Source organism: Arachis hypogaea, chromosome 1, assembly GCF_003086295.3.
Source record: "Arachis hypogaea cultivar Tifrunner chromosome 1, arahy.Tifrunner.gnm2.J5K5, whole genome shotgun sequence".
In the NCBI taxonomy this organism is placed as follows: Eukaryota; Viridiplantae; Streptophyta; class Magnoliopsida; order Fabales; family Fabaceae; genus Arachis; species Arachis hypogaea.
In genome coordinates this window covers 98,640,266-98,767,998 of record NC_092036.1, presented here as the reverse complement: position 1 = coordinate 98,767,998, position 127,733 = coordinate 98,640,266, and the positions used below count along the sequence as shown (strand labels likewise).

Genomic DNA, 127,733 nt, shown 5'->3' with positions numbered 1-127,733 from the left:
ATAAAGATATTTTCTAAAATAAATTTAAAAGAGAGAATAGTACTTTCATTTTGGAGGGAAAATGAATTCATAAGGAATTGTTACCTCACTTTTATTAGTTGATAATGTATTAAATATTGATTTTATATAATTATAATAAAAATATTTCTCTAAATTAGTATAATTATGTATTATTCGTTAAATGTTAATTGTAATATAATTATAATAAATATATTTTTCTAAAATAAATTTAGAGAAGAAAATAGTGATTTCATTTTGGAAAAAAATGAACTCATGAGAAATTAACACCTCACTTTTATTAGTCGGAGAAAAAAATTCAGTTTTAGTATATTTTGTTATTATTATACTTTTTTCTCTAATCATATATCCACTGTTTTCTTTTCTTTGTTTCAGCATTTTGAACATGGGTTAACTTTTCGTAGTTCTCACTTCTCATTCATTTTATTAGATGTAGTTAATAACTATTAATTCTTTGGTTAATATTGGAAAAAATATATTATTATATGATAGAATTAATATGAGTATATTTTATTATTAAATAAACAAAGTTAATATAAAATAAAATTATACATAAAAAAAGCAAAGAAAATCAAATTAAAATAGCAAAAGTGATAAAAAGATTATTTTTATAATTTTGTTTTGTCATTTTTACGTATAGAAGATTAGAAAATTGTAAATTTTTAACTAAATTAATTTATATTTGTTGTATTCAATTTAAATAAGTAATAAATTATCTTATTTTAATTTATTACTTAAATTTATATATCATAAAAATTAAATCAAATAATTAATATACATAATTTTAAATTATGTGATACTTAAATATCTATTCAAATAAATTAGTTGATATAATTAATTCATCATAATGAATTGACTTTAATGAGTTAAACAAAATAAAGCAGAAGTATACTACGTTGATTCTATTATTAAAGGTGAAAATTCAATGTTTATATAATAGAATAGATAGAATAGATAATATAATAGACGGCGAGAAAGAGAAAGATAAACATTTTAGATCCTAAGTTGTTTCATTTGGATGTTGCAATGTGAGTATCACATTATTTTACTTATTCTACTCTATGGACCTTTCTGTAACTTTATTTCAGTATCAACGGAATTTCACTACCTTTGAGTACTAAATTAAAATTCATAATAAAACTGGAAAAAAAATAAAGAGTATAAAATTATTGATTGAAAAACACTTTAAATAATAAAAAGCCAAATTAACTTTAATATTAAATTTATTAATACGATTTTAATTTTATATAATAGTTAAAAAATAGATTAGTAAAAGAAAATGGAAGAATGACTTTAATTAGTATTTGATAAAATATTCATTTAGAATAATTAAAAAATATAAAATTATGATATTATTAAAAATAATACATTTTTTATGTTAAAAAAATTATATTTAAATAAAATATTTATAAAATAAAAAATTTAGAGTAACATAGCTTCATGAACATTAATCATTAATCAATTATGAATTAACATAAAATTATAATATAATTTATTTATGAAAAAATAATCAATAATTAATATTAATAAATATAAAAATCATCCAAACACTTTAATTAAAAGTATGAGTGGTTAATTATTATTCATTATTAATAATATTTTGTTCATAATAAAAATCGAAAATATAATTATTCAGATTTAGATTTTAGAAAAATAAACGTATAAGTAACAAATAATCTATTTTATCATGTATATTATAAATTAATGAATTAAACTAATTGATATAATGAATTATAATTAATTAATTGATATAAATTATAATAAATTATATGATATTTAAAAAGAAAATAAAATGAATAAAAAAATAAAAAAATAGAAGAATAGAAGAATACAATAAAATAAATTGAATGTAAGTTTTTTTTCTTTTTACAAATTTTATATCACATCTGCTTCAATAATAATAAATAAAAATACATCAACTTATTATCTAAGAGAAAATGATGAGATAAAATCATAACACAATTCTAAAATAAAAGCTTAAATTAAACCATAATATCATTGTACAACACAAATTAAAAGTAATTTCACACTACAATATACCACACAAATAGGTAAATGACTTAAGTTTAATTACGATTTTTATTTATTTATGCAAACATGATAACACCATGGTCTATAAATGCTTAATGGATATCATATATTGCTCTGAATGATGAGCACGGGAGTTGAAGAGTATGTGCTAATTTGTGACCATGATAGTTGCCTTCTTGTGACGATGACTCATAGAAAGAAAAAGAATTGTTGTAAAAGTTACCCAATGAAAAAGTAATTGGTAAATGAATGATATTTTCTTCTAGCATATATGGTAAAATAAAAATGGAATCAATAAAATTTTGTATTTTTATATTAGAAATAGAATTTGATATTTATCCTAATAAAATTAAATAACTAATTAGTTATATTTAAATAAATAAAATAAATCAAATAAAAATATTTAAGAATTAATCAAATCAATTAGTCAATACAAATAATTAGTATAATTAATTTTATTTGATTTATTGAATTCAAAAAATAAATTAGAAAATAATTGATTGAATCAATTAGTTGATATAATTAATTTATTATAATTGATTGGATTTAATGAATTAAAAAAATAAATAGGAAAACATAGGAGATAATAATTTTTTTAACTAAATTAATATGTATTTATTGTATTTAATCAGTATAAGTAACAAATCATCTATGTTATTATGTAACTTATAAATTAATGAATTAAAATAATTGATATAATAAATTATAATTATTTGATTGATATAAATTATAATAAATATACCTAATCAAATCAATTAGTTGATATAATTAATTTACTGTAATAAATTGTATTCAATGAGTTATAAAAAATAAATTAAGAAACACGCTAAAAAGTATGTCACGCCCATCATAAAGTGCAAAAATTTAATTTTTATATAATAAAATATATATTCTTATATATGTTATAGAAATATAATTTGATTCCATGAACTTGCTTATTTTTTTTTAACTTGCCACCTATATTCAGCATGAAATCTTAATTTTTCTAAAATAAATTTAAAAGAGAGAATAGTACTTTCATTTTGAAAAAAAAATAAATTCATGAAAAATTGACACATCGCTTTCATTAGTTGATAATGCATTAAATATTAATTTTATATAATTATAATAAATATATTTTCTTAAATTACTATAATCATACATTATTCATTAAATGTTAATTGTAATATAAATATAATAAAGATATTTTTCTAAAATAAATTTAGAATAGATAATAGTGCTTTCATTTTAGAAGAAAAATGAATTTATGAAAAATTGACATCTCACTTCAATTAGTTAGGGAAAATACAATTTTAGTATATTATTATTATTATTATTATTATTATTATTATATTTTTGATTGATAATTGATAAGTAGTTTAATAATATATTAAATATAAATTTTATATAATTATAATAAAGATATTTTTCTAAATTAGTATAATTATGCATTATTCATTAAATGCATTTATTTTGGAGGGAAAATGAATTCATAAGGAATTCACACCTCACTCTCATTAGTTGAGAAAAAAAATCCAATTTTAATATATTAAGTAGATTATATAAATATAAATACTTGCTAAGTATATATAAAAGAGGAGATATATAATTATATATAATATAATTGCTATATATATAATAGATATAAATTATTATAATTATAGAGACTTACTATAATTATATTAAATTTAATTATGAATGTAAATAAATAAAAGTGATAATAATTAATATTATTTTTTCTTTTTTACATTTAATATTTACCGTAAATATAAAAAATATTGAGAAAAAAGTAGATACTGACTTTATTTCATTTTATTTTACGTCATGGATTTTTTTACTAAAATTAATGGAGGAAAAAAATCTTTATAATTATATATCAATCTCAATCACAATAAATAAGATGAATCGGTTGAGCAACTAACAAATTGAACGGGTAAATGTTATTTTTCATTTATAAAAAAAATGAGGTAACATGCATGCGTATATTTATACAGAAAGAATATATATTTACAACTCTAAAATCTTCAAGAATATTCGATTGTATTATCTTTCAAGTCAAAAAATCCATCCTTTATTTTCATTATATATTTATATTAATTCAATTAGATGAGTGTTTTAATAAAAAGAAAGATTATAATTATTATTATTATTGAATAATAACGATAATTATTGTTATTATATTAAATTGGCTTCTACAATATATATTTTGTTGCTTCTACAATCGTGCAATAATATTTTCTTTCATTTGTTAACTAATTAAACTTGGTTATTTATATTAAATATATTTAATGATTACTAAAAATTAATCATAGAATTATCATTATTAATAAACAATTATTAATAATCAATTTATATTTCTCTAAAATATAATTTTTTATCTTTTTGTTATTATTATTATTATTATTATTATTATTATTATTATTATTATTATTATTATTATTATTATTATTATTATTATTATTATTATTATTATTATATTATAGCTCACCATTAAGATAATAATTTGTCACTAATAAAATTTTAGGATAATGAATAAAAAATAAAATTATATCAACATAATTAAAATAGTTAAAAATATTTTTGATTGATAATTAGATTAATAATGTATTAATTATTAATTTTATATAATTATAATAGAGATATTGTTCTAAATTAGTATAATTATGAATTATTCATTAAATGCTAAGTATAATATTGTTATATAATTATAATTAAGATAATTTTTTGAAATAAATTTAAAAGAGATTAGTATAATTATAATAAAGAGATTATCTTAAATGAATATAATTATGTATCATTCATTACATACTAATTATAATATAATAATATCAATTAAAGATAATTTTTAAAAATAAATTTAAAAGAGTGAAATAGTGCAATCATTTTGGAAGGAAAATAGGTTCACGAGAAAGTGACACCCCACTTTCATTAGTTGGGGAAAAACCTAATTTTAGTATATTAAAAAATAGAAATAGATTGATATATAAATTATAATAAATTATATAACATTTAAAAAGAAAATAAAATGAATAAGAAGAAAATAAAAATAAATAGAATAGATAGAAGACTACAATAAAATAAATTGAATGTAAGAGTTTTTTTTGGTACATTTCATATCAATCCGTTTCAATAATAATAATAATAAATAAAAATACGTCAACTTGACATCTAAGAAAAAAAGATGAGATAAAATCATAATACAGTTCTAAAGTAAAAGCTTAAATTAGAACATAATATCATTACACAATACATATTGAAAGTAATTTCACATTACAATATACCACAAACAGATAAATGACTTAAATTTAAATACGAAACATTTTTTATTTATGCATACATGATAAAACCATAGTCTATAAATACTTTATAGATAACATATCTTATATAGCTCCGAATGATGAGCACGAAAGTTGGAGTGTGGTAGTTTGTGTCCACGATAGTTGTCTTCTTGCAACGACGCCTCATAGGAAGAAAAAGAATTGTCGTAAAAGCTATCAAATGAAAGAGTAATTGGTAAACGAATGATCTTTTCTTCTAGCATACATGATCTTTTATAGTGGTAAAATAAAAATGGAAGGAATTAAATTTTATATTTTTATATTAGGAATAGAATTTGATATTTATCCTAATAAAATTATTATTATTGTCAATATAAATGGGTTAACAACTTGCCACTAATAAAATCATTGGATAATGAATAAGAATTAGAAGGATATGAATATAATTAAAATATTTAAAAATATTTTTGATTGATAATTAGTTTAATGATGCATTAAATATTGATTTTATATAATTATAATAAAGATATTTTTCTAAATTAGTATAATTATGCATTATTCATTAAAATAATTTAAAATATTTTTGATTAATAATTGATAAGTAGTTTAATGATACATTAAATATTGATTTTATATAATTAAAATAAAGATATTTTTCTAAATTAGTATAATTATGTATTATTCATTAAATGCATTCATTTTGGAGGGAAAATAGGTTCACGAGAAAGTGACACCTCACTTTCATTGATTAGGGAAAAATCCAGTTTTAGTATATTAAGTAGATTAAAAAAAATGAATGAATGATTGTCAAGTAATACTAGGGGGTAAAGAGGGTACAACTAATCTGATTAAATCCAACCAATGAAATTATATTGGATATTATACTCCATTGGGTCTAATTGAGTAAAATCTAATTATATCTGTTGTTAATTGTTCTTAATTAGTTCAGATATCGAATTTGACATTATTAAATTGATTTGATTATTTAATATATTATATTAAAAAATATAGAATAAAATCTCATTTCTGTTCTCAATATTTGGAGTAAGTCTTAAAGTTTAATATTTGGAGTAAGTCTTAAAGATATTTCTAACGTTTAAGTCGTCATATTTAAATCCATAATGTTTTAAAATCGTCTCAATGTTGTCATGTCTTTAGTGATCTGATAACATAATTAACGGTGAGATAAAATTGAGACGATTTTGAAACGTTAACGATTTAAATATGACGAAAATGTTGGAGACAAAATGATACATTACTCTTAGAAAAATTATCAAATCAAATAAAATGATCATGAATTTTAACGGAATGAATTGCATTACGAATTCAAGATTTTTACTTATATTTGTAAAATGACTAGTATATAAACTTTTGAGAAAGAAAAAAAAGAGCGTGTACTTATACAATAAAGTATAAATTATATCTTTTTGTCTCTAATATACCAAACTTCTTTAATGTTTAATTTAATTAATTTTTTTATTTTTTAATAAATTTTAACTTTTTTTTCAATAATTTCAATTTTTTAAAATCGTTTTAAAATTGTCTCAATTTTGTCCTGTCGTTAATTCTGTTAACAAATCCCTAATGCCAAGACAACATTGAAAATTTTTTAAAACGTTACGAACTTAAATAGGACGATTTAATCATTAAGGACAACTTTAAAACTTATCCTAAACCTTGAAAAAAAATGATACTTTACTCAAAAATATAATATTTATATAACTTATACTAATCCTAATCTCACCAAGTCATTATTTTCTTTTCCCTTCTTTAGTATTTATTTTTATGTTTAGGGTTACATAAGTTTTTTTTCTATTTTTCGCATTTTTTTTGTATTTTTTTATAAATTTAATTGTAATCGAATATCTATTTTTCCGTGCAAATCGGATCAATTTGGATCTAGCCATTAAAAAAATGCATTAATCCAAATTAATAATAAATAATCAATTTAATTCTAATTCATATAAGTATATAAAAAATGATACTTGTACAATAAAATTCAGTCTTTATTCAATCTTTAATTTAATATTTTATTATTTTAATTTTTTAATTAATCATATTTCCTATTTTTAAGGAACCACTTTTACTTTTAATATTTATCATCGTAAAATTTGTAATCACTTGCAATACATTGTTTTTTACAAACCAAACCATAAAATTTATAACAACTTTTCGTATACTAATTTTTAAAAAATCAGTGAAGTTTTTAAAATCAATTAAATTCACTTCAATTATTTTTTTATTCAAAATATTCAAAATTCATGTCAAAAACACATCTAAAATTAAATAAACATCATAAACACATTTAAAATTATATATTAACACATCTAAATTATTGACATTGTAGTTCATATTAAGACGGCAATGACAATGAACGTTGAGAAAGAGGAAGGCGGCGTTGTAGATGAGCTCCGAGGAGGATGGTGGCGCAGATGAATGGTGGCTGAGAATGAAGATGACAAACTACGGACTAGATTTATGATATATGGTGAATGTGACTGTTTAAAATTTTGTATAGTAGTAGTTTAATAATTAGATGGTTTAAGATTTATTTTAGAATTTTATAAGCGAAAATTTGAATTTTAACTAATTTGATTTTTGAATGTGTATTTAAATTATAATATATTAATAATTAAATATATTAAATTTAAAACAAAAATTTAAAATTAAAATTAAAAATTTAAATTTTAGTTTTATTTAGTTTGTATTTTAAATGTGTATTAAATTTTTAAAAAATATTAAATTTATTTATAATTTTTAAATACGTTTATTTTTTTAAATTATTATAATAAAATATTAAATATTATATAACTTTTAAAGAATGTTTATTTTTTTTAAATTATTATAATAAAATATTAAATATTATATAACTTTTAAAAGATATCTAATTAAATTGTAAATATATATCGATCTAACAATCTGATTACCCCTTGGATAATACAGAATAAAAGTTTTGTGGTACATGGAGAATGATAGAATTTTATACTCAAGAACTTAATTAACAGCACTAATCTTAAAACCGTTTTTGAAAAAGTACCATATAAAAGAACAAATGACTGCCTTAGATTTTTTCAGTAATAAGTGATAATAAATACATAAAAAAGAAAAGCGCACGAATTACATTAATACTGAAAATAATAATTACATAAAAAAAAGAAAGTAGCATGTGGGAGTGCGGGTCAGTATTAGGAATAAATAGTAGTAATGGAGACGAATGTTAGTTGTGTTGTGGTGGGTTACAATGGGTTGTCACCGCCGCTATAATTTGAAGCCATGTGATTAGAGACTTCATGCAAGCCTTCCTCCATCTTGAGGCATCACTTTCATCATCAATGTGGTGTAGCAACTGGAGTACTCTATCTATAGCTTCAATCACAATTACATGCATGGAGTACTATTATGAATTTCATTATAAGACATTTATTGGTCTGTATAAAATATTTTATATAATTATCTAAATACATTAATTTTTTAAGACAATTATATATGTTCATTATTATAGAAAAGACAATTATTTTTTTGATACAATAAATATTTAATTGGATACCTGTGTAAAAACTATATTATTATAATTATTTTGAAATAAATTACAAGTTGATTAATTAATTAGCATTTATATATTTAACTATTAGCTAGCAATATAAAAAAATCCCAAAAATACTTGTTACTAAAGAAAAGCACAATTCTCATTGGCATTTAGATGACCATAGTCATCATCTCATCCTGGTTGTGAGTCTCCAAGAAAACACACAACTCAAAAAGAAAAACATGCATAAATATCCATAATTTTTCATGCATGATATTGTTTAAACACAATCTAAATTAACAAATAAATGAAATTAATATATATGTTCCACAAAACCTAAAATATACTTAATTAAAATATAATTAAAAAGGTAAATCTCATGTACTACATTTAATTAAACTGTAGTATATGGTTATAAAGACAAAAGAATGAATAATGTTGACGTATGATAATAGGTTTGTTTCAATTGTTTTTTTTTTACTCAAATAAGTTAAATAAAAAAAATTAAAGAAACCGTTTAAATAGAAAGACATTTCTGTTTAAAATTATTCTTAAATTTTTTTTAAGTAGAAAAAAGTTTCACTTGATGAAATTATAATTTTATCGTAATTTTACCACGGTGTCTACTACTGTGTTTGCATCCAGACGGATTTAGAAAATTTTAACCGTGGAAGTAAATATATACAGTATGATAATAATTTTTACAATTGTATTATAATATTGTAATTTGTAAAATGTAATTATTTTTAAATTATCTAACTAACAAATTATTAAAGATAATTTTATGTTTAAGATTTTAAAATTTTAGAAGATTTTAATAAATCGAATATTACAGCACCTAATGTATGATTTTAGAGTTATAGATTTTTTATTTTTTTCAACCAATCAAAAGGCTAAAATTACTATTCAATCTTATTTCAAATATGAAAATGCCTACAAAAGTTGCCAGTAACCTATATTAGTTTGTTGTGGGAGCAAAATTAGTTTTGTGCTGGGCAACTAACTTATATTATCAATAACTATTAAAAATTTTTCAAATTTTCACTAGGGGCACTTGCCCCCACTACTTCAAGAGTAGATCCGTCCTTATTTGCATCTTTGATAATCAAATGAAAGTCAACACGCCAATTTCAATGCATGATATTCCTTATTTGAGCACCAACAGATCAATAAACCCAAAACTATCTTGGTGATTAGTAACAAGATTACACGCTTTCACACAATCTGTCTCACAAATAACATCTCATTAACTCACATTCCAAGCTAAGAGATATCCTCTTCAAACAGCAAACAATTCCCCTTGAAAAATATTATTACTCTCAATCAATTATTTCCAAACACCCCTTACCAACTCCTATTACAATTTCTAATAACGTAAGCAAAACCAACATCTACCACCAAAACCAGGATAACTAGCATCACAATTAATCTTAAAAGTACCAATAGATGGGAGATTCCAAGAACCACTTAGAATAGAGGGGAGGGACATATATTGTAATTCAAAAATACTCATAAACTCTTTTTCTAAAGCTAAAACGAGACAAATCACTTTTTCCAGAGGTCAAGTCTCATAAGGATTAAAGATGTCATTATTTTTTACTCGCCACATTCACCAAAATCTCGAAAAGAACCTGAAGGAATGCTCTCTGCTATGTTACAAGAATCAGCTCTTCAAATTCAGAGGATGACAAGAAATATCTAACATATGTCATACAAGCTGAGCTTTTAGACAATCCCGAATACAATGTAAAACCGATTCCTAACTAGAAAGGCATCTTGGGGACCTATCTGATGACGACATCCCTCTTCCGAAGAGATAACTTGTAGTAGGAAGAGCCTCCTTAAGACACAGCCAAGTCAAACACTTGTGCTTTTCTAGAACAAGTTGACATCAAATGCAAAGCCAATTTTTCCGCTCATTCTAACCAAACAGTTGCTTATACAACCACAAGTAACCGTTGCGTGAGTCGTAGACTTTGGCAGCAGACCCAGACCAATACCAACCCACTTCCGTACCTGCTTGTACATTTGGATTGTAAGAAAGAATATTACCTTTCAGATTTTGAGATAAAAGGGGAATAAAAGAGTATCCAAATGCCACCTACCATACTGACCAGATATCCTGTATCCGGAGGTTCGAATTAGAAATGTGAATATAAGTCATTTTATTAGATAACTGCTCTTCTCTCCTCCAGCTAGAAAACCAAACATTCTGATTCAAATTCCCAATACACCAAACAAACCAATCCTTCAATACTTTTCAAGCCTTGCAAAGATTCTTCTAAATGAGAGAGCCCATGTTCTTAGGACAACTAAAATAATCATATAAAGATGATCGGTATTTGGTATCCAACAGTTGGACCCATAACTTATTTGGATGATGGAAAAAAGTTCAAACTAGCTTCCCGAGAAGAACAATAATATTCACACAATAAGGATATCTAATCTCCAAACCTCTATATTTTTTTGGAGTAATCAATACCTTTTAACTAACAAGATTCAATCCTCTTCCATCAACTTGTCCTTTTCACAAAAAATTCCTCATCATAGACTCCAGTTTACTAATGATCCCTTTGAAAAAAATAGAGACCTGCATTTAATACGTGGGAATAGTGGCTACAATGGAATTAACCAAGCAGAGTCTACCTGCTCGATTGAGTAGACTCCTTTTTCAGCTTGCTAGTCTACCCCAAATCTTATCCAGGATACCATTGAAAGATGAACGGGTCACCCTAGAATGACTAAGGGTAACCCCAAGATACTTGCACATGTCATGGACAAATCTGATAGAAGGGACCTCAATGAAAAGCTCTTTCCTTATTGTAGAGACATTCTTAGAGTAAAGCGCTTTAGACTTCTCCACATTAATCTTCATCCCAGATGCTTTACAAAAAGTCTCTAAAACCAACATCACATTTTGTACTTGTCTCTTTGTAGATTTATAGAATAAAAGTAAGTCATTCGCAAATATTAAGTGGGATATTTTTGCTCCTCCTCTAAGAACAGCAGTCGGCTCCCACAAGCCCAAATCAACCTGATGACTAATAAAGCTTGCCAATCTCTCCATACATAACACAAAAAAGATAGGGTAATATAGGGTCTCCTTGTCTAAGACCCCGGTTAGGAGTAAAGTCATTCATATGATTTCCGTTCCAACGAATAGATAAGGAGAAGGTAGTGACACAATTCATAATAAAATTAATTGTAGGACTAGGAAAATCAAAGCTCTTAAGGGTATGGGTTAAAAACCTCCAATCAACTATGTCATAAGCTTTCTCTAGATCAATCTTAAAGGCCAGTATGCCTTTCTTTGATTTAGTCTTCTTCATAAATTATAGGACCTCTTGAGCAATAATGATGTTATCAGGAGTTCATTGTCCCAGAATAAATCTTCTTTGAAGCAAGCCAACAATCTCTGCAAGACGAGGACGGAGCCTATTAACAAGGACTTTCGTGATGATCTTGTAAACTACGTTACAGAAACTAATCGACCTGAAATCTTTCATAGATACCGGCGATTCAATGTTTGGAATAAGAACCAGTGAAGTCTCCATCATTCTCGGATCAAGAGCAACACCAGAGAATGATTGCTTAACCATCTTCCAAACATTAAAACCAATGATCTCCCAATATTCCTTGAAGAAGAAAGCTTAACGTCCATCAGGATCCAGAGCTTTAAAAGAGTTCATGTGAATAAATAGCTGTTCTAACTTCCTCCATAGTAACTGGTGCCGTAAGATCATTGCAAGCTTTCTCATTCAGAGAAGGAAGAGGCACATCCCCAAGGCAACCCAAATCAACATCATCCAAATGACAGAATATGCTTTTACAAAAAGACTCTGCTTCTCGACTCAGAACCTTCGGATCAGTTTTCCACACTCCATCCTTGAGAAAAAGGTCATGAATCTTATTATACTTTCTTCGCACAAGAGTTTGAATATGAAAGAATCTTATATTCATATCCCTAAATCTTATCCACTACTCTCTAAAATTTTGAAACAATAGGAGCTCTTCTTGTACTAGTGTATTATTATAATCATAAAGCAATTATTGCTCTTTCTGATGCAAATAAATGTTATCCACCACTTCCAAACGCTTCTGCAAATAATTAATCTACTACTCGAATTCACATTTCTTAATAAAAATGTTACCAAACATCTTTGAGTTAAACTCTAAAGAATTTTTCTACACTTCTGAAAGCTTGCCATGAATCCCTCTATTACTAGCCCACCATGACTAATTCACAATATTCTTATACCCAGGATGAGAAGTTCAAGCAACAACAAATCAAAAAGGTCGATTCATTTAGGCAAAAGTTTAAGGACGACCTTTACAACGCACCAGAATAGGGCAATGATCAAACTGAAGTCTATTTAAACTTCTGCATCAGCCTCTGAAAAGATAGATAACGAACCACTATTTATATAGACTCGATCAAGCTTTTTTGCTACGTCAACATAATTTTTCACTCTCCTGTACCAAGAAAATCGTCTCCTAATAGTCTTCAGATAAAAAAACTACTATTCCCTAATGAAGTAGCAAACTTATATGCTCTTTGATGAGAAAATTGATAGCCCTTAAATTTATGAAAAAATATGACTTCATTAAAATCATCAAGTATAATTCAAAGTCCTTGAAAAATCATAGATTGTGCAACAAGATAATCCCAAAAGAGAACTCTTTTATTAAATTGAGGACTATCATAAATACCACAACACTTCCAAATCAAATTATCACATTGAACCTCAACAGTAATATCTTGATCAAAAGTATCAATGAACTTACAACAAACACTCTACAAAGAGATAGAAACCAAATACCACCCTTATACCCTTTTGCTTCCACTATACCAATAGAGTGATACCCCAATCTTTTCCAAAACAATTTTAAATGCTGAAAAAGGAAAGTGAGTTTCAACCACAATAAAAATAGGTCTAAATTTCTTAATAAAGTCTTTACAATGCACTCGGACTAACTTATTAAAAGTTCCCTAATATTTCAAACAATCATATTTAAACTATCCATAAATAATAGGGACAGAATAAATAAGAACATAATACTCTAAATAGAATCACTAACCTCGATAAGTGGTTTATTCTGCGGTACTAGCACACTCTGATCCACAATAATTGCCACCTTCGAACCTCCCAATGCTGCACCCGCCATGCTTCCATCTACTAAGATTTTCTCCGTTGCACTACCATTTTTATCAACTGGTGAGTTTTATAGGGAGGAAGGCCGCGAACGCTTCCGAAGAAAAATTCCATGACGTGCAGGACTTCTGCGCGATGGAGATGGCACAATTTTCGAACCATGCAAATTAGGCCTGGGACCCTTTTCGAACCATACTTGTACTACTTTCCATCATGCATGTCTTGTTAATAAGCCACGGGAGGAACCGCTGATTCTGTAACTGCATCTTTTCCTTTAACAACTCCTAATTTTTCGCCCAAATTACGAAGATCCTCACCCAAATCACAAACTTCCGATTCAACTTCTTTTTTAATTTTATGATCGTTGTGTTACACTGGTGTCGGGACTTTATGATTCTTTCATCACTGAAAGAGTTATCCTTCCCTTTCGAGGACTCCTTCTCTATGCACGACAATTTATCATATTCATACTGTGTACATGTAGAACAAATTAACTATAAATTCTTGTACTTCACTTCATGAGTTATGCTCTCGATGATAATATTTCATATTTGATTATATTTATAAAAAAATTATTAAAATAAAAATCAGTTAAATTATTTGAATATGTTCATATGAAAAATAAATAAGTAATTTTTTAATAAAACTACAAAGATGATTATGAGAAAAAATTCTATTTTACAGCAGATGACATTTTAAAAAAATTAATATATTTTTTGGATAAAATAAATTAGTTACATAAATATTTAATAGAAATACTAACTATGCTATTTCTAATGATATTTTAATTAAAAACATTATTTCAACATACATAGATAAAGGATAGGATATGCTAAATCAACATTTTTAATGAAAATTTAATTATTTGATTAATGTTAGCTCGCATATAAAAAAAATATGAAGAAAAATATCAGTGGCATAATATTTTTCAATTTGATATATTTTCAAACAAAATTAGTATATGTGTATTAAAATTTAATTATTAAATTAGTTATTAACCTAAAAAAAACAAACCACTTATAATTTTCATTGAAGATTATCATTAGATGTTCAAGGTGATTATTTTTTCTATAAATATTCTAATATTTTAAATATCTCTTAACTCAGTTGTTATTAAAAATATGTTTAAATTTTTATTGATTTAGATACTGCAATCCCTTATAAATATTCTCAATTACCATTCTAGAACTGACATAAACAAACTTCACCATTATTATTTTCTAGCTCTTTCACCTAATACACTACCACCACCCAATAACTAGAATAATAAAATTTGTCACAACAAAATAATAAAATATATAATTGACAAATAATTAAATTTATTTAAAATAATATAATAAAAAATTTTATAAAATACTAAATATATATTTTAATATGTGTTGATTGGTTAATGACTAATTTTAATATAAATACAATACACATGATTTATTTTTAAAAAAATTATTTTATAATTTTTTTTAAATTTTGGTTCAAAAGTGACATTATATTTTCATCATAAAACTAGGTAGATAAGAAAATAAATAAACAATAACTCCCAGAACAGCACATGATTCAGGTGTTCATTCTTGGATAGCTGTTGGTAACATGGTGGTAGAAAAACAAATAAGAAGGGAGTGAACTAATTGAAAAAAAATGCATAATTATAAGGGAGCCGCGTGTGTAATGGAGGATCAGTGGGGGTGTAAAAGAAGGGAGGAATGAGAGGGTGAAATAAGCCCCAAAACTAGGAACAGAAATTTTTGGATCACATGGCGGCACGTGGGACAGTACCCCACCGCAACGCGCTACTGTGCGTGTGTTTCTCTGATTAATCCATAACCATGAGTGAAGCAATATATTGTATTTGGATTAAAATTTATAAACAAAATTTGTATAAAAGTAATTTTGTAATTTTAATTAGGAGTGAGTTGATATTAATATATTTTATATTTGATAATTTTTATATTAAAATAAATTATAATAAATTAAATATTATTTAAATTATATTATTTAAAATTATTTTTAAATAAAAAATTATTAAAAAGATATAAATTTAAATAATTATTTTATATTATTTTATTTTAAATATTTAAATAAATTTTGTATTTTTTAATATTTTCAGTACTCTTTAGTACTCTTTTAATTATAATTTTTATTATTCATAATTTTAATATTAGTTTTTTTATTTAATTTAGTACTTCTAATGAAATTAATAGAATTATAGTATATAAATAAAAAGTTCCATCCAACAGATAAATAATAAGAATAATAAAATAATTGTATAGAAACAAAAAATAGTAAAAATTCTATTAAAAACATAATAACATACATGAGAAAATGTTAAAAATATTATAAAAGATAATAAAATCCATTTGCTTAAATAGAGAAGTAGTTTTGACGCATCCAAATAAATTTAAATTAAACAAGGGGGCTAATGTGTTTGTTGGAACCAAATTCAGCGTTGCATTTCCATTTCATTTCATTATTATTATTTTGTAGTATTTTGTGCGCTTTTTCCGGGACCAAGGTCGCTTTGTCGGCCATCTCAATTCATTCCTACTCTCTACCATACACAACAACAAAAACCATTCTTTCCTTGATTGGATCAAAATATTACATACCTTGTCAACATTTTTTAAATAAATTAATAAATCATGCAACCACAACTTAGGTGAAAAACAATACAAAGGCTAATTTACCTTATTTTTTAATTTACTACTAAAACAATAGAACTAACTGAATTAACTTTTTAATTATTGAATTTTTTCATAAAAATAAAAAAAGTATATATAAACATATATAATATTTTAATATATATATTTTATACGAATAATTAATTTAGTGTGATATTTAATACATACATAACATGATTAAAAATATATATTTAAAAAAATCAATTAAAATTATAATTTAAACTATATATAACAATACTTCTATAAAATCATGGGCTTTTAGAATAGGAATTGTATTATACTAATTTTTTATTATGAAAAATATTTATACATAAATCATTACATTTTTTAATTGAAGGTCAAATTAAAGGCATCTTGATAGCCAAAAGGTGTATATATACCTGCTACAGTGATGGACGTATACATAAAATAGTGGAGAGCCACATGGCCTCTATGTTTTGATAATTTTTTATATTATGATTATGCTAATTTGTTATTTGTTTTTTTGGTTCATAGCGGGCTAATTTGCCATTTCACTTCCTTATTTAATTTATCTTTCAAATCGGGCCATGCATATATATATATATATATATATATATATATATATATATATATATATATATATATATATATATATATATGCATGAATAATTTCCTGACACACTTAGCTAGCTTGAAGCTTATTATTGTTGAATTTTATATAGATTCATAGAAAAAAATGTTAACCAAACATTAAGGTTTTTTTTATAAAAGAAAAGAAAAATCCAATTACATGTGTAAATATAATAACATTAGTCAGTGAGGTACAAATCAAAGCATTGAAAGTACATGCGAACAAAGTAGCACAACACAACATACCAAAACTGATACTAAGTAGAACATGTGCATGGTAGGGTTGTCCAATCTCATAGTTCCACGTTGCAACTTACAACTTTCAAGTTGGAGTTACAACCCATTGTGATTGGCAGTGACAGAGGGATGTTGTGAGATGTAAGAATTTCATATGATTGTTATTGTTAATTAGAAAAGTAAAACCAAACAGCTAGAAAATTCACTAAAAAAATCAATGCATATGTATTAAATTTTCTTATTATTTTGTCCATAGAAATTAAATTGTATAATAAATTTCAAAATGAGAGTAGTTAGTGTGTGGTGGGTTCCGCTTGTTTGCTTAAGCACACACTAATTAGCTGGCAATCACAAACTTTTCTTTTATGTTCATTTCATCACATTATATTTATTTTTGACAAGATTTGATTTGAAGCAGCACTAATAAAATATCATCATTATGCCATCTTTTTTATTTCTTAGATATTATTGCTAACAAACCATTATTTTCTAACATGCTAAATTGCTACCTCTCTTTGGACAATATAAACAAACTAATTAATATTCCACCAAAATTGGGTAATGGTGTCTATCTATCTCACTATACATGACTAATGCAATGGCACTATCTCAACCACTTGCTTCACATGTCGCTCAACTTTTTGTTTATGATATTTCATACCTTATCTTAAATGATAATGTTAGAGAGAAAAAAAATCTAAAATTATTTTATTTAATGTTTATTAATTTTAATAATAATTAATAAATATTAAAAAATGTATATTTTGATTGTTTTTTGTTGATTTTTTTGTTACTAAAAAATTGTTTTATTTAATATTAAAATTATTTTATTTAATATTTATTAATCTAAAAATTTGTTTTTTTTTTTTGACATTTTAGCTATTGAATTTTTATATCTTAATTAAGATGATTGATAACATAAGATGAGAAGACATCACATCCAACTTAAAATCTTAAGGTGCTAAGTTAATGGGTCTCTCATCTTATAAACTTCTTATTCTTTTTTGTTTTCTTTGATATGAAACTAACTTCTACACTCCTTACACTTGCAACACTAACAGTTCTTAACAAAAATTGGCAAATATTGGAAACTTGCTTAACAACTAAAACATAATCTCTAAGTCTGAGGAACCAAAATTTGATCTATATGCCGTTTCGGCCCACATCTTCAGGCCCATCAACCTAGTCCAATCCAATTTATATTTAGATTTTGTAATCAGTTAATTACTTGTGTAATTTTAAGTTGAAAGTAATGGTTAGATAGAAGAAGAATAGAATCCTTTCCAAAGTGAAGACTTTCTGAACTTTGATAATTCAAAATATATTTAGGAATATACAGTTATAGTAAAATTATATCTATTGTTTATATTTGATATGATGCTTGGCTCGCTTCAATGTTCAAAGAGTGGGTCATGAAAATTATATGTACAATTTCTTGGTTCCAAAGGTCCACCACTAACTATGCCAGTGTTCCATTAAAAAAAAAGTTTTAAAAGATATAGCCATTCCCTACAAGAAATGCATTGTTGGTTGTCGAATTTTAGCAAAAAAACGTTCGAAACAAAAATAATTTCATCATTAGATTTTTTCAATTTTTTTATGGAATTTTTTTATATCAAATTATTACAGTGGGATTTAGGGCTAATTTAGATAAATTTATAAGTGATTTTTTTTAATTTTTAACTTATAAAAAGTTATACCATTAATATTTGGTATAATTTTTAAAATAAATTTGTGACTTTTTAACAAGTTATTTTTAAAGTGCTTATAAAAAAGTAAAAAAAAAAAGTGAATTCTCCTCTAAAATTTTTTTTTATCATTCTCCTTTTAAAATAAACATTTTTGCAACTAAAAAAATCAAATACAAAATAACTTATTTATAAACTACTTTTAATATAAATTTTTATATTTTAAGTAATTTTTCCAAAAAATTTAATAAATTATTTATCCAATCTAACTCTTACTTATCTAATGAAAAATGAAATATATTTATGGTTGGATTTTTCGAAAAAATAAAAAAGTTGAAATCCGAGAAAAAGTTAAATAATGACCCATTAATCAAGAGGTAAGTCATTCCTAACATTAGAATTTTCGAATAGAATTCCAAATATCTATAAAAATTATGTGTTATTTGATTTTTTTTAATGTTATTTGTATGTTTTATCTTATTGTGTTGAGTTTTTACTCTTTCAAAAAACAAAAAATTTTAGCAGCTAACAATAAAATAACCAAAACACATTTTTGCTTTTATTGTTGAAAAAAATTCCGACCATAACTTTTTTAAAATTTTGAAATATGCAATAATATGGTTTTAAAAAATTACTACTCATTAATAAATTGAACAATTAATATATTAAAAATGATAATATAAATTGTACTAAATCAAGTCAAACAATAAAACTAACGGAGGTAAAATGTTTACAAAGTCATATGTTTATCATCATGCTCATTGTTCTCTTATTGTGTTCGCTCACCCCCACTTGTTATTGATGAAAGCCATGAAAGAGTTCCCTTTTTTTAATTTATTATAAAACTATTTTTTTTTTACGTTTTTTAATGTATAAAAATAATAAATAATATTAAAATATTTTGTATAATATATTTAACCTATATCTTTAGAATATAGAATAACAAAATCTTAATATAATTAGCAATTATTTAAGTACGACATTTAAGGATGTCCTTAAAATGTTGTACAGAAATTCAGAAATTATGATAGGTGTTGGTACTTAACTGGGTGAGATTAAACAAGTAGTGAAACTGCCGAGTTTGATTCTCGATTTAATTGCAAATGATGATGGGAAATTAGAAACATGAAATTGAGTTGGTTAAGGTGGGATTAAAGAGACAAAAGAGGATTAGTGGGAGAAGAGTGGTTTTCCCAAGCGCAGAAGGTGGGGCGTGCGATGCACGTGTACGAGTTTAGGGACAGATGCATGGAAATGCATGTACTCTTTTAATTTGTCAGTGTATCACTGACACCATCCACCAAACACACATGCCCGACATCATCAGAGGACCTTTGTCCGTTTGATTTAACCCACCACTTTGTCTTCCCCTCTCCCCCTCTTTCTTCTCATTACCCAATCAACTTTTCTTCTGGTTTTTATTGCAAATTCCGTTAATTTACCTCCCTGCGTTACAATTTCAAACTCAAAATTGAGTTTAGCTAATACGTGTCCTAAAAACATATGATAAATTTGATAAAAACTCAGAAGTAGTTGACTTTAATTGAGAGTCGTTAGATAAAAATTTAGTCAACTTAGTCAAATAATCTAATGGCCATCAACTATCAACTTCACCTGAAATTAACTACACCTAAATTTTTACCGATAAATTTATAATTAATAAAATTTTTTAATTTTTTATTTAATAAATACAAAATAAATATATTGAAAATTTAAATTTTTTATATTTTAATAAAAAAATTTTCAATTTGTAATTTTGACATGTACTTTAAAGCATAAGATAGATAAATCAGTAAAAATATTAGGCATCATGTCAAAAGTTTTTTTCTTTTTTCTCTAAAAAGATAATAATTAATTTTATCTATAACCAGTTAATACTTTTTTAAATTTATCCTTTTTTTTCCAATAACAACTCAAATTCTTAATTATTGTTTATTTTTTATGTGAGGATTAGTTAAATAAATTGTATTTTAAATCCTATAAAAGTAATAACTTTTAATTATGTTATATATACATAAAAAATTGTCTACTAAATTAGTTATTTGTATAAAATATAAAGTTAATTAATATATGTATTTTTATACAAATATAAATTAATTATTTTAGTGACTAAGTTTTGTAGGTAGATATTTTTTTTACCATTGGTTGCTCTATTCAAAATTCAGACTCAGTTTCATTGATTTGAGAAAAGTAGTTGAGCATTTGTCATGAAAAAGACGAAAAATGAAAGTTCTCTATTGCTATTGTACCATGTATAGTTTTTCATTGACCATTTTTGTATTTAAAAAGATAAGACAAAATAAGGAAAACAGAAAGAAAAATTTATTGACAGAGAGAGAGAGAAGAAGTGTTAAAAGGAAAAAAAATAGAAAGAAAAAGACTAATAAAAAGGATGAAGAGTAAAATATCTACAATGAGAAAAAAGAAGAATAACAATTGATGCGAACTGAGAGAGAGCACAAAATAAAATTAAAAGAACCAAATCAAGCCTAAAATGATTTATAAATAAAACTTTAAATTGAAAATCACAAATATTTCAGAAGAAGATTTGGTATGCATTTCATATTAAAAATAGAATGTTGATATCGAAAATCAAATATTGAAACAACTAGATAAATAATTACTTTTGTGAATAATGTGAATAATAGGGTCTAAAATTAGTTTAATAAAGTAAAAATATATTAAAATCTCAAATTATCCACCTAAATTTTAATATTAGGATAACTATATGCACACCTAGTAAATTAAACATCCGATATATCTATTATTTTTATTGTTTAGTATTTTTATTGTCTATAAAAATACAAAAATATAATATTAAAAATAAAGTTTATAATAACTAAGAGATTAGGAGACACAATAAAATGAAAACATATCACATGCATATATATTGACATTATTTTTTGAATTTATTGAGATGATTGTATGGATTGAGTGTGTTGAGAAAATAATTAATAAAATTATGAAAGAATAAGAAAAAAAAAGATGAAGAAATTTTATTGTTATGTTGTTGTTGTGTATGGGAGAACAATGCTATCTATTTATATTAATTATTAAATTTATTTTAAATTTTAAAATAAGATAAAATAACCAGAATCTCTAGTCTGTTAGAGAAAGATAATCATAACTAACTTAAAAAGATAAACATAAAGAAAAAGATAAGATAACAAATAAAAATAACACAAAAATTTAATATGCTCCACAAGCTGATGGATGCAAGATGTCAATAATCCACTTGAATAAGTTCCGATGAAATAGTTGAGAAAGACGCGTGTGGCGCCGTGATGCAGAAACATAGAAGGAGATGCCATGCTTGAGGGAGAAAAAGCGATTTTCTGAGAAAAAGATAAGCATAACTAACTTAGAAAAAGATAAGCAAAAGATAAGCGTAACAAATTTTATTTTTAGAAAAAAAATAAAAAAATAACACAAGAATTTAATAATAATAAGATTAGATGTAAATTATGATAAGAAACTATCAAATTAAAAATTATCCTTCGAACGAAAATATTCTTTTTCCTTCTCCCAAAATCAACCAAAATCAACTATCACCACCACCACCAGAACATAAGCCTACGCCCAAATAGAACCACCACCACCACCAGCAGTATCATCATGGTCATCATCATCTTCATTAGAACTTTTTCCAAAATCAACTAGAAGCTCAAGCTGAACAAGAACACACCACCACCATGATCATCATGGTCATCATCATCGTCATCATCATCAGAAAATTCAAACAACATGCACTTTGAACAATAATCAATAAATTCAGCAACAATAATATTCCAAATTTCAATTTCAGCAACAACAATATTCCACAACAAATTTCACAAAAAATTAAAAAAATTCACAAAAAATCCAATTCACAAAAGAAGAAGCTGGTGGTGGTGCGGTAGTGCGGTGCGGTGCGGCAGGACGGCAGGGCAGCGAAGAAGAAGCTGGTGGTGGTGCGATGATGCGGTGCGGTGCGGTAGGACGGCAGGGCGGCGGTGCGGTAGTGTGGCGATATGGCGGTCCCCCTTCTCTCCCCCCTCCTCCGATCTTCCCTTTTCTCGCGCCCCCTTTTTCTCTCTCCACCCCCTTATGTATTCTTTTCTTTTTTTCTTTTATTTATTTATTTTATTTTATATTTTTTTAGGAGGGATAATTTAGTAATAAAGAAATAAGATTGGTAAAAAAGACGATTTTAAAACAAACTAAAATTTTGGAAAATCATTTTGCAATAAGAAAAAAGTTGGGGACGAAATCGATTTTCGACCTTTATATTTGGGACCAAAATCATACTTAACTCTATTAAATATTTTGACTTCAATTTTGGAGGAAAAATAAAATGAATGTAAAAATGACACTCATTCTAATAATTTGGAGGCCAAATCCAATTTTAAATTATGAAGGACAGGAGATGTAACTTCATTGTTATTTAGTCTTCAAAAGAAGAGGGGGAACACTTAGTGAGTGTTTGTTTTAAGGAATTTCAATTTATTATTGTGAATTATCATGGAGATATATTATTCCCATCATCATTTTAAATTTTTAAAACTTAATTTATAGAAATGATTTATTGTATAAAAAATAAAATTTTATTCATCATATTCAGAAAGATTGGTATTTGATATTCACATGTTAAGAAATTTTTTTTTGTCAAATTACTAATATATATATATATATATATATATATATATATTTATTTATGATGTTTCGTTTCAAAGAGTTTCTCATTTTATTGATGTTCGAGTTATTTTGAAAATTAAAAATTTATTCCTACTAAAATAAACGTATCCTAATTTATTTTAAAAATATTAAAACTAATTTTTAACTATCTATAATACTAGATAAATAATTTTTTTTACAATACTCTCAAATATAATATTCCTAAAAATATAATTTGTTACCTTATTCATCCCTTTTTGAAAAGATTACGGATTGTTTTTGTCACGAGGATTGAGTATTTGAGTGGTGAGCCCATGAAAAGTAAAAAAATTAACCCACCATCAAAGGCTTCGGGCTCTGGGTAGCCACAGAATGAGGCCCATACAGTTTATAGTCATCCAAAATAGTGAGATAAAAATATAAAATATCAACCAATAGCACCGTAGTATTATTTCAGATTTCATTTGTTCTGCTAAGCTCAATGGACTTCTAAGTTCTAAATTTTCAATCCAAACAGCGTTTTATATTTTTTTATTCATTTGCATGCATAATTCCAATTTAATAAGAAAATATTAGAGTAAAATTTTCAAATGGTTCTTGATTTTATATTTCAAAAAAAATCAAAACCAACATTTTAAATTTTTTATTTTAGATTTTCAATTTTGATTTCAGTTTTCAAAATTGTTCTAATAAAAAAAATTCATACTGTTATATAGTTTTTCTATATTATTATTAAATGTGTACTTTAACTTATAGCATTAGATAACACAAATCACCATCATAAGTTTTGGTTTCTCACTAAACCTAAAAGCATTACGAAGAATGAAAGAAATGGACTCTGATTGGGCTAAAAGGTGGAGGGAGGAGGAGGGGCCCTCACTTGATTGGGTCTCCCACGCCCTACGCGACGGTCCCAGCAGCCTGATAGAGTCATTAGTTAAAAACGCAAAATGTCACGCATTTTCTCATATAACTCAAGGCCATGGGCTATAATAATAAAAGCTAGGGTAAGCTATTGTGGTCCGTTGTGATTTCTGAATGACCGCAATCTCACGGTATGAAGGAGAGAAAGAGAAAAATCATAGTATAAGGAATCTTCGAAATTTCAAACTTCAATTTCAAACCAAACAAACAGAGAACCAAAAACAAAAAAAATAAATAATAATAATGAGAATAATAATAATGGACCTAAGGAGTCCAAATTGGGAATCCAAAAGAATTGCCCTATTTTAAAAACCTTATCTGGTGAACAAGTACGCGAACCATAAGGCACAACACAACACAACAACATAACCCTAGAAAGAAAATTAGGAAAACTCCAAAGGTCCAATTAGCTTCTCGGGTTCGTTCCAACAAGCCCAATCTTCATCTCTCTCCGGTGAGCCCTCCCCCTCTCTCTCTCTCTCTCTCTCTGCAAAACCCTAGATCTCACTCCGACCGCCCTGAAGCTCGGATTCCGAGCTTCTTTTCGTTCCAGATCAGCGCTTTCTTTGTCAGATTCCCTTCGCGCAGCTGGTAGATCGCAAACCCTAACTTTTCGATTCGTTCGTATTTTGTGTTTTTCTCTAGCTGGCGCTTCCTTTGCTCGTTACTCTCCTCACGAATCGGTTGTTTCGTTTTCCTCGTTAATCAAATTTTCTCTATCTAGTATGGTTTCGGAAAATCGAAGCTTTTCGGTTTTATTGTCTCGTCTAGTTTCAGCGCGTAGCTGGATTTGTTTGTTTCTGTGATTAAATTCTTGGATCTGGGTTGCTCGAGACCGCGATTTCGTTTATTTGAAAATTTGTTTATACTAGTTTATATATGTATTATATATACTTTTTCTTCATTAGTACTTGGTAGCCCAGTGAAGATCTTGTGTTCCAGTTTTTAAGTTTGACTTTTTGGGCTGTGTGTGTTGTGTTTGATCGAGATTCTGCAATGGACCTCTTACAGTAAAGTTTGCTGGGGTTCTGTTCTGTTGTGTTCATATTATTCTTATTGTTATATTATTTAATGTTTATATGGGCCGACCCGACCCAACTATGGGCCCAAGTATACTTGGGTTCGTAGATAGTGGTCAAATTTCAGCGTATACCAGGCTTAATGTTATTCTCTTCTGATGTTTGAAGCTGGTATTCAGTTTGTGACCATATTTGACATACTTTAAGCTTTTATCAAACATGAAGATAAACTTGAATAGAGGAGGGGAACGGGTATTAGTTCGGTAATACCCGTTGGGCCTTCTTGGCAAAGTAAAGATGAAGTACATGTCATGAATAATACCAGGAAGTATCTATCCTTCCTCGTAGTTCATGATAGCAAAGTAATGATGCTCTAAATGCATTGCCAATAGGCCGTTTTGTCCATCTTGGTATTTCTGTTTTTTGTTTTTGCTTGTGCACACCTCATTTGGAATTGTCCATTTTCTGAAATAGACTTGCACGAGTACACCTGCACATGCCACCTAAATGGAAGTGAAGAGAGGAGAGCAAACTTCCAGTACTTGTTTGCAGTATGCAGGAATGGTTTTGTGAATCACTTCTAATATTGAGTTGTTTGTATTATGCCTTGTATTTTTAAGATATGGGTGAATACATAATTACTATTCATTTTTATTGTTAATTCAGTGGATAGGCTGTATGTAAAATTGGTCTTTCTTCCTTTTCCTCAACTTCATCTTTCTCCAATCTGCATCAGAGTTGTTTGCATCTTGCATAAATTGTGATGCATGGTTCTATGCTAAAGAGGCACATGTGGTGCTAATTACCTTTTGGGTTGATTTACACTTTCCTGAACCTTGCAGTGTAAACATGCGTGCTTTTATTTCATTACTCATATGCCGGACATTCATGTGGAAAGATGCAATTCATTCTTGTGTTTGTTTAAGACTGTATATGTTCAATGGGAATTTTGATCCCTGATGCCTTAGTGAAATAATGATAATGCATTCTTCATCTCTTCACTACCATAAAGTATTAACTATGCCCACCTTTAATTAGCAATCTTTTCTTATTGGTAATGCAGGGAGATACCTATCAAGACAAGATGACAACTCTTGAAAAAGACAAAGTGGCGGAGACCCCTGATGTGAAAAGTGAGTCCGTCAATGCTGATCCTCAACCTACCAATGATCTGGCTAAATCCAAAACTCAGCCTGAAAGCACTGTGGAAGATTCCGAGCCTCAGCCCAACAAGGATCTCTCGGATTCCAAAACAGAGCCGGAGAAAGTACTTCCTGCATCCGAAAGCCAGGTCACCAGTGATGATGCAAATACAGAAGTATTGCCTAACTCCGAATCGGACAACACCAAAGAACCTTTGAACAATGAGCCTGAGAAAACTGAAGCACTGCCCAACAATCAGTTAGGTGATACTGGGCCCCCGGACACTAATCAACCTGTAGACACCCAGATACCACTTAACAATACGTCAGTCAACTCTGAAGCTACTCCTGAGGCACCAACCACAAATGAGCAGGTTGATTCTGAGGCAATTGCAAGCAATGGCGTGGCTCATTCTGAAACACAGACCAGTAATGATGTCACTGAAACACAGCCCATTGATGAGGTGACACAGCGCATTGATGAGGTGACTTTCTCTGAAACACAGCGCATTGATGAGGTGACTTTCTCTGAAACACAGCACACGGAGGTTATTTTCTCTGAGACTCAGCAAAGCAATGAAGTTATGTCTGAAAAACAGCAAAGCAATGAAGTTGTCATTTCTGAAACTCAGCCCAGCAGTGAGGTTGTCATGTCTGACACGCAGCCTAGCAGTGACTTAGTAGCCCCTGAGACACAGCCCAGCAATGAGGCAGCCATTCACGAAGCACATGCTGGCCATGATGTGGTAATGTCAGAAGCTATACCTGAACATGAGTTGGCCAATTCCACAACTGATCCCAACAACCAGCTCTCCCTTCCAGAAAATCTTCCTGATCATCATCAATTCACTGATCTCCATATGATTCCAGAAGACCACTTGCCTCAACCTGAACCACTACCACATTCCGAACCTCTTCCTAGTAATGAACCACTATCTGACAGTCATCTTGCAGACATCAAACCAATACCTGAAGATCACCTGGCCCACTATGATACTCTGCCCAACAATCATCTGCACCATTCTGAGGAACTGTCCAACCACCAGCTAGCTAACTCTGAAGCACTGTCCCATGATCAGCTAGACAATTCCCAAATGATACCTCACTATGAGATGACAAATAACGAAACGCTGCATGACAATCGGGTAGTCGGTTCTCAAGCACACTATGAGATTGTTAATGCTAACATACCAAGCTATGAGATTGTAAATGCTGAAACTCCACTGAACCATGAGGAACATACACCAGAAACACAGCCAAGCAAGAGGAGAAAAAAGAAATCTATAGTCTGGGAACACTTCACCATAGAAAATGTCAGTGCTGGATGTAGAAGGGCATGCTGCAAGCAATGCAAACAAAGTTTTGCATACAGTACTGGTTCAAAAGTTGCTGGGACAAGCCACCTTAAACGCCATATTGCCAAGGGAACATGTCCAGGGCTTCTGCGTAACCAGGATCCAAACCAGGTGACTCCATATACTCCACGATCGAGGGGTGGTGGTTCTGGCAATACTACCAATACACCGAAGCGGCGTTATAGGTCGCCTAGCACTCCTTACATCCTTTTTGATCAGGATCGGTGCCGCCATGAGATTGCTAGAATGATCATTATGCATGATTACCCCCTTCACATGGTTGAACATCCGGGTTTTGTTGCATTTGTTCAAAATCTGCAACCCCAGTTCAACATGGTGACCTTCAACACTGTTCAAGGAGATTGTGTGGCAACATACTTGATGGAAAAGCAAAACCTTATGAAGTATTTTGAGGGATTACCTGGACGTGTATGTCTGACGCTGGATGTTTGGACTTCCTCCCAATCTGTGGGGTATGTGTTTATTACAGGACATTTTGTTGACAGTGATTGGAAGTTGCAGAGGAGAATTCTCAATGTTGTGATGGAACCATACCCTGATTCTGACACTGCCCTTAGCCATGCTGTAGCTGTATGCCTTTCTGATTGGAGTTTGGAGGGCAGGCTGTTTTCTATCACATGTAATAAGACTCTGAGTGAAGCTGCTCTTGAAAATCTCAGAACTTTACTTTCTGTGAAGAATCCACTTATCCTCAACGGTCAGTTGCTGGTTGGAAATTGCGTTGCTCGCACTTTAAGCAATGTTGCAGATGATTTGTTGAACTCTGCGCAAGGCATAGTCAATAAAATCCGGGACAGTGTAAAGTATGTGAAAACATCAGAATCTCATGAGGAGAAATTCCTGGAGCTTAAGCAGCAACTTCAGGTGCCTAGTGAAAGGAGCCTTTTTATTGATGATCGAACCCAATGGAACACAACTTATCAGATGCTGGTGGCGGCTTCGGAGCTAAAGGAAGTGTTTTCTTGTTTGGACACATCTGATCCTGATTACAAGGGGGCTCCATCGATGCAGGACTGGAAGCTGATTGAGACCCTTTGCACATACTTGAAGCCCCTTTTTGATGCAACAAACATTCTTACCACAACACCTCATCCCACTCCAATTACCTTCTTTCATGAGGTTTGGAAATTGCAGTTGGATCTATCTCGTGCTGTTATGAACGAGGATCCTTTCATTAGCAACCTTACTAAATCTATGCAAGAGAAGATTGATAAATACTGGAGAGATACTAGTCTGATTTTGGCACTTGCAGTAGTAATGGATCCTCGCTTCAAGATGAAGCTTGTTGAGTTCAGTTTCACAAAGATCTATGGTGATGATGCTCATGTGTATGTCAAGATCGTTGATGACGGCATACACGAGCTGTTTCATGAGTACGTGACCCTTCCCTTGCCTCTAACACCAGCATATGCAGAAGAAGGAAATGGTAATGCAAAGGCCGATGGATCCCCTGGAGGAACTCTGTTGTCTGATAATGGTCTTACAGATTTTGATGTCTATATCATGGAAACCACCAGCCATCAGATGAAGTCTGAATTGGACCAGTATCTGGAAGAATCACTGTTGCCGCGTGTTCCAGACTTTGATGTGTTGGGCTGGTGGAAGCTAAACAAGCTCAAGTACCCTACACTTTCCAAAATGGCCCGAGACATACTGTCAGTCCCAGTTTCTAGTGTTCCGGCCGAGTCCGTGTTTGACACAAAAGGCAAAGAGATGGATCAGTACCGGAGTTCGTTGCGACCAGAGACAGTGGAAGCCCTTGTTTGTGCTAAGGACTGGATGCAGTATGGCGCTGCCGAATCTTCCAATGCCCTTGTGAAAATGGAGTTCTAGATGTGTAGGTAGTTGTACTGTGTATGATGGTAGGTTCCGCTGTTTTCTCGTAGTACCTAGTTTATGGGTTAGGCGGTCGCTCTCGGTGTAACATTCTGAGTTGTGATTTGGATAACTGGACGTGAATATTTTTAAATTCTAGAGTATCTACGTTTCATGATGCTAGTATATTATTGAACCAGCCTTTTCGTAATGTATCAATGCTAGTTCCCAAACTGGCTCCCCCCCCCCCCCCTTTCTCTTCCGTTTCACTCGCAGGTGTATGTTATGTTGCATTTGCATAACAGTATTCCTACTACCACCTGTATTACTTGGTATTATTTAGTCGCCTCCCTGTGTCTTCTAATCTTTGGATCACTACTTAATATGACGATATACATTACAGTAGCATTAGAGAATGCCAGTCTAATGTACTTCTCTGGTCATCACGAGTCGTTACTAAAATTTTTACTTTTTTTGTCAAATATTTGGTAACTTAAATTAAAAATAATTTTTTTAGGTATTTTCTCTAATTTAAAAAAGTTGCAAATACAAGTGTGTGTTTTTTATGATTTATTAAACACAAAATAAGATGCTTGTTTGAAAAATACTAGTATCGTTTTCAAAAAAATTTATTAAACCAAGTAGTGACTATTATATTTTAGAGCAGAAGAATGAATAGTTGGGAGGAACATAAAAGTTTCAGTCGATGGGTTTGTTTGAAGGTTATTTTGGATGTTAATAGATGAAGCAAGATCCTTTAGCTTCAGCCCACGTAAAAAGATGAGTAAAGTATTTGGGAAATGATATTTTGGGCCAATCCAATCTTGTTATCTGATTGTTAGTGTCTGAATTAAAGCTGATTACCACAAAATAAGCAGAAAAGTAATGCGAAGAGGCCCTTTCCTTTCCAAAGAAATTTTGCAAACGACATGTCCTAAAACCTTAACATCATGGGACAGTACTGCAACACTGCATATAAGATCCCTCCATTGGGCTACCCACTTTGGCAGCTGCTATTGGCACACAAATCATAATTAATGCCCATGAGCTGTTTGGTTAAATGCTTCCATTTCCCAAATATGAGGCTATCTTGAAACTTGAATCTTGAATCGTCCCCAGCCTTTCCTTCCTTCCTTCTATACATCCATGTTGATGTTCTAGTTGCATTTTTACTTTCAACTCTTTTAAGGCCCAAATCAAGAATCGCCACTACGAATTCACTCAGCTATTGTAAAGATCTATGACTTCAAGCAGCTTGTTCCAATTACTTATTATTTATTAACAATCAAATCAATGCTTATTGTACAATGTTAGTTGCTGAGTCACGCGATGATTCAACAGCTTTAGGTGCTATGCGGATTGAGGAGAGTGTGGCTTTCAAACTAGTTCTCGCCTTCTTTAAGTTTAGAAAAGCAACTATGAATAAAATTCATAGTTTTTTTGCTGGAGTTTGAATTATACACACATCTCAACTTGCATATCAAAAGCAATCAACATTGATAACAGGTTTCCCGTAGCGCTTCTATTGAGAATTGATGTTCACATGGACCTCGTAAGTTCATTGGTTCTTTGCCACTCACAAAATGATTCTTTCTTTGTTATTCTTCTTCTTTTCTTTAATGTTTTCAATGCTAAACATCTAACAAGCATAATTCATAACAACATGAAATGCTGCTATGAAAATTGTGTTTGTACAGGTAATTTTTCATTATTATGCAGTTGAGATAATATTAGCATCATGAGAACATGTATCTAGCAAAGAGCTATGAAATCATGTATAGTTTTTAACACTAATGTAATTTTGTTCTGGTATTTTAGTTAAAATGACTATCAGTTTTACAGAAACCAGTTTCAATATTGATTTTGGACTAGTTCTCTAGTTTTGAATAAGCTCTAAATTGGTTCAGAACCAATCCATCTAATTTTTAACCATCTAAGTATTGGGAATTCATGATGTTAATGTTAGTTGTGCTTATTTGTGTGCAGAATAAAGCAATTCATGCTATCAGCCTATCAGTATCACGAAGTTAAAAATGGCACTGTATTATCGTTGATGAATTACTTAGTACAATAATTTTAAAAATTTGGCTTAATTAGTAGGCCGCTACTTCTTTTCTTTATTTGATTTACTTTGGCATCAGCACTCACATGAATATAGGATCAATCAGAATCAAAAAGAAGGAAGTAAGCATATAGAAAGATGTGTTTTTATTTCCATCCAAATGCCAACAGCTTCTAACTAACGATGAATGGGAAATGAGGGGGGAGTTCTTGTTACAATTACAACACTATCCTCTCTATATCTAGCAAAACAAATTCCTACACCCCCTCAGAATTCTCTTCAAATATTCCATATGTATGATATAACCTAGCTAAACTGCCAACAAAACAGAACAAGACTCATAGCTCCACCACAACATGGTGAGTGCTTTGTCCCTCCTTTGGCAAATGATCAATGTTGAAAGTCACCAACCCAGAATCACTGTCATACTCGAAATCCACAGCATTTGTTCCCAACACGCACCTCTTTGGTTTGGTCGACGAATAAGCCCCAAACTTGCCACACCCTTTAACCTCCATCCGAACCACCCCAACCAACCCACCGTCTCCGCCTTTCACCTCATAGGCCAGTTCCTCAATGGCCCCTCCCGCATTGAACATTTCAATGAGCCCAAGAGGAGCAAAACTGTACCCAGAAGCCAAAACCTTCACAGGCATTACAACAAACACGTCGTGTTCCAACACCTTCAGGGATACTGGCAGAGCCACATTGTAAGGAAGCACCACCAGCTGCTTGGAGCGGTGGCGATAGAGGGCGCAATCACCATTCCACTCGGCGTCACCAGCGGCGGCAGCAGCCTCCGAGATAAGGTGGACATCACGGCCTCTAACATATCCAGTGATGGCATCGGACGTTGTTTGGTGGAACGCGTTCTTCCTCTCTACGGTGCTCCATGCTGCTCCCTGGCAGTTATACACTCCAAGCACCCCACCGCACTTGTTCATGTTCCATATCTTCAGCAGGCTTACCCCATCACGGGCCGGGTCCGTGAACAAGCAGTCTTTGGTGGGCCTTCCAGGTAGACGGGCCCGCAACACAGATCCATCTGGCAACACCATCTTTCTCAAGAGGTCAAAGTTGTGCTTTCCAGGAGCGTCACTAACATAAATGGGCCCACCGCTTATGGCCCGGGCCGAGCCATGATACTCAGCTGCAGGATGTTGAGAGTGGAACATGTCCCAATCTGGCTGCATAATCTCTCCAAGGAAGATGCTATTGTACGCCACAGACGCAATGTGTATGGTATGCGAAATCGGATCCCGCGGGTAGAAATCATCCGAAGCCCTCACCACTGCCGTCTGTTTCGAGCTGCATTACCACCATAACAAAAACTCCATCAATCAATAAAAATAAAATAAAATAAAATTGAGTGTACGGAATAGTTAGTTACCAGTAGAGCGCATCAGTATTGTGGCTCATGCAGGCGATGCATCCATTGTCAGGGAAGTTTCTGGCGATTGAAGCGTCCAGGGCCTGATGGTATTGTCTAGTGAGCTCAACCCTTCCGCCCAGGCCCGCGCCAAGGGTTTCTAATATGCACTGCACGTCCACCTTAACGCCGTCAATACCCGCAGACGCCAGATAACTGTGCAACTGGTCATAGAAAGTAAAGACGTTCTTGGGGTTGACCAGGCCCAAGCCGTGTACGGCCATGGCATCAGTCTTCCACGTGGGCTCGTTCTCCACCACACCTTTGGACACCATCGGATACTTCATGACGGACCCGTACTCCTCCATCTCCTTCACACCGGGCCTGACTCCGCCCCAGTAACCAGTAATAGCGTGCCAAACGTAAACGTATTTGAGCCCGTGCTGCTTCTTGGCGATATCCACAATGCTCTTGATCCCTAATTTCGGATCTTCTTTGTTCTGAAACTTTTCGTTCTCTTTGATTCCTGTCAGCCTCTTCACCGATGAGTTTGCCGCCTCATGCGAGTCACCTCCCACGGACTGCCACCCGTCGTCGATGATAACGAACTTCGGCGGCGCACCTCCCGCCGCCAGGGACTGGATCCCGGCCTCCACGCCTTCCTGCGTCACCTCCTGGTAGAAAGCGTCCCACGTGCACCACCCGAAGAAATCCACGATTCCTGGAAGCTTCTTCTCGTGGCGCATGCGGAAAGTATTCAGGTGATTCTTCACGGCCTTGAATGCGTCGTGGACGATGGCGAAGGGGTCGGTGCCGGCACTGATGAAGAGCGCGTGGCTAAACGACGACGCCTTCGTGTCGGAATCGCCGCTCTCGATGCAAAGCTCGAGCTCGTCGCGGTCGTTGCCTTGAAGGCACGCTCTGAAGCTTCCTTCAATGAGAGGGAGGAAGACGGTGTAGACGATCTGGTTATTCTCGTCGCCGTCGTCGGATTCGAGGTGGGAACCGTCCTTGGTCTCAACGAGAAGGAACTGAGTTTCCAATGGAATGTCTCTTCCTTTGTCTCCCATCTTCTGAGCCATCCACCATAGCTTGAAGCGGAAGCACGCCATGAAACGAATGTCCCTAAAGGTGCCGATCGAAACGACATGGCTGCTGTCGTTTTGATCGAATTGCGCTCCAAGGAACACTCCATCCACGGGGCCGGACGACGACGCTGACGTCTCAATGACGTTTTCCGGTACCCCCGTGAGAATGGTCCGGTCCTTCACTATCAGGTTCCGGTCCGAAACCCGAACCGCCGGTTTGATCGTCATTTCCTCTACCTCTGCTTCCTGGTACCTTGTCTGTAATATTCAATCAATTAAACCAAGGTACGTAGATTGTAAAATACTGAAATTAGAGACTGGATTTTAGCTTTTACCTTAAAAGAAGAAGAATGTGTGTGTGTTCTAATTGGCGAAAAAGGATAAGATGATGATGCTGTTATTCTTGTTGGATGAAGGAGGAGAGTATTAGATTTGTGCCTGAAATAATGGTGACGATGAGAAGGAGTGCTTGTTGAGAAGAATGTGTGTGGATGTGGAGAAAGAGTTGGGGATTTGGCGTTATTTATAGTAAGGGAGGAAGAACTATAGAATGATGGATTGAACACCATTGTTAACATGCTTCTTCTGATTGGCTTTCTCGTCAGACAAACGCCAATCATAGTCTCTTTAACTCAGCGCTGTTAATTTAGTTTAAAAATACTATTAATTAATTATTGCTTCTGGGCCTATTGGGTTTGACGTTGAATCGGGTTGCTACGTAGGATCCACGCCGGAAAACCCACTTTCTTGTCGTTACTCGTTACCTACGTGTCAAAAAATATCTTGTAATTTCTCACGCGACGTTTCAAGGAGCTTCCATCAAATTCAGGTAACTCGATTACTTCGACACGTGTAATATCACCGTTGGGTTAATTTTATAAGTCACGTACTCACGTTTCTCTGCGCGAACCCGCCAAATGGGAAAGAAAATGTAGAACCGTATCCCGTATCCGTATGCGCATAGTGTTGGAATAGTATGGCTCAGCTTGAGAAGCTCAATTACACTTGCGCGTTACTTGGACGGGGATGTTAATTTGTGGGTTAAGCATTCCAATTTCCAATTAATTTAACAGGAGGATTAGCATTGAAATGTTATGACTAATCAGCATTCTTGTCGTGGTAGCCAACTCTATGAATTGGATGTTTTAGTTTATTTATTGATTTAAGTAATTATTAAGAGAACAGGGTCAGGGTTTTAATATTAATTTGCGTGGCATCTTAAAATTGTGAAACAACAACTAAGCAGGTAATTATTGGAGTCATGACCCGAGGCATTACGCCCATCTCCAATAATTAGGGGGATGCCACGAACTAGTTTGATTGTGATAGGCCATTGCATTGATGGATACGTATTTGGACTTTGGTTAATTAAAAAAATGGTTATTACGGTCTAGCGCATTGAGCTGGACCTAACATGATTTAGCAGAACGCAAGTAGCAAAAATGATGTTGGGAATGACTTAGAAGACCATCCACTTGGCCAATTGGTTAGTGGCCGGTTACTCGTTGCAAATATAGGGTCTGAGCGTTTTGGGGTGGTGTGGCACTGGCACTCCCTTTTGGATTATTTTTATGCTGATTTATTGATTGAGTTTGACGTGGGTATATATTTAACTCAATTATTGGATATGTATATGATTCACGCATGTCGGATCCTTCGTGTGATAGGATAAGGACCTTGGTGTTTGTTTATGAATAGGTTCAAGTAATCAGCAGATATCTCTGTTGGAAGATCCAATTGATGTCAGATGGTATATATAGTCCCTATAAAATTAGAATGTTCAACAAAAATTTTGTAGGATATACTAGTACGGAAAATATCGGAAGGTTAATATCCTGAGTAAAAAAAAAAAATAGTTAGCATAAATATAAGAGAAAATGTTAAATTTTTTGTATAGCGATTCACTCAAAAGAATTAAAATAAAAGCTAATAGCCTAAATCCTAACATAGATCGCGACAAGTGCGTCTACATTTTGGAGTTTTTGCTAATTAAAGAGAAAAACAAAGAAAAGAAGCTTATCAGGCGAGTCAGCAGACGTAATTTCAATCATTAAATAAACATTTTAATGAATCATGTGCTTGGTGCGATGCATTGTGGGTCCTTGCCTTGTGTAGTATTATACAAAATTATAAAAGTGAAGTATCCCATTAGCATTTTATACTCACTACGCATTGCCACTAATTAAGTGTATGTTTAGATTACAGTTTATAAATAAAAGTTTATATTAAAATAATTTATATTTAAAATAGATTATATTAAAATAAATATTATTTAGATTACACTATTTAAAATTATTTTTAGATAAAAAATTATTAAAATAAACATCAATTTAAATAATTTTTATATATTATTTATCATTTTAATTTAAATATTTGGATAGATCTTATCAATTAATTTTATAATAAAATTAATATTTATATACTAAAATAAAAATAACATATAAAAATTGGTAAAATATATTTTTAATTAAAACTAACAAAATATAAATTTTAGAGAGTACTAAGAATAATAAAAAAATTAAATATTTATCTTGATAATGATTGAAATAAATCAAAAAAATTTATGATATTTTTTATATTGTATATTTTTAGTACTCTTATTATTTTTTTAGGCTATAATTTTTACATTAATTTTTTTAATTTACTTTGCCTAATAAGATCAATAAATTATATTATAAAAAAATAATAAAAAATAATACAAAAATCACAATTATAAAAATGTATAATGTCAAATAAATAATTAATAAAGAATAAACATAATAAATAATAGAAAAAGAAAGTTATATAAATAGGAATAATAAATTTTTTTTAAATAATACAATAACATGCACAAAAGATAAAGTTGGTAAAAAATAAATAAAGATGAAATGTTAATGATTAAAAATTCGTTGGTGGAAATCCAAAAACTCAAAATTATTACTTCTTGTAAACGTGATTTATTTCTACGTTTGTGAATAAAAATTTTGCTAAACCAAAAATTAAAATTTTTAAGAAGTCTAAACGTACTTTTTTTCTTTTAATATGTTTACCAAACATATCCTAAGTGTAACACGCAACAAGTAACATAACTGAATATACTGTTGACTTGCTACTATTAAGGATTAACCATGACCATACGCGTGTAGAAAGTAGAATAGGATAGTAATCGGGATTCAATACTACCAGAAGAACAGGTACCATGTGTGTAATTATCAAAGGCACATTGTCATTGTGAAAATATCCGTTTGACTATGTAGCTACGAGATGAAATTTCAGACATGACTCATGACATATGAGATTCGTATCTTAAAAAAGTTAATACTAATAGAGTGAGAAGTGAAAAGTGAAAGGACGAAAATGGTGAAACGGAGAGCAGTGGATGCTTCGAGATGTTTAATAGAAGCGTGGCTAGAACGGAGAAGAATGGTGTAAAGTATGGATAAGTCTAGAGTCTCAGTCCAGACTCCCGGATTTGAATTTTACAAGAATTTATGGATGGGGCTTTGCAAAAAATTTTCAAATTTTAAATTCAATTCAAACTAAGGAAAATATAAGAAAACAATGAGATAACGTGAATAATAGAATAAAAAAAATTAAAATTAAAATCATAAATTATATTATTAATTAATTATTTTTTATTTCAAATTTTGAAATTTGTAAAATAAATAATTTTTCCGATTTTGGAATATTAAATTTTTTCATCTTCAAACGATAATCAGGCGAAAAAGGAACAAGATTCATGGATTGTTTCTTGAAGATGGCACTTGGTCTTCTGAGGCGACGGTTTTGGAATCGGAAACAAACTCTTTCTTTCAAAAACTTTTCTCTACAAGGGAGGCAGTTAATTTGGATGCCATGGGGGAATTCCCTTGTCCTTCTCTTAGTAGAGAGGCCTGCCAAAAGCTTGTTGAACCAGTAGCTCTCGAAGAAGTGAAAAGAGCTGTGTTCGGCATGAATTCTTTGAAGGCTCCGGGTCCAGATGGATTTCAAGCTCTCTTTTATAAAAAATTTTGGGAATCTCTTAGCAGTGATGTGTGGGGCTTAGTGAAGAAAACCTTTGCAGGTGAGAACATCAGTGCGGCTGTGTTTGACACATTCATTGTTCTGATCCCCAAAGTTGAAGCTCCGTCTTACCTGAAAGATTTTCGTCCTATTAGTTTATGTAATATGATTTACAAAATTATTACAAAAGTCTTTGTTAATAGGTTTCGTCCTTTCCTTTTTGAGATCATTGGACTGCTTCAGGGTGGTTTTATTCCAGGGAGAGGAACAACGGAGAATATAATAATTGTGCAAGAAATAATGCATTTCATGAGGAAAACCAAGTCAAAGAAGGGTTCTATGGCATTTAAGATTGATCTTGAAAAAGCCTATAACAGAGTAGACTGGAGATTTCTTGAAACTTCCTTGATCAAATTTGGTTTTCCTGTGGCTACAATCTTATCATGGCTTGTGTGACTTCGTCCTCTTTGTCTATTCTGTGGAATGGTAATAGGCTTCAAAGCTTTAAACCCATGAGGGGGCTGAGACAGGGGGATCCCATGTCCCCTTACCTTTTTGTGCTCTGTATGGAGAATCTTTCTTGTCTTATATCGCATAAAGTCTCTCAAGGATCCTGGATCCCCGTATCTGTTTCTAGACATGGCCCAAAAATCTCTCACTTGATGTTTGCTGATGATCTCTTACTATTCTGTACAGCAACAAAAACTCAGGTGACAGAGGTTATGAAGATACTGGATATGTTTACTCAAGCGTCGGGACTGAAAGTGAATATCCATAAATCTAAGGCTCAATGTTCTAAGAATGTTTCAGCGAGAAGAAAAGAGGTGCTTTCAGGGATCTCTAGTATCCGATTTTGTCAAGATCTGGGAAGATATTTGGTAGTTAATATTGGTCATGATAGGGTTTCTAGGAAGATGGCGCAGGAGGTCATTGACAAGATACAGAGAAAACTTGCTAGTTGGAAGGGGTGCTTGCTTAACAAGGCAGGCAGACTTTGTCTTGTGAATGCGGTGATGGCTTCTATTCCGGTTTACAATATGCAAGTTTCCCTTCTTCCGAAGTATGCGTGCAACAAGATTGATTCTTTGATGCATCAGTTCTTATGGAAAGGTCAATTCAGTTCTTATGGAAAGGTCAAGCGAATGGGAGAGGGTTGCCGTTGGTCAAGTGGGACATTGCTATAACTTCTAAGAAGGCAGGTGGCTTGGGTGTTAAAGATACTCTCTGTGCGAACATGGCTCTACTTGGCAAGTTGGTTTGGGATTGTCTGAATAATAAGAACAAGTTGTGGGTGCAGGTTCTAACTCACAAATACCTCCAGAACTCCAAGGACTTGGGCAGCAGTCATTGTCACAATGCCTCAACTACTTGGAGGAATATTCTAAAGGCTTATGATATCTTAAAAGAAGGATTTCGATGGAATGTGGAAAATATGCAACAATCGATTTGGTATGATGAGTGGAGTCCTCTTGGCAAACATTGTGAGCTTACATCTTATGTTCACATATCTGAAACAAATTTTTCTCTTGCTGATTTGTGGAGCAATGGTACTTGGGAGGGGGATAAGCTTGTAACGCCAATTTCTCATGAGGTCAAATAGTTTCTTCACAGTCTTGGGCCTCCTTTAATGTCAGAATCGGAGTCCGGATGGATTTGGTTGCCCACATCACTAAAAGCCTATAGCTCTCGAGAAGGTTATCGTTGGCTCCTGACAAAGAAAGTGAATTCGATCGAAAATAGCAACTGTGGGTGGATTTGGCACCTTAATTTGCCAGAGAAAATAAAGATGATGATGTGGTTGGGTCTACAAAATGCGCTTCCAACAAATGCCTTCCGGTTCAAGCGTCATTTAACTGATTCGGACAGATGTTTGAGATGCAATTCAGATCTGGAAACAATGGAGCATTGTCTTAGGGATTGTGAGAAATCAAGATGCATTTGGCAAATGTTGGATCCTTTGCTTATTGATTCATTTGAAGGTACTCCCTTGGAATTTTGGATTCGGAAGGTCATGCCGGGCAATGAGGCAATTGTAGGGGCGGGTCTTTGGTGGGTGTGGAGACATCGTTGCAATGATATTTTCAATAATGGAGATCAGTAGTCAAACTATAAGGTTGTTGCTATGGCTCGGATTACTGCTAATGATTTAAGAAAGTCTGCAAGTACCAAGTGTATAACTTTCAAGGATCGAAGAAGGTGGAAACCTCCAACAGGTGACACTTTTAAAGTTAATTGTGATGCGAGTCTGTTTTCTGATTGGAACCTAGCAGGAATTGGTTGTGTTATTAGAGATTCTAATGGGCGTTGAATTTCGGGTTGTTCTAGTAGCTATCCTCCAGGTCCTATCGTCAGATGTGAGCTTTTTGCTGTTTGGAGGGGTTTAATTTTAGCTTGGAATTATGGCTTGAGAGATATTGTGTACGAAACAGATTCTCTTGACATTTTGCACATTTTAAAAAATCCGGCAAATGGGCTAAATTGTGATGTGGTTGATATTCTTCAGAAGATACAAGAGCTTCTATCAAAACCTTGGGTTGTGGATTTTGAATGGATTACCCGTGATGCTAACGCTGTGGCAAATTAGCTGGCAAGATATGCGGTCAAGACCAATCCAACTCATGTTATTTGGTCGGAACCTTGTGATGAGCTTCAGCATCTTATGCTTGTTGATTTAGGATAATCTCTTTTTTTTCTTTGTTTCTTTTTGTTTAGTCACAAAAAAAAATAGTTATTCAGGTATTGTTGCACTTTTTCGCTATCCGATCTGACACCACCCAACCGACGCCGCCCATTGTTTTACTGATGCCGCCTAGCCTCTCCGCATTTCGCTTGCGCACCGTAGCAACGGGATGCATCCTCGTTATCGCTATTACCAGCCGCAGACCTGCAGGCCCCACCATAGACTGTCGTCTCTTGTTGCGCCGTTCGAGACGCACCTTCCTATCGTCTGTTCTCTCTGTTACGCCGTTGTTGCTATGCCGCACCTCAACAATGTCGCCTTTTCTCGCACCGATTCGACTCCTCCTCCTCTTTCATCTATGGTCGCTCCGTGTTCGGATTCGAAGCCCACGGGGCAGATTTGTATCCTCATCTAGCCGAAGTTGCGTGGCTATTCCATCGCCGGATCTCCTCCCTTATCTCCATGTATGCCATCGACTCTCTCTACCCTGCAAATGTGCTAGACGTTCAATTGACTAGGTATATAGATTATTATTTTATTTTGTTCGATTCAACAAATGCTAGATGGTCATTTCACTAGATAGCCGGATAATTATTTTAATAACTACGTGGATAATTGTTTGACGACAATCCCACAATGGTTATGGGAGAAAAGGCTATAAGGGTGAACAATGATGGCCGGTGAGACAACTTCTAATGCCAAAGAGGTGGGATGATTGATGAGAGTGGGGTACAGACGGTTTTGGAGAAAAGAAAGTGAGTGAATTTCTTTAGTAAATTAAAATTAGGATGATTAATTTTTTGAAATAATTGAATTTTTTGGCTTAGGTAATTTAGAAAATTTCTTACTTTTTCTTCATTGTATGAGACTAAATTCGAAACCTATTATTCGCATTGTTTAAATTTCTCATTATTTTCCTAGTAGAATTGTTCAAACTAAATTATTTAAAAACAAAAACACTAATTTTAAATAAAAAGAAAAGTCTAAACAAAATTGTATCTATTTTATAATTTGGCTTTTAATTTCAAATCATTTAAATAATTTCAGATCTATTCAAATCCAAAATTAAAAAAAAAAACTCTAATATGAAACTTTGAGTCAATTCACACTGCCTTTCTTCAAATGTGTTGTCTCTGCCATTGGTGTTTATTGTCTTCGCCGTAACTAGCACCGGAGCATGCAGCTGCCACCATCACTACAAATATGTTGCTTTTTTGGTCGTCCTTTCACTGCTTCTAGTTTTATTGCCATCGCGTACATCTCTTTAGATCGTTTTATTCCGCCCTCTACTGTTTCGTCATTCGCCTTTTCTCATCGTGACCCAATTCTATTCTTGTGCGTTCTTTAAAAACTCGTTTTGCATTACAAATTCTAGCTTTGAAACATCAAGATTAATGCCTTATTCAAAATCTTAATAAGAATCCCTGCTACAAGGTCATAATCATATCTCACCAATGTGCATTTCATCATTTTCTAGAAATTGATGCAACTTCAGATAGACTAGGTTGCTTTTTTAATTTTCTTCTCATTGTTATGTATGTATATGTACATTAGTGATATTTAATTTCCTTACTTTGATTTTTGACATGTATTATTGAGAATATGTTGTGCTGTAAGAAAAAAAAGGAACTAATATAAGTTCCATTTTTATTCATGGTTTAGGGGTATAAATGAAGGAGGTAGCCAGGTAGGGATGTACATGGTTCGACTCGATACGAAGATCCGGTCCGGTTTCAAATATTTTAAGAGTTAATTTGATGTGATTTTATCGGGTTTAGAGTCGGGTAATTGTCTTAAAAATAGATCCGGTCATTATTTCATGTCGGGTCCGGACCATATTAATTTTGTATTATTAGTGACATATGATGCTATTCTTATGTGGAATTTAAGTATTGTAAACTTTAATATTTTGTGTTATTAGTTATTATAAGACTATAAGTTAATTTTTATGATTAAAATGTATAAAATTTTAGACTAATGCATAATATTGTATTATTTGTATTGATTTAAATATTTAGTGTTATTAGACAATATTAATATTGATTATAGTTATGCTTTAATTTTAGAGAAGAGTTGATTCTTGTTATATTTTTCTAAGTGAATTTTACCATGTCAAATAATGGTTGGAATCTTGAAAATTTGGATATTTTCAGATGCTAACTTATAAGGTATCAAGATAATGTTAATGTTAATGGTCCGATTTTTACCCGGTATAATCGTAGCCCGAAAATGTATAAATTTCATCGGATTTAGGGACAGATTCGAATCTAATAAATAAATTCAGTATATATTTCGGGTCGAATCTGACATCAAACTCGGTTTTACCCGGTCCATACACACCCTAGAAGAAGGTACAATCTAAATATTTTTTTCTTTGGTTTGTTGGTTGATTCAGATATGCAATGAGTGATGATGAGTGTTCTTATTATTTCATCTTAATTTGATTCAACTTTGTTGCGCTAAAAATATATGTATTTGTGGTCATAACTTTTACTTATGGTTAGAAATTGAAACCATAGGGGACTCAATTTCAAAGCAAATTAAATGATCATGCTGAAATGAAATGGCACGTAAATGTGTAATTTTGCTTTCTATACACTGTTAAATTCCCTTTCAACTAGATTTTTTCTTCAGTCATTCTAATTTTATATAATTTTTTTCTAATTCTAAATTAAAGATAATATTACTCACTAATTATTTTTGTTACGGTGGGTAACCGGAGATTAATAGAATAGATGACGTAAGTTGGCCCAATCGTCCGTGGATGGTGAGCTCCGAGATGGTTGGCACGCTGGAGCCTCCTTCCGACTTATACACGTTGGTGAATGGGGGGTGGTACCTACAAAGACACTCCGATGCCTAAGTCAGCAAGGGTGTTAGCAGGTCTAGAGAGTATTGGGCTTAGAGATACCTGAAGGGTGTCAGTGTATTTATAGTGGTGAGCCAATAACCACCGTTGGAGTAGTGCCGTATCTTTAGGGTGTTAACATCTTGGGGAGGTTAAGATATGGCTTTATGAAGCGGTTAGAGAGATTTTAGGGGCGATTACTCATTTGAATGAGTGTTTATCGGCCAGCTAATCTCATGTCCGACTTCTTTAGAGTAAGTCGTGGTTGATACCGACTTCTTACGTGAAGGTCGGTACTTAGCTAGGCTTAGTCCTTCAGACTAGGCCTTTTATTTGGACCTGGGCCTTTGTCATTGGGCCAGGGTATGAACAGTGCCCCTACTTGAGCCCAAAGTCTCTTTAGAGCTTGGGTTCAAGTATTTAACTCGGGTTCGTAGCCGACTTTCTTGGAGGAAACACGGGTTTTCAAACCGACGTGATTTTCGCGACCTTTTGTTTCTGACAGTTACGTCTATTCAAGCGTCGTGTCTGTTAGGGATGCTCTTAGGGATTGATGGCTTTGGTAACGGTGCACTCTCATTAATGACTGCTCCGCTTTTACCATTATGCCCCTTAGCATGTTTATAAATGCTTTCCCTCTCTTTCATTTTTCCGTTTCTGCAATCTTTCAAACTTCTTCTTTCCTTGTTCGCGCTGCATTCTTGTGCTCGAAGATTTCTACTTTTTCCAACCTTCACTTTTCGGATAAAGGTTAGCTTTGCTTCTTTCATGTCATGCCTTATGTTTGCATGCTTTTGTTTTGTGGGTGGATAGGTTGGTCTGTAGATTTTGGCTTCGTATCTCTCCTCTTTAGGGACCGTGTTTTTTTATTTTCTTTTTCTTTTTTCTTTTTGTAGGTTTCTGTCACCTTTCATTATATAAAGAAAAAATGGCTTCTGTAGATGTTCTTTCTCAGTGGGTTGATGTCACGGTCCTTGGGGAGGAACCCATGGTCGATGCTGAGTTTATTACTCATCTTCGTACTCACCACAGGCTTTGTACTTCGGAGGAGGACGAGCCAAAATATGAGTTGATAACCCCGGGTCCGGAAGACCGGGTTTGTTTTGGGAGAGTCAATGAGGCGGCCCCTCATTTTTTCTTTATGTATGAATGTATGATCACCCACTTGGGTGTTTTTCTTCCTTTTTCGGATTTTGAAATATCTGTTTTGCACCACTGTCGAGTTGCCCCTACTCAACTTCACCCCAATTCTTGGGGTTTTCTGAAGATTTATCAGTTTGTTAGTCACGCTTTGGACTTTTCAACCTCTTTGAGGGTTTTCTTCTTTCTTTTCCATATGACTAAGCCCTTTAGTGGGCTAAACAACAAACAGCAATGGGTATCCTTCCGAGCCATACAAGGTCGGAGGATTTTCACTCTTTTTTACGAATCCTTCCATGACTTCAAAAATTATTTTTTCAAAGTGCAAGCTATAGAGGGTCACCACCCCTTTTTCCTGGATGAGCATTCTTCCCCTCGCTTTCCCCTTTATTGGCTGGAGGCCTCCCCTTGCGAAAAGTATGGTCTAGATGACCTGGACGAGGTGGAGGCGGCCATTGTGGGGTTTTTCCGAGAAGCGTGGGGGAAGGCCCCATACTTGGATACTAGGAAATTCCTCCAGGGGACGTCGACCTTTGTTCGGTCGCAACTAGGTAGTAAATGCATTTCCTATTTCCGACTTGTTTCTGTCGACTTGAGGTTTACCGACTTTTAAATTTTGCTAATTATTTCTTTGCAGATATGGCGAGGAAGAATGCTCAGGAATCTTACCAGAGAGTTCAGGAGGCTAAGGCAAAGTCTCGGGCCAGGGCCGGTGGTGCCAGGGCAATCGTCTCCCCTCCTCCTCCTCCTCCTCCTCCTCAGAACGTGGGGACTCCCTCTCAGCCCATTGTGATTTCTTCTTCCAGCTTGTCCCGACCACTTCCTTCTGCCCGACTTCTTTCTGAGCCAGAGAAGAAGAAGCGTAAGACTTTAGAGTTTGGCTCTTCTTTTGATGGTGGGGTTAAGGCGGATGCTCTTGCATTCGTCCGAAAGAACATCTATCCTCATATAAGTATGGATGATGTTTCTGTTCGAAACCACCTCACCATCCTGGCTGAGGAGAGTTTTCGGGCGGCGGGTGTTTGTGGCAAGCTTTTGGATATCTTCGAGAAGACTCCTCTCAGCTCTTTGGGGGTAACCTCGAAGGTTGAAGAGTTGGAGGGGAGGCTTCTTGCTTACCAGGATCATGAGAGGGAGTTGAGGGAGGAGGTAGCTAAATTGAGGGAGGAGAGAGATAGCCTTCGGGAGAAGGAGAGCAAGCTGTGGGCCGAATGTACTATGGAGGCGACCTTGAGGAAGACAGCACAGGATAGTTACCAGAGTTTATTTCAGGATCTTGTGTCTGTGAGGAAGGATTTGCTGAATTCTCGGAATGCGTACGCCGAGTTGGAGGACTCTATTGCTGATGGTGCCGAAGAGTCTTGGAGAATTTTCCTGGAGCAAGTCAGAGTTATCGCTCCCGACTTGGATCTTTCTCCTTTACATCCTGATAAAGTCGTTATTGATGGTGCTATCGTGGATCCTCCTGTCCCCGTGGTTGTTTCCGAGTCAGAATTGAAGACTCGGGGGCAGAGGATTATTGAGTCCCCTCCTCGTCCTAAAGATGTTCCGAGTTCTTCAGTTATTCCTCTGACTTCCTCTTCAGCCTCTCTTCCTGGTCCCGGTGGCGCTCCTCCTGAGTCTGGTGGTGGTGATCCGTCTACTCCTCTGCAGAAATGACTTTTTTATGGCTATATGGGGGCTCGGTCTGTGAGTCCCCCCTTTTTTAAACTCATTTATATGTTGTTTGGTGACGCTTGAACAATTTCTTTTGGCCTTTTAAGGCCGTAAACAAAATATTTCGGCAAGTGCCCTTTTGAATAAGGGTTTAAATTAACAAAATAAATACCCTTTTTTGGATAAGGGTTTAAGTTACCTTATGCGTGTATGCTTTTCTAATTTCGATATTTCAAAACCCTCTTGATCTTTCTCTGAAATCCTTTCCTTTTGTCTTGTTTTTCCGAGCCTTTTTGTTTAAGGGCTTTTAGGCAGCCTTTAAACTTTCCTCAGGTTTTCCAATCTCTTTTTGTTATCCTTTATACTCGACTTTGCTTTAGTGAGTTTTTATGACTTAGGTTATTTTTGTGATGCGTTTTTTCTACTCGGAGTACTTCCGAGTTTATTTACTCGGGTTCCCATTTCGACTTATGAGTCGGATTGTTCCCGAGTTTCTACGATCAACTCATACAACCTCTTTACGCCGACTTGTACCTCGTCGTTTTATCCTGACGACCATCTAGGTCGGTTCATGGGATTTTCACGTTTTGTCGAGCTTAAGTCGGCGCGTTTCGTAGAAAGACTTAGAAAAATAAAGAAGGATATTATAAGAGATATTGTAAATGAAAAAGATCTTTATTAATTGGGGAGGTACCTTCTTGCTACTAAGGGTCTTGATAGCCTATTTTCCCTTAGCCTCTACTATGATGCCTCGTTAAAAACCCTTCTCCAGAAAAACCCTTTTGGGAAAAAATCATGAAGTTGGGAAAAGAGTACATCAGGGAGTAGAGTTCGCTTTTAACTGTAGTACCTTTTCATATTACAAGCATGCCACGACCTTGGTAGCTCAGTGCCGTTCAGGTCGGTTACTTTACCTTTTCCTAACACTTCCTTGATTTTGTATGGTCCCTTCCAATTTGCGGCGAGCTTTCCTTCTCCTGATTTGTTGACTCCAATGTAGTTTCTGATTAGGACCAAGTCATCCGGGGCAAATGTTCTTCGAATGACTTTCTTGTTGTACCTGGTAGTCATCCTTTGTTTCAATGCCGCTTCTCTTATCCGGGCACCTTCTCGGACTTCGGGGAGCAAGTCGAGCTCCTCTTTGTGTCCCCGTATATTTCCGACCTCGTCATGGAGAATTACCCTTGGGCTTTGCTCATTGATTTCTATTGGAATCATGGCTTCTACACCATAGACTAGTCGGAAAGGTGTTTCTCCTGTGGCGGATTGGGGGGTTGTCCTATAAGCCCATAGCACCTGGGGGAGCTCTTCAGCCCAAGCTCCCTTTGCTTCTTGCAATCTCTTCTTTAGCCCTGCCAGTATGACTTTGTTGGCTGCCTCGGCTTGCCCGTTGGCTTGTGGGTGCTCCACCGAGGTGAACTGATGTTTGATTTTCATACTGGCTACTAAGCTTCTGAAGGTGGTGTCGGTGAATTGGGTTCCATTGTCTGTAGTAATGGAATAAGGTATCCCATATCTTGTGATGATATTTTTGTAGAGGAACCTGCGACTTTTTTGAGCGGTGATAGTGGCTAATGGTTCTGCTTCTATCCACTTTGTGAAGTAATCTATTCCCACGATCAAGTATTTGACTTGTCCTTGCGCTTGGGGAAAAGGACCTAACAAATCCATTCCCCATTTTGCAAAAGGCCATGGAGAAGTGATACTGATGAGCTCTTCTGGTGGAGCTACGTGGAAATTTGCATGCATCTGACATTGTTGGCATTTTTTCACAAATTTTGTGGCATCTCTCTGCAAGGTCGACCAATAGAATCCTGCTCGGATTATTTTCCTGGCGAGCGACCTTGCTCCGAGATGGTTTCCGCAGATCCCACTATGTACTTCCTCCAATACCTCGGCGGTTCTTGAGGTCGGTACGCACTTTAATAATGGTGTTGATATCCCTCTTCTGTAGAGGACATTTCTCACCAAGGTATAATGTTGTGCTTCCCTTCGGATCTTTTTAGCTTCTTTCTCCTCTTTAGGGAGGATGTCGAATTTCAGGTATTCGACTAAGGGATTCATCCATCCGAGGTTTAAACCGACTACCTCAAGTACTTCTTGCTTATCTTCTATTTTTGCTACCAGGGCTCTTGGAGGGTTTCTTGAATCAGGCTTCTGTTGTTTCCTCCTGGTTTGGTACTTGCTAACTTGGATAGGGCATCCGCTCTGCTGTTTAGATCCCGAGTTATGTGTTTGACCTCGGTTTCTGCAAAATGCCCAAGGTGCTCCAGGGTTTTTTCCAAATACCTCTTCATATTAGGGTCCTTTGCCTGATATTCTCCGCTTATTTGGGAAGTCACCACCTGTGAGTCGCTGTATATCATCACCTTTGTCGCACCGACTTCTTCTGCCAACTTTAGTCCGGCGATCAAGGCTTCATATTCTGCCTGATTATTTGAAGCCGGAAATTCAAATTTTAAGGAAACCTCTATTTGGGTTCCTCTTTCATCAACCAATATTATGTCTGCGCCGCTTCCCGTTTTGTTGGAGGATCCGTCTACATAGAGTTCCCATGTAGTCGGCTTTTCCTCTTGGTCCCCTGCGTATTCTGCTACGAAGTCGGCGAGGCATTGAGCTTTAATTGCTGTCCGAGTTTCATATCTCAGATCGAACTCGGAGAGCTCTATTGCCCATTGGACCATTCTCCCTGCAACATCCGTCTTTTGGAGGATTTGCTTCATGGGTTGATTTGTACGGACTCTTATTGTGTAAGCTTGAAAGTAAGGTCGTAGCCTTCGTGAGGCTATTACTAAGGAGTAGGCAAACTTTTCTAGTTTGTGGTACCTTAGTTCAGGGCCTTGTAGGACCTTACTGATGAAGTAGACTGGGTGTTGTCCGACTTCGTCTTCTTTTATCAGGGCCGACGAGACAGCCCTGTTTGCTACGGATAAGTACAGAACGAGGTCTTTTCCTGGTGCTGGTCGGGTTAGGATAGGAGGTTGGCTTAAAAACTTTTTGAACTCTTGGAACGCCTCCTCGCATTCCGGAGTCCATTCGAATTGGCATCCCTTTCTTAATAAAGAAAATAGTGGAAGGGATTTTAGTGCCGATCCTGGCAAAAATCTAGAGAGGGCTGCAAGTCGGCCATTGAGCTGCTGGACTTCTCTCAAACAAATCAAACTTTTCATTTCTAGGATGGCTCTACATTTATCGGGATTGGCCTCGATCCCTCTTTGTGTTAGCATAAATCCTAGAAATTTTCCTGCCTCCACCGCGAAGGCGCATTTTGCAGGATTTAGTCTCATCCCATGCAACCTTATGGTGTCAAAGACTTGTGAGAGGTCGGACAGGAGGTCGACTTCCTTCTTGGTTTTCACCAGCATGTCGTCGACGTATACTTCCATTAGGGTCCCTAGGTGGGGGGAAAACACTTTATTCATCAACCTTTGATATGTGGCTCCTGCATTCTTCAATCCGAATGGCATGACCACGTAGCAATAGTTGGCTCTGGGTGTGATGAATGATGTTTTCTCCTGGTCGGGCTCATACATCGGGATTTGATTATATCCCGAGTTGGCGTCTATGAATGACAAGTATTGGTACTCCGAGCTGGAGTCCACTAGGGTATCAATACTTGGTAGGGGATAAAGGTCCTTGGGACATGCCTTATTTAGATCGGTATAGTCAACGCACATTCTCCATTTACCATTCTGTTTTTTGACTAGCACTACATTGGCTAGCCATGTTGGGTACTTGACCTCTCTAATAAAGCCGGCTTCCAGGAGCGCATGTACTTGCTCTTCTACTATTAGGGCTCGTTCTGTGCCGAGCTTATGTCTTCTTTGTTGTACAGGTCGGGATCCTGGGTAAACCGAGAGCTTGTGGGACATGAGCTCGGGATCAATCCCAGGCATGTCGGAAGCCTTCCAAGCGAAGAGGTCGGAATTATCTCTTAGGAGTTCAGCCAGCCCTTGTTTTAGAGTTTCCCCTAGGTTGGCTCCTATATAAGTGTTTTTTCCTTCCTCTTTACCGATCTGTATCTCCTCGGTCTTTCCTCCCGGTTGTGGTCGCAGCTCTTCTCTAGCCTTTGCGCCGCCGAGCTCTATTGTGTGGACTTCTTTGCCCTTTCCTCTCAGATTTAGGCTTTCGTTGTAGCATTTCCTTGCTAACTTTTGATCTCCCCTTACCGTTGCTATTCCCGCTGAAGTCGGAAATTTCATGCAGAGGTGGGGAGTGGATACCACCGCTCCGAGTCGATTGAGGGTAGCTCTGCCGATCAAAGCATTGTATGCTGACCCTACATCTATGACTATGAAGTCTATGCTCAGAGTCTTTAATTTTTCCCCTTTTCCAAAAGTGGTGTGGAGGGGCAAAAATCCCAGTGGTTTTATTGGTGTGTCCCCTAATCCATATAGGGTGTCGGGGTAGGCTCTTAATTCTTTCTCGTCTAACCCTAATTTGTCAAAAGCCGGCTTGAAAAGAATATCCGCCGAGCTTCCTTGGTCTACTAGGGTTCTGTGGAGATGGGCATTTGCTAGGATCATAGTTATGACCACTGGATCATCGTGTCCAGGGATTATTCCTTGCCCATCTTCTTTTGTGAATGAAATGATAGGAAGGTTGGGTGACTCTTCCCCGACTTGGTAGACTCTTTTGAGATGTCTTTTGCGAGAGGATTTAGTAAGCCCCCCTCCCGCAAATCCTCCTGAGATCATATGGATATGCCTCTCTGGAGTCTGCGGTAGTGGGTCTCTTCTATCCATATCATCTCGCTTTCTCTTTCCATGACTGTCCGACCTTTCTATGAGATATCTATCAAGCCGACCTTCTCTAGCCAACTTTTCTATCACATTCTTGAGGTCGTAGCAGTCGTTTGTGGAGTGACCATATATTTTATGGTACTCGCAGTAATCGCTGCGGCTCCCCCCTTTTTTATTTTTAATGGGTCTAGGGGGTGGCAGTCTTTCAATGTTGCAGATCTCTCTGTATACATCCACTATAGAAACTTTCAGGGGAGTATAAGAGTGATATTTCCTTGGCCTCTCGAGACCGAGTTCTTCCTTTTTCTTGGCTTCCCTTTCCCTCTCTTTAGTTGAGGGAGGGGGTCCAGGTCGCCAACTCAGGTCTCTTAACTTGGCGTTTTCTTCCATATTGATGTACTTTTCAGCTCTTTCTTGTACATCACTTAGAGAAACAGGGTGCCTTTTAGATATGGACTGTGAGAAGGGACCTTCTCTGAGCCCATTGACTAACCCCATTATGACTGCCTCTGTGGGCAGGTCTTGAATCTCCAAACATGCTTTGTTGAATCTTTCCATATAGGTTCGTAAAGATTCTCCAACCTCCTGTTTTATTCCCAAGAGGCTCGGTGCATGTTTCACCTTGTCTTTCTGGATTGAAAACCTCATCAAAAACTTCCTTGAGAGGTCTTCAAAGCTAGTAACCAACCTCGGGAGGAGGCTATCGAACCACTTCATCGCTGCTTTCGATAAAGTGGTCGGGAAGGCCTTGCATCGCGTAGCGTCGGAAGCATCAGCTAGATACATCCGACTTTTGAAATTGCTCAGATGATGCTTTGGATCCGTAGTTCCATCGTAGAGGTCCATATCAGGGCTTTTGAAGTTCCTCGGAACTTTAGCCCTCATTATGTCCTCGCTAAAGGGATCTTCTCCCCCTAATGGTGGCTCTTCCTGTTCGTCACGGGAGTTGCGATTTTTGAGGGAGGATTCTAGCTTTAAGAGTTTTCTTTCTAACTCTTTTCGCCGTTCCATCTCCTCTTTTAGGTACTTTTCAGTTTCCTTTTGCCGCTCCCGCTCTTGTTCTAACTGTTCCAGACGGCTGTGGACTAACCCCATGAGTTCAGTTACATGGGGTGGTCCTCCTTTTTCTGATTCGCGCCCTTCTGAGGAATTTACCTTCGGGTTCTTTACTCCGGAGGTACCTTCTCTATGCTAATTGTCAATTTCCTAGTGGAGGGCGAAGTCCGCATCGTTATTGCATGTGTCCATATTCTCTTGCTCAGAATCTGTCTCCACATGGCCTTCTTCGTGGGATCTGTCCGCCATCGATGGATGATCTCTCGGGTCCCCGGCAACGGCACCAATGTTACGATGGGTAACCGGAGATTAATAGAATAGATGACGTAAGTTGGCCCAATCGTCCGTGGATGGTGAGCTCCGAGATGGTTGGCACGCTGGAGCCTCCTTCCGACTTATACACGTTGGTGAATGGGGGGTGGTACCTGCAAAGACACTCCGATGCCTAAGTCAGCAAGGGTGTTAGCAGGTCTAGAGAGTATTGGGCTTAGAGATACCTGAGGGGTGTCAGTGTATTTATAGTGGTGAGCCAATAACCACCGTTGGAGTAGTGCCGTATCTTTAGGGTGTTAACCGCCCCATTATCTTGGGGAGGTTAAGATATGGCTTTATGAAGCGGTTAGAGAGATTTTAGGGGCGATTACTCATTTGAATGAGTGTTTATCGGCCAGCTAATCTCATGTCCGACTTCTTTAGAGTAAGTCGTGGTTGATACCGACTTCTTACGTGAAGGTCGGTACTTAGCTAGGCTTAGTCCTTCAGACTAGGCCTTTTATTTGGACCTGGGCCTTTGTCATTGGGCCAGGGTATGAACAGTTTTATTTTATTTCCTCTCTTAGTTGTAAAAAAGTTAAACTGAGATATTACATGACCAAATCAAAGAAAAAGAACAACATTCTAGATAAAAACATCGGTTATTAAGAAATAAACTAATTATTCAGCTCAAAAAAATACTATATATAAAGCATCCTTTTTAAATTCTGAAATTATTATCTCTAATAAATATTACCAGGTATAAAAAACATGCAAGAGATCAAGTACTTGTCCAAACATCAAGTATTAGATATAAATTAAAAAAGTTTACGTTATGAATAGTTGAATTTCGTAATTAATTGTATGCTGATTCGATTTCATGATCTATTATCTATACTAATTTCATTACATTTTTTATACTTTTGTTTGTGTTATAATTTGGATAGTGTGATGCAAAGCTCTCAGGTTTGATAAATAAATAAAAAATAAAATCTTTAATATTTAATGGTGTGGATAAGTATAGACTATTTTACATTTTTTTGTTTGATGATCTTTCACGTTACATTATATTTAGGCTGAGTTTGGTAAAAAAAATTTAAGATGCGACTTTTAAAAGTTAGGAGTGCTATCAAGATCATGGAATTAAATAAAGATCGGTTATCCATAGTGTAAGATTTTTTAGTTTGTGTGTAATACTTAAGATCATGGAATTAAATAAACATACAACTAATTTTAAAATTCAGTTATCCATAGTGTAAGATTTTTTAGTTTGTGTGTAATACTTAAGAGTTTAGACCAATGCTTGGCCTCTTAGCATGTCTTCACTGCTTTGTAGTATTTATTAGATAGAGATAGCAGTTGCAAAGTTTAAAAGAGATACACAGTATTCTCATGGAATTAATTTATTAATAACTGATTTCCTGTTTAGAATATTGTTCTTTTTTGGTTTGGTCGTTTAGCATCTCAATTCAATTTTTCTATCACTAAGAGGAAACAAAACAATGAACAAACAACATTGTTCTTAATTTGGAATTAGAGAGATTCCATATGAAATTAGAGTGACACAGAAAAAATATCTAGTGGGAAAGGAATTTAATGTTTTGTATAATTTCCAGAGTGATGAAATGTACGGTGGTGAAATATGATTATAACATTGTAGCGGAGATTTCTATTGAAATTCTGAAAGAGGCACTAACCTTGGTCCTTAAAGGCTAGAATTTGCAACGCCAAGCGGGCTTCCAGAGAGCGAGAGTCATGGTGAAGAAAGAGCAGTGAACGGCATAACAATAGACAGCAGAACAGAGCGACAGCGCAGCGATGGTCGAAAGAGGCGTACACGACAGCAGCAAGAGCAAAAACAACAGAGGAACGACCAGAAAAGCAACGTGCTTGTGGTGGTGGTGGCAACTGTCTGCTCTGCTGGGGCTGCGGCAAAAACGACACAGTTGAGAGAGGCTGTGTAAAGTGTGAACGGGCTCAAATTAGTATGGTAAAATATATTTTTTGTCCTTAAAGTTTGACAAAAATTTTAAAAATATCTATAAGTTTTATTTTGTTTCAATTTTGTTTCAAAAATTTTCGATTTGCATCAAATATACCATCATCGATGGCTAAATTTTCAAAAAATTTAAAATCAATCTAACAATCATTTTCATGCATTATTGTTAGATTAGTCTTAAATTTTTTGAAAAATTAGCCGTCAAGAGTATATTTGATGCAAATTGAAAACTTTTGAGACAAAATTGAAACAAAATAAAACTTAAGGATATTTTTAAAACTTTTGTTAAACTTTGGGGACAAAAAATATACTTTACCTTTTTTTATTTCGATCTAGATCTGAAATTGTTTAAATGATTTTGATTAAAAAACCAAATTATAAAATAAATACAATTCGATTTAGACCTTTTTTATTTAAAATGGGTGTTTTTCAAATGGTTTGGTTTGAATTGGATTTAAATCCAAAATCTGGATTTTTTTACACAGCCCTGGTTGATGGTGGATTTTTTCTTTTTTTTTTTCATTATGCTCCAAATGCAAAGACTTGTGTACCTTTGAAAATGACGCTGGTGGGTGCAACTGTGGACCAATCTAGAGTACTTGGATTATGAATCATCGGCGAGTGTAGTTATATAAATGATGACAATTTATTCTTGGACAGCCACTAAGGAGTCATGTCAATCAGATTTGGAGCTTTAATCAATCAAAAGTTCAATATCTACTAATATACAATAACTCAATATTGGATTTTTTTGCATAATTTTAATTAAATGTCTACTTTAACAGTCTTGAAAGGTCACTTTTCACAATAGGTCTGCACATTAAAGAGCTTTCATTCCACTAACGGTAATGAGTCCTGAACACACTACGAATTTAGATTTGTTTTACCAGTCACTAAAAATTAATAATTCAACCCGTCATTGTTAAACCTAAACAAACTGATATAATTATTAACGTACGTAGATTTATTTGAGGAGTTATAAGCACAAGTATGACACAATTTATGTTTGATAAAGCTCCCTTCTGCCATTGATTAATATTTAGACAGTAATGGTTAACCAAGCACCAGGTGCATGTGCATTAGCTGAGATAAGTTTTACTCTTTCCAATTAGAAAGTTAGACATTCGTACCTGGTTTAGTGCCAATGCAATTCAGCACTCTGAGGTAACTAAATAGTTTTCCTCAACATCTGCAGTATGGCTTCTGAGTCTCTTATTTCCTGGCTTTCTTGTGATTCATCAAGCCCTTGAGAGAAATCAGCATTAGTGTAAGTTCTAATTCCAGGGCCATGTCCTCCACTATCCCTTTCCCTTCCTTGCTGCGCTCGCCTCACTTCCTTTTGATGCTCAGTCAGTTCTAATCTCCTTTTCTTAACACTCAAAGGAGATGCATCTTTTTGTGCGTCCGGCACTAACTCAATTCTCTTAGATGTTCTATTATGTGTTGCGGTGACCCGGTATCCTGGCAGAGTGCCACTGACTTCCTTAGAGGAATGACATTTTTGAAGAGGTGGTAGGCTTCTCTTCTGGAGTTTTAATTTCCCATTCCTAGATAGTCTGTCGAGGACAGAGAGCAGATTCGGTGGGAAATCCAGAATAACTTGTTGACCAAACGTGGAATTCCAAAATGTGATGGTTGGTTTTGAAATGGAGGGATATGGATGATCAAGAGTTTTTTCAAACAAGGTTTCATGAAGTCTGAGTAAAGCGGAACCAAAGTTCATTGGAGGTTGACTTCTTTTTAAACAACTTAAAATTTCATTCCACAGATGTTGGAGTTGCTCATTTGTTGTTTCATCCTGATTTACCATATTTGATAGCCATTGAAGTAGTGGACAGGAAATAATCTGCAACCAAGTATATGGTATATTATATACAAGTCAAGCAGGATGGAAAATTCAAGTAATGGTGGTGTTCTACGCAAAAGAAATCCACTTACTATATTGATTGTCAAATTTGGGGATATAAAGTTCGGGTAGGTAGTCCCTCACCTTTCCAAGTTGAGAGTCTAAGACTACACTAATGATTATACATAATAGAAAGAAGTAAAACAACAAACCTCCAGAAAAAGAAGAATATCTTGCTTCCAGTGAAGGCGGCTAACGAAATTTGCTAATGCAGAAGATACTCTGCAATTCATGTGAGAGTGAAATAAGTTAGGCATCGACCAACCAAGCATACATTGAGGAGACAACTTAAATTGACTAACCTTGAGGTCCCAACAAAACCAGGCAGTGGGTCTATCACCACCGTTTTCATCAACAAATTCATATACCTGAGAAATGCCACATGAAAACGATCAATTACTAAATTATTGATGTTATCATCATAATCTCAGCATTCACAAAACAGGCCCCTGAATAATTAACAAAAGAGAATGGACAAAAATATATGAAGCTATAGAATACCTAAATCGAAGTTGAAATAGAACTTGTATAATTTAATTTCATTTAAGAATCAAAAACATAACTTTACAATTACTTCGCGGAAGAAAGACTGGAACCAGTAACAAACAAACAAATATACAACTTCTACAGAAGCACATCGTATACTCATAATAATACTGTTCTTGCACATCGTATACTCATAATAATACTGCTCTTAAGACTTACCTAGCAGCAAGTTTTAAGCAGTTATTTATGCCACAGAGAATTTTGCTCTCACGGTCAGTGTTACTTATTTCTGTTTCTGAAACTAATTCTGAAGTCTGAATGTGGTCAAGAATGCATATCATGAAATTGCCAGATAAATGAAGGATACCAAGATCAGTATCATTGCATTTCAAATGAAGTTCAATGCCGCTCTCAGCCATGTCAATGCTATCATCAAGGCACCTGGTTAACAATGTGCACAGATCTCCAGAAAAATTGGTGGTTGTTGAACATCCGAAGCCTGAAGCACTAAGAGATTCGTAAAGCGATATCCATGTTTGAATAACAAGGTCAAGCCTTGGGTTTTCTTCTAGTAATACTTTATAATTCTCTGAAGAGGCACCAGCATTTGACAAGGTCAATCTTGCAGTTTCAGTGTGTACCACAATGGGATAAATTAAAAGATGGCATATTGAAGAATATGCAGCACTATCAGACATGGCTACCCGTAGAGACCTACAGTTTGGATCACGTGCACAGCCATTCAATCCTTCAGCCAATGTTATCCATATTTTTAAGTGAATTGGTCGAACATCTTTGTACAAGAAGCCAACAAAAGTAAGTAGATTGTCTGGGGAATCACTTGAAGAAAATATGAATTTAAAATATTCAGAACTTCTTTGCGGCTTGCAGTCTGATTGAGAAGAATTCATTGCTAACCAGTCCAGCATATGGAAGTAAACCGCTATCAAATAAACCATTGGAGAAACCTTATCCATATAAGAAACACGACTGACACTAAAATTTAGGTGTTCATTGCGATCACCTGATTGTGTGCCACCAATGTACTTTAGGTCTAAAGAAAACTTGTAGAGAGGAGATCCCAAGATCAAAGAATCTAATTCCTTTGTGACAACTTCTATAAACCGAATGGAAATGTAGTACAGATCATGCTTTTCAGTGCCATATGTGCATAAATCCTCGCATACATTTTTTATGAATGTTAATATTGATTTCAAGCACAACATAATACCATCATAATTGGTAGATGTACTTTCCAAATCATGTTTGACTCCTTTTAAAACATATGTAAATAACTTTAAGGCAGCATCATAAACAAGACTTCTATGATCAGAAGTCACTGTTGGTCTTGATGCTTGACAAATGAGAACAGAAATCATACTAAGAAAAAAATCCAATTGACTGATATCCCATGGCAACCATCTAATTGGGTGAAGCTTCCAAGAGCATTTGGCAGATAGAGAAGGCCCAGTTTCAAAGATTCTATCTCTGAACTGGTTAGTTGATTGGCAGAGGACATCCCTACACTTCTGTGAGATACAATCACTGAGCAGATCTAGGCCCAGCCCCCACAACCAGATGCTCTTGCTATCAGGTCCATTCTGAAATATTGCTTTTAAAATAGGCTCTAATACCATCTTTATCAATGAGGGTTCGTTGATAGAAGTTTCAAGCTTATGAAGCAAATAACACCATGTATTCAAGCATGATGAGTGGACTGATATATCACACTTACTAGACATAATGCCATTCAATGGGGTCATTATTAGTCTTATGCTCTTGGAAAAACCATTTGCTTGGACATCACAATTGTTCCTTTCTAATGAATGCTGTTTTTGAAGATGATTTTCCTTGGCTGGGGTATTTTTATTGGGATCTAACATTGTGCAGTGAACAAGAGCATCGATAAGACCTTCCCAAGCAACCTGCACAAAACACACTTGAAAGGTCCCATAAGCTATAATCAAGGAATGATGTCAATAACTAGTCTTCAAATGTCAAATTGATATCTTTAAGCCACTTTATGTCACTTAAACTATCGGACAATCTTTATCCCACATAAACCATCCCTATGAATCATGGATGACATAATAAAGCATCTCAAAAATATTACCAGTGTAGCAATCTGAACTTGAGGATCAAGGTCTGTAAATGTACATTCAGGAATTTTCAGTGAGTCATTAACTAATTGTCTAGTCTTCAAAGCATGTGATCCAAGCATTCGGATAAACCATCCCCATGCTTGAATAACTTGAATCTTCATACCCTTATCTAACAATTTCTTCATCCCACTAAGCAGATTTAACTTCATATCTTTGACAAGAACCTGTTGAAAATGAAGAAAGCAATTAATGAGATCAAAGCCAGTACAACATCCTTGAAGATATTGGCTAATTATGAAATGTCTAGCGGCATAAACACATATAATAAATAATGATATAATTAATTTATAAAAGGGAAAAAGATCCATCAAAAGTTTTCCTTCTCACAGGATATTGTGTTATAAATCACTTGCACAATGACAGCAATACGGCTTAAGTCATAACAAGCAAGAGCTTGTCATGTAACGATATTGCGGATTCACCACTTTATATTGATATCAGATGCGGTTTTTGGTACCTTCGAGAGATCCAAGGAAGGAGGAATGACTGAAGTTTTGACCTTCAATAGACATCGTTCCAAGGCATCCCTTTCCCTCTTATCTGTGCTGAGAAGTCTTCTGTATATTGGAGGAGCCCATATATGGGATGAGTCTCTCATTTGTTCACTTAGTTGACCACATAGCTTCATTACAGCCTGTCACGAGAAGACTCAAATATGAGTGTTCAATGAAATTTCTACACTTCCAGATAAATCTGAGATATAACATTCAAGAATCTATAAAAACATTTCTAGTTAAAAGAAAGGGAACAACACTACCTGGGTAGCTTCAAATGTTGTTGACAAAGAACCCATTGGGTTGTCCAAGGCATGAACAATTGCTAGTAACAAAGAATGGAAGTGAGTAGCAAGACACGATTCTCCTAACTGTTGAACAGATATACACCATACCCCTAAATTACAAGCAGACTGTACCAGCAGCAACAAGAATAATTTAATACAGGGTTAAAATACTGAAAAAAGTGTCCATAAAGAGTGAAATGGATATCAAACTAGCCTTTAATTTAGTGGTTGTAATAAGTTTGGACAGTGACTCTAATACCAAATTGACATCATCCGCTGCAAGACAAAGAAAAAGATGAAAAGCAATGTTGCATGCATCATGGCATAGTACCAAAATCAGATATACTATGAATAAGATAGGTTGAACCGTTGTCGTAGAAGCAGATAATACATACGTGGAAGTGAGGACACAATGGAAGGATGATAAATCATGAAGCCCAAGCACTTCAAGGCTTGCGCAGCTCTACATCGAAATAAACAAGCAAACAAATCAAGACAACATGATAGAGAAAGAGAATTGGATGAATTGGAAGGTGGAAGATGAAGGTGACTCACATTTCTTCGTCGTGGTTGGAGATGTCGGAGATTAGGGAAGAGACGATGGAGTGAGAGGAGAGTGAGAGGGAGTGGAGGGAAGAGGGATTGAGAGTGGAATGTTCCTGGAAATGAAGGAGGCTTGAGTAGCCGGAGCACTTGCTGGATTTGTCGCCAGAAGAAACCAGGAGCTGGATTTCGCCGATCTCATTCTCATTGGACATTCTTGTTCTTCCAAGGATTGCAGAATGAGATTGAATCATGAAATTGAAACCCTTAGACTGCTGCTACTTTCCCCAATTTTTCGCGCCATTGCGTTTCGCGCGCTTTTCTTTTTTCTTTTTTTTTTTCCCTCACACACTTAGACGCTTTAAAACCTTTTTTTTAAGTTTTTTAATTATAAAAAATAGTAGTATTAATATTTAATATAATTTTTAAAAAAATATTTAAATGTTTATAAAAAAATTAAAAATATTTTTTATATATAATAAAAAATTTTTTATCATATTTCTTTTAAAATAAGTATTTTTGAAACTAAAAAACAAAACATAAAATAATTTATTTATAAATTATTTTTAATATAAATATTTATTGTTTAAACTATTTTAAAAAAAAAACTTAATTAAGGAGAGAAAATTATCGTTTGAACTATAGTTTGTTAGCACATTTTTCTTTTTTTGAATTACACTTGTTTTCTTTTTTTTTAACAAAAAACGACTGAAAATTTTAATTATCAAATATAATAAATAATTTTTTACTAGTTTGTATAATAAATATAAAATCAAATTTGATTATTGGTTTGATAATACATTCATTGTTACAAGCTAAATTTGCTAACTACACCATGATTATTTCATTAGAAATAATTAAATAGATTAAATTGTAACTTTAAATATTGGCAAGAATATGTGGATTGGAGATAAAATTCTAAAGGAAACGTTTTCTAAGCACTTCAGTGTGTCAAATAGAGGTGTTCACAATATTATTTGGATTGGTTTTGAGTCACAACTTCGTCCGATTTAAATATTAATTTTATTTGTGGTGCAGTTTGAATTTAATGATTAAAAAAAAATTGATCCGATCCAATTTAATTTTCAAGTGGTTTAGATTGGATTGGATTTGTGATTTTGTAAATTAAAAAAATTAAACACATATAAGTATATAACAAGAATATCAAATTTTAAATAATCAACAATGACATAACAAATCTCAACAATATCTTAAAAAATCAACAATAACATAACAATAAAAATAAAATTATAAGTTAGTTAAAATAAATAACAGCTTGAACATAAAATATTTATTAAATAATAATAATAATACATAAATAATATAAAAATATATAACAAATTGAACATGTTATAAGTATAATTATAAATATAATAATAAAATAATAATATTATAGCATATTGTGCAGTTTTGATTGGATTTGATCAGTTATAAAAAGTAGATTCGAAATTCAGTCAGGTCCAGAATCCAATCAAATCAAAATTAGTGCAGTTTTAATCGGTTTTCGGTTTGGATTTAATTGGATGAGCTGTTTAATTTGGATCGGTTTGAATTTGAACACCTCTAGTATTAAACACGAAGGGAAGCATGATTTATAACTGTGGTATATGGATAGGGTCAACCCGGATGTAGAGCTTTTAATGGCAACAAAATTTGTTGAAAAAACAACACAAATTATAGAATTATAAAGTATGTTAGATGGTGTATTTCTTTGTAAAAATTAGGTGTGAATGTTTGGATCAGAAAGAAAATACATCACAAAATCATTCACTGATATTGCAGCGGAAAAAATATATGGTAAGAAAACAATGAAATATGTAAGTATAATACCCACACTATGTTAGTCTCCAGATCACTCACTCATATAAATAATGTTATTATATTTTTCATCTCTCAAACTCACCAATACTCATATGAAATAACAGAAAGAAGGACTTCACATAATTATATTTTTTCATTTAAAGAAACACACATTACAAAACTATGATACCACCTATTTATAGATGTTTACAGGCGGTGATTTTATAATACACTTGTAACTAAAGCACTTTCTAATATAATAAACTATCCTAAGTGTTGGCGACAGGAAGCTTGTAGATATATCACTTGCATGCCTTCTTCAATTTGAACTCTAATTCTTTTGACTTTTTCAAACTTTTCAGCATATATATTTAGAGTATTAATCATGTTGCTCTTGACTATGTATTCTAGTTGTTTCTTGATTTTTGTATCCATGCAACTCTAGCTATTTGCTTATTTAGTCATCATTCATTATAATTTCAATGGCGGTGATATATAGTGCAAGTTGATTTAATTATCAAACATTGTTTCCCTTAAATTAAGTTTGCATAATTAATCATTCCAAGCATATTCTTTAACTTATAAAATAACTCGATCTTCAACGACTTTGTAAATATATCTACAACTTGGTCTTCAGTGGAACAGTACTTAATCAAAACTTCTTTTTCATTCACCAACTCTCTGATTTTATGAACCCGTATATCAATATGCTTTGATCTTCCATAGAATACTGGATTTTTACAAAGTGCAATAGCTGACTTGTTATCACAAAATATTGTTGTTGGAGTACTTTGTTTCTCGTTCAATTTCTCAAGAATTCTTCTTAACCAAACTGCTTGCATTACACAACTTGCTGCTACTATATATTCTGCTTTTGCTGTAAAGAGTGCTACTATTGGTTATTTCTTTGACGACTATGAAATTGCACCAGAACCAAGATGAAATACAAACCCTAAAATACTTTTTCTTGTTTCTATATCTCCGACCCAATCACTATCAGTGTAGCCAACAAAGTTTATTTCATTAGTATTTTCATAATAAATTCCATCATTTATATCGAAGAATTCTTTTTGCTGCTTGCAAATGGTTGGTACAAGATTCTTCCATAAATCTGCTAAGCAAACCAACTCCAAACACAATATCTAGTCTAGTCGCGGTCAGGTACCTTAGACTTCCAATCAAGCTTTCATAGTATGTAGGATTTATTGCTCTTCCTTTATCTTCTCTCAACAACTATAACTTCTCTTCGACTGGAGAAGGAACTGGCTTTGAAAGTTCCATCTGAAATTTCTTCAAAATATCATTTGCATATTTTCTTTAATAAATGAAAATTCCATCATCTTTTTGAAGAACTTCGATGCCAAGAAAATAAGATATCAAGCCTATATTTGTCATTTCAAAGTGCTTTATCATAGCTTCCCTGAATTCTGTAATTATCTTCAAATTGTTGCCAGTAAATATCAAATCGTCAACATAAAGACACACGATCAAGATATCTCCAGGTTCAACGAATTTGATATAAAGAGTATGCTCAAATGGACATCTTTTGAAACCATTCTCAGTGAAATAAGAATTAATCTTCTTGTACCATGCTCTTGGTGCTTACTTTAACCTATAGAAAGCTTTTTTCAACCTGTAAACTTTATCTTTTTCTCCAAAAACTTTATATCCTGCAAGTTGCTCAATATACACTTCTTCTTCTAAAGTGCCATTTAGAAATACTGATTTAACATCCATCTGATGTATCTTCCACTTATTTTGGGCCAAGAGTGAAATAATCATATGAATAGTGTCTAATCTAGCAATAGGAGCAAATACTTTAAAGTAGTCGATACCTAGTTTTTGTTTGTATCCTTTTGCAACTAATCTTGCTTTGAAACGATCAACTTCACCGTTGGGTTTGTATTTAGTTTTGTAAACCCACTTTACTCAAATTGGCTTCTTATCTGCTGGTAAATCTGTCAGCTCCCATGTGTCATTATTTTCAATGGCATGAATCTCCTTATCCATCCCTTTCTTCCAATTGTTATCTCTAGAGGCTTCTTCAAAGTTCAACGGCTCACAATCTGGAAATAGAGTAAAATTTACAGTTTCTTCATCGGACGGATCGTTGCCAATGCCAACTTCATAATCTGCTAATCTAGCAGGTGGTCTTTGCTCTCTTTGTGATCTTCTAGATGATTCTGGTTGTTCGGTTGTGTCAGGTTGCCTTTCTTACACTTCATCACATGTATTTGAAATTATAGTCAGCTACTTTTCTGTCTTTGTGTTCTAGTCCCACATGTCTTTCTCGTCGAACGTCACGTCTCTGCTGATAATCACTTTCTTTGATACTGGATTATACAACTTGTATGCTTTTGAGTATGTGCTATAGCCGATAAAGATACACTTCTCGCCTTTGTCATCTAACTTCTTCCTTAATTGATATGATATGTGGGCATAAGCGATACACCCAAAGATTATGAAATGATGAATGGAAGGCCGCTTTCCACTCCAAGCTTCTTCTGGAGTTTTATCTCGAACACTCTTTGTTGGACACCTGTTTAAAATATGAACGGCTGTTGCAATTGCTTATGCCCAAAATTCGTTAGGCATTTGTTTTAACTTAAGCATGCATTTGACCATATCCATGATGGTTCTAATATTTCTTTCAGCAATTCCATTTTGTTAAGGAGTGTATCTAGTTGTTAGTTGGTGTTGAATTCTGTGTTGCTTAAAGTATTCTAAACATGCAAGATATTCTGTTCCTCTGTCTGTTATGAGAATTTTAATTTTATAGCCTCTTTGTTTTTCGACAACCGCCTTGAATGTCTTAAAGACATCACATGCTTCTGATTTTTGCTTCGGAAAGTATACCCATGTATATCTACTAAAATCAACAATAAAAGTGATAAAGTGCCTGCTACCACCATTACTTGGAACTTTTACAGAATAGAGATCTGAATGCATAATTTCAAGTAATCTTTTGGCTCTTCATGACTTTCCTATAGGGAATGGATCTCTGTGCTTCTTTCCCGGTTGACAAATCTCACAAACACAATTGAGAATATGAATCCGTGATAGACCGGAAACAAGTCCTTTTCTTGACAGGTAGTTCAGGCCAGAAAAATGAAAATGTCCAAACCGCATATGCCACAGCCAGTTATCATCAAGTATCACAGAACTCATGCAAGAGGGATTGACATGTTGAATTTTTAATGAAAACATTCTATTTGAAGTCATCTTTGATTTATCTATGAACTTTCCATTGTTATCAAATACAGTGCAATATCCACGATAAGTTATCATCTTATATCCCTTCTCAGATAATTGTCCGATACTTAGTAAATTGTAATCAAGTTCAGGTGTATAGAAAACATCAAAGAACCATCCTTCAATCTAATTGGTTACTGCCATTTTCCTTCAATAGGGATCTTTGTACTATTACCAAACTTTAATAATAGTTTAACTGAATCATCTAGTGAAGAAAATAACTCTTTTCTACCAGATATACGAATACTGCAAGCATTATCTAAGTACCATATATTTTCATCTTTAGTACATGAATTACTTGTAAAAAATAAAGTCTGAGTACCCGGATTATCATCAGTATTTTGATGTTGCTTTTCTGCAACGCGTGGTTGATTGTTATTCACCATTTTGAATCTGCAATCTGCTGCTTTGTGTCCATACTTTTCATAATAAAAGCAGTTGAAATTAGTTCTTTCTTGATAAAAATTGCTTCGACCTCTTCCTCAGTTGACAGGCCTTCATTCCACCTCTTCCTTGATTAGGTGGTGTAAAATTATTATAACTTCCTTGATTGTAATTGCCACGACCTCTACCTCTGAAACTTCTTGTGCCTCTACTTTGAAAATTAAAACCACGACCTCGTCCTTCTTGTGTACTATTTGATTCTGCAACATTGTTTAAATTCACTCGACTTTTCAGGGTTTCCTCAGTTAATTTTTCGGAGTTCTCTAGTATTATACTGATGTGGCTTTCCATAGTTTCTTGCAACTCTGCAATTGTCATGGTATCCATATCGTGGAATTCTAGTATCGTAGTCACCACATGGTCATACTTCATCGACATGGTGTGAAGAATTTTCTCCACCACTTTGCTATTGGGCATATCTTCTCCATAGACTCTCATTTTATTGACAAGATCTATAACACAAGTAAAATATTACTCAACAGTTACTGAGCTAGACATCTCTTACCTTTCATGTTCTCTTCTTAAAGACTGTAGCTTTACTTTCTGAGATTTATCTACGCCTTTGTATGACAGCTTTAACGTGTTCCATGCTTCTTTTGCACTTTTGGCATTTGCTATTTTGCCAAACATCGTATAATCTACTCCTTAATGAATTTGAGATAGCGCCAATTGATCTATCCTCTGTTGGGCAGCATCTGCTCCTTCTTGCAAACGCGGTTCAATGAAATTCCACAGGTTCTGTACCTTCAAATGGGTAGACATCAAAGTCTCCCAATAACTATAATCAAGTTTCTCATCTAACTTGGGACCGGACCACACAATATTAAAAGTGTTTGCCATACCGACTTTATGAATCAACAACTATGTGAGAACTCTCCCACACCTCACAAACTCTCAAATACCAGACGCTGGATTAACCAGCTCTGATACCAAATATAAGTATAAGACCCACACTATGTTGGCCCCAAGATCACTCACTCACATAAATAACACTATTATATTTTTCATCTCTCAAACTCACCAATACTCATATGAAATAATAGAAAGAAGGTCTTCACATAATCATATTTTTTATTTCAAGGAACACACGTTAAAAACTATGATAGCACCTATTTATAGATGTTTATAAGCGGTGATTTTATAATACACTTGTAACTAAAGCACTTTCTAACATAATAGCAGGAAACTTGTGGATATATCACTTGCATGCCTTCTTCAATTTGAACTCTAGTTCTTTTGACTTTGTCAAACTTTTCAGCATATATATTTGGACTAATAATCATGTTGCTCTTGACTCATGTATTCTAGTTGTTTCTTGATTCTTGTATCATGCAACTCTAGCTATTTGCTTATTTAGTCATCATTCATGATAATTCCAATGGCTGTGATATATAGTGCAAGTTAATTTAATTATCAAATAAAATATGTGTTTGATAATATTTGGCAAGGAGTGATGCTACCAATAATGGAAGTATTGTCGTGGTTTGCGATTTCATGAGCCTTAAATATAAAGGATGTCTTCTTAAGGAGATATGTCATAAAACAAGGTGATAAAACATGTGTTGTGTGGTGATGAACCAGAGACGATGAATCATTTGTTTTTGCACTGTAAATATGTTTTGAATATGTGCGGTGACGAACTTTGTGTTAAAAAAATGTATGTTGGATATATAGCACGGAGATAAAGACTTGGCTTGGATGCCTCAGGATATAGATAGAAGAAAAAAAAAGATGATGGATAATTTACTTTTTCAACATTATATGGGTTGTATGGAGATGTAAAAATGTGATGATAAATGAAAATAAAATAATAATACATTAGAATAGTGCGTGAGAACATATTAAGGGATTGATAGTGCAATGGAATAAAACGAAAAAGAATATTAAAATTGATAGATTCGTTTGAAAAGGGAAAGAGAGAAAACGGATATGGTGACAATATGTAAAATATATATCAAATATTAATATACATGCAGTTTGAGGATAAGTAACAAATTATATAAATCAAGTGAAATGCTTTATGAAAAACCTTGTACTGAATATTTAAGAAGTATAATATTGATGCATGAGAAATATAGAATAATGCAACATTGATGCATTATTTGATTTGAATTATATTAAGTGAACTTCTTAGGCCTTGAATGTGTATGTCAATATAATGTTGTAGCTGTAGGTGTATGTGAAAGAGATTGGCATATGAGCCACCTATTGTCTTTAATAGCAATGTTAAGGGAGGTTAATTAGCTATATGTTACTTTACAAACTCTTTTTTCATTTTGAGCCGAGTTTGTAACACATAAATTATCGAAAAAATAAAAATTTGATAAAATTGATTTTTTTACTAACTTATTTGTACAACTGTAGATACTTTTTCAAAAGTTATATCTAGTTACAGTCGAGTTAAGCCTCAAAGTGATTCTTGAAGTTGCACTCGAACCTCATAATAGTCCATGAACTTAAAAGTTACCCATATTCATCCCTGAAGTTGCACTCCGAGACTCAGACTTGTCCTTCCGGCACATTCCATCCATCTGGCGCTATCGAAAAGCTGAGTTGGTATCCTTCGTGACACGTGGGCAAAACAGAAACGATGCCGTATTGGTTGTGGTGCCAAAATGACATGAAACAACGTCGTTTCACACAGAAAACCTCCTTCCCTCAACGTTACACTAATGTGTTGTCTCCCCACTCTCAAAACACAACACAAACAGCGGTCTTTCTTCTCCGATACACTCATCAATGGTGTCTGTGCGATTACATTAATCGCACCGATTTCAGTCGAAAACTCAGGCTCTGAAGCATCGATTTCATCATCTTCATCATACAGAGAGTTGTGAAAACTGGATTCTTTTAAACAGGTAAGCGAAAAATGAAAAAAATATGTGGTAAAGCTCTTTTTTTGATACTATTATTAATTTAATATTCAAAAAAGTTCAGTCCATTTTTTCGAGTGTAATGTGTGGGTATGAATGCTTCTGTTTTGTGCTCTTTGCTAGGGTTTGATCAGAACTAGGTTTCTTAGTAGTTAGGCCAACAAAATTATAGACTGAATAGGTTTCTTGTGTTTTGTTGATATGGAAACTTGTTCTTTATGTGTTAGGGTTTACTGCATTTAGTTGTGGAGTTTTCAATTTATTAATGTGTTTGAGGACAATGACTCTGATCAATCAAACTTTTTTTTAAATTGCAGATGAGTGATCCTTTGATTACCATCATATTTCACCATGAAGGGTCATTTATCACAGAGGCTGGTGGAAGTATGTCTTACAACGGTAGAGAGATTTTTGAGTTGCCGGACATTGATATAGACACATTGGATGTATTTTTTTGTCCGAGACTATCACAAGAATATTGGGTATTACAAGGTTACTCAAACTTGGTGGCTGGTGCCTAATAGGCCTTCGCAAACTCATTTAAGAGCAATAATAGATGATAAGGAGCTCATGGAGAACAAGGGGGTTATTCATGTGTACTACAAACATGGAGTTTTTGAACCTCTGTATAGTGAGGAAGCAGAACCAGTGGCATCTAACGGCAATGGGCTGATGGTGATACAAAGCATGTTTTCCACCCCAAATCCCACCACCAATGTCACAACCAAACCAATTCCCACCACAACACCATGTACTCCAACTTCTGAACAAAAAAAGTCTACTGATACAACAAAACAAAAGATCCCACCTATTTTAATTTCTGATGATAACCCAAACTTACCAAAAAAAATTCCCCACCAACACACTGCAGCTCTTAGATCTAAGCCTAATCCACCACCAAAAATAACGGCCCAACCCAGTAAATCTAATCCCAAAATCCCACAAAAAATGGCCCAACCCACTACAATTCCTAAACCATGGAACAAAGTGAAAGAAACCAAGAAGGTTGTACCAAAGAGAGGCTCTAAAAATGTAAAAACAACAGCAACATATGGAAGGAGGCCACTAACAAGAGCCGCTGCTACTGGAAATATTGCAAGAATAATTGGTAAGAGAAAACAACCCGAAATAACTTTTGTGACTTTGTCTACCTCAGATGAATCCTCAAACAGCCATGACAGTGATGATACTACAGAGGATGAATCATATCGACCTGATGGTGATGAGGTGTCCATTGAAAAAGACTTGCTTGTGGATAGATCAGCAGTACTAACTAATGTGAAACTGAGAACTAGGACAGATAAGAAACTTACAAAACAAAAGAAGACTGTTATGGTTGAAGATGATGGGCCTGTTTGTGCAGACTCAGATTCTGAGGATGGTGAAATTATTTTTGGACCGATTCATAAGTTCGGATCATCAATTGCTCCTTATCATGATGTCCAGGATGAAGCTTATAATGATTCTGATGGTGGAGACTCATGGCCCTCGGAAGAGATGAAGACTCCTCCAAACTCTGAGGATGAGTTGGAGGAAGTTGACTCAAATGAGGTCTTCCTTGCGTTCACAGAATGAGGGAGGTTTGGAGAGCTTAAACTTGAGGTTGGAATGACATTTACTACAAAAATGGAGTTCAAATAAGCTATGCATGAATATTGTATACAGGAGGGTAGGAGGATTTGGTTTAAGAAGAATGATAACGTGAGGATGAGAGCTGTGAGTAAGGATGAGAGCTATGACTGGCTTGTGTATGCTTCTAATAATACTGAAAACAATTGCTGGCAAATCAAGACGTTCATGGATGACCACACCTGTGCAAGAGAGACTAAAGACAGACCAGCTAATAGGAAGTGACTAGCCTGTAAATTGGTGAAGAAGCTAAGAAAATATCCTAATATGAGACACTCCGAGGCTGCACGATATTTTAAGACAAAATGTGATTTGGATCTAAACAAATCTTCACTGACCAAGGTATTAGGAGATGCTAGATCTGTTGTGTACGGTGATGTTGCTGTCCAATATAATATGGTGAGGGATTATGGGCTGGCACTGCTGAAGAGCAATCCAGTTGGTGTTATGCCTAAGTCCAACCATGATGATGATTCAATATTTGAGAAGATGTACGTTTGTTTGGAGGCATGTAAAAAAGGATTTCTGGCTGGTTGCAGATCCCTTTTAAGTTCAAAGACTACTATGAAATTCGAGTGCAATTTCAAAGGCCACTTTGAGACTTAATTCAGTTACGGCCATGCTAAAGATGTATGGTAGAATTTAGTGTCACCAAAAGTTGAAATGTTTATTTGATCTAGTTTAGTTGGTAGAATTAACATGAATGACAAACTAAATAGATGGGCATTTAATTGTTGAATTTTAGTAGGCATTTAACTATGTCAAATACAATAAAGTAATATTTTGATAATTGAACAACAAAATCTATTAAAAAGGAGGGGCAGAAAAAACGAATTTATTTTGATTTATTAAATTTGACCATGTTAATAATTCTAGTATGATAAAATTAGCAAAAAATTCATCTTGATTAATCAAACCAAAGATATATCCAGAATATAAAAAAAAAGCACAAAAATTATTATAAATATTCTTCAACCAATTTAATTTGTTAATCAAAAAGAGATTACATGATTATTTATACTAATAGAGAATAAATGACCTTAATAAAATCTGACAATATAAAATTAATATATAATATAATATAATAATATATGTTAAACTTAAACATTTAAATTAACAACACAAGCATAGTAAATATGCTCCTGCATAAGTTTTTTTTATTTTATTTTTTGAATTATTTAGCAGAAAAAATAATGAAATAGGTGTTTAGAACAAAATATAAAAAATAGTTAAAATTATTGACAAATCATTCATGTGTTATAAATAGTAAATTGATCATTTGAATTATTGATAGTAATATTAAAAATAACAAAAATTCATATTTCTTTTGATTTTTATATTTATTCTATACTTCACCATATTGTATTGAAAACTTTTTGTTATTGTTTTTAACCAAATCTCAAAAAGAAATTCAAAAAAACCCAAAAAATAAGACATTCTATTTTGCATTTTTTTCTTTTTTTAGTGCACTTTCTTTTTTCTTATTCTTAAACTTTTATTTTTTTTTACCATATTTTTGTTTTCTATTGTTCTTCTTTTTCTTTTATCTATAACTTTTCTCTTCTTATTATTTTCTGTTTTTTTATGTGCATTTTATTCTCTTTTATCTTTTGTATATTTTAATTTTTTTTATTATTTTTGTATAAATAAAAATTCACATACAATTATTTTTATATAATATTAATAATTAAAAATAATTAAATAATAATTTAATAAAACATGTCAAGACATATAACAATTATCAACTATTAAATTCATATAAAAATAACTGCATATAATTTTATATTTTTTCATAACTTATATATTATATTTATAGAATTTTCTATTTTGGTTCTAAGAAATTTTTGAATTTTTTTCACATAATTTAAAAATTGATTTTATAGAATTTAATTTCACATAAATTATGTTAAGACTTAAAATATATATATATATATACACGTAGTGTCAATACAAATTAATGCAGAAGGAAGAAACAAATAATGTAATAGAGAGTAGAAGAAGAGGGAAGAAAAAAACGGAACATAAAGGAAGGAAGAGTGCTACACATACAAGTCTTTTTGACTTACAAGTCTTACAAGTTACTAGGTCTTTTAATGCGTTATTCAACGTTTCCTATTTTCAAAGCGCTACACTCAGAACGGTTCTTCCTCTTCCTCTTCCTCTTCCTCTTCCTCTTCTTCTTCCTCTTCTTCTTTGTTTTTTTTTTCGATTTTCATGGTTTCTGAAATCAAGCTTTGAAATCATTTTGAAGAAGAAGAAGCAGCAGAAGATGAGGAGAAAGAGAAAGAGTTCTGAATTATGCAACGAATTTTGGGTGTATTTCTTAAATACTTTGGGTGTATTTTTCGTAATCCTTTGGGTGTATTTCTGTAATCCTTTTGAAGATAATGGAACTTCAGAAATACACCCAAACGATTACAGAAGTACACCCAAAGGATTATAGAAATACACCCAAATGGTTACAGGAATTCACCCAAACGATTATAAAAAATACACCCAAAGGATTATAGAAAATACACCCAAAGGATTTAAAGAAATACACCCAAAATTCGTTAAAATACATCTTATGCATAATTCAGAACTCTTTCTCTTTCTCATCCTCATCTTCTACTGCTTATTCTTCTTCAAAAACGATTTCACCATGAAAAATCGAAAAAAAAAGATAAAACAGAGAGAAAAGAACGTAAATGAAGAAGAAGAGGAAGACGGTGAAGAAGAACGTGCAGAAATGAAAGAAAATGAGAAGAAGAAGAGTAAGAGGAAGAAGAACGTGCAGCAAGAAGAAGAAGAATGAGAAAGAGAAGACAAGAAACCAAAGAAAAGAAGAAGGAGAAGAAAAAGAGGAAGAAAAATGGTTGGAAGCGTGTTTTGAGCGTTAGTTTTAATTGAACGTGTAAGGCTTACAAGCCTTAATCGCTTGTATGCGAAAAATTACTCTAAAAGAAGTTGGAAAAAAAATCAATAGTTTTTTTTTAACCTTTTTAGAGTTAATTATAAGCATTTTTATTTTCCTAATATTTTTCAAAATATATAATTCAACAATTTGAGAGCAATGTTATCACTTTTTAATTACGAAAATATTGTTTATGTATTATATATTATATTCAAATTACCCAATATTTTTTAAAAACATAATTAAGTAACTTATGATTGATATTTGGGAGTAATATCATCACTTCTAATTCAAAATATAGTCCATCTATAATATATTATTTTCAAATTACATGTAATATAAATATTCTTACTATAAAAAATAAAATAACGAGAAAAGAGAGCAATTTTAAATTACATTTGAAAAAATTACAATATAAAATTGAAGGTAGTGATATTACTTTGTGAAAACTCAGGTGCAATTGATTTTATGTGAAGTTAGTAGTTAAGAAACGTTAGATAAAATTTTAGTCAAACCAATCAAATTATCTAATAACTCTCGATTATCAACTTCACGTAAAGTTGACTATATTTCTACCATATTACTTTTCCTTATGATAATTAATTATTTACGCTTTCAATGTGTTTAAAATTACATAAAAATCACGTAAAAAGAAAAAGTTTAAATGATGAGAAGAATTAATAATGATGAAAAAAGAAGCAAAAGGAGGAAAAATGTTATTATTTTTTGCCCCGTTCTCTTTCTTGAGTCTTTTTCTTTCTATCTGAATCTGCCCCCGATTCGGCGAATAGGTTTTCATTTCATCTTACTCTCTCCTCCTCTTCTGTGTCTCCACATCCAATCCAAGCAACTAAGAAAGCAGCACCACCGAGGGTTTTTTTCCTTCTCTCTTCTCTCTCTTCTCTCTCTCAGCCTTCGCATCTCACATCGGTTTTTTCTGAATGTGACTCAGATTCATTCACTTCTCCTCACTCAATTTTAGGGCTTTTCTTATCTCTCCTCCCCCAAAACCCTCACTGTCACCATTCGATTCGCTCTCCGATTCCTCGATCTCACCATGGAGGCTCGAGATTCGTCCACTTCGCCGTCCTCCACCGCCGCCAACCGTGACGCCTCCTCCGTCACAGATGCCGACGATGCCGTCTTCACTGTCACCGTCGCCCTCTCCAAGGATGCTGCCTTGCATTTTCAGTCTGGCAAGTTCGCTGAATGCGTCGACGTCTTGAACCAGCTCTTGCAGAAGAAGCAAGACGATCCCAAGGTATAGTGAATCACTCCTCTTTCCTTTTTTCTGTCCATTTCCTATGTATTATCGATGCTGATGCCGCTGGAGTGTTCTTGATTTTATCACTTCCGTGTTACCATTCTCTGTGACAAAGTCTTGGTGCTTCTAGGCGTTTATTTATTTATTTATTTATTTTTATCGATGCTCGATTCTTGTTCTTGTTGCTATCTGTGTTCTGGATTTGATTGTAATTGCGATGCTTCAGCTGATTGATTTGTTGCTTAGATTTTTGTTTCCGTGGAGAGGTGAATCGCGGTTTTGGTACCCTCAGGGAGTGGTAGATAATAGTGAGTATTGCCTTATGTGGATGGAAATGTGAGTGTGATTTGGTTGAACTGGTTTATATGAAATTCCATGGGTGCCTTAAGTGAAGTATAGACAGTAAGCTCTCGGGATGAAAGCTTATTTGGCTGTAAATTTGAATGCAGATGGTTTGAACTGGTATTTGTGGGTTAGATGAGGTAGCCAGTATCTGAGTAGACTGGATAAGTTGCATTGAGCTGCTTTGGATGGATGCATGGCAAAATGCTGCCTTATGTGATGTAAGGAACCACTAATAAGTAAGAACATTGAACACAGGGTGAATCAACTGGTGAAGGTTCTTATATTTTCAGAGAAAAGTAGGAAACATGTGCTCTGAATCCTATATGGAACATTGAATTTTATTGAATGATTTTTCTGGAAGAGGAATTATGAGCTCATTTTCTGTACATGTATGATCTTTTTCATTCCGATTCTCTTGCTTTTTTTTTTAGTTTCGGTTTTGCTCTAGCATAGAGTGCGACTTGTTTAACAGTGGAAAAGAAATTACTTGTCGCATGCACAACTCTAGGTCAATTTTGTAGAGTAGATTGATCAATGATACTTAAATAAACTTACACATTAATCACAGAATCTTGTGTAAGCCATTGGTTAAGGCCTTGATCACTCTGAGAGTTTTATTTTTCTGAACTGTTGAGATTGTAAAATAGTTGCAAACCTTATCATCTGTACAAGTATGTGTTCTTCAGTATCCCATGTTTCCGCCAATATCCCAGTTTTGTTCTTTGCAGTTTCATGAAACTAGATATGTTTTCTCTCTGAATATATATATCACTTATTCTTTTATGCATTCACCTAATGGATTGGGTATAATGTATGAATTATGATTAATTTACATGAATAATAACACTGGAGTAAGTTATGCTGCAGAAGTGCCTTTGTGGTAGAAATAAAATCATCTTTATTTTTCTTCTTTCTTTTGTAGTTTTCTAGAAAGCATGAATTTAATGGTGCTCTCCGCATAGTGCATATCAAGCCTCCCATACAAGTTTACAAATTAAAGTGCTTGATTTTATGGTAATGTTTGTATTATGATAAAATCTGTCATCATCCATGTTCAAACCTGATATGTCAAGTGGGCAAATCCTTGCAAGCTTTGTGTCCACCCACCAATCTTTGCGTCTTTATGTTGGTTGTTGGGTATTGTTGTGTAAGACAATTTTAGTACAAATCCTAATCTTCAAGATTTTGAATCCTAATATTTCAGGTACTTCATAATATTGCAATCACGGAATTCTTCCGTGATGGATGTTCAGACCCCAAAAAGTTGCTTGAAGTACTTAATGGCATCAAGGTATGCTAATCTAAAATTCATCTCTCTATCTCTCTCTTAAATTTCTGCAAAATGGAAGTTTTGCATCTTTTATTATTTTTTTTTTGTGCTTTATATTCGAGGGAAACCATTTCTTGCCTTCATTATTAGAAAATTGGAAATTGAATGCCATTGACACAGATAGAGAACCAATGGCAGGATTAAAATGCAGATAGACTTAGGTCGTTAATTGACTTTTGTAAACACTAATTGCTAAATAGGCTCTTGGCTTCAGTTACTGAACGAATGCTTAAAATGTCAGGAGACCAAACTTTCTTGAAAGGTTCTCATGATTTTTGATCTGTGAATTTGGATTCTTTGATTGGAATCAGAATGTCAATATGATTTCGATACCAGTAGGGCATAGTATAATATAATGCATATGTTGATTCCCACTTCCACCCCGCAACTTGGTTTCCTTCTCTTGGTGCTTTTACTTACTTATTCATGATATTTACAAAGGAGAAAATTATATATGAAGTGTGTGACCTGTGTGATAAGGTTGAAAGTTATGAAAAGATGGTGGAGAATGGTTGAATAGGTTTTTCTCATTTAGACATGCTGTTTATGATAATTTGAGTTGCAGCTTGAAGCTTTGGTATGTATTTATTTATGATTTCTGTTCTTATACCTTTTTTTTTTCCTTTTCTCTGTTGGGCTTGATTCAGAGAAAAAGTGACGAGCTTGCCCTGGCTTCTGGTGAACAAGGGGAATCAGTTAACAATGTTGGAAATAAAGTTGTTTTGGGATCCAGATCACATCAGTTTTCAGGTGCAAGTAGCACCAATACGATGTATGCAGATGAATTCGACTCTTCTGTGGCAATGCTAAATATTGTATGCTCTTTTGCTCCTTGTGTCATCTTGATTTATTTCTCTCAGTTTGACGGACATATACTTATGATTTAATATCTTTGTTGATGTTTGATGTGATTTTGTTCCTTAAATCTCTCTAGGCCATGATCTGGTTCCATCTCCATGACTATGCAAAGACATTATCAGTTTTGGAACCCCTCTTTCAAAATATTGAACCCATAGATGAGGTACATCATATATCACGTATTATTTAATGTTACTTGGTTTTCAGAAGGTAGATTGATGTGTTCCTTTGTTTTACTCTGTTTCTTGTTTTCTTGCCTTAAGCAGACAACAGCTCTACATATTTGCCTTCTGCTGCTTGATGCTAGCCTTGCTTGCCATGATGCATCAAAATCAGCTGTAAGTTCTGTGATAATTTCACTAGCTGGTTTACCTTTTGATTTTTGGAAGTTTTGTTACTTAATGCATTGATGTTGACTCAATGATGGGTTTTGAATTTTCATTTATGCATGATGTATCCCCCCTCCCCCTTTTTAAGTAGTGTGTGGCCAGTTATTTCTTTGATAAATACATAAATATGGTTTCTTTTTACATAATTTGCAATTAGTTTTTAATCTGACTTTTTCTTTGATTAGTTGAACAATGAGCTCTTTTCCACTGTGATAAGTCATTGTTCTTTCCAAGCTAATGTTGGTCATGGCAGCTGAGTTTCTTGGATGATGATTTGCCAGCTTAGTCTATTTAATTACTTTTATTTGTAGAGGTGTTCTTTGTTGGGAATGGCTGAATCTTATCTTCTTTGAGTGTACTTTTTAACTGTCAGATAGAGAAATGCACTTACTGACTGCAGGTTTCCAATACTATAATGATTATAGGATATACTTATTTGTTAGGATTTGGATTATCTTATCCTAGCTTCCACCCATAAACCCTTCCAATTTGTGAGAGGTTGGGCAGGTGCGGAAATTTAAACTGTAGTCTGATATACTTGTTAATGTGGTTGAAGTGAATGGTTAAGATATATAGATAGAACTCGCCTGATTTATGTTATTTTATCTGATAAATTATGCTGTAAAACTCTTGTTGGGCATATCCATGGACTCTCCTAGTATCAGCCACTCGTTATCCTAGTTTGTTAGTCGAATGTGTGTTTTCTCCCCATCCCTCCCGTTTAAGCTTCTATATTTGTACATGTGCGCTGTTCTGAACTGGGCTTCATTTGCTTAGGACGTGTTGACTTATCTGGAAAAGGCATTTGGTGTTAGCACCATGAGTCAAGGTGACAATGGGAACTCTGCACAGCAGCAATCTGCAAATACAATGACAAAGTCTACACCTGTTGCCATTAATGCACCTGCTGCTGAAGCATCCAGTTCAGATTTGGGGTCAGGTGCTAATGTCTCTGAAAATCATCTATCCAGAGCTCTATCTGAAGATACACTTGATTACGAAGCCATGATGTTGGATATGGGTGGACCAAATTTATCAAGGCCGATGGGTCCAACTTCAAATGATCTTTCAAGGGCTTTGGCTGATAGGTTTTCTACTATTGATTTAAAGCTCAAGTTGCAACTTTACAAGGTTCGGTTTCTGCTGCTGACTAGGAACTTGAAGCTAGCAAAACGTGAAGTCAAGCTAGCAATGAACATTGCACGTGGAAGAGATTCATCCATGGCTCTTCTTTTGAAATCTCAACTTGAATATGCTCGTGGTAACCACCGCAAAGCAATAAAGCTATTGATGGCATCAAGTAATCGGACAGACCCAGCATTTTCTAGCATTTTCAACAACAATATTGGGTGCATATATCATCAGCTTGGCAAATATCAGACGTCCTCATTATTCTTTTCAAAGGCATTAAATAATTGTTCATCCCTGCGGAAGGACCAACCCTCAAAGCTAGCCACTTTTTCCCAGGATAATTCTCTTATCATTTACAATTGCGGTGTGCAGTACTTGGTCAGCGGGAAGCCACTACTTGCTGCTCGCTGTTTCCAAAAGGCAAGTTTGGTGTTTTACAAACAGCCTCTCTTGTGGCTCCGGATCTCAGAATGCTGTCTGATGGCTTTAGAAAAAGGCCTAATTGGATCAAGTCGGGTTTCTTCAGAGAACTTGGAAGTTGGAGTTTGTGTTGTAGGGACGGGAAAATGGAGGCAACTTATTTTGGGAGACCACTTTCCAGTTGGCGGAGATATGGGTTCATCTGAAAGGGACGATTGTCCTAGTGATGATGGACGGCTGAAGTTATCAATGACTCTTGCTCGGCAGTGCCTCTTGAATGCTCTGTACTTGCTGGACTCCAGTATTACAAATTTCGTGAAGTCTGATTTGCCATCGAATTCTTCTGTGGAGGAAACTGATACAAGTGAAGTGTTGTCTTCAAAGAATTCAAATCTTAAGAATTTACATGGCATCGATGGAAAGGCGTTTTCAGTAGCAGTAGGTTTAGGTCAGGTTAATTCAAATGGGGACACAAAAGAACAAAAGGGAGGAGCTGGTCAGGAACTCGTGCAGAACTCCCTTTCCTATTATGAAGAAGTTTGTAGAAGAGAACATCAACTGGTTAAGCAAGCTGTTCTTGCTAATCTGGCGTATGTGGAGCTGGAATTGGACAACCCAGTGAAGGCACTGGCAGTTGCAAAATCTCTCCTAGAACTACCAGAATGTTCCAGAATTTATGTCTTTCTTGGGCATGTTTATGCAGCTGAGGCTCTCTGTTTGCTGAATAGACCAAAGGAAGCTGCCGAACACTTGTCATTTTATTTGTCTGGGGGAAACAATGTTGAATTACCTTTCAGTCAAGAGGACTCTGAGAAATGGCGAGTGGAGAGGACGGTTGAAATTGAAGATTTAAATGGAGGGTCCACAGCAGCGAAGAATTTGTCTTCTGAGCAGACACAAAGTATTGTTTTCCTCAAGCCAGAGGAAGCGCGGGCATCCATTTATGCAAACTTTGCAGCAATGGCTGCAATGCAGGGTGAATTTGAGAAAGCCAGTTTGTTGGTTACGCAGGCATTATCCATACTCCCAAACTCCCCAGAAGCCACACTCACTGCAGTTTATGTGGATCTCTTGCTTGGTAAGCCACAGGAAGCCCTAGCCAGATTAAAACGATGTAGCCGCATTAGGTTCCTTCCTAGTGGAATAAAATTGAATAAATCTTCTTGAGTGTTGTATGCTTGGGTTTATCATTGTGCCTTGCCCATTTGTCAACGTTAGGTAGCAGGTAGGTTAATCCTTCCATAGCATTTGTAAAATATATAAAGTTCAACTCAGAATAATTTTTTCTTCCCTCTTTTTGAGTTCCTTTTCCTTAAAATTTTCAAATTTAGGGTTCAGTTGTAGGGTGGTGGCTGTGTTTTGATTAGTGCCAGTTTCCCACCTTTAAAACTTGAGGTGTAGATCTGATTCGGGTTGTGTTTTTAGAGGCTAATTTAGTTGATATTCAAGAATAGGGGTCATGTACTTATGTTGAGAAAAACTGAAAAGGTGATAATTATTTCGAAATTCCATTTTTAATTCGAGGGGCTGATCTTTCTAATTCTAACTCTCACTATGGATTCTATCAACTTCGTTTCTTCTTATTCTCACTATTTATTGAACCTTGTGTACGGTACGTGACGCAAATTTTCATTTTTTTCCCTAAAGAAAACCATCAGAGAGGCCCCGCTTGCTTCTTCTGTCAGAAAATAAATCTAATGGTGATAGATTCGTCGCTCTTGTGATTGAGCACATCACGAAGCAAACGATAAACGTGATTCTTACTTTACATATCCCATTATATTATCAACCTATAAAGTTTATAACTTCCATATAAGCTTTCATCACTCATTCTGAGTATATAAACTTGGAGAGGGAGAGAATAATCACCGCTGCAACGGTTAAACATAACAGAAAAGTAAAAGTCTGAAACTGAATCTAACCAACTAAACTAACCTCGAGATAAACTTGGCTTTTATAATTAAAAGGAATTAATTTGTTTGACATTACAAAAGAATGAGTGGAGACGAAATTAGTTTGACGTAGGGATTGGGTATGTGTCTTGGGGCGGGGCCGGCAAGGGTTGCAGTGATGAGCTTCAGGAATCACGATCAATCAATATCAATGCTTTATAGGCCTCCATCCTTTTTTCCTTTTTTTCCTCATAAGTTCACGGGTTTCCCACTATACAATGGGGTCACAGGAATCAAAGCTGCTCCATATCTAAGGTGAAGTTCCAAACCTTCCTCTAACTATGAGCCAGAGGAAACAACAAACCCAAAACAACATAATGTAGAGAACACGAATCAACCATTTTTGCACAAGATCTGCTTATGTCTGTTGACTTTTTAATCCATCTCCAATGCAAGTTAGTGTTTATTTGAGACAATCAGACAATTCGTATGCCTATGAGTGGACAAAATTCATGCTGTTACGTTGAGCACTTGATACCCCCCTCACTATCGCTATCGCCATCGCTATTTTAACTTTGATATTCATAATAACATGATCAACAAAATGTACTACTAACTTTTGTGCTCTAGTAATTAATAATCTATCATTAGGAATTAACTATTATTAGATAAAAAATGGTTTGGATTTGTCCGAAATTAAGTGTTAGAATCCCTCTTCATTATTACGAGACTTTAGAGTTACGCTAGGAGAGAAAATTCCAATTAGGGTGGGGCTAAGATGTTGCTTTCCAACGTGGCCTACTATTTCCTGTGATAAAGGATAACTTTTGTACCCATTAAGTGATAATCTTTTCTATTACTACTTTAGACAACAAGTTGGTGCATACATCAACACAATATTATTATTATTATATTAATAACCAATAATTAATCTAGCTTCTTCGTTTTATAGCGTAATTAACGAATTTTAACTGTTTTAATTAATTAACTACTACTTACAATATATAGTGTGTAACTAAATCAAAACAAGAACATCTCCTAATAATGGAGTTACAGGTTTCTCCGTGAAAGAGAAGGAGGGATAGGGATCTTACATGCATACAGTTAATTGATTGTGATACGAATCCTTACACAGTACTATAGTACTGTTATTCATACACATATAGACAACCTATATAATTTCGAATAACAAAAATGACATGTATAAATAAAAAAAATTAGTTATCGAATTAGACATTATATATTTACGTATAAATGTGTTATTTTATATTTTTTTATATAAATAATTGATTTAATGATTAAATTTTTGTTTATTAAATAAAATTTACTTTTGGTTTAGGCTTAAGGAGTACATGTAAAATGGAAAAAAAAGGGGGAAGTTTCAGGAACCATAAAGAAGTGAAAAACAATCAAATGATGGGAAATTAAAGGTATGGAAAATTTTTAAATATATCAGTGTTTCAGTAATTTTTATAAACTGTTGATATTAATTATTTATATTATATATATTTTTAATAATTAAAATTAACAACTAAAAATTACTGAAACACCAATATAGCAGTATCGTTGAAAGTTTTTCTATATGTATTAGTCTTCTGTTTTAATTATAATTCGCAGGCCTGCAATTCATTCATTGCTGTTTTGTGAAACTGGTACAAAATTAAACGTAACAGTGTAACACTTCACTCTCGTAGACAAAGATAATTCTATGATAAAAAAACATTATAAGAAGAAAATGAAAAAAAAATGTATAAATTTATTTTAAAAAATTAATAAAAATAAAATTATATTTCTAAATAAATATTTAAAATTTATAAGAATAATTTTTTATCTCTTCTATCATTTTTTTTCTCTTTCACTATAGCATGCACCTATAGGCTATAGACAAAGGTGGAAACAACCCCAGCACATTGAAAACCAAAACCAGGGATGTTGTACTCTCGCTTTTCTAGGTGGAAGGGTACATCATATCAAATTTCATGTCCTAAAATTACCCGCTGAATTATGACAAGTAAGTCACGACTCATAAGATTTACATATCCTTTTCTGGTAAACAGTTCAACACTTCAAATTGTGTTTGATCAAGTACAAGTACGGAGGAAGCTACACATATATATAATATATTGATTAATTATCCCCAATTGAAATTAAACCAAGTAGTGTTACAATAATGAAATTGGACAAAGCACAAACCATCATGTAAATAAATATCTTAATTAAAATGTCACATAGCATCACCTTTTATGCTAATAATGCCACTTTAATTTACTCGCCTAGTAGCTAGCTAAGGATTAAACATAGATGCAACAGTAATCTCAATATAAAAACAAATGGTTATTTTAACAAATAATAACCAAACATGAAACAACAATAGCAACAAGAACAACAATTCCAATAATCTCTAGAGTGCGTGGGCGACATCATCATCATCATAATCATCTCATGTCAATTTCAACCATACATACATGCCATGCCCCAAATATGATCTCCATTGACCTGAAAATTAATGGCATATATGCCGTGACATAGAATGAGACAAAGGTTAAAGTTCACGGGCAGAATCAGAAGGATATAATAATATAGTTTATTGTATGATAGGAAATAATTTAATAAAAATAAATGACACATCAATAATTCCAAGGTATATCTGCTCAGTGTGACAGGCAATTTTCATAATCATAGAAACAGTGTAATTGAAAAAGGAAAATGGAAAACAGTAAGTTATGGAATATTGTAAATTCCATCCAATAATTGCTAGCTATTTGTTGGTAGGTAGGAAAGTAACAATGTAATTGTCTCTGGACTAAACTTCCTAATGACCTAGTTTCTAATAATTTAATCTTTTTTATTTACTCCCTAATCTTAGGGCATAATATTATAATTAATAAAAATGCACAAGTCACTATCTTCTTTGGGAAATTGGGAGGAAATAAAAGAAGAGAAAAAGCAGAACAACAAACAGACAATGATAAGGTCATAATACACAGTCAAAATTTCTGTGTAAAAACTTCTGGTTGAGAATGATTAAAACTGAAAAAGAAATAGTGATGGAATTATTAAAGTAAGAGAGCTCCTCGAACGAAGATATCAAAAATATTTTTTTATAAAGATAATTTATTTATTTAATCATATTTTAAATAAAAATTAACACTTTTATAACATATTAAATCTAACTCTACAATTTATTTTTTAAAAGTCAACAAAAAAAAATATTTCATATTGGAGTATCCACCTTAAGGTAATGACGATGAAACCATTCCTTCAGGTGATATCTACACAAACAATACTAAACTATTATAAGACTAAGAGAAGATATAGTAAGAAGGTTCAAAGAAAACAAACAGATGCTGGTTATTATTAGCCAAAATAAAATTATATAAATTAAAGTCATGTGCATGTGATTTAGATAATCTTGGCCAATGATTAGCAGAATTTTATATCAGGTAGCCTAGATTCTAACTAATTAGGTATGAGGTTGTTTGTAAAAAAGAATGAAAACTCAGGTGAAATTAATTTCACTAGATAGATGAAAATCGCTAAATGAGTTGATAGGATTGATGAACTTCACATGAAATTTCACCAAAAGAAAACTATATATGATATCGTTAATATGCGAAATCAGAAAAATGGGTTAAAAGAGAAGTAGGGTTTTAGAGAAGAAGGGTTACTTACTGGAATTACAAGGAGCAAGTGTAACCAGGAGGAGGAGTCTTGCCGCATGCAACAAGAAGCTGAAGAGCGAGAGGCACGTATATGTTGAGATTCAGAAGCTTCACCTTTAGCGTCGTGCAGAGGCACGCCGCCGCTTCAAGCTCCACCAGCCCTTGAAGCACCGGGCAGCACTGGTTCACCGCCGGGTCTCCCACTCCAACGTGCACCAACCCTCCCAGCAGATCCACGCACGCCCCCAGCTTCAGCGTGTCTATCGGACACGTTGCCTGCGCCGGCGTCTTCGGCGACGGGCACGGCTGCTTCTTCCCTCCTCCTCCTGTGCTCGGCGGGTTTGTCACTCCCGGAACGGTCACCGGAGGAACAGTGACAGGAGGAACTGTGACGGGCGGAACGGTGACCGGTGGGTTGACTATTGGTGGAACAATACCGGGAGGAAGGATACCGGGAGGAAGAATGCCGCCGGGTGGTGTGACAATGACGGGTGTCTTGGGCTTCTTATTAGGGTTGTGCTTCTTGGGGGGATTATTACCGCAGTAGCCACATGCGAGGGTGGGAGTGAGGGAAGAGATGAAGAGAATGCAAATGAAGAAGGAAGCATAGATCTTAGAGGCTGAAGAAGAAGACTCCATTGGAGCTTAATGAATTGGTTACGTTGATTTGGTGGTAGAAGAGAGTGAGAGTGTGTACGTATAAGTAGGAATGGAATGAGAAGAAGAAAACAAATGAGTATAGAGTGTTTCACGTGAACATGGGGCTACCACATACACTCTCACACTCAAAACTAATTACCAACTTCATTATTTCTATATGCTAGCTGGCATTATACATCTACTTACTAATATAACTTCATATTCATTAATTTTTTTTAATGTCAATATTATAGAGCCTATCTATCATTATTTTTAATTTAAATTTACAAAATAAAATAAAAATAATATCAAATTAATACAAAATAAACATTTATTTGCTCTAAGATGACACAATAATAAATTCTCCAAAATAATATATGTTGCATTAACAAATGTATAGCGTGCGTAATGTATGTAAACCAACCGTAATAAATACTCTGCATCCCTATCTAATTTAATGTACAATGATTATAAAGAATATATACTTGTAATATCGTATGTGATGGATGGCATATATCATAAAACTAGAAAGGGTCCCCATCCACTTTCTCTCTGTCACTTTCCCATTAGTTCTCCTTTGGCAAAAGAATAGTAATTATTGTATATATCATGTACACTATTCACACAAGAGGAGGATTTGTGGTATGTGTAATTCTCTCTCTATATTAGGGCTTCCTACGTTATTTCATTTTTAACAAGTACAATATAGTAATTATTTTTAATCTTGTAAAACTAACTTCCAAATGATGAATGATCAGAATGCTGTATATGGTCACCAATGATACATCACCAATTGGAAGTATATAGAGTAGTCAGAAATTTTTATATTATTTTAATCAGGAAAAAGTACGTGGGATGATCATTTTTTAGGGGAAAATTAAAAAAAAAAACTTTAGATGTTTCTGTGGAATTCTTTATCATAATGTATTAATGTAATCATATGTTAATTTTGGATCGGAGGAGATTTGGTATCCTATAATTGGGTATGGCAGGATTTGTTGACACAATCTAATTTCTTAATGTAAACAAACAACTAATCCTACAAATTAAATAAAGTATCTGGTTCTATGGACTCTTTCTAAATACATCTATTATTATTTTGAGACCTAAGTAACCAAAACAGCTGTCAAAGACGATAAACTAAAGGTAGAAATAGGCCAAAGGACTATTAAGTCTACAACCTAATTTATATTCAGTTTAGTCTGGTATATATGATTTATGAGAAATTTTAGGGTAATTAATTTTTAATAATGTTGGTCTATTAAATTGTTATTTATGTGTGTAAATTTTAAAAATATATATATACAAATTATATTAATTTATATGTATAAATTCTGATAAATATAAGTATAAATTATATATTTTTTATGTGCAAATACATGTAAATATGAGTACAAAATTATTGATCAAATAATAAAAAAAATAATAAATTTTGATGGTCAAGTAACAAGTAGCGTTGTTCATTATTTATCACAAAATAGACATTTTAAAATTTAAATTTGTTAATAGCTCAAGTTTAGTAGTTTTACAAATTAGTTTAATTAATATATAAACTTGTTTGACTTTATTAAAATATTATGAATATATAAATAGTTTTTTATAATTAAAAAGTATTAAATTACTTAAATTTCTATATTTTATTATAAATTATTTTCAATATTTTTTAAATATTTTAAAAGTTTAAATATCATGGTAAACTTTAAATTTAGTATATTATAATATTATTATTATATATAGGCAGTTTTTATATAAAAACTTTTTTTTTAATTATTTTCAAAAAATATTAAGTTTTTTAATTTTCTTCACACAAGATCAAACTCAACGACAAATCATATTTAATATTTGAAAGAAAAAGCTAACACAGACTAAATTTAGGTTAATTAACTAGATTACAACGTTATCTTGTTATTAAAGATAAAGGAAAATACCAAATTGCACCCCCCTAACAGTTAGAGTAACTAACTGATGTAGCTAACTAAATCAACTGACAGTTATATTAATTATTATTGGGTAAGGAAACGAGCTAGGGACCTACACCCCATCTAATTATTCTCGATCGAAACACGCACATGTATCGCCTGATTTGCGAATGAATATGAAAATATTATGTTATTTGAGTTATAGTTCGTATGAGTGCATGCATGTATGTATGTATGTGATGGTATGGAGTTGGTAGATCCGTAGATGCATATAGGAAACAGTACAGTTGGCAAGCATGTGAGAAGGATGGTTGATCTATCCACCGGAGAGAGAGAGAGAGATAGAGAAGAATGAAAATGATGATTCATTCATTGATGCGGAAGCAAAGAAAGAAAGAAAGAGAGCGAGTGCAGTGAGTGAGCATGTCTGTGATAAAGATGTATGTGATCTATTATATCCCTGTCCCTCTTGCTTTCAAACTCTTTTTTGTAACCTTCTGCATCCGTGATTCTACGCCTTTTCCATCCTCTCCATTCTTCCATTTACCTTCCATGTGCTTCATCATATATACATCTACAGAGTTTACATGCATGTGCTCTATGCCTTGCTTTTGTTTTAGCATGTCAAGGGTTTATATATAATTATAAAAAATTAAAAACTCAATTTCATATGAAGCTAATAACTCATAATGATTAGTTGATAATTTAATCAAATCTGTTAAATTATTTAATAATTTTTAATTATTAATTTTATATAAAATAATTTGAGTAAACTACTATTTTTATTCATAAAAATTAAAAACGCTGACATATCAAATCATAGAAAATAAAAATTATCATTTATATCCATAAAAATTGATTTTTGCGAGCAAAATTACCCAAATCTTAAATAATTACATAAAATCTCCAAACTACCCTCTTCTCTTCTCTAAAAATTGATTTTCGCAAACAAAATTACCCAAACCTTAAATAATTACATAAAATCTCCAAACTACCCTCTTCTCTTCTCTCAGGCACGCACCCACCCTCACTTACTATCAGCAGTACCCTCCCCTTTCCACACACACTCTCTCTCTCTTCCTTCTCCTTTATCTTCTTCAATCGTCCGTCTCTCTTTCTCTTCTCCCTCTTCGCACTTTTCTCATTCTTTTTCTTTTCCTATTGATGTCTCTTTTTTCTCTGTCGTTCTTATCTCTCCTCCGTGCATTAATGGTGGTTCCTCCTTTTGCTGTCGTAAGCTCCATCTTCTCCTCCCCTCTTTTTCTTCTTTTTCTTCGGGAGGTTTTTGGCTTCAAAAATAGCAATTTTGAATCCTCTATTTTCTGTAACCACAACTTCTTCAATGTTGAGTTCCTTCCTTTTTCAAATGTCATATCTTCGTCTTCTTCTCTCGGTGTCGCTGCTCTCTTCTCCTCCTAGCGATGCGTTTTCGTCATCTCCTCACAGCGTCGCCAAAATCGAATTAATGTTCTGTGTTATTTGTAACGAAAATAGTAATCTTGAATCTGAGAAATTGATAATTTTTTGTGAAGGTTCTAAGAAATTAGGGTTTTATTTTGAACCTATGCATCATGTTTTATTCTTCAATTTGATCTGAGTTTGTTCTATTTTGTCATTTTGAAGAGGATAGTGGTTGGGCTATGTTGATGTTCAAGAGGTGAGAAAGGAAAAATGAGTGAGTGAAAGAGAGAAAGAGAAAGAGAGAAAAAGACAGAGTAGGAAGAAATATGATGCTATGGCAGTGGTGGTTTAGGTGCTGCAGATAGTGAGTGAGGGTGGGTGCGTGCGTGAGAAAAGAGAATGGAAGTAGTTTGGAAATTTTATGTAATTACTTAGGATTTGGATAATTTTGCTTGTGAAAATTAATTTTTATAGGTACACATAATAATTTTTATCTTCTATGAATAAATATATTAGTGTTTTTAATTTTATAAATAAAAATGGTAGTTTACTCAAATAAGCACCTGAATTTTCACCTCATACAAATATACACAAAAGATCAAAGAAAACAAAGTGGTTTTTATTATTTAATTTTTATTTAACTTAATTTAGATATGTTGAAATAATAATAATATATATAGAAAGAATTTCAAGTGTACTAAAAATATCGATGTTTCAATTATTTTTATCGTTGATTTGAATTATAAAAAATATATATAATATATAGAGTAATTTACACAAATAAATAAAGTTGATAAAACCTTTACCTAAATACATAAAACAAAAATATATTACGTGTATGTGTATTTTCACTTTTCTATGCAATCTGTGGGAAGCAATCACGGTTTCTCATTTCTACATAAACCGTGGACGAATTATGAATGGTGGGTATTGTGTGTAAAACGTGACAAGCTACCACGGTTTACTAAGGCTGCGAGGTGATGATAAAACGTTGTGGACTACAACGGTTTATGAAGTATTGGCCTTCCATCATTTTCACGTAATGATTTATCTGCTGAAAATATTGACCTTCCACCACCATTTTAAAACAATGTTCCATCTGAACCACCTATTGCATATATTCCTTCCAGTTTTTTTTACTACTCTATTTTTATTATTAAATTTGTATTTAACATTATGTGTAGTATAAAATCTCAGTTTTAATTTTATTTTTTTCTATGTGATTTTATTTTTATAGAGCTGCTATTATTTTTATAGTTAGTTATAGCAAGTTGTTAACCCCAATAAAAGAGGAAGAAATTTTAATAGAAGTAAAAAAAATAAAAAGAAGTAACAAAATATACATTAACACACATTTCACATTTATTTTTTATTTGTATAAAACAGCAAACACTAACTACACAATAATTTCTTTGGCATTGCCATCAAGATTATTGTGAATTAAAATTTTATTACTATTTACCACGTACAAGAACACTGTTATGGGTGAAGATAAAATAGAAGAACCGGTTTCTACCTAAAAAATGAAACTAATAAGAGAGCAAATAAAGAATTAATTGCCTAAATAATTGTAATCTTAGTGATTAGATTATAGAAAATCAACATTCAATATTAAAAAGTATTTGTTATTATCCATTTCTTGTGAAAAAATTTGTATTTTTTGACTTATTTATCAAAACGCTACAACTTTAAAATAAGTATTTTTATAACTAAAAATTTAAACACAAAATAACTTATTTATAAGCTGCTATCAATAAAAATTCTTATACTTTTAAGCTTTTTTTTAAAGAATTTATTTAAATTATTTACCCAAAGTGAGCCCTAATTATTGTAGTTACCAAAAAAATATTAATTATTGTTTTGGAGGAGTTTGGAGTTGATTGGTGAAAGTACTTGCAAAGACTCTTCAATACTTAAATTATTTTGAATACGAAATGTACAAATATTAGAGCTTAAGTTACCTTATTGATACGGGTGAAGAAAAGGTCAGGCAGTTTGACGAGACTTGTAGTCTGATTTTTGTTTAGTTTGATTTGTTCTGGTTTGTTATAAAATAAAAAATAAGTTCAAAATTTTAATATATTAATAGATCAGATTTATGTTCATTAATTAGTCTTATTAGTCTTATAAATAATAATATATATTATTTCTAAATTTATTTTAAAAATTCATATTAAAAATAAAATTGAACACACTGATACGTGATCATTTAAGTATGTCGAACTGTGATTGGAGTAAAATTTTTTACTTTTTAATAAGATACAAAAAAAGAAAACATATTGGATGAATATCAATAATTATTACTGGAGTTTCAGCGGATTATGTATTTATAGCCCCTAACATGTAAACCGTGAAAAGTTAGAGTGGTTTATGTTTACTACACCCTCCTCATAAACCGTGGGAGCCAGCCACGGTTTATGTCTTGCTTTCTCCCTTTGTAATCCGTTGCGGCCGGTTTATATACAACACCCACCATTCATAATCCGTCTCTAACTACACCCTCCTCATAAACCGTGGGAGCCAGCCACGGTTTATGCCTTGCTTTCTCCCTTTGTAATCCGTTGCGGCCGGTTTATACACAACACCCACCATTCATAATCCGTCTCTAGCAGCCACGATTTATGTAGAAATGAGAAACCGTGGTTGCTTCCACGGATTACATAGAAAGGTGAAAATGCACATATACATATACGTAACATGTTTTTGTTTTATATATTTAAGTAAAGGTTTCATCAACTTTATTTATTTGGATAAATTGTCCTAATATATATTAATTAAAATTAATGGTTAAAATAATTAGAACACTAGTATTTTTGATACACTTAAAATTTTTTCATATATATATATATATATATATATATATAAATTTAGGTGTACTAAAAATACGGATATTTCAATTATTTTAACAGTTGATTTTAATTAATATATATTATATATTTTTTTTATAATTCAAATCAATAGTTAAAACAACTAAAACACCGATATTCTTGATACACTTAAAACTCTTCTTATATATAATAATAGTTCTCCGATTCTGATTATAGGTAGGTACACGTTAAAATTTGGAAGGTTGCTAGCTATCTCTATTGCGTTGTACTTGTCAGAGAGCAGAGATGCAGAGTGAAATTCTCTCAGACCCTAAACCTAATATAGCAGCTAAGTAAATTAATTTTCACCGCATGCAAAGAATGGTGGTGAGGGACAAAACACATAGACCTAGGTAAATTAATCCGCATTTGTCGTGTGCGGTGTCTTCCAAATTAAACAGTATAGTTTTAATTACATTGGAACGTATGCATGGTTTTCCAGTAACAACTAACTAATGGTTGAGGTTTCTTTTCCTAAAGTGATGCAGTGGCTGTGATTCATCAACGTACATCTGGCTGGATAATTAGATCTTCTTTGTTTTTTCACCAAATGTTGGATATTCTAACAAGATATAATCACACATGGCATGCACGTTCTTTTTTGACCGACCCCATGCACTGAAGTGAGACATGGATGTATTTGGCATATATGTATGGATGATGTGTGGTTGAATAAGCCCCAGTCTATCGAGAAATTGAAGGTTTTTATATGGGGCAGACAAGATTATTAGATGGGATCTTGTGATTGGGGTGTCAAATAAATTAAAGGAGACGTAATATTAATCCCTTACCAGATGTTTTTAACCCGTAATATATATTAGATAGCAAAAAAAAAAAAAAACAGATAGGACTATATGTTTTTAACCGATAATTAGGGATGTAAATGGTTCGATTTGATTTGGATTCAAATATTTTAGAAGCTAATTTAGTATGATTTTATCGAATTTAGAATAGAGTCTAGATCTAAAAAATATACTCGATCATTATTTAGGATCGCATCTGAGTCAAGACGAATCTGACTTCATCCGATTTATGTACACCTTAAAAAAAACTAAAAAAGGTATATATGTTTTAAATCAATTCTAATATTATGTTATATTAATTATAAGTTTATTGTTTTATTTTTAATCACACTTGTTGAATTAGAAAATAGATCAAACAAACATTAAATTAAAATTTATAAACAAATTCAAGTTTAAATATGAATATCAACTTCTCAATAACAAGTTTGTTCTTTATAAACAAATACATCATAAATAAGTTTTTATAAATAAAATTTTTTTATAAATTATTGTTATAGCTTTAAAGGCCCGATTTTCACCCGGTTTGGACTGATCAGTATAATTATAATTCGAAAATATTTAGGTTTTATCAGATTTAGGATTGGGTTAGGATTTAAAAAATAGATTCAATGTATATTTAGGATTGGATCTGGATTAAGACAAATTGAGTTTTACCCGACCTATATACACTCCTACCGATAATGTTAAATAGATAAAAAAATAATAAAATTTATTTTATTTAATATTTATTAATTATTATAAAAATTAATAAATAATAAATAAGATAAATTTTGACTAATTTTAACTAATTTTTTTTAATATTTCTGTTTTTAACCGGTGGGATTTTGTGTTTGCATGTAGATGATTAAGAAAAGAAATGTTACTTAATTAAGCTTGTTGATTGCATTGGTGCTAGTGTAGTACAAGACTACAAGTGCCTAATGGTGCTCTCATCCCATCTCATTTATGGAAATCTACATGGAATCATTATTTTATTAGTTAATATATATCGATTAATTTTTTTATTTTTCCGTTATCCTATTTTAGAAGATTTAAAAGTTGAGATATAAAATTTAGAATTTGAAAATAAAAAAAATGTAAATATATTAGAGTAATTATCACATTTAATCCTTGAGATTTTTAAAATGAAGAATATTAAAAGGTCGTCAAATTTTATTATTTTTTATCATCACTTAGTTATTAACTTAATTTTTTTAATATAATTTTTTTAGTCTAATAATTCAACAATATATTTTATCCCATACTTTTATATATTGATGACTAATTGATTGCTAAAAATAATAAATTATGATCGTTCTCTAATATTCTTTTAAAATCGAATATTTTAGTCTCTCAAATTTTAAAACACATAAAACAGTTTAAATATTTATTTCCGTTAAACAATACAGTTCTCTCCAATTTGATTCAAAAGTGAAGTACACAATAATGAATAATCATTGAAGCGTTTACAAAATCTCAAAATATTTTTGCAAAATTTTAAAATAGTCATTTTAATTAAATAGATTAAATTAAAAGAAAATTATATTATCTAACAAAAATAAATGGTAGAGACTATTTTACTATATATTTAAAAATTTAAGAAATTAAAATGTTTAATGTTAAAAATTTCAAAAATTAATTTAAATAATAACTCTGATAAAAAAATAATTTTAAAAATATTGGCTAAAATTAATAAAGTTAGTTGATGAAAAATTAATTTACTAATGAATTTGTTCATTAGACATAACTTTATGTTTATACACACTAACTTTTATTTTTTCCTCTTATATGTCCTCAAACTTTCATTCAGACGAAATATATAATAGCCCTTATATCTATTAAATAATTATTATCAGAAATGTTTGGTAAAATATTTAGCTAAAATATATGTGTAGAATAAAACACTTGTTAAATTGAGTTTTTTTTTTTTTTTTTTTTTACTTTAAAGAACGAAATTTAAAACAATGATGGCCGTGGCAAGAATCTTACCTCATAGCAGAATAAGAGGAAGCGTTGATTTCTCGTTTCTTTTACAGTACACATAGGTTTCGCCAGGTGGACAATAAAAAAATTTAAACAACAGATTAATTTTTTGATTCACCAAAAATTAAAAAAAAAACCATCTAAATCAAATAACAAAAAATTTTTTATCTTACTTTTTCAAAATTTTAATCATTCGCCTTCGCTTTTATTTCTTTTAAAAATTCTATCAGCGTCATTGTTTTTCAATCAGCCTTCATCCATCATTGTTCTCTTCTCATCGGATATTATCGTTTTTCCCAACTTCTCAGCGTCATTGCTGTGTCCGTAACCAACTTCCACACATGTGTCGCTCTCTTTTCAGTCGGACATCATCGTTGCCTCTAAGTTCGTGGACACCATTGCTGCTTCGTCAACCATTTCCCACCAACGTTGCTTTTTTTCTCACCGGACACCAAACTCGCCGTCAAGTTTTTTAGTGCCTTCGCTGGTCGCTGTTCTGAAAGGTTAGTTGATGGCTAGGAGTTTAATTCATAACCATCCATGTACTTAGTAAATGAACATTCAGCAAATTTTATTATATTTACTTAAATCCAATCCAAATTAAATGAATATTTTTTTAGAATAAAAATAATCATTCACATACCTATTAAAATAAATATCCATATCCGAAAAAGAAGAAAATTAAAGAAGAGAAGGAGGAGGAGGAGAACCACAACGGCGAATAGAGGACAGCGACGAGACAGTTACAGTGGCGCATGGGAAATGCGCGCGGCGCGTTGGCATCACTCGCGCAGCAACGACACCGCAACAACTCCACGAGAGGGTGGCGCGACATGTAACAATGCCGCCAAAAAAGAGAGGCGAAAAAATAGTAAGACAACAACTGCGGCGGCGACGCTCCTATACACGTGAACGGGAGAGACGGAAGCAACACGAAAAAGTGACGAAAACGGACGAATGTGACTGCACTACATCGGTCTACGGGGAGAGAGAGATAACGGCGTTCCGGAGTTTTGTCCCTGTGAGGGATGGCTTTTAGTCTGTGTCACAAAGCTGTGTTGTTTCCGCCATTGTCCAAGTCATTTTTTGAATTATGAGTAAATTAAGAACAAATAATAAGGTAAATAAAAAATTTTAAAATAATAATTTAATTTAATAAATTCAAAAATTAAATTTAAAATTTGATATTAATTAATTAATTAATTAAGAATTTAAATTTTAAAATTAAATTTTTTTATTCTATTATTCGCATGGTTTATTATATGTGTTGTTTATGTATATTTTCTCAAAGCATTATGATTGATATTTGGTTCCCATTTTTTGACTGTCAAGTCCGTCTTATTACAAGAAGGATACTTCACATTTGGAAGCTAGTAGTTAATTGACTTTTATCTGAATAATTTAATAAAAGTTAACTACCTTAATTAGGGACATAACATTCCCATATGTAGCGGGCAACATTTGACTAAGTGTCAAATGTGCCCTATCTACTCGTATAGCATTAAGAATTCTATGGAATCTGTAACGGATATTGTTGTCCGAGGTATAACTTGTTGAAGACGAGAGCAAGGTACACTTTGAGAAGTATTTCAATGCTCACGTCAGACAAAATTTTTTTTGTATGGTGTGTGTATAATATATTTCGAAAAAAAAAAAATCTTACTATTTCTTTGTGCTTGTTCTCTATTTTATACTTTTTTTTTTCTTGGTCACTGCAAAGAATTTTCAATTATTGAGTTATAGAAAAAAAGATGTTTAGGATTTGTTTGGATATATTTTATTTTTTAAAAGATTTTTTATAAAATAAAAATAATTTTATGTTTGGATATTTTATGTAAAAAATATTTTTATTTATCAATTATATTTAGGTAAAATAAGATAAAAGTATTTTTTTTGTTCATGTATTATGTAAAAAATATATTCTTTTAAGAAAAAAATCTTTAAAAAAATAAATTATAACTTTTTAAAAATTTTTCTTTCTAGTGATTTTAGTTTTACTATTAAAAATTTGTGAAACACACTAAAAATTAAAAAAAGATATTTTTTTATTAATAAATTTTTTTTATCGATTTAATGACGTCTAAACAAACACTAAATATACCTATTACAAAAGAGAAACGAACTTAGCTTGCACTATAACTGAAACTTAAAATTGACCATTTTAACCAAATTATAGTTCGAAATTAAGACGAATTATGATATTTTGATCAGAAACTATTTTCTACTTTCTTTAGAAATAAGATTCCACTGGAAAACTAATTATTTTTTTTTGGTGACCACTGGAAAACTAATTAGAAGCAAGCTAACTTAAGTCAATTAATTAAAAATAGATTTATTAAAATAATTTCTATTATTTTAATTTTTTTAAATTTTAATATCAAAAATAAAAAATTAATTTAATTAATTCATATTATAATTATCTCCTAAGTTTAATGAGAGACCTTATATAATAGGACTCTGTTGAAATTTAGAGTTAAGGTTTAGTGGTGGAATTATTTATTATCCATGAGACCATGGGTTCCCAATGGCAATGATGTAGACTAGTGACTCGGACATTGAGATTCATAATGACCAATAAACCAAAAATGGACCTGCAGGTCATTCATCATATAATTGAGCCCATTTTGTTTCCTACTATTAGAAAACGATGTGCTCTTAGCTGTTCTACTATGCCTTTTGATTTTCCAAGCTAGCAGCTAAGAGAAGAAAGTTGCATTGCATGCATTATGTTGCTGAAACTTACAATTGCCCATAATATTATTAGTAGTAGTAATATTCATGTAGAAGGAAAAATACAAAACTATACATATCACACCAGATCATACCCCATAAATTCGGTGTAATAATGCTACACTTCTGATACAAAATAGGACACTCTTGTATTTTCTCTATTAATATTATATTATTAGTTTCGTTACACATTTAATTATTTTAGCAATTAAGTTTAATCAAATTGATCCAAACTAATAAAATTTATTTACGTAATGTGTACTTGAAATTACACATTTTTTCGGCTTCCTTTTTTTTTATTTTGCGTGTTATTTCTACTTTTTCATTCTTTTTTCTATTGATGTTGTTGTTACTGTATTTTATTTTTATTTCTTCTTTTCCTTTTCTTTCTCATATGTTATTGTATTTATTTTTTTCTTTATTTAATTTTTTCTTCTATTTTTTTAGTTAAAAGAGTAAAATGAGAAGAATAAAATAAAAAGAAGAAGAAGAGAAGAGGAGGGAGAATTTTAAATTTACATAATTTATGAGAAAAATAATACCGAAATTTCTTAACAATAACACAAAAAAATTTAATTTTGTGTTCTCACAATAAAATAGAATTATCTCTTTATAGTGTTGATTTTGTGATAACGGTACTAGTTTGGTGTTATTTCATAACTCATATTGATGATTTTTCTACATTTAAAATTTACATACATATGTTTTTGGTAGTTAATTTGAGTTTTGTTTACGTGCTTATTTTGAACTGAGTTGATGTATTGTCATCATTAAGTAATTGCATTAAGTAATTGCAGTGTCATTCTGAGTTAAATAAGGTGCACTTAATCTCGTCTACTTAAATTTGATGTAATTAAATCATACAAGAGAATTGTAGTGGTTTTGGCGTCATTTAAGTCATGTTCACGACTTTTTCTTAATTTGATTTTCCTTCCTATTTGTGTTCCTTATTTTTTAGTAGAAAATATACAAATTTAGAATAAGGTGGAAATTTAGGTACAGTTAACTTCATGTAAAGTTGATAATTAGATGAAAATTTAGTCAAATCAATCAAATTATTTAATGTTTTTCAACTATCAACTTCATATGAATTTAACTGCACATAAATTTTCACCTTAGAATAATCTTTATAAAATTTTTTAACTTTTTCAAGTGTATTAAAAATCATTCCAACCTTTGATATAAACTGCTCATCTACATCACACAAAAACTACAAAAATACAAAAAAATTATAAGCACGATGCCATTGTAAACTGACAACAATAACAAAATTATTTATATTCGTAATCAAAGAATTTTATCGGTTCATTATTAAATAGAATTCGATCACATAAAAGTAAAAAAAAAAAAGTTAACTAATTTTAGTTAGTATCGAATATATAACATAAAAACCAAGAATATCAATCATAAAATCATATATCAAAGTAACTACAACAAAATATATAGCACCGAAATTAATTTTACTTGCACCAAATTATGTTTTAAATAATATCAAAATTATCATTAAACGTAACAAAAATAGATTGATCAAAAAAATAATTCAAAACTCCTAAATTCCATTCAAATCCAAATTCTTAATTATTAACATTGATTTTCACAAAAAAATTATTCAATTCATATACAAAATCATTATACAAACATTACCTACTCACGAACAATAATAATAAAAAAAATTAATCAAACCGCATCGAATTGATTCGATTCAAAATAATAATTCAATTTGTTTTGATTAAACTGATATAAACTTATACTATACATTGTTTTTAAAAACGAAGCTGTTATACAATTTTAATTTTATTGCTTGATTTTTAAAAAAATTAAAAATATCACAAAACAACTAAAAAATTGATCAAAAATGAATTTAGATAAAACAATATTGATTGTAAAAGAAAAAATTTGCAGAAAAGAATTTACAAAAAAAGAAAAAAGAAAATGAAAACACAATGAAAGAAATCATTTACGTTAAAGTAAAAAATCAGTTAATTGAATGATTAATATAAAATATAATTTAAAAATATTTGTTAATTTATTATTGATTAAACTTCTATTAATTATCTAACGAGATCGTATATATTTTTTGTGGCTACTCCAATAAAAATTTTATAATTGTCATTATATAAATATACTTCATTTTAACTATTAGATGATAAATTATAAAATTTGATTTTTATATATTATAAAAATATTATTTTTATTTAAAATATAATTAGATAAATAAATAATATCTTTTAAACAAAAATTATCAAAAAAATATTTTTGACATTTTCATTAAAATAATTTCATATATATTTATTCCCATTTCAGTTGGGTGGTGTATTTATTAAGACCTCATTATTATCGCTAACTGAATGCAAATTGGAATTTGGAGTGGGTCCATTTAGGAGCTTTCTCTAAAGTAAAGTCAGCTGGAGCCAGCGGTGATGATGCATGAACTCAACTTCTAAAATACATATAAGAAAAGTGTAAAGAGTAAATTATAATATGAGTCAATTTAAATTAATTTTTTGTATTTTTTATTTTAAAATTTAAAAAATTAAGATAATAAAAAATTATTTTTTTATAATAAACTACTTATTTTTTAATTAATTAATTTTAGTTGGCTATTCTCTTAATTAATACCCCAACGCAATCGATACATATATATAAAGTAACTAATTTACACAGATATTCTTGTGAAGGTAATAAATAAAATAATAATTACTCAAATTAATTTTAAAAAAAATTTAAATAGAATTTTTTAGATTTTAATAAACTTTTATTAATTAGAAGTCTTTTAGAATTATTTGTGTCGAACATATTAGTCTTTCCATCGTTTTTAATTAAATTTTAATATATATATTGAATAAATAAATTTTTAACAGAACAATTTTATTATAAGATAATTAAATTAAAAAATATCAATATAAAATAAATTAATCTCATTTAAAATAATAAAAAATCTATTTGACAAAAATAATTTTTAAAAATTTATAGAATATAATTTATTGAGAACCAAAGTGGTGTCTAATTTAAAACTTTTTAAAGATCAATATAAATATTTATTCTAAACAAAATATGAGCACGTGAAATTATTTAATAATTATGTCTTAATTATTATTTTTATAATAAAAATATCTTTAATTACATAACATTAAATATTCTCATTATAAATAAAAATAATAAGGAAACAGACTCGCATGCTATCCTATGCTTATTAAAAGTTTAAAACCAACCTGTACAAGTCCATGATTGCATGCACGTTTGTGTTTCACAAACGTCATCTATGTTCCCTCATTGCTCAGCTTTATATATATATGCGACCCTACCGACAACTAGATCTTAAAATTAGCTAGCGATATATCTTGTCATTTATTAAAACAATTTAATTTTAACACATTTATCCAATTTCTATGTATATATGTTGACATTTAAATAAGGTTAGTCTATAACAATCATCATAAAAAACCTTTAAATAAAATTCATTTAGTAACTAACAAGAAATTGTTATAACTATGAAGTGTGACATGGTAGCCACATACGAAGAGTAGTAGAGCTAGTTTAGCGCCAAATTGGTGGGCCTCAAAACTCGACATGAAAAAAGATGAACAGAGAGCTTCTTTTGCCCCTCCATTTTTGGACATGAAATTAATAATTAACAAATTAAACCAATCAAAATAATGGGAACCTTTGTTATTAGCGTCTTCTTTATTTCTCGTCATTCCCCATTCCTTCTTTGTGTTGTGGACGGTGCTGCCTCCACGAACCCAACCTCCCTCCTCGCTCGCTCGATCCAAAGAAAGATCTGTGATTCAATAAATGGGGATACTATATGCGATGGTGGCGAGGGGGGAGGTGGTTCTGTCGGAGTTCAGCGCCACTCCCACGAATGCAAATGCCGTAGCCAAGCAGATACTCAACAAGATCAACAATCAACAAGGCGCCACCATCAATTGCGACAGCAACGTCTCTTTCTCCCACGATCGCTATGTCTTTCACGTCAAGAGGACCGACGGCCTCACTGTTCTTTGCATGGCCGACGATGCTTTCGGAAGTAAATTCAATCATTCTCATCGAATTCAAGTATTATTATTCAACGTACTAAAAGTTTGTTACGTTGCGTTGCATGCAGGGAGGATCCCGTTTGAATTTCTTGAAGACATTCATCAGAGATTCGTGAAGACATACGCGAGAGCGATTCTGTCAGCTCCGGCGTATGCCATGAACGATGAATTCTCGAGGGTGTTGAGCCAACAGATGGATTATTACTCCACTGACCCTAACGCTGACAGGTTGAACCGTCTCAAAGGTGAAATGTCTCAGGCAAGTACCTTCCAATAATTCATGCATGCATGCATGCATTGGAGCCATTGATAACTGTTAAAGATTGATGATATAGGTTCGAACGGTAATGATTAACAACATTGAGAAAGTGTTGGAGAGAGGTGGGAGATTGGAAGTGTTGGTTGAGAAGACATCAGCAATGAACAACAATACTGTTCGTTTCAGAAGACAATCCCGCCGTTACCAGAATAATCTCTGGTGGAGTAATCTTAGGCTCAGGTAATAATACAATACCATAAATTTGCTTGCATGCATTCCAATTATTCATCTAATTATTTTATATCGTTTTATTCAGGGTTACATTTATTATGATTTTCTTCATCGTCATTTACATTGTACTGGCCTTTTTCTGCCACGGTCCATTGTTGATGTCATGCTGGAGATAAGATCTCAACTCTCAAGCCTAGCTTATTAATTACTCTTCATTCTTATATATAGTTGCCTACCTCATTGTACTGCTGTCTAATGTGTATTGGGGTCTGGGGATGCAGTCATTTCCAGCCAACATGTTACCATTATTATATACATATAGGTTTGGGCATCTTTTTGAACCACCTTTCGAGTATTGCGGGTCGCTTTGTATGTTAACGTCACTGACACAAGGCTCTGGAGGAACATTTTTGTATGTAATTCATACCCAAGCAATTCAATTTCTTTGCTTTTGCATTTTAGTTCCATTGTTGAAATAATCAGAGATGATATACAAGAATGCAAAAGGGAAACTAATTCTAACAGGAAAACTCTATCATTATTGTAACTACTCTCTCAAGAAAACCTTTTTTTTTTTGGTTCCAAAGATTACTATTAACATGATCGAGTTATTTGAAACCAGAGGTAGAACAAATCAAATACTAGAAACCTTGTTATTATAATAATAGAAATCCTTGATTTTGTTTAAATTGTACACTTTTCAACACGATGAATGATGTCTACCCAGTGTCCAAAAGCAACCTTGAACAAACAAGGAATATGTACACAGATTATGGAAAGAATTATTTTAATTTATATGATAGTATATTGTAATCCCTAAATACAGAACCGTCGAAACGAAATAATGTAGAACCTTTACAATAAGGTGAATCGAGAGAAAGTGCTATCTAATTGAACTCATCAACGGTGAGCCAATCATTTGATTCATCTTCCGAATCCTTACCTTTTGAATGAATGGCCTTGTGCCAGCCACCACCTCTCGAAGAACCTTCATGCAGCTGAACCCAGTCACTTGAACCATCAGGGGATGAGCCCCTTCTATCTTGTGCCTCCCTATGCCCTGATATTCTATCAGAGCTATAACTTTTATCATCGTCTAGGTCACTGAACGAGACATCTTCTTCATGTTGAAGTTTTGCATGAGAAGAAGCCAACGAAGTAACATCGATGTCTTTGTCTTCCAACCAGTTTTCAGTAGTACTACTGATCTCATCAACTTCTAAAACCTTTTCTGCATTTGTAAACTCGGTCACTATCTCACTTGGCTCAGATGAAATAGTCTCTCTTACAATGCCATCCCTACCATCTTCATTTGTATCTGATGCAGTCCTTTGTTTTTCACACACTCCAGCCTCCGAATCTTTCTTCTCTTCAAGTTTCAGCAATAGGACATCTCTTGCTTCAACAATCTGAACAAAAGAATTGGAATAAACAGAGATGATATAGCAGAACAGAGAAATGTTGCCACCCAAACAAATAAACCTAGAGTAGAAGAGAGAATTTCTTCAAATTTAACATCAATCACATTAAAGTTGGGTGCAACAGACCAAATAATCTAGAAATCTTTGCCATAAAGGAAACAAAATGGCACACACTGAAACAAAAGAAGAAAATTGTTGTTATCTTCTACGGTAAACTGGTAATTTATAAAAAAAGATAACCAGATGATGCAGAGACTGGCAACATATACAGGTTTGGAATTCACCCATATATTATATAAAACAAAGCTGCTGTAAAGAATTGAAAAAGAAAAAGATGTACCAAAAGAAGGAGAAGAAGAGTAGGATTACTCCAATTAAGCAGGTTAAGATATAATAAAGAACAAATCCAACTAATTAGCATGCACCAATAAAATTCACATCAATACTAGATTCATGTAACTATGACATTTTGGCCAAAGTAGAAGTAGATTCATGCGAATCAATTGAATGTAAGAACATGTTCAATAAACATGACTTGCCTTGGGGGTTGACAGGAGCTCAAAATCATGCTGGTTTAATCTCGGAAGTATTAACAAAAAATAGATCATCCAAAACTTTTCCACATTCATGTAACTGCAGAGGTTCACTCTAAGTGCAACAAATTCAGGCACCAACTGTTCTATAGCCAAAGCATGTTCTCTCTGAGAATTGGACATGCTGAAATCTGCTGAGACAAGTCAATTTTCCGTATATTAGTGTCAGCCAATCACATTATATAGTGAAATCAAAATAAAAAGAGACTTTTTGGGTTCTTTTACTAACGATTAGGTGACCACTTTAGACTCTATATTGACAAGGGTGTCAACTAGTTTCACAACATGGAATAACGTCTTTGCAATATGTATCGCAGCAATTACTCCTAGAGTTCCACCCAATCATAATTCTAAGGCTAGTTGATTACAAATATTACAACAATATACAACAATGGAGCTTTAATATTCGGTTTCAGTACAAAGAACAGCAAATTCTGTCATGAAGGAGCAGCAACAGCATGAAGGTAAACTAGGTAATATACGCTTACCACATAAGAAACATAAAGGTGCAAAACATATAGGTTTTCCAAGATATATGACAAAATGAGTGATATGAAGCGATTTCTCTCTGCTCAATTCAACTTGATCAGGATTCAGGACTCATTTAATTGTGAAACTTCGAACTACGTGAAACTAATATGTATCTTCTGGAACAGATTAAAACGTCAAAAATTAATAGGACAAGCGAACAATTAATCCATCAAGTAATTACAATTCACAATCAGAAAGAGAGATAGAGAATCATGATCTTAGCAAATAATCAAACGAAAAAAAAAGGAAGGGAAGTTTGAAGTATTACCGTGATGGAATGGCAAGGGGAATTCAGTCCAACAATCAGGTCGCGTGGAAATTTCCTTGACGAAACGAACAACCTCCTCCGTCGTACCAGGCACCGCATCGCCGTCGCCGCCATCGTCACCTTGCCGTTTGTGGTCGGGCTCCAGCTGCAACAGCTGAGAGGCGAGTTTGGAGATCCCCGTGACGGCTCTGTTGGACGAGAGAAGCGATAGAGAGTTCTTGAAGCTACCGCTGATCTCCTCCAGGTCGTTCCGGATTCCGGTGAGAGCCTGCGACGGTGGCGAAGACGAGGAATCAGCGGCGGAAGAGGAGGAAGAGGAAGACGGCGGTGGAGCAAGGAAGTTAGCAACGCCGCGAAAAATAAGGGAGATATCGTCCTTGACGGCGGAGGCGCTTCCGCCGTGGCTGTGAATTTCAGGATCAGGTGGATTGGACTTGAACAACCAAGACATTATTAATAATTATTACTAATATTTTTGTTTTATTTAATCGCTAATATAATTCCCTTCAATTGCTACCTAATTGTGCGGAACAGCTTTGGGACTCAAAGGGAGTGGAATGGTTTGAAGTTCATTAGAAGAGAAGAGAAGAGAACAGAAAAGATTGGAAGCTTGGGTTTCTCTGTTTTATTTATTTTCAGCTGTGGCTTCTAATGTCATCATATTAATGTGGAAGGAATATTCACCCCAAATTGAAGTTAAAACTACACTAATTAAAGTATTAAACTCTGACTCTTTTTTTGGTTCTACTTGTGTCACTTTACTAATAATGATATAATTCTCTTTTCATTTTTAATTATTTTGTTAAGCGTACATAAAAAAATGAAAATATTAAACAAATATAAATATGTGTAAATATATATAATTGATTAGACTACTAATTTTTGTGTTCGCATGATATATTTTTGTTTTTCTTATTACTTAGTTCTTACTTCCTAAACAAAATTAAGAAAAATGATAATATTTTATCTTATTTAAAAATTAGAAGAATACGTTTTAAAAGAATAGTGTTTAAATATAACTATATCCATTTTATCCATAAATTTAAAATTTTAATATCTTTTTAAATTAGTATATCTAGTCACAGCAATAATAATAATAATAATAATAATAATAATAATAATAATAATAATAATAATAATAATAATAATAATAATAATAATAATAATAATAATAAAGTGTGTATCTTAATACAATCCTATGTTCAAATACGTTAATTCAAAGATTAAGTCCTAAACTATAATGCGTAATCTTCACTATTGAACTAATGCGTAATGTTTTCTTTGATTGATTAGACTATAATGCGTAATCTTTAGTTCATCACCTTCGTGAAAATATACAATGAATTGTTGCTTTTCTTTATTATTATTATTATTATTATTATTATTATTATTATTATTATTATTATTATTATTTAATTTTATTTTGTGGGGTTTGATATACACATCATTATTGAATTTAATCGCAGTTCACAGTCACAGTCACTTTCACTTGGAGCAAAAGCGTTTCCATAAGGGTAAACTTGAAAACTACACAATTGTCTCTTCCCGTTACACCTAAAACACCAGCATATTAATACCCACTACTAATCTCTGATGTTAGTTCAAGCTCCAATTACTTCAATTTCAATTCAAAAATGAATAATCTTGCGAGTCATAAGGCTATAATTTCATTTGGTGAACATAATAAAATAAAATGAAATGAAAAGAAAAATAAAAAGGAGTATTTATTATTAGTTGGTATAGTCAACGCTTATAACTCATTAATCATTAATAAGGATAAGCCACTGGAATTGAACAATTGAATTAGTGATGAAGAATTTAATTAGTATATATATAAAAGCTGCTAAGTTTAACTTTCGTTACATAAATAAATAAACAAAAAAAAAACTAAAAACCCAAACAAACACAGAGTTATAGTTATGCCTGTTCGCATACCATTAGCATTAGTTAGTTAGAACTTAGACCTCACTTGATGTAATAAAAATTGATCCCATATGATATGCAATGAACACAAAATTAATCTCATGTTTTTCATTCCATTAATACAATAAATAAACAAAAAAATTGACACAGAAAAACGAGAAAGACACGGCCTCAAACATGACTTATTTTTATTGGATAAACGTTGCATCAACAAATCACATAATGAATATACTTCCCACCTTATACAGAGAATGGCAACCGAACTCAACTTACCATGATCAATCAGGGACAAAACAAATTTCAAGTGGTCTGAACTCTGAACTGAAAGCTGATTAATTACCCTTGTACATAAAAAATTATATAACCAAAACCCTCCCTCCCTTTGCTAATTATTTAAAAAGAATTTTCACTCTAGCTATATCTATGGCACACGGGACATATAATACAAATCTGTCTATTTTTCATGTCACCCCAATTTCAGAATTGAAAAATCGAGTATCCATATTTCTTCTTCTTGAGCTTTAAGGATTGTGTCCCAGAAGAAATGACTAGATGAGGCCTGTATTATATGGATTGTATGATTGAACAGGCATACCTGCGCCGTAGGGATGCACGGCGGCGGCTCCATAGGGATTTCCGAAAGGATTTCCAGAAGGCTGTTGTTGGGGCATCATCATCATTTGCTGCTGCTGCTGCTGCTGTTGATACATGTAAGCCTGGTGTTGGTTCGACATAGCTGCCATCTGAACTGAAGGTGGAGCAGCAACTGTATTCGATGCGTAGAACGGATCGTGCATCGTTGGTTGCATCATGGCTCCTGCCGGTGCCTGCTCCCATGGGTTATAACTGACATTCTGATTGTTTCTCCGGAGTGCATCGTCATATAGGCTGTCTAGTGTAAGCTTGTCTAATCCTCCAGCCTGATTAGGCCATAGGGTCATAATTAGTTAGCAGAGTAACAAAAGCAGAGTGCAAGCAAAAGGTTTTGTCTGTGTTTTCAGAGGTTCATACAAATGTCAAGAAAAGTAGACAAAAAAACATACCAGTTTGCTAGTTGCTGTAGCACTTTCGTTTGAACTAGGAGTCGTAACAAGTGCCAATTCCCATCCTGTAGTTCCATTTGCTTGATTTGGAACAGCAGATGTTGTTTGATCAGCTGAAATCACCATTTGTAAAGGCATCATCCAATTAACACCAAGACATTTAAGGTTTTCTTTTCAAATAATGCAAAACATCACTATGATTGAAAAGAAAACCAGTTCAGTCCACTTCCTCTATGAATCTATCATTATTTATTTTCAAGGTTCACAAATGCATATCAACAAGATTTTGTCCAAAAATGTTTTTTTTTTTGGTGGGGAGTAGGAAAAATTACCAACGGGAACAATGGCCAAGGCCAAAGCATTTTTGTCTTCCAGCTCTGCAGCTGCTGGAACTGGATCATCCAAACTCTAGACAGTAGGCAAAAAGGAGAGAAATTCGTTAGTGTAGCCAAGGAATCATTATAAATAAGCATTTACCATAAGATATATCCGCAATCTAAGTTAAACGAAAGAAAGGGAAAAGACACCAAAAGGGAAATCCCAAAGTAATTACCAACAAATCAGGTGGTGGTTGTACTGGCGCTGGATGTGCCGGAGGTTCTTCCTCTTTCACAGGCTCAGAAGGTGGAGCTGCAGGGGGTGTAGGTGGACTTTCCTCCTGCGTTTCCGGTGTCTTTTTGTATTCAATAGCCAAAACTTCTTTTGGAGACGCAGTTTTATCATTAGCCTGCGTTTAATAAACATGGAAACCTGGTTGGTCAAATATATTTACAGAAAGAACTAATTTAAAGCAGACCTCTTGATGTTTTATCCATACCTGATCCTTGCGAACCACGATCCCCTGTGGAGCATCTTTGACATACTCTTCCATGGCTTGCAGAAATGATGTAGGGGGCTTCATATCAAAAACTAGTTTACTTAGTATCATATTTTGTAAAAATTATTGAAAACACCCAGCTAAAGGGCAAATGGCAAAACCATGCACGATGCAAGATCAAACTAACCAGCTCAACTTTAATAAACTTCTCTCCACGTCCGATATCAAGATTACGGCATATTTCATAAAACTCTGACAGTCTCTCAGCCTGAATTCATATAAAGAATGTTAAAATATGAATGACTGTCATGATATACAATTTTAAGGGGAAAAAAGAAAGAAGAAAAGTTATCCGTAAGTCTAAGAGATACCTGCTGCCCAACCCTCCGATATATATCAAGTGCTTTCACAGCATCACTGCGTGGCATCTCAAAGAACTGCCAGAATAGTCTATTAAATACATAGGTAGTTAAACATCAAGCTCCAAATCCAATGAAGAAAACAACATACCTTATCAAGCATATTGACTGTGCCATCACTAATAGCTTGATAAATTTTCATGCTTTCCGAAGCCACCTATTAGCAATATAAAATATGTTCAGAAGAATGTGAAAGGAAAAACTACTGATGAATGCAGTAAGATTAGAAAGTTGATCTACCATTGAGAGTGCTAACTGAATGACAAAGTTATTCACCGCTGCTCCTTGTGGCTGCACAACACAGAAGTCAAAACAAGTCATGCCATTATAATGCTACCAACATTGTAAACTTTTGTTAATTCAAATCAAATCCACTAGTTGTGACATGTTTGGGTTGAAACCCCATCTGATGTGATCTTCATGGATCAAAAGTCTACCTGGCAACCAAGAACCCGAAAGAGGAGTTGTTGTAAAGCTGGCAACTGCACTAGCAATTCAGCAGTATCCAAATCTTTGGTCCTCTGACAAAATTTACAAATGGTAATTTTCTTTAAGTATCTGTTTATATCAAAGTCAGAAGCATGTACTAAAGTATGAGATGAGAGAGCAACCACAAATTATATCATCTTGTAACATGTTGTTATTGAATAATATTCTTTAAAAAACAGCATTCAGATTATGCAACTACACATGTTACCAATCTAATCTTGTAAACAATAAGCTAGAAAACAAAATAATAAAGTAATAAAGCCTTTTCACTTACAGGACGCTCTGCCTCAATATCATACTTCAATACACGGAAACATTCCAACCTTTCCTCCAAAAATAAGGCATAAGTGCGGACCCATCCAGAATAATCCCAGGCTGAGCAGTGAAACACAAATTGACAGCTAAAATGTCAATAATCGTAATTGCAAGAATTAGGTAAAAACAATGACGGAGAGAAAGGCAAGCAAAGGCACCGTTTGGACTCGAATCATCTTTAAAATGTGACATGTTGAGCATATGGCTCCTACTTCTTCCATAGTTAATGAGTTCTTCATGAAATGTTGGATCCACTTCTCTTAGAGCACGGTGAATAACAATTAAAGTTTTCAATGCAACCTAAAGATGAAGAACTTGTCAATCAGCCAAAAAGAAAGTGATAAAATGCACACCCCCCATGTTTAACAGTGAATAAAACGAGTTTGTGAACAAAAAATGATGAATAGGCAAACAGATAACAAGTTCATAATGGCTTCATCACACATTCCCAGAGATTTTTAAACATGACAAGTTTATTATTAGACAACAAAAGATATAATCAACCATATCTTGTAAAAGTTCCACAACTTTATGACCGATTCACATACCGCCCAGTTATGTGTCCTTGATAATCGCCTGGCAAGAGCATGGATGCAATAGGCAACATCGGCACGAGGCCTAGTAGCTGAGATCGCGGAGAATATAGCTGCAAAGGAAAGCACAGAAATACAAGAATAAAAAACTTAACTAAGCAAACTAATATTCCTTTTACAAACTCAGATTATGCAACAGATGGTATACACATATATAAGTGGCAAACAGACCAAGGTAATTGTTTCTATTAAAAAAATTGAGACTTTTCAAAGCAGTCATAGCAAGAGCGAACAAACCTCTAATATGTTTCTCTTTAGATGGGCGTTCAACATGATTGGTGGCTCTAACTATAGCAATGTCCAATTCCTGCAAAATACAACAAACCAATTTAGAACACAGACAAAAACATGTGATTGGATGGAGAACATCTCATCCAACAAACTATTCCATTGATTTCTACCTTGTAATCACTGTTGACTTTAGCCAAGGAAACTGTGGTGGTATCCTTAAGGGCTCCAAGTGCTTTTCTAATACTGTTCTGCGTGCCACCAGACATTCTCAGATTCTCTCCCTTCTTCAGTTACAAAAAAATCCCAGCTACAGCTCTGAAATTGAACAAGGTTTTTGAGTCATTCCCAAATCTAACTCCTTTAGTCGAGAAAAAAAGAAAAAACGAAATATAAAAACATAATAAAACTTATTTTTTTCCAAAATTGAAAGAAAGAGCAAAAGAAAAGGAAGCACCGAATTGGAAGAATATAAATATAAATATAATGATGAACATGTGTTAAAATTGAAGTAGAGAAGCTAGGTGTTAAAACTCAAAGTAATGGTTTCAGATCCAAGTAAGGAAGGAAACAATGATGAGAATAAAACTCCCAAACTAAGAAATGATAAACGTAACTACGAAAATTGAGAAAACGATAACCGAACAAAGATTGTGAATAAGACGACGAACATGAACAAAAAAACTAAACCATCACAGCAAGTTATCTATAGCTATCTATATTTTTCTTAAAAGAGAAGGAAAGAAGGCATTGTTGAGCTGAGTGAATTCACGTGATGATACGGCGTAGTAAAACGAAGCAGAAGTGCAGAAGATGAGATGAGTTGAGAAGCAGAGAAAGGAGGAGGATGGATCTAACGGAGAAGAGGTGTCGATTTACCTGAACAGTGAAGCTGAATCCACAAGAAGAAGAAGAAGAGAAAAAAAATGGAGGAGAGAAAGTGTGAAGAGAGAGAAAGAGAAGACTGTTGTGAGACCAGAAGAGAGAGAGAGAGAGAGAAGTCGACAGGCAATATGAGCTTGGTTTGGTTGGTCGTCGGCGTCTCGGACGCTAATTTTAGTTGTTTTTTTATTTTGGAAGTATATTTCAAATAAGGAACGCAAAATATAGAGTAAAGTGATAAATAATTATCTGAGAATTTATATTTTTGATAAATTCATTTTTAAAAAATTATTAATAAAATTTTTTAAAATAATACATGTAAACATATTATTTTTAAATTAGTTCCTGTAACTAAAATAAAATATTTTAATTTAAATTAACTTATTTTTGTGTGAGTAAAATAACTTACATACATATTTATAAAAATCAAAAGAATAATAATTTTGTAAGAAAATGTAATTTCTAAAAAAATGTTAAAATATGAAATATATAAATTTAGTGATTAATTTTTTTAGTACATAATATATTTATAGTTAAAGATATTAAAAATATAACTCTTTGTATATTTAATATTTTTACTTTTATCTTATTAATTAATGGTTTTAACACATTTGTCAACAGAAAGGGTTAGGTTGGTTTAGTAATAATAGCAGTAGAAGGACAAAAATTTGCGTGTTATTAATATTAAAAATAGTACAGGTATGGGCAATGTATCTAAATGTGTGTCAGGGAAATACGGCAATGTAAGATGGTGTACTAGTTTGTTTGGTTTGGGTGTTTGGGTTGGGTTGGGTTAACTTGGGATTTGATCCCCCACAATTCCCTCATTCTACCTTTGTCTTTACATTCTCCTTCTTTTTCTTTTTCTTTTTCTTATTTTTGTTTTCGTCTCTTCTATGCCCACCTCACATTCTATTCAATTTTTTGTAGGTACATGGTTCGGTCTAGGTACATGGTTCGGTCTTCTCGTAAAATAATGAGTCACTTGTTTTTTCTCGAGTGGAAAGTAAAATAATGAGCAACTTACATTTGCTTAAATATATATTGATGATTAATCCATGTGTATATTGTAAAAATGTTAAATTGACTCATTTTATTTTGAATAATTATTCAAATCGGATATGTCTAAAATAAGCACAACAATTATGTGTTTATTGGATATGTCACATTTATATAGACCATTAGATTATATTAGATAAAAATTAAGAAATAATATAAAAGAAGAATATTGATGGGCTCTAATAAATACAGAATATTCTAGTACAAAATTAAATACTTTAAATGATAATACTTTAATACACAATATTTTAAATAGCAACATAATCTTTTATTTTAAAATAATTAAATATAAAATATATAAATACAAAATATATGAGTATTATTTATTTATTAAAATTAATTATTATGCAACAAAATTTTATAATATCAAAAAATTATATTAAAATAATATTTTATATTATAACATAAAAATATAAAATAATTAAAATTTTATTTTATATTACTTGACAAATAATTAGATTATTATATTCAAAATTTATTAACTAACTACTTTTATTAAAGATATTATTATATAATATAATTTTTCATCAAAATATTTTAAAAATATAATTTATTTAAATTATCATATATAATACATGAAAATATTAACGTTTCATTTTTTCAGTTTTAAAAAAAAACGAAATAAATAATATAATTCTAAATACATGCCTATCACATTATATATTTACTTATATTAATAAGATCTAAACTAATCAAACTTACGAAATTAAAAATATAAGACTTATAAATATTTTTTATTCATTAAAATTAATTATTATACAAAAAGTTTGTCTATAATATTAAGAAGTTATATTAAAATGATATTTTAAACTGCAATATAAAATATAAAATAATTAAATTTTATTTTATATTACTTGATAAATAATAGATTATTATATTCAATACTTAACTAACTATTTTTGTAAAAAATATTATTATATAATATAATTTTTTATCAAATATTCGTCTAAACATAGTTTATTTAAAATAGTATATATAATACATGAAAATATTTTTTATTTTTTTAAAAAAATTGAATAAATAATATGCATCAAATATGTATATTTATCATATATGTGTATGTAATAATAACTGACATAGGATTGATATATATTCTTTTATTCTTTAGACTCTCTAATATATATATCACCTTATAATTTTCTCATCTAACCATTCTTATTCATATTTATTTATTGTAATATTAAATATATAATAATTTAAAATTATTTTTAAATTTTAACATTTATAATTTCATATATATAACATTTATAATTATATATTTATAATAAGATATTTTTTATTTTTTATTATTTTCAAATATTTTTTATTTTTTTAATTAAATTTTTTATTCTTTAACTCGACAAGACTTTTATATATATATATATATATGAGAAATTGGTGTACAAATGTTTTTCACAAAATATTTTTCATTATATATAATTTTTTTAAAATATATTTTGTTAAATCTAAGAGTAAAATATATAATATTTTAGTTTTAATGTAACAAATTTAATATGTTATTTGATTTTAATGTTATTATATTATTATAATTATTTAATATATATATATATATAAAGAAGATTATCACATATTTTATTATATAAAGATAGAAATTTTTTGTTCTAAAAAATATAAAATAGATAAATACAAAAAATATAAGTATTTTTTATTCATTATGATTAATTATTATGTAAGAAAATTTTATAATATTAAAAAATTATATTCATATGATTAATTATATTTATTCGATTTTTAAAAAATATCAGTGGTTAATTATTTTTATTTAAATACATTCATATTATTTTTAAATTAAAAGAATATACTTATTTAAAATAATATGAGTACGTTGATTTAAATTTAACAAAATTTTAACATAATAAGAATATGTTTATTTAAAATATTAAAATTTAAAATTTTAAATAAACTTACTAATATTAATTTTAAATTTTATTTAAAATAATATAAATATATTTATTTAAATTAAAAAATTAAAATAATAAGAGTATATTTATTGAGCAACTTCTTTGATAATGATCGCTTGAGCAGCTACAAGAGTTTATGAATTTAAAAAATTCTTCATAAACGGTGGCTGGCTATAGAAGTTTAAGGTCACATTGTTTCCTTCTTAAACCATGGTCACCTACCATGATTTACCTTTAAAGCTTCTCCTTCGTAAACCGTTGCAAGCTGCCACTGTTGTTTATATGTAAATAAGAAACCGTGGTTAGCTTCCACGGATTACATAATATTAAAACAAGACATGCACGTAAAGAAATTTCATTTGTTGCAATTAGGTAAACGTTTCTCTCCATTAATTTATTTAAGTATGTTGCCTTAATATCCTTTAATTTTCATTTAATAAAATCTGATGGTTCATAAAAAGTGGTGCATCTAATGCACACAAAATAGTTGGACTGATTTTAGACATATCCATCCAAATCAACCTTTAAAATTTTTAAATTGAATATTTTAGTTTTTTAAATTTTAAATACACAAAAGCAGTTTCTAACGTTTATTTTTGTTAGACCGGCTATGCAACGTGTATACTAAATTCAACTACCAAAATCAACTATCAATATAAAATACATATTGATATAAATAAATATTAAAAATAAAATAAATTACACATGTAACACAAATACATTAGTGACTGATTTTAGTGGCTAATTTTGATGTACAAATAATATTTTTGTTGTTAGATAATATTTTTTTTTTCAATTTGATTTAAAGAGTAAAATACAAAATAATTTTTAAATAATTTAAAAAATCTCAAAACAATCCCTGAATTTTTTATTTTAAAATAATTATTTTGATTTAACAGAACAAATTAAAAAGGAATTAGATTGTCAATGAAAATAAATGTTAATAATTATTTTGTGTATTTTAAAATCTGAAAAATCAAAATGTCCGATATTAAAAATATCATGGATTTATTTGAATAATTATTCTTTCATTTTTTTATTACTTTTCAAATAGACCAATTCACTTCATGTAAGGCTGGCAGGCTGCACAAAGATCAGGATTGGATATGGCCAAAAAATCTATCCAATTTGCACTCTATCCATTGGTTAAATACAATATTTACATTTTTTAGTGTCGGATATCGGATATATCCGATCAGCAGAAAATGTTTAAAAGCCTTTTTATAAAAATTGTCAATAAATCTTTTTTTACCTTTTTAAACTTATTTATTCCTAAAATATTATAATCAAAGTTCTTTTAAATAACAAAAAAAAACACAAGATCTAAGAATAATTGTAGGTTAAATTATAACATAAAAAATTAAAAACAACCAAAGATAATTTTCTCCTCCCATTGCTGATTCTTCTGGCAGCATCACTTGTGTTGTTACTAAGTACTTGCTTATCATCCATTTCAATTTCCAAACAATCCTACAATTACATAAACTATATCAATTTACACATTAGTAATATTTTTCATTCTCAATATATCACTCTCTCTAATTCAGATTAATTCAATATTTACTTCAAAGTTATTCTCTTTGCTCTTTTGTAATTCTATTTATCATTGATCTCAAAATATTACCTAATGAAGAATTAAAGTAAAAATAACTAATGAATATCAAATTGTTAAATTTAAATTACCTAGTAAAGATGACGGAGATGATGAAGGAGTTAAGGAGACGTGGTCTATGCATCTGGCAGAGCCGATGGAGGAGATGTGGTCTAACAGAGCCGATGAAGAGGACAACAAATGCAATGGAGGAAACGAACGTGACGGAGGAGACGCTGAACTTGCCGACAGAGAAAGAGAAGAATCCACCGCAGAGGAGACGACAACAACATGACGCGACGATAGAGGAGACGAAGCACCCACCTATGGTAGAGATGATGACGCGATGAGGAAGTAGACGTGCCTATCTAAGGATACGATATTAAAGACGCGACAATGATCAAGACTCCAGTAATGGAGGTGACGGAAGTGAACTTTAAGTCAGTGAATCTGAGAGAAGAAGTGAAGTGTGCCTGGAAGAGGGAGAAGGGCGAAAGGGGAATAACGCCATTTAGAGTAATAAGGTTACTAGATCAGGGTTTCTTAACTATCATATTTATATTTTCAATTATATGTTTATTTGTTAAAGGTGCGCATCTGTGGATTAGAACTGTGGGTATCAGCACAATATCGCTATTCAATCCTATTAGAGTGCGGATCGGATAATATCCGCAAAATGCATATTGAATATAGATAATTACCGTGGATATGTAAATATTATCTGATCTATATGCAACCCTAACTTTATACTATCGATGCTTTCTGTAACTGTTGAGGTGAGGCTTGAGAAGAAGAACTGGAATAGTAGAGGCTAAGACAATCCATTGTCCAAGAATAAATTTGTGATTGTCTTTTGATAATTCCAATTACTCTTTTTATTTTCTTGTGCTAAAACATCTCCAGCAAAAATTTAGATTTGATGAGAAAAAATTAGATCAATGAAAAAGTGTAAATTAAGTTGAAAGTGATTGATCTATTTCAAAATTTAAAAAAATAAAAAATTATATTCACAAAAAATTAGTTACTAAATTAATTATTATATATTGGCATATAAATATATTTGTTGTTTATTTTATTTTTAATATATAATTTATATTTTAGTATATATTTTATATAAGTAACTTATTCGATCACTTATTTTTGCTATACATGTAAATATATACTTTACAATTAATTCACAAAGGAATGCTCACTCGCATAAATATCCCAATAGTAATACAACATAATCTCAATATAATTTCTCTAAACAATAACATAACATTATATTATAAAAAGGAATAACACTACAACAATAATATGTATCTCTATTCTCTATTAACTCTCCTATTACAAAAGAAATGAATAGTACTACAATATAATTTCAATATAATTTTTCTAAACAATAACATAATATTATACTATAAAAAAAATAACACTACAACAATAATATATATCTCTATTCTTTATTAACTCTCCTAATACAAAAGAAATTAATATTTTCAATATAATTTCATGTTACTTTTGAACTTCACTTAAATTAGGAGTGACAATAGATAGGATAAACTAAAGTAAGTTTGAACCCAATCTTATCTAGGAATGGCAATGGGTCCCCATGGGCCCGCCCCCCGCCCCATGCTCCCAAAAAGCCTCTCTTCCCCGCCCCATATCCACAACGGGTAACGGATCCCCGACATCCGGTGGATATTCATTCCCTGCGGATATCCCCACGGATTTTTTTAAAAAAATTAAAAATTCAAGCAAATTAAATTCTCATTTCAGAACAATGCACATTATTACTGCAACTTTCATAACAACAGAAATTAACAATTCAGATTTCAGAATAATTTTAAAGAACTCAAATATATACTATGTAGATTTTATAAACATCTAGATTTCTGAACAATTAAAAAAAATCCCAGATCTATACATGCAGATTAACAATAGATTTCAAAAAAAATTAAATACACAGATTTGTAGATGGCAAGGCAGGTGCAGTCAGCAGCGGTGAAGAACAGACCGAGAGATGGAGTAGACGGCAACGGGAAGATGGCGATGCACGGCAACGCCCAGATCTGTGGCGCTGACGAAGAGGAAGGCTGGCGCGCAAGGAGATATGACACCAATGTCTGTGAGATGAGGACAATCTGACAGCGGCAAGGAAACTCAATTCGGCGATGACAATGAGGTGACACCACGACAGGCAGTTCAACGAAGGAGCAGAATACGACGAGAAAAGAGAAAAAGGGAAGGAGGAAGGTGAGGCTACAACGACGTTTTCCTCGTCCTTTGGCTGGGTTTTGGTGTGCGACGGTGGTGCGGCGGTTACTTGAGGGTGAGAAGGGTCGAGGGGAGGAGCTTGGTGGTGTCGCGGTGAGAGGTAGCACGGCGGCGGAAGGCAGTGAGGGGAGAGTGGGAGAGAATCTGTGAAAGATGAAAGGGTCAAAAATTTGAGAAGGGAAGGAGTGACGGTATTAGAATTTTAGGGTTTGAAAACTAATATATATATATACCAGGGTATTTTGGTCTTTTCAATATAGCGGGGATTAAACATGTACCCACGGGGCGGGTACCTTTATCCCTGCCCCGCCCCGTTTATTATATGGGTCCCCGTCTCCCATTCCTGCGGGGAGAAAACGCTCCCCAAATCTGTCCCCCGATGAGTAATTTTCCGCGGATACCCGCCCCGCCGAGGAAAATTGCCATCCCTAAATTCTTATCCTAATCCTACCTGCAGGTTTTAACAAATATGTAATATTATTATATAACCTAATGAGCCTGCAAATTAAAAATTTAATACAAACAATACAATCATTCCACAAATAATACAATCGTTCCATAAACAATATAACAATCAAATGTTCAATTCTACATAAAATTTTTTGTTTAAATTAATAACACAAACACAAATAAAATATTGTATTTATATATCACTAAAATAAAATTACTTTGTTTATAAACAAAAATGTTAAATTATCCATTGATAATCTTGGCTCAGTGGCAAAAATCTTAAGTGAGAGCTCCTTGGCGCGCACACACGTTCGGGTTGGTCGGGTAGAGTTGACATACACACAAACGCATATATATATATATATATATATATATGGCGCGGGTTAGTCGGGTAGGGTTGAGACATACACACACACATATATGGTGCGGGTTAGTTGGATAGAGTTGAGACTCAATCCGCACCCTCGACTTGCGCTCAAACATGCTCCACACTCAACCATACACACAACAGATCAAATTGACATCTCTCCCCAATTGATAATGGTGCAGGTTAGTTGGGTAGGATTGAGATTCAACCCGCACCCTATTTAATCTGTGCTTAAACCCATTCCACACTCAATCATATTCGCAGCGGATCAGATTAACAATCCTACCCAACTAAATTGAGTAGAGTTGGATATCCACGAGTAAAATACATGTTACTATTCCTAACTTAGTAACTTAAATGATACCATTGCATGTAATGTTTATTTATAAACTTAAATATGTTACTTTTTTTAATCATTAAGCCATTTCTAACCAAATCTAACTAATTATTTCTACAAACTAACATAATAAATTGGCAAATATGTTTTATTATTTGATAAACATGCCAATATATGATGTAATTATAATATTTTTAACTATAAATTTTGATTCTTCTTTTTGTAATTTGATCAATTTTGACTTATCAAACTATATATCTTCTATAATTTTCTTAATCTTATCAATATTAATAAATTTAATTTGTTCTTCTATTTGATATTTGGATATGAGTGATCATATTTAGAGCTTCTATAAATTTTTAACGACTTGATCAATAATAACAAACTTATTTACATATTATAATTCATCCAACATGGTTGGTAAACAAATTTTCAATGGACTTATTTAAAATCTCAAAAATATAAATATAGACCAATAATAAATGTACACCTAAGCAAATGTAAATGACTTGCCATTTTGTAGGAGGATCATAACATTCAACATTTTTTTAAGAATTTAACTAAATTATATTTTTAGGGGCATATTTAAAAAATATTATATTAAAATTTCAGCTTTTGATATATTGAAATTATCAAAATTTAAATTTTTTTTAATAATTGTTAATAAAATGTTTTTATGATATTTAAAAATATGTCTTTAAAACATATATTAATAATTTTTTTTCTAAAATAATATTATTATATGATGGTAACATTGTCATTTTCACCAGACATTATCTTTTTACATACATTGCATGTTTGTATAAACATATAAAAAAAAGGTGACATTATATATATTCTTTGCGAAACGAATATTTTGAGAAGTTAAGATTTTTAATATTTTTTAAGATAAATTATATTTTATGCCAATGAATTAGAGTTTAAATAGCATAATATTTTCATATTCATTTAAGAGATTGCGGGTTTGAATCTTTTTATCTTTGATAAAAAAAATTATATTTTATACTTTGACAAGTATTTTGGTTAATTTTGTTTTTGTTCGATCTTTTTAACAATGCAAAGGTACTTATTTATTTAAAGCTATATCTACCTACTTATATTATTAGGTTTTTAATTTTTTTTATTTTTCTATGTGTATTTATTTATAAGAAAATTAATTATATTTTTTCCAATCATACATGATATATGTATTTACATTTGAAACTTCAAACTTCGGTAAAAATCATATATGAAATTTATTTAAATAAAATTTAGGATAATTTATATAGATAAATTAAATAAAAAATATAAATATCTTAAATTAAATTTCGTTACATATATATTTTGTTTGTTTCTTTATGTAAATTAAATTAAATAAAATAAATTTAATTTATATTTTTTAATATAATTAAATTTAATAAATTCGATTTATAATTTTTTAATGTAAATTCTACTGAGAGGCCGATTCTTTGTATTTTTTCACTCTCAATATGCGTTGAAAACGTATTTTAATTGTGTCGATTAAAATTCACCGACACAAGAAAACCGATCAAATTTGCCACTAATATTCTTTTGCCGCACATATGAACCCAAGCTGGAATAATAAATTAATTCCGGACATTCATCACAGACAAATCTATCCTTCATTTTATTTAGTAATATCTTAATCCTATAAAATCATCTATTAAGAAGGGCAAAACTATGCTTCATTTAATATCTTAATCCTATAAAATAATCTATTAAAAGGGGCCGGAAATAAGTTCCCTAAAAAAATACTCATTTTGTGTATTTGTTCATTTCATTATAAAAACCTTTCTTTTATGCGATTTGTTGGAAAAAAAAAAGGACTCTCTACAAATCTTAGTCCTACGTTTTAGTTTTTATTAGTATAACATGATCGAAATTGATTTATTTAAGAGTGAATACTCTATTCGACCTCTGACAATTATTTCAAAAGGACGACGAGACTCTCAAGAAAAAAAAAAACACCCAACCTGGTCTCTAATAATTTTTTTAGGACTGATTAGTCCCTGTGCCAAAAAAAATAATATTGATTTTTTTTGCACAGGGGCTAATTCGTCCCATAAAAATAAAACTCAGGAGTTAGGTTGGTATTTTTTTTGTCAAGGATCTTGTTGTCTTTTAAGATAATTGTCAGAGACTATTTTAAATTTTTCTCTTTATTTAATGAAATAAAATATTAAAATTAATTTGATAATTAAAATTCTTAAATACTAAATATTAAGCCAACATTTTTCTTAACTATAAATTTAGATTATTAAAAAAATAAAATGTTGCTTGCATCAATGAGTTAAAATGTTGTTTGAACAATTGAGAAAGAGAGAGAGAGAGTACTTCATTTCTAATTTTCTATTAGTAAATTAATAGTACCTACCGGCGTAATAATGATATAATACTTAAAACGGTAACAAGTTTAAATTAAAAAAAAAAAGAGTAAATATGATTTTTTGATTTATTTAAAAAACATAACTTCTAAATCAATTAAATAAGGTGCATGTTGAGTAACACATTATTTATTATACTAAATGGTTAGTAACACGTAGTAATTAATTCATAATGCATTGAACAATAATCTATGACAAAATGATAGAAAAAAAATTTAATTAAACACAATGCAATTTTTATTGACAAAATGGTTAGTAAAATTATTAATGGAAACTTACTAAGTAATGAAACGTAATGTTGAATATCAATCTCTATACATGTCTAGGTGGTATATGTTTTTCATGTAATTAGGGAATAAAAAAATTGAAATTGTAAATTTTAAAATAAATAAAAAGTTACAAGGAACAAACAATGATTATTTACTTATTAAAAGAGTAAAGAATCAAAATCATAAACCACATAACAATGAAAAAAAACTAAAACCAATGAAGAACACTCATAGTTAATGGTGCAACAATAAAGTGCCGCTGATGAGTTACGTAAATTTACATCTCAACTGTGTTAAATATGAATTTAATTTTGATATATGGTGTAAAATAATTTTATACATGCATTCAATTACGTAACGTCATATCAGTAAATATAATTATCTTTTATATTAACGATATAAATAGTCATAAAAAAACAGATGTGATTATATGATTGTATAAATATTTTACACTATCAGTGCATCAAAATTAAATACGTTAAATATTTGTATATATAAAATTTAAATTAAATAAAAACTTTAATAATTCTTAAAACATAAGAAATATGGTTAATTGAAAAAATAAAAAAATATATAATAAAATAATTAAATTTAGAAACTGGATCAAAGTAAAACATATTTGCTTATCAGATGAACTGTGATTACTAAACCTTCTTGTCATTTCAATTAATCATATTAATATATCATATTAACTAAATTAGGTTGGTCTGGTAATTAATTTATTAGTTCGTTAAAGCAAGTGTCTGGTAGAATTTGAATTCTGTTTTATTCATGCAACAATTTAGGAATAAGTACGATTTTGGTCCCTAATGTAAATGTTGAAAATTTATTTCGTTCCCGACCTTTTTTTCGCTACAAAATGGTCCCTAAAGTTTCAGTTTATTTTAAAATGGTCCTTCGAACAAAAATATCCCTCCCTCCCCTCTTCTTCCTCAACCAGAAACAGAAGCAGAAGCGCAAACCTCCCTCCCCTCTCTTTCCTCAACCAAAAACAGAAACAGAAGCAAAAGCAGAAATACAAACGCAGGCAGAAACAAAAATAGGTAGAAGCAGAAGCAACCAAAACATCAACAACAATAATGAAATAAAAGGAATAAACAGAAACAACCAGAAGCATCATCAATAGTAACAACAATGAAATCTTTTGAATCTAAAAAATAAAAAAAAGAATAAAAAATTGAAACAGAGAGAAAGGGTTGCAGTGGTGGTGGAGAGGAGGGGCTGCGGCGGTGAACAGCGATGCGGTGTTGGCGGAGTACAAATCGCCACGAGGAGGGCGCTGTGGTAGTCGCGTTGTGGAAGGCTTCGTTCCTCTCTTGTCGGCGGCGCTGTGGAGGAGCAGCGGCGTGAAACGACTGCGGCGGTGTGGAGCTGCTGCGGCGGCGACCTTCCCCCTTCCCCCACTTCCCGAAACAACACCCCCTCCCGCTTCTCTTTCTCCTCCCTCCCCCCATCTCGGCGGCGCTGTGTTTTTGTTGAGGAAGAAAGGAGCGGCGTGGAGGAGCAGTGGCGTGGAGCGGCTGCGGCAGTGACCTTCTCCTTTTCCCTTTTCCCCTTCCCCCTCTTCCCGAAACAACACCCCCTCCCGCTTCTCTTTCTCCTCCCTCCCCCCGTCTCGGCGGCGCTGTGTATTTGAGGAAGAAAGGAGCGGTGTGGAGCGGCTTCGGCGGATGACCTTCCCCCTTTCCCCTTCCCCCTTCCCCCTTCTCCCTCCTCCCGAAACAACACCCCCTCCCGCTTCTCTTTCTCCCCCCGCGTCCCTTTCTTTTTATTTTATTTTATTTTATTTTATAATTTTTTTAGTTAAGGATAATTTGGTAATAAAAATAAAAAATTTGGTAAAAAGAACGATTTTAAAACAAACTGAAACTTTGGGAACTATTTTATAATAAAAAAGTTAGGACAAAATAAATTTTCGACCTTTATGTTAGGAACCAAAATCCTACTTATCCCAATAATTTATTAGCTAACTCTAAACATTTTGACGAAATTTCGATCTACAGCGGATTAAAATATTAGTATATCGCGCTGGTGATAGTGATATAGTTTGTGAAATTGTTGGGCAGATTGGAGCTGTTATAAATATAAATATCTCAGCAATATGTAGCTTTGGGGCTACTCTAAATGGCGACAAATTAAATTAAATTCCTTGTCTATGAAATAATTAGAATATAACGCGAGAGAGATGAAAGAGAAAGTTGCTTAGAAACAAAAAAACCTCTTGGATTAATTGTGCCAGCTTCCATCCTGATTAACTCCAAAAAGTGAGTTACGCATTAATGTACTAATAATGTATTGTACTATTAATTATTGATTAGATATTATAGATCAGAAATGACGTTAATTATTTTTTTGTTAAGGGGAAAAAAAAAAAAAGAGAAGAGAAAACTTTCCATAACTTAATTGGGGATATAATTGGTAGGGCCTTGGCACGCACTTAGTCAATGATTGCCACCATGCATGCACTAAGTTTAATGTTTTTTTAAACATAAAATTTGGACCAAAAGATGGTTGTGGTCTTTTCTTAATTAAATTCCAGATGTGAGCATGATTGGCTGCTTTAAAAAGTCAGGTAAAAAAAGTGATCACTCTTCAACCTTTTCGATTTCGGATTATTATTAAATTGATATAGTTATATAGTATACACGACCTTAATGTATTGCTAAACATGTAATACTATATTTGGTAATTAAAGAACAAACCTCGTTGATCAGATTATGCCGAAAATGTATGATACATTTTTTAAGGTTTGTCACGATTTCAGTGGATAATTAAGTTTACCTTCTTTCCAATATTATTTTTTTTAAGGAAAAATAAAACTTGTGAAGTAATTTTGTAATTTCTATGTAAAGGTGCTTTTATCTACAATATGCAAAATTAGCATATTATTAAAAAAAGAAATAAAACACACATATAATTAGATTAACACAATAAACTTCCAAAATTAAAAGAGAGAAATAATCCTCTCCGGTTTCAACTCCAACAAGATCATGACTTTATATATAGTTGAGAAACAATTTAAATTGCTTAAAGAATATGTAAAGTGAACCTAAAAGATCATTATTTATAAGATGGAAGTATAACATATGGAAATATTCGTTATTATCATATTATTATTTTGTACGCTATGTCATTTGGAAGCATCAAATTTACCGCACTGGTCTTTGTTTGTTTTTTATATTTTATTTGTTAGGATATTCCTATCAGTTTTTTTTTTTTTTTTTTTTTTGGGTCCGGAATTTTAAATAACTTGTGTGATTTGATCTGAACATCCAACCACAATGTTCTGTGGGTCGAGGCTAACACACATCCATGCCACGTTGCAAAGGACATTTAAGATTCCTTTTCTCATTAACAATGGAAAAGACAATTAAGGGCATCGTTAGATATGCTTAAGATAGTCTGAAATAAAATAATAGTACATTGGGAGTAAATATTATTATTTTTAGTTAATAATAATAATTTATATTTATATTTATAGAAATTTTATGCATGATAAATATATAGTTTATATTTATGTTTATTAAAATTATATATATATATATATATAAATTAATATAATTTGTATTTATATTTTTTTAAAATTTATATATATAAATTAATAAAATTTATTTATTAAAAAAATTTAATATTTGACAAATATTAAAAATTACTCTCCTAAAAGTTTTTCAATGAAATATATATTACATCTTATTGCATTCACTATATGTTTAAAACATGCTATATATAGCATTTTTTATAGTTTAATTTTTGTTGGTTTCTATAGTTTTACTAAAATTTTAATTTGGTCTTTATATTTTTTTTAATTGAATTTTTATACTATTTTAATTTTGTAATTAAGTCTTTTTAGTATAAAAAATATTAGAATTAACTGAATATTTTTTTGCAAATTAAAAGTATTTATAATTAAAAATTCAATTAAATCTTTGACCACATGTATTTTGGTAAAAATATTATATTAATTTTAACATTTTTAATATAAAAAAGATGTAATTACAAAATTAAAAATAGTGTAGGAATCCAATTGAAAGAAAAAAATATAAAGATCTAATTAAAAATTTAGTAAAACTATAAGAATTAATAAAATAATTAAACTTTTTTTTATTGGTACGCTTATCGTACAATTTACCATTATTCTTAAATATTAAGTTTCTAATCCTTTGTATTTAGGATTATGCTACGTATATATTAAAATCAACTACTAAAATTAGTTATTAGTATAAAATATATGTTAAAATATAAATATATATTAAAGTAATTGATTTTGGGATACAAATTGTATTTTTTGTTGTATTTAATAATTTTAACCGGACACTCAAACCAAATGAAGCAGATGGAAAAAATGATATAACTTTTCTAATTTAATCACTCGAATATGAAAGATCCGAAACAAAATAATTTAGACAAGCATGTGTTTAAGAATCCGAATTAGCAACAAATATTGTGTTTAATGCAAAATATGTAGTCGGTGGGGTGTGCAAGCTATTATGTGTTGGATGCAAGGGGGCATTTGGTTGTTCATTTGTCAACTCAACAATTAGCCACGTCAACAACCATGGTCAATTTAACTATCTTGCACCACACCTTAACCATGCCAATTAAAACCGTAATCACGCATTGTATAGCCTTTCATGATCATCCATAATATATACTTTTTAAAAGAAAAATGACAATATAAAATTCTTAAGAAAACGAAATAATAAAACTATTTCTCGTAAGTCATAATACGATAAATGCTTCTGGAATTTCAACGGTCAAAGGAAAAGAAAATGGAATGTGAGTGTGAGAACGTGGTTAATATTTAATTTGGTTCATAAAAATTGGTGGCTATGACTAACAAGTCTCCTCTGACTGGAAGAAGAAAACAATTATCGTTTATCCAAATAAGGTTTATCTATAGATATAGGATTAGTATAATTTATTATTTTTGATTTGTAATTAATTAGTAATATTTAAAAATTTTAACAAAAAAAAATATTAACTATTAAATTCGACTTTTTTTTTTATATGGAAGTAAAAGTAGTGATATACTTTAACATTGTAATTTTTGGTGTTTTTCAAAAGTGTGGAAGATACACAAATCAGAGGATCCGATTTCTATACTTTAAATTTAATTTTTTTTAACAAAAATCCCTCGGTCCGATTTCTGTTCTCTCACAAATCCCTCGGTCCAATTTCTGTTCTCTCACAAATCTTTCAGTCCGATTTTTGTGTCCGATTGACGGTCCGATTTTTGTACTTCTCACAAATCGGACGGTCCGATTTTTTTTATTTAATTAAACAGTTCCACATTTGAGAATAACACCCCATCAACCCACATTTTGAAAAAACACAATTGCTACTCCAATATCAAAAACAAAATCTGATTAAATTCTATCTCTAAATTCAATTTTAAGTTGTGATATTATAAAGGCCAAAAAGAAATTCAGAATATTTATGAGGACCAAAGATTGAAGCCTTTTATTTTTTGTATAAACAAAATACATATATATAAATTAATATTCATATAATAATCAAAACCAAAACTTATAATAACAAGGATTAGAGATGAAACAAAAGGAGAATAAAAATAATCTTAATTTTATAAAGACAAAAAAGTTTCTGTAATTTTCTTTTTTTTTATTATTTGTTCCTCTGAAAAAATTACAATTTGTCAATTTCAATCTAATATGTAAACCACAAATCAGTTTGAACAAATAGTATTACAACTG

At 32.2% G+C, this 127,733-nt stretch overlaps 9 protein-coding genes across 12 annotated transcripts in view; 3 read left to right on the top strand and 6 right to left on the bottom strand.

Annotated features, from left to right (window-relative positions):
- Positions 1-24,845: 24,845 nt before the first annotated feature.
- LOC112701713 (zinc finger BED domain-containing protein DAYSLEEPER) lies at positions 24,846-30,335 on the top strand. 2 transcript variants are annotated; one of them, XM_025752467.3, is made up of 2 exons: positions 24,846-25,204; positions 26,833-30,335. In XM_025752467.3, the coding sequence occupies exon 2, from the start codon at positions 26,854-26,856 to the stop codon at positions 30,118-30,120; it is 3,267 nt and encodes a 1,088-aa protein (XP_025608252.1). In that variant the 5' UTR covers positions 24,846-25,204; positions 26,833-26,853; the 3' UTR covers positions 30,121-30,335. The 2 variants fall into 2 exon arrangements, with proteins under 2 accessions (XP_025608252.1, XP_025608243.1); XM_025752458.3 differs by having other exon boundaries at positions 24,942-25,341.
- Positions 30,336-32,293: 1,958 nt separating this feature from the next.
- On the bottom strand, positions 32,294-35,329 carry LOC112701706 (probable galactinol--sucrose galactosyltransferase 6). The gene is made up of 3 exons (XM_025752437.3): positions 34,957-35,329; positions 33,555-34,879; positions 32,294-33,472 (listed from the first exon to the last, which is right to left on the bottom strand). The coding sequence occupies exons 1-3, from the start codon at positions 35,239-35,241 to the stop codon at positions 32,503-32,505; spliced, it is 2,580 nt and encodes an 859-aa protein (XP_025608222.2). The 5' UTR covers positions 35,242-35,329; the 3' UTR covers positions 32,294-32,502.
- An 18,558-nt stretch (positions 35,330-53,887) lies between these two features.
- On the bottom strand, positions 53,888-61,245 carry LOC112701691 (uncharacterized). 2 transcript variants are annotated; one of them, XR_003153840.3, is made up of 12 exons: positions 60,866-61,245; positions 60,706-60,773; positions 60,525-60,586; positions 60,287-60,436; positions 59,987-60,163; positions 59,481-59,693; positions 57,587-59,292; positions 57,184-57,249; positions 57,034-57,103; positions 56,106-56,821; positions 55,527-55,638; positions 53,888-54,902 (listed from the first exon to the last, which is right to left on the bottom strand). XR_003153840.3 is itself a non-coding variant. In XM_025752423.3 (11 exons), exons 1-10 carry the CDS (start codon positions 61,105-61,107, stop codon positions 56,144-56,146), a joined length of 3,432 nt encoding a protein of 1,143 aa, XP_025608208.1. In that variant the 5' UTR covers positions 61,108-61,245; the 3' UTR covers positions 54,772-54,902; positions 56,106-56,143. The 2 variants fall into 2 exon arrangements, 1 of the variants encoding a protein (XP_025608208.1); XM_025752423.3 differs by lacking the exon at positions 55,527-55,638 and having other exon boundaries at positions 54,772-54,902.
- A 13,165-nt stretch (positions 61,246-74,410) lies between these two features.
- LOC112701682 (uncharacterized) lies at positions 74,411-80,999 on the top strand. Its single transcript, XM_025752414.3, has 6 exons — positions 74,411-75,005; positions 76,558-76,644; positions 77,331-77,498; positions 77,618-77,704; positions 77,808-77,879; positions 78,708-80,999. Exons 1-6 carry the CDS (start codon positions 74,802-74,804, stop codon positions 80,646-80,648), a joined length of 2,559 nt encoding a protein of 852 aa, XP_025608199.1. The 5' UTR covers positions 74,411-74,801; the 3' UTR covers positions 80,649-80,999.
- Positions 81,000-83,465: 2,466 nt separating this feature from the next.
- Positions 83,466-85,841, bottom strand: LOC112701672 (uncharacterized). The gene is made up of 2 exons (XM_025752407.3): positions 85,046-85,841; positions 83,466-83,869 (listed from the first exon to the last, which is right to left on the bottom strand). Exon 1 carries the CDS (start codon positions 85,672-85,674, stop codon positions 85,051-85,053), a length of 624 nt encoding a protein of 207 aa, XP_025608192.1. The 5' UTR covers positions 85,675-85,841; the 3' UTR covers positions 83,466-83,869; positions 85,046-85,050.
- Positions 85,842-101,014: 15,173 nt separating this feature from the next.
- Positions 101,015-102,347, top strand: LOC112701664 (vesicle-associated membrane protein 711). Its single transcript, XM_025752399.3, has 4 exons — positions 101,015-101,386; positions 101,465-101,655; positions 101,732-101,895; positions 101,972-102,347. Exons 1-4 carry the CDS (start codon positions 101,152-101,154, stop codon positions 102,060-102,062), a joined length of 681 nt encoding a protein of 226 aa, XP_025608184.1. The 5' UTR covers positions 101,015-101,151; the 3' UTR covers positions 102,063-102,347.
- A 309-nt stretch (positions 102,348-102,656) lies between these two features.
- Positions 102,657-105,424, bottom strand: LOC112701653 (uncharacterized). Of its 2 annotated transcripts, none has more exons than XM_025752394.3 (3): positions 104,700-105,424; positions 103,847-104,031; positions 102,657-103,295 (listed from the first exon to the last, which is right to left on the bottom strand). In XM_025752394.3, the coding sequence occupies exons 1-3, from the start codon at positions 105,148-105,150 to the stop codon at positions 102,774-102,776; spliced, it is 1,158 nt and encodes a 385-aa protein (XP_025608179.1). In that variant the 5' UTR covers positions 105,151-105,424; the 3' UTR covers positions 102,657-102,773. The 2 variants fall into 2 exon arrangements, with proteins under 2 accessions (XP_025608179.1, XP_025608174.1); XM_025752389.3 differs by having other exon boundaries at positions 103,847-104,034; positions 104,700-105,387.
- A 1,360-nt stretch (positions 105,425-106,784) lies between these two features.
- LOC112701643 (putative clathrin assembly protein At5g35200) lies at positions 106,785-111,617 on the bottom strand. Its single transcript, XM_025752383.3, has 16 exons — positions 111,406-111,617; positions 110,700-110,844; positions 110,536-110,605; positions 110,254-110,351; positions 109,864-110,005; positions 109,665-109,765; positions 109,339-109,422; positions 109,142-109,192; positions 108,993-109,058; positions 108,854-108,919; positions 108,670-108,750; positions 108,483-108,560; positions 108,219-108,392; positions 107,998-108,073; positions 107,666-107,778; positions 106,785-107,542 (listed from the first exon to the last, which is right to left on the bottom strand). Exons 2-16 carry the CDS (start codon positions 110,793-110,795, stop codon positions 107,171-107,173), a joined length of 1,668 nt encoding a protein of 555 aa, XP_025608168.1. The 5' UTR covers positions 110,796-110,844; positions 111,406-111,617; the 3' UTR covers positions 106,785-107,170.
- A 16,003-nt stretch (positions 111,618-127,620) lies between these two features.
- LOC112701628 (uncharacterized) overlaps positions 127,621-127,733 on the bottom strand; it is a 6,748-nt gene continuing 6,635 nt past the window's right edge. The window contains exon 15 of the mRNA XM_025752370.3: positions 127,621-127,733. This exon is cut by the window's right edge and continues 308 nt beyond it. The gene's annotated coding sequence lies outside the window, so the exon portion shown is untranslated.

Bases quoted from the DNA above. Each gene is read 5' to 3' on its own strand.
- LOC112701672 (XM_025752407.3), bottom strand. From the start codon at position 85,674: ATGGAGTCTTCTTCTTCAGCCTCTAAGATCTATGCTTCCTTCTTCATT.
- LOC112701713 (XM_025752467.3), top strand. From the start codon at position 26,854: ATGACAACTCTTGAAAAAGACAAAGTGGCGGAGACCCCTGATGTGAAA.
- LOC112701706 (XM_025752437.3), bottom strand. From the start codon at position 35,241: ATGATTGGCGTTTGTCTGACGAGAAAGCCAATCAGAAGAAGCATGTTA. The intron at 34,880-34,956 runs GTAAAAGCTAAA...TGAATATTACAG, and splicing joins CACATTCTTCTTCTTTTAAG to ACAAGGTACCAGGAAGCAGA. The intron at 33,473-33,554 runs GTAACTAACTAT...GTGGTAATGCAG, and splicing joins AATACTGATGCGCTCTACTG to CTCGAAACAGACGGCAGTGG.
- LOC112701653 (XM_025752389.3), bottom strand. From the start codon at position 105,150: ATGTCTTGGTTGTTCAAGTCCAATCCACCTGATCCTGAAATTCACAGC. The intron at 104,035-104,699 runs GTAATACTTCAA...GACTTGTCTCAG, and splicing joins CCCCTTGCCATTCCATCACG to CAGATTTCAGCATGTCCAAT. The intron at 103,296-103,846 runs GCAAGTCATGTT...TCTTTTGTTCAG, and splicing joins AGCTCCTGTCAACCCCCAAG to ATTGTTGAAGCAAGAGATGT.
- LOC112701691 (XM_025752423.3), bottom strand. From the start codon at position 61,107: ATGATTCAATCTCATTCTGCAATCCTTGGAAGAACAAGAATGTCCAAT. The intron at 60,774-60,865 runs GTGAGTCACCTT...ATTTCGATGTAG, and splicing joins TCCAACCACGACGAAGAAAT to AGCTGCGCAAGCCTTGAAGT. The intron at 57,104-57,183 runs GTTAGTCAATTT...CATGAATTGCAG, and splicing joins GGTTTTGTTGGGACCTCAAG to AGTATCTTCTGCATTAGCAA.
- LOC112701664 (XM_025752399.3), top strand. From the start codon at position 101,152: ATGGGGATACTATATGCGATGGTGGCGAGGGGGGAGGTGGTTCTGTCG. The intron at 101,387-101,464 runs GTAAATTCAATC...CGTTGCATGCAG, and splicing joins GGCCGACGATGCTTTCGGAA to GGAGGATCCCGTTTGAATTT. The intron at 101,656-101,731 runs GCAAGTACCTTC...TTGATGATATAG, and splicing joins TCAAAGGTGAAATGTCTCAG to GTTCGAACGGTAATGATTAA.
- LOC112701643 (XM_025752383.3), bottom strand. From the start codon at position 110,795: ATGTCTGGTGGCACGCAGAACAGTATTAGAAAAGCACTTGGAGCCCTT. The intron at 110,606-110,699 runs GTAGAAATCAAT...TGTATTTTGCAG, and splicing joins AAGTCAACAGTGATTACAAG to GAATTGGACATTGCTATAGT. The intron at 109,766-109,863 runs GTGCCTTTGCTT...TTCACTGCTCAG, and splicing joins AGATGATTCGAGTCCAAACG to CCTGGGATTATTCTGGATGG.
- LOC112701682 (XM_025752414.3), top strand. From the start codon at position 74,802: ATGGAGGCTCGAGATTCGTCCACTTCGCCGTCCTCCACCGCCGCCAAC. The intron at 77,705-77,807 runs GTACATCATATA...TGCCTTAAGCAG, and splicing joins ATATTGAACCCATAGATGAG to ACAACAGCTCTACATATTTG. The intron at 77,880-78,707 runs GTAAGTTCTGTG...TCATTTGCTTAG, and splicing joins ATGATGCATCAAAATCAGCT to GACGTGTTGACTTATCTGGA.